The 137,738-nt window shown below is 33.1% G+C and overlaps 3 protein-coding genes across 3 annotated transcripts; 1 reads left to right on the top strand and 2 right to left on the bottom strand.

The window, feature by feature from the left end:
* The first annotated feature begins 47,857 nt into the window (after positions 1-47,857).
* LOC131843529 (WW domain-containing protein tag-325-like) lies at positions 47,858-115,435 on the top strand. Its single transcript, XM_059192195.1, has 13 exons — positions 47,858-49,541; positions 79,255-79,383; positions 89,543-89,681; positions 90,788-91,002; positions 93,204-93,350; positions 94,134-94,246; positions 96,745-96,859; positions 98,328-98,445; positions 106,794-106,931; positions 109,406-109,581; positions 110,034-110,172; positions 111,205-111,310; positions 114,146-115,435. The coding sequence occupies exons 1-13, from the start codon at positions 48,336-48,338 to the stop codon at positions 114,345-114,347; spliced, it is 2,943 nt and encodes a 980-aa protein (XP_059048178.1). The 5' UTR covers positions 47,858-48,335; the 3' UTR covers positions 114,348-115,435.
* Positions 115,436-126,022: 10,587 nt separating this feature from the next.
* Positions 126,023-126,930, bottom strand: LOC131843576 (uncharacterized). The gene has a single exon (XM_059192248.1). The coding sequence runs from the start codon at positions 126,928-126,930 to the stop codon at positions 126,412-126,414; it is 519 nt and encodes a 172-aa protein (XP_059048231.1). The 3' UTR covers positions 126,023-126,411.
* Positions 126,931-126,993: 63 nt separating this feature from the next.
* On the bottom strand, positions 126,994-128,310 carry LOC131843528 (uncharacterized). Its single transcript, XM_059192194.1, has one exon. It carries the CDS (start codon positions 128,308-128,310, stop codon positions 126,994-126,996), a length of 1,317 nt encoding a protein of 438 aa, XP_059048177.1.
* Positions 128,311-137,738: the final 9,428 nt, after the last annotated feature.

Raw genomic sequence — 137,738 nt, 5'->3', positions numbered from 1 at the left:
TTTTACGCAAAAACTACTGAATGGATTTTAATGAAACTTTACAATAATATAGCTTTTACATCAGAATAATACAGGTTATAAATTTTAGGGGTGAAACCGAGCGCACAGCTACTAAAAACAGAGAAGCACTTGTCGCCAAATATATACGCGAAAAGTGCTACTTCTTCTCTGTTCTTACTATCAAGTAGGCCGTAATCTTCTTTGCCAGTCACATAAAAAAGAATTCATTTTAATGTTGAATAAAATATATATAATGCAAAAACTTAATTCATTTTGTACGCAATATTGAAATGAAATGTGTTAGATAACTATAAGATTGATTTCTTCAGAGTCATCAGAATGATTTCAATATATTGATAGTTGCACATTTCGCATTAAGTCTGCTTTTATGCTTACTAATTAGTTATGGTTTAGCAATAGTATATATTAGTTAAATAATAATATAGACTTAGCAACGTATAATTTTACACAATCTGTGTTTCATAATGGAGTAGTTTTATAAATAAAATATTAGTACGAAATAAAATTTCCTAAAGACTAACTAATATATTTTTAAAATTATGAATAATATATTTAATAAAAATCTAAATGTTCACTTTTAACATTCCTCTGACTCGGTTTTTAGTGTTTTTTTCTATATACAGAAATTCGACCTCTACAGTTTTGTATAGATAATATATTAAATTAATAATTTAAACATTACATACACTATCAATATATTGCACGACATTTTTTTTTGGTTCTGTTTATTCTTTATCGGAAAGGCAAAGGGATCTGCGCCCGTACAGCCATGTCTTCATATTTTATATTTACAAAACGTCAATGTCAAATAATGTCAATATTGTTAATTGTCAAATCAACGAATCGAGGTTTGTTTCTGTGCTGTCAAAGTAATCTGTGTATTATACGTGAAGCAAGTCTTTGAAAATAGAACCTTAATAATGTTCAAACAATTTAAATTATAGTTGAATTTCGACCACTTGGCGACCATCCGTGTACTGCATAAATGAATTAATAAATAAATTATATTCGGGATTTCGACCGCGTGCTGTAATGAATTGTCCTTCTCCATCGTAAATACTTCCTAAATACTAGGCTGGCTTCGTAGTCCATTAGTGCATTGGCCAAAGCAACATACCTATACATCCATTAAAAAAAAAGTAAAGCTACACCTACTGTTATCACCGGCAGGTGTGTTTTTTTAAATGTAAATAAATAAAATCTGAAAACCAATATTATTTATTAGCATCTCTTTTATGGTAAAAGCGCCCTTTTATATTTTTATCACTATGGACTTTTGACCTCTTGTTATATTTTTTATGACTATCTCTTTACCGTCCAGTTAGTTTAGCTACTTCAGTTGAGAATTGGCAAGTAACTCAATTGGAACTGGTAATTGAGTTACAATTGAATTTGTTTTGTTATCGTATGTGGAGTCCAAGGTTCGATGAAAAGTTAAATATAGTTTAATTTTACATTTAATTTATAGAATATTTGCGCGCTTTTTGATTGAAACCGCTTAAGTCATTCCTACTTATTAAGGAAAAGGGATCTAAATATAATGGTCGATAGTGAGAGTATATAACAACTAAAATATTTGATCCCACTAATACTGTACGCGGATATTTATGAGGAATAATATTAATACCCTGGACAGTTTACATAGCGCCATCTAGTCGCAAGCTAACCAGAGTTTGTGGTGGGAAGGGGATTTTTAGTGAATAACCATTGCTACCAATGACAAGGTACCATATCATCCATAAAAAAAAAAAGCCAGAGTTGACCTCCAATAACCATTGCTACCAATGACGAGGTACCATATCAGGTTGACCTCCACGTGGTTCCCCCTGGAAACCATCGTGATAAATTTCTGGTATATATATCACGATGGGCTGATTGACCTGACCTCATGTTCATCTGATCAACCTCCACTGGTGCCCCGCCAGCGTAAACCGATAGCGCAGGCTGTTGCACCATATCATTAACATCCATATAAAAAAAAAGCTAACCAGAGCTTGTGGTGGGAAGGTGATTTTTAGTACTGTGTACCATTATACCAATAACCATTGCTACCAATGTCAAGGTACCATATCAGGTTGACCTCCACGTGGGTCCCCCTGGACACCATCGTGATAAATTTATGATGATTTTACCACGATTTGATAATTGACCTAACATCATGTTCATCTTATCTTACTGGTGCCCCGCCAGCGTAAACTGTTAGTGCAGGTGGGTGCACCATTCCATTATCATATTTATCATCCATAAGAACCAGAGCTTGTGTTATGGGTACTAACTGATAGAATTACTTAAATGCATTTTTAGTTACTACATACTTAATATTTACATAACATAAAATGAAGTCGATTCCGCTGTATGTTCGCTTATATCTTTTAAACTCCTTAACGGATTTTAATGCAATTTTTAGCAATAGATAGAGTGATTCAAGAGGAAGGTTTATATTTATAATACACGTACACCCGTGCGAAACCGGGGCGAGTAGCTAGTATACTATAATGAGAACTGTTGACCCCATTGCTGGTTATACATATCAGGTTGATTTCCACGCGGTTCCCTCTGGAAATTGTCATCATAAATTCCTGATGCAATTTATCACGATGTGCTAACTGACCTGATATCATACTCATCTTAACATCCTCCACTGGTGCACCGCTAGCGAAAAACCATAGCACATTACATCATCATCATTAAAAAAAATTCAATGTGTTTCACACCATTTTGTTTTAGAAGTACACGTAACTGAAATACCCGATTGTCACCAAAATAGAGATCTATCTTTAGCTGATTCGTATGAACAATCCTCTGTTCAAAAGAGCATAGCTAATCTGTCACAATACATAACCTCTGTCCAGGATGATCTTCAAAGCAAGGGCGAACCACAATTGACATCTTCCTGCCAGCTCCCCTCCTCTTCCTGCCATCACGGCGTAATTTCGCAACGATTACACATTCAATTCTATTGCATAGCGCTAAAGTTTATATTGCAATGGCAAAATATGTAATAGTAAATCAGGGATGCATAGTCGGTAACAGATTGTCGCTTGCCTTTTTGTAACAGCTGTGTTTTATTTTTATATGTTGACTAGTTACGTTGTACGGTTTCACCCGCTTTTTAAATGACGGCCACTGCATAGTATCTATCCTAATCACTTCTTTTTCGATTAGCGTTTATTATGGACTTTTTTTCTTTATGTTCGGCTCCTAAGCATTACAGTGTGAATCTTAATAGAAAAATATTTTAAGTGGGAGTACCGGAATGTTCAAACAAACTCTTACGGGTGAAATTACGTCAAACAGACAAACAAACTGTTATGTGTTTAATCTAAATATATATAACTCAAAGACATAGTGATCTATCAACGCACACTAAATATATATAACTCAAAGGTGACTGACATAGTGATCTATCAACGCACAGCCCAAACCACTGGACGGATCGGGCTGAAATTTGGCATGCAGGTAAATGTTATGACGTAGGCATCCGCTAAGAAAGGATTTTGATTAATTCTACCCCCAAGGAGATAGAATAGGGGTTGAAAGTTTGTATGAAACTTTGTCAATTTTAAACCGATCGGGCTGAGATTTTGCATGCATAAAGCTAATATGACGTAGGCATCTTCTAAGAAAGGATTTTGATAAATTCCACCCCTATGAGGATAAATTAACGCGAAACACTGTCTCGATTGTACGTTAGTCTTGTGACTAGTCTCTCAAAAATGTTAAGTTGAACGACATATAATGATACGCAACCATCGGAAGGTGAAACAGCCCGCTTGACCGCTAGACCATAGAGGATTTGTTTCGTTACACAGTCCGATCCATATCTGAACGTAGTTTCCGATACTTTGTATAAAATATTAGCAAGATAATAGCAATTATTATAACATTTATTACTTACATCCATTGCGATGTTGTGGCGAAATCGCAAGTCTCCAGAGCTGGTGAACGTACGGCCTCGCTATGTGTAAAATACATATTACACTACTTTTTGTATGTTCATTTAATGCATTTAATCTTTATATTACTTAATTTTGTGGATCATTGCAGAGAGTCAGTAATTAGATTAACAAATTGTTCTGTGTCTTAATCAGAATTGTTGATTTTATTTCATAATCTTGGATCATGATAGAATAAACTAAGTCTGTCTGTTTATCGATCTGTCTGTCGCGCTTTCACGCCAACTACTGAACCGATTTAAAAGAAATTTGGTATATAATAAGCCTGAAACTTATTTTTTAGGCTGTTGATTAAATATACAAAAATAAGACATTTAAAATTCATAAAAAAATACCCAAAAAAACAAGGGATGAATGAAATGAAAGGAATGAAATGGAAATGTTTGTATGGTAAATTCGTCATTTTTGAAGCTAGAACGATGAAACTTTTTTAATTGGCTTTTTATAATTAGCCTATACTAGATTTACACACGGCTTCGCTCGCGTTAATTTATCCCCTTAGTGATGGAATTTATCAAAATCCTTTCTTAGCGGATGCCTACATCTTAACATCTACCTACATGCCAAATTTCAGCCCGATCCGTTCAGTGGTTTGGGCTGTGCGTTGATAGATCACTATGTCCGTCAGTCAGTCACCTTTGAGTTATATATATTTAGATAATTTAAAATGCTATCTGTGTATGTAAATATATTACACTACTTCTTGTATGTGCATTGAATGTTTATATTACTTAATTTTGTGGATCATTGAAGAGAGCAGTAATCTTATTAACAAATTGTTCTAAGTGATAATCAGAATTATAATTAGGTTTTTTAATCTTGGATGATGATAGAATGGAGCTCAACTAATATTTACTAATATTATAAATGTGAAAGTAACTGTGTCTATCTGTTTCACTTTCACACCAAATCTACTGTACCGTTTTAAATGAGATTTGGTACACATATAGTCCAGTTCAGACTCTGAGAAAGGACATAGGCTACTTTTTAATGTGAAAATAGGATTATAAGAGAAGATGCAAGGATGGAAGTATCGTCAATTTTAAAGTTGGTTGAAAATTATTTTTTAGGCTGTTGATGAAATATAAATTGACATTGTCTCGTCTTGAATTTGTAGAGCAATAATACAAAACGCCATTTTGTTTTTAAACACACAGTATCAGTAGGTAAGTAGTGCAAGGTCAAACAGAAAACTTTCTTAGTCAACTGAATACATAATTAATATTTCGAAGAATGTCTGTGCATCACCATAAACAGACCGAGGCGCTTTTTATTCTGTGCCTCTTATCTGAAATAATAATAAAAAAAAATAGTACAAATTAAAGTAAATATTCATGTAGGGCATTTTAGCCACTTATGAACGTCAAATATTTTGTATAATAATACATATGTATATATTTAGACATATGCATGTATATATTAATGTTTTATTAAGAAATATCGTATAACAGATATACAGGGGGAAGGAATTTTTAGTAATGTGGACTAATAACCCCATTGCTAGTAATGTTCCATATTAGGTTGACCTCCATGTGGTTCTCCCTGGAAACCATTGTGATAAATTCTTGGTGAATTAACACGATGGCCCAACTGCCTTGACGTCATTCTCATCTTATTATCCTCCACTGGTGCCAGCCAGCGTAAATCGTTAGCGCATACGCGGGTGCACCATTCCATTATCATCAATAAGAAAAAACATAGATATACACAAAAAAACTGTTTTTTTTATGGATGACAATATCTATTCTAACATTTTGACGATCTCGGTGGTCCAGACCCCACGGATGTTGCTTGTGGGGTCTAGACCACTGTCCACAAGTATGACGGACGATAAAGCCAAATTACTATCATATATATTTCATGTACATTTATATTATATATATGTACACATATAGTTTTAGTTCACAGATTTATTTTGCATTTAGGTACGCATGAATGACGTACGAATGTCAAAAATACTCGTTATATTACATCCTACTCTATTTATATAGCAATGAAAGAGAAACAGATGGGTCTTTGGACTACGTAGTTATAATATGGCGGAGATAAACAAAGTTTAATTTAGACTCGTTTGTTTTCGTGTACATATGTACTTGTGACTTTCAATTGAGGCAAATTAGTCTTCCGCTGTGAATAAAGAGGAAACTGAACTTGTGTTCTGCAGGTCTTAGTGAGTGTCCTGTAATCGATTTTAAATTGTGTATCCGGTAATTGCTCAGTCAGTTTCGATGCCAAAATACGCTTTTTTTTATCTGAAATGGCAGAGAAATAGACGGCCCACACGATGGAAATAAATAACTACACGGCAGCATGGACATCACTATATCCTGAGGAGATAAAAACCATCGCTAGTAAGAATTTTCTTCAATTCTTGTCCCTCACGGGTCTGGGTAGCGAACTTTAAATAAGGGCGAGCACAATAGATCTGTATTATCTATATCGCAATAAGTCGCAGTGTTACAAATCTTAGCAACTGATAAAAGCCCAAACCTTATAATAAAAAAAATGGACATCCCATCCTGCTATCCTGTATGTGCTGGTACCCTGGTCCTGAGATGGCTTTACTAAGTTGTCGTCCAGTTGTTAAAATTTAACCATAACAAAAAAATACACTGAGATCTTTGAACTAGCAATAAAAATTAAACACAAATGTATATTTGTGTGTGTGTGAAACACCATGATAGTGTGTGTACTGTTTTTTTATTAATTAAATATATTTTTTGTACATAATTTTAAACAATATTATATCTTTTATGCACTTTCTTCTCTATATAAACTATAAGTGTGCGAATTTTCATACTCTTTCGTCCATGCAATTTTCGTAAAAAGGTATACAAAGTTATAGTAGTTGGGTACATAAGTAGCTTAAGTGATAAGACTGTCTTTGGCACCTACGTACTATGTATCTGCTATTTTATTTGTATTTTTATAAGGCGCAATAAAGAGTAATAAATAACACAAAAAAAAATAAAAGTTTTTGCTATAAGTATTAATAATTTCATTAGTGTAAAAATAAATATAAAATAAATAAATTCCTGTTACATAAATAAATTGATTAAGACACCATAATGCCGATGGTATTAGCATTGTAAAAATCATTCAACTTTTTTCTTCATTTGCATACATGCAGCGTATTTCGTGCGTTGCATAACTGCATCTAATAACGGAATATTTCATGCATCACCGCATTATGTTTATAGTCTATGGTCAGGTTGATACAACTGATATCTCGTAAATATAAGATCTGGGGTTCTATCTATGTATTTATTTATATATTTACTCTTTAATGCACCAGAAGTAAATTATAAAGAACTTAAATAGAAGTAATAATTATCATTTATCATCATATTATTTACGAAATATCTTTTTAAATTATGGCTTCTAGCTACTCGCCCGGCTTCGCACGGATGTACATTTATTATATATATAAACCTTCCTCTTGAATCACTCAAAAACCCCTTCAAAATTCGTTGCGTAGTTTAAAAGATCTAAGCATACATAGGGATAGACAGCGACAGCGATTTTGTTTTATACTATGTAATTATTCTGATATATAAGCTACATTTCTGTAAAGCATAATTCAAAATCTGTTTAACAGTTTTGCGTGAAAGAGTAACAAATATCCATCGAATACTTGAATGACGAGTATGTGCATGGCAGGAGTTCTTCATGCACGGGATTTTCATTTATATCAAAGGTAGACGTCTCTATGTTCATCCTATAAAAGTAAACAATGTATATAAACTGGCATTAAAAAAAAAAGAAAAGAAAGAAATTAGTTCAGTTTCTTGCCAATTGAATCTGTATACGGAACTGGACGAAAAAAATTATAATACAAAAAATTTGACGTTCATAAGTGACTAAAATGTCCTACATGAACAATTGATTTTTGATTTGATCCATCCATCTATCCGTTACAAACTTTCACGTTTATGATATTAGTAAGATATGTAACTACGGAACCAAGGCCAGGGTTTTTATATATACAGAACCCTAAAAGAAACATTGCTCTTTACAGTCGATGGCGATTAATCTTATTACATGATATGCCGTTAACAATTAGTTACGCATATTTCGTCTCTTTTTAACACGGTGTATTCCAATCGTGGTAACTTGTTCTGAAATGTCGTGAAAGTGATTTAATTTTGGAAGCTGTAGGAGCCATTTTCTAATTGTAAATGTCAAATTAAGAATTAATAAGTGAAGCAAATATTATGTACCCCTTTTTAAGAAAATTACATATATACATACATTTTTCTTCTACAGGCTTCGCTGTTAGACTAACTTGAAAGTAACTGAACTACTGTTTATGTTTGCGAAAATAAATTCAAACGAGTTTTAACAGGAATAGTTTTATGGCAAATAAAGGTTAATTTATTCAATTATTAAATTCTATTATTATATCTTCCTGTTAAAACCCATTTAATTATATTAATAATGTATACCAAAACCAAAAAAATAAATAAGTATTCATTTTATCGTATTTTAACTAACTTTAGATACGGTAGTTAAAATGTAGATACAGAAAACATTATTTACACATTCATAAAAAATACATATATAATTACTTTTATACGACGAAGTGCCAACAAGCATACGACCCATCTGTAAACAGTTACCGTAGCCTATGGACGCCTGAAACACCAGGTATGTCACGTGCGAGTTACCGACCCTTAAGAAACCTTAATATACCCTTCTTGAAAAACTCCATACTGTAGTCTCTTCAGAAAATCTTGGTATAATAGTGATGCTATTAAATCCTGGAGTGCGTAGTGTGGTTACACAACGAAAACAAATCCTTGGAACGGCGACGTCGCTCCGTGAGGACACCAGGAGACTTATGCGCTTTTGGGAGGAGCTTGGCTGGCTACTTTAGTAGTCTCGGCTCTACACGTATAAGCCCAGATGCGAGGCTGATTGCGGAAAATGGAGTCCAACTTACATTTACATGATGCTATTATAACGATAACTTATACGTTACGAACACTGATTAGACTTTTTGCTTTTGCAATAGCATATGTTGCTTTGCAAAAGCAATAAGTCTAATCCGTGTTACAATAGTATACACTATTCTTCCAAATTTAAAATTAAAAATGAATCTGTACGTGATTATTGTAAATTAGTACAACATTTAATTGAAAAGACTACGAGTCGAGTTACTTGTCAGTTCTTCTCATCTCGAAATCATTCCGAACTGACGGTAGATTTGATAAATCATTAGAGTCTGTAATAGACCTAGGTACATGAATAAAGATATTTAGATTTTATAGGAATAGTGATTTCTAATATGTAGTTTGAAACTCGGCAATTTTTTATTGTTCTTCGAATGGATAGTGGTATGTTAATTATGTTAGACTTATTATGACATGTTTATTACATCGATATAAATAGCTAAATGTGTTCCTATACTCACCTTTATTATTATTTTAATAAGATCTATAATCATAATATTAATACGTGAAGCAAAGCTTTGTTGTTTTTTTTTACGAAAATTTCGCGGACGGTTGAGTATGTAATTTCGCATTTTTATAGTTTATATATAGAGAAGGAGTGCAGAAGGCTAATATCTTTTTTCTAATTATATATAAAACATATATTATATTAAATTAATAAAAAAATAATAAGAAGGCTAATATTTTTTTTTTAATTATGATACTAATAAAACACCTATGTTTATCACATTCCATCTGTGGTAAATGTGTGGACTGTCATTTTAGCAATTATTTATCTAGCTTTATTAAATATTTGTCTGCCTTAGATTATTAGATTAGATAGACTACATTTAACAATCATCTATTTATTTTTAGAGTAAATTAACTAATTAATTAATTTCATCATCTGCTTCTTCCTTATCCCATTCATTTGTGTCAGCGTAATATGTTTTTCTCTTCAATTCATCCCTGTTCACAGTCATCTCGTTATTTACTCCCTTCCTTAATATATGTTTCACACAGTAAATCGTTCTCTTTTCGACCTTCTTCTACCCTTATAACCATCCACATTCATATTTAACATCTTCCATTAAATATTATCTTCATTCCTACGCATAACATGTCTATACCATGATTACTCTTCAACTTCTCCGATACCGGAGTAACTTTCATACTTCATTTTGCAAAAGAAAAATGGATAAATACTGGTAATTATAGTTTAAAAAACAAATGACTAACCGTTTGTATTCGTTTAACCATGTTATATCAGTTTCCCCCCAAACGGTGAATTCACTAATACGACGTAATTAAAAACTAACACCAAGTGAAGTGATCGTAATGATTCATTTATCATAATCATTTTGACACGAATATCTGTTGACCGCTGACCTCTTGGGCGCTGAACTGTGCTCGGCCCAGATATAAGATGAAAGTTTGGTGTCGATGTAGTAGTCTCGGAGATTGAATAAAAGAAAAACAATTGACTATGGTATGGTGTTCGATTTTTAAAATATAAATAGGCTCGTGTCAGAACACTTTTTTTTTTCTAGCACGTTGGTGCATTTGCCAAAGACAAAAAGAACACGATTCATTTTGTATGAAACTGTGTAAGGTGTTCTTTTTTTAAAACCATTACTTGTTACATAGATTGAACTTGACGGCCTCGGTAGTCTAGCGATTTGGCCACCGCCTTAACTACGATGGTCACAGTTTCAATTCCTCGCACGGTAACGTGCGAGGAATTGAAACTATATACATGAGTATGATTGTTTGTATTGGTCTAAGTATTTTCTGTGTATAACAGGTATTTATGTACAAAAACGGAATGTATTTAAGTATATCAGTTGTTTAGTACCTCCCATAACACGAGCTCTGCTTAGCTTGGCATTAGATGACGCTGTGTGAATTATAGGGTTATAAAAATCGTTTCGTTCTTGTAAGGGCTTTTAAAAACTGTTATAACATGAGTTACTCTGTGGTGGCCGCGTTATTTAAAACATAATATTGTTTATAAAACTGTGCAAGCACTTATTTAGAATGACGCTTCAATATTACAGATGATTGTATAAATTTAATTTAGGTTTTGATTTCGATCGCATAACGGCAGTACCAACTCTTAAAACGTAGTGATTATTTGCTCAGAATGTTTAAACGAGTTTTAAATGTTATGGGATTAGTTACTCGTTATTTTTCCGTGTAACGGAAATGGTACATTAGTTACTCGTCATTTATTTATGTAACTGAAATAGTGAATAAACTGACGGCCGGTCTAATGGTAAATTATCTTGTTTTATGAAGCAATGAAATATATATAACTGCCTCGGTTGTCTAACGGTTTAGCATACCGCTTTGCTACTGATAGTCGCGGGTTCGATTCCTCGTACGGTGCAAGCATTTATATTCATGAGTATGTTGTTTGTGTGTTTTTTATGTATGTTATGTATGTACAATAAAACTATTTAAGTATTTATAACCGTTGTCTAGTACCCATAATACAAGCTTTGCTTAAGACTATGTCGCTGTGTGAATTATCCTGGGTTTATTAAATATATATACATTAGCAGACCCGGGCACAGATTGCTGTGGCTAAAGTTCTGTAATAAAATAATATTGCAACTATAAATTAAGATGTAATCTATCCTATCTTTCAAATTGGACACAATGTGGAGTCCACCGCGAACAAACAATATGACACGTAATATATATAATATATATATATAAAGAATATATGCGTGTGTATATGTATATTATTTTCTATTTACTTCTTATCCTTTTTAGTTCAGTTAATGCATGACTAAAACAATGGAACATTCTACTTGTGTTCTGCCTATTTTATCATATATTGAACTACATTGTTATAAATAAGCCGTGATTAACTGTAGGTACTGTTTATTTTCTTGTTTATGTATTATTTCCATTTTATATGTAATAATGGTTTTATATATAATAATTTATATAAAATACTATACACATACATATATTCAGAATCCTAAATATATTATTGGACAGTATTATGGATTTCTGTTTATTGTAATGATAATAATAATAATAAACTCAGGACAATTGATGCAGCGTCATGTAGTCCCAATTTAAACTAGATATTTTTATATTATACAGGATGTTTGGAAGATGGGTGCAAAGCTTAATCGCCTTGTTAATATAGAACCGTATTTGACCATGCGTAGTGTTCGTGACGTAAGATTTTTTTTTACCGAATTTTTAGAATTTTTGTTGCAAAAACCCCAAATTTTGCAATTGCAAATAATGGCCAATCTGGAAGATAAGTGAATTATTTTTTATTTTATTTGAATTAAGTAATGTGTAAACAACCAAATGAGGTTTGATGTCTATAACATGGTCACATGATATCTGTAACATGGTCACATTTGTTATCATATCTTTTTTCCTAGTGTGACATCAAAAGGGAATGGGATTATTGGTAATGGGAACTAATGACCCCAGCAATGTACCATGTTAGACCTCTTCGCGTTTCTCCCTGGAAATATTCGTGGTTATTATATATACATTATTCCATGTTATTTAATCACGATGGGTAAACTGATCTGAATTCATGCTCATCTTCTCATCCTCCACTGGACACCATTCTATTGTCACCCTTAAAAAAACTAGCCGGTGCGATGTATTGAAATAACTTTTTAATTTTTCGTTAATAGATCAAACTGCGTGTTTAATATTTAGATATAATAAATTATAATATGTTACTATACATAATTTAGGATCCTCCCTTACCTTGTCACACAATGTCATACTTTGTCACACCTTCCGTCTCAACGTGTGGTAACGTAGGATGGTACTTGGGGACTGGTCTGTTCAGGTTACGAACCTTGATTAGATTATTTTGTTTTTATAATAGCATATGCTGGTGGTAGCAATACGCAACTTTCTTGCTCGTTCTCCATGAGACAGCTTTCCGAATAAGCAGTAGATCACACAAGCGCTGCTTACCGTGGGACTAGATAGCCCTGTGTTAATCCGTCATACTCGTGGACGGGTGCCCCTTGTGGGGACTGTTCTGTTCGGGTTGCGAACACTGATTATATTTTTTGTTTTTTGCAATAGCATATATGCTGATGGTCACTCTATTCTAACAAATATGAATTTAAATGAATCTGTATTATTGTAAACATGTACAACATTTATTTGAAAAGAATACGAGCCGAGTCTCGTGTCAGTTCTTCTCATCTCGAAATAATTCCGGACTGACGGTAGATTTGACATATCATAAGAGTCTGTAATATACCTACATGAATAAAGATATTTTAAATTGGAATTAGAATTTGATGGTCCCTTACTTAAACCTTTATATATTTGATGACCTTTGGGACCTAAGTGAGGGTAGTAAAGTACTAAGTCACGCCGCATTTAGGGATCAAATTAATCTAACTTGTGGTCGACCAGTGCTCCAAATGCTACCATAATTCATTCAAGTTCATTTTAGTCTGAGTTTAATAAGTTAATCACTTATTTATTTGCATTATATAGTTACAGTCGTCGTGGAGATCTTTGGGGAAGGCCTATGTCCAGCAGTGGACGTCTTCCGGGCTGCGATGATGATGATGATATAGTTACAGTTATTGAACATTACGTCTAATGTATGCCACATCAGACGTAATGTTCAATATTATAAGATCTGCTTGTAACATGTAACTATATTATGCAAATAAATAAGTGATTCAATTATTAAACCTACAACATATACAAGCGTGCAAAATTTATATTCATTATTGCGTTTAATAATTTAATTAAAATTGACTAATATTTCTAACAGTTACATTAAATTGTTTGTAGGTATATTAAAATATGTCAACAAATAAAATTATATTAAATGTCAAAAGATATTCGTAATAGTATAAAAACATATTTATAATAAACAATTCCGAAAATCTATGTGTGAAGTCTAAAAAATAGCCTTTTTATGTTCTGCAATTGTTAAAGACTAAATGTAAATGTTTGTGTGTCTGTCGCAGAATAGTGAATATAGTATTAATATGGTTATGTGTTATTTTTAAAACATAACACATGCTTACCATAACTTTGACTTATTGAAGGCAATAATCCAATTGTAATTACTGAAATAATTGATTACTTTATAACAAAAACCGTAGCTAATCAAGTGACACGCATATACACTGTATTTAGATTTTTAATCTTAATATTTAACGCATAAAGTTTATAATTGGTTAGCTGAATATTTGTAGTGTTCCTTTTCCGTGAAGATACGAGTTCCTAATACTGTTACAGTGTATGGGAAACTTTTCAAGCGGTAAAAAACAATCGATTATAATGCCCTTCTTTACTTACAAGTTTACACGTTTAATAAAATCACTGTTCACTTGTAAGTGTGCAAAAACTAATAATTTTGAAAATGGCTGCCAAATAAACAGTAATGTAGTTGTTTGCGATCGCAATATTCCTCCAGCAAACAGTAGTGGATTTATAATTATTGTGTATATTTTATATAATTAAGATAAATAAAATGAGTAAGTTACTCTTTATAACATTAGCTACCTGCGAATGAAAGTCCTGTCAAAATTGATCCAGCCGTTTCAGAGATTAATAAGAGATGTATACATATGTAAGTGTGTAATTAAGAAGCCAAGACGGAGCTAACTTGTTCACTATTGTGATCCTAAATTCCTAAATAAATTAGGGGTTTTTTTTTATTATAGTAGATATATATATATAGTCTTTGGTATAATCTATGTCTAATATATAATCAAACATACATACAAATGATATAATCAAACAGCCATTTGCGTTCAGAATTTTATTGCGTAACTAAACTTCAAAAAACCTTTGACACATGTAATATTGAGGCGGAATGGAGTTTGAGGCTTCAGCTAGTAAATAAATAGTTTACAAACAATTCCTTTAAACAATAACGAGGGTACTTGACACTAAATACCAACAAATAGGTTAAATATAATCTCTCTCTAAGACATCTCGATATTTATAATCGAGATAGCAGAAGTATCTCGATTATTACCGATTAAATCGATAAGTAAGCGCTACTTTTAATTATAAGGCTTTACCTTGTACCCAAGAAACGGCCTTGACGTTAACTATACGGTTTCGCAATAAATGGATATTGGGATCGAAAGGAAATTGTATAGATTCAAAAAGGCAATATAGCGTAATTAGTTAATTTGCTAATTATTTTTTTATTACAAGTATAATCCTATTATTGAAATAATTATCGTTAAGTTAAAATCTATGTAATTAAAGTATATGTGAATATATTTTATAAATGGCGTCGTGAAATCGTGTTAGTAATGTGGATTGATAACCCCATTGCTAGCAATGTACCATGTCAGGTCGACCTCCACGCGGTTCCCCCTAGAAACCATCGTGTTAAATTCCTGGTGAATTTGTCACGATGGGCTAACTGACCTGACTTCATGCTCATCCTATCATCCTCCACTGGCGCCCCGTCAGCGTAAACCGTTAGCGCAGGCGGGTGCACCATTCCATTAATTCATCCACAAAAAAATCCCAAGAGGTCGTGAAATATCTATATACAATCGTATATATATAATGAGAGAAATAATCTTTATATAATTATGCGGTGCGAGGAATCGAACCCGCGACCATCGGAAGTAAAGGGGTGTGCCACACCGCTAGACCAACGACTATAAAATAAACATGTTAGCTAAGTTTCTAAATTACTTCAGCATTATCAAATAAATAATACTCATTTCCCTAAACTACAATTTTATACTAAAAACAAAGGTAAGGAACCCGTCTCACTCGCCGAGAGGCGTTGATTTTACGGTTGTAATATTGTAGTGCATATTGTATAGTTACGTTATAAATCTTATTTTTATTTATAAAATGGTGATGTTTTCAGTGTTTTATATTTTTGTCTTTGGTCGAGTTGTAGTTAATGGTACAGTAGTCATCTGTGCTCTATAAAGTGAGTCTGTGATAATTATTGTTTAATTAAAAATATCAGAATCGTAAAATTTTATACATGTTTGTCTTTTTATTAAACTAGCGGTATTTTGCGGCACCGTCTGCTTTTAGTACAGCTTATGTTACTGAAAACCGTCAAATATTTTTCATGATTTTATCCATTTCAAATATATACATAGATTTTGAAGAATTATATATTTCGTTTTTACAATATCTGTCTATACAAATTATATAACGTAGACTCTTTGCCGATTCTGTCTATATTTTCGCAATAATCTCAAAAAGTACAGAATGGATTTTCATATGCCAACAGACAGAGTGATTTCTGAAGAACATTCAGGTGTATAAATCGTTAAGGTATTCTGTAAATAAATTAAAATACCCGTGCAACGCTGGGGCAATTCGCTAGTATGTATATATAAAACAGATTTGTTTTCGTCTAACGGATACAATAGTAGCTTTGAAAGGTCGAAATTTTTGTTACTGTCTATTGTAGCACTGTATCTTCGAAATGGAATGTATGACCCACTTTTAATGTACTTTTTGAGCCAGTAGAAATACTCACTACTAGGTTAATTGTATGATAATTACATCAATAATTTCAAGATTATAGTACTTGCAAATATGGTGTAGTTTTTTAAAATTGATATTAGTCATCATTACATAGTATAAAACAAAGTCGCTGTCGCTGTCTGTCCGTCCCTATGCAAAAATCTTTAAAACTACGCAACAGATTTTGAAGCTGTTTTTTTTAATAGATAGATTGATTCAATAGGAAGGTTTGTATATATAATACATGTACACCCGTGCGAAGCCGGGGCGAGTAGCGATTTAATAATTAAGAGGAGAGATTTGTTTTTTATTTGTAGATATATGGAAAGAATATACTTTATTTTTAATATATACTACAGAAAACTCATAAACAATTATTAAAGAATAGATGCTTTAATAATTGTTTGTGTGTTTTCTGGTAAGTGTAAGTACAATAAGGCGGCCTTATTGCTGAAAGCAATCTTTTCATGGCAACCTTAGGGAAACTGTTTTAATTATCAAATAGGTAGGTAATATACAATGATAATTGTAACGAATAAACTCAAAAAGTACTTAACGGATTTCAAAAATTCTTACAGCTCTAGAAAGGTACATTTTCAGAGAACAACAGGGGTTATTTATTAAAAAAAAATTAAATATTATTAAAACGAAATCCGTGTATGAATCTAGTATTAGATATCAATGTGATTAGGGTGTATAAGTACTTGCAATTTCTTCAATAAATAATAAACCTACATTTATTAAGGTATGTAGCTATTTTATTAATATAATGTTTATTTTGCAGTAATATTTTATAACTGTGTACGAGAAATTAATGGACTTACTTAACTTATTGTCGTCTTTCACGACTACATCCGGAAGTTCACGATAGACGAAAATATAGTGAGTTCATTAAATTTTATAACACCGTCTCGTACATTTATATAAAACTAGCTGTCCCGGCAAACGTTGTTTTGCCTTAAAATAAAAAAAATAAAAATTTTGGTGTGGACTATCCCTTTTTTTTTTTTTCGTTTGGATCTTTGGTCAACTTTTAGGGGGATGAAAAAACCACACTGTACCTCGAAGGTGCCGCGGGCCGATGTTGGCCGATTCTCAGGCCGAGACTCAATACGCTCACAAAATTTCATGAGAATCGGTCAAGCCGTTTCGGAGGAGTATGGGAACGAAAACTGTGACACGAGAATTTTATATATAAGATGTAGCATTCTATTAGAAATATAACTACATATTCGTATATGTTTGATATTATTATATAAATACATATTTTGTTTTTTATTTAGTATATTTGCACTGCTTATTATTCTTTAAACCACCTATGGTGGACTGGTCGGAAATGCCGTAAATAAAACCTTTTGTATTGTATGCATTGAACTAAAATAAATAAAATAAATTATATGCTTTTCTAAATTTAACGCGGCCATTATTGTTAGACATTTAAATAGCAGTGTTCTATTTTAAAATTAATGAATAAATATATAATGTTTATTGAAAGATTGATTTTTTAAGTCGGTTATTTGCAGTTTGACAAGTCCGAACCCCGGGCGGTAAGGCAAGCGCGCTATTTTTAGATGATTTGATATACTGCAGATTATTTCCACCAGTTACGTGAACCATGAACTTCAGAGGCTGGGCGGGGCCGCCATCCGACGCACATATATTACAGTCTTACCGCTTTCGTTTTAGAGTTCCGTAGATTTTTTATGTCATTGTAAAGGCAAAAAAGCTGTACCGCTTTCGTTTTAGGGTTCCGTAGATATTTTTATGTAACTGGAATGGAAAAACTGACGGCCCACCCGATGGTAAGTGGAAACCGTCGCGTATAGGTGAGCATTTATTCATAAACAATTCTCATTGTAGAAATTAAACATACATTTTCATTTATAAAGTTGTGATAAACAATGTTAATAATCTTACTAATATTATACGCTCGAAAGTTTGGAATATGCATGGATGTTTGTTACTGTTTCACGCAAAAACTACTGAACGTATTTTGACGAAACTTTACAGTAATATAGCTTAAACATCAGAATAACACATAGGCTTTAAATTTCACGCAGGTGAAACCGCGGGCAAAGATTATAAGTTTTTTTTTTATTTCTTTTTAAATTTAGGGACTTTTGTACCATCTAAGTACATGCCAGTCCCATTGTACCCTAAAACCAATCACTCCATTACCTCACCAGTGAACAAATTGCCTTAGCCGCACCGCCCGAAGGATCGGCCAAAACAGTTTGTATGGCACCAACATCTAATATATTTATTTCATGGTCTGACGTTATTCCATGTCGTAGACTCTCGTTCCTGACACACTCCATCAGCAAATGATAAACATCCTAAAGATTATAATAAAATAAATTAAAAAATTGTCAACTGTGTCAGAATTTTTTCATATAGTAGTATCGTTTGGCGAATTGGGACTTTTAATCTCATTGCTAGCAATGAACAATATATATATGTACGTGTATTTTAATATTATATATATTGTAAAACCGGTAGTTAACGATAATAAAAGTGCTCAAACTTATCTGCAAGGTTAATTGTATGCAAATGGAGTATTGATAATATAAGTTTATATATATAATATAATATTAATGCACCGGAGATCCGTATCCGCTACCGCTGGGCATCCACATCCCATATCCTCAAATAATATAGTTTTTGTTTTATTTGTTTGTAACTGTTGACCCACGCAACTTCGCCTACTTAAATTTTCCCCAGTTTTTGCAACATTTTTAATTGTAGCTTTGCTTCAAGGTATAGGTCGTAGTGTGATGTAAAAACTATATATGAATAAAATAGAAAATTCTTTTTTATAATAAAAAATATAAGCACTTTTGAATAGTCATCACAATTTTTTTAATCTACCGTTCATTCGGAAAGCCTTCTCATTCACAAGAAGAACGAGCAAGAAACTTGTGTGATGCTCTTTTTAGCCTTCGATAAATGGTCTATCTAGTAGAATTTTTAAATGTCGGATCAATAGTACTTTAGATTACTTTTCTACTCGATTTGTTCTATTCTTACTGTAAATATTTTTTTGTAGGCGAAGATTGATCTATAGCCTTCGATAAATGGACTATCCATCACTAAGAATTTTCAATATCGGATCTGTATTACTGTAGATTACCCCAAACATCCAAACCCTGAAACCTTACCTGTTTAATAAACTATTTACTAAACCTACACCCGGGTCAAAAGTCCTGGGAACTGCTCGGAGTTTCCCTCCCTGCCACACGATGGACCCCTATGGTAAATCCATGGAATGTTAAGAAGTTCGTCTTATCTCTTTTAGTTAGATTTATTTATAATTCCCGATATTATTTCCAATAAAAATATTGTAGTAAATATTTACGTCAGACTCTACCCATACCGGGAACTACTTGGAGTTTTCCTCTCTGCCTCACGATGGAGCCGACTCCTGTACGGTGATTCCGTGGAATGCTAGGAAGTTGGGCACTCTCTATTATGTATAGATTTATTGATAACTCCCAATGGCAATATTTGCAATCGAAATTTTGCCCTAAATATTTAAGTTACGCTCTGCTCGACTTACTCCACTGAATTCCACATTGCATTCTGAGTGTCTTGGATTGTTCATACAAATGTGGTAGGTCATGCTTTTGGTGGAATTTCAGTTACGTGTAGTTCTAAAATAAACTTGTATAAAGAAAATCTGACTAGTGTGAAACGTTGATATTTGGCTTGTTCTATGAACAAAATTTCATGGAGTTTAATTAGATATCGTAGAACATTTTTATAGTAACACGTTTTGTATGGAGAGGAGTTAGGATATGCCTTAATGTTACGTGTAAATAATGAATGCGTCAAATTAAAAAAAAAGTTAACAAAGAAAACTGTACAAATCAAGTATGGCATTGAAAATATTGCTACAACAAACACAAGTGGTCAACATAAACACAACATATATATACATATATATACCAAAGATAACACTTTTTGATAGTGTTTTTATTGTATTTTATATTCTGACGTTCTGTTTTTTTTTTATAGCCATTGTTTTTGTAATGATGTTTTGTCTTTTAAAGCAAATAAATACATTTACCTTACCAAGGAACGTGTCTTTATACTGTTAATAAAAATAATAATATCTCAAAACAATTCACACAGCGCAACCTAGTCCTAAGCTAAGCAGACATTTTACGATTACTAGACAACTGATGCAAATAAATAGATACATTTGATTGTAAATACATACATATATAGAACCCACCCAGACTACAAATGTTTGTACCGTGCGAGGAATCGAACCCGCGACCTTCGGCAGTAAGGCAGTGTGCTAAACCGCAAGACCACCGAGGCCGTCAAGTTACAGCCTACGTCACAAGGTTAATGTACTCGATGTATAATGTATTCACACTGTCTGTTCCTTATTTGGAAACTGTCACTATGTTTGGTTGAAAGACTTTGTGTTTGTTTGGACTACACGGTGTCAACATTACTAGATTAGTAGATAATAAACACAGAGTAATATAATAAATAAATAGCTACTCTGTAATAGTAAGTATGTATGATTATATATTTTTTGTGTAATGATTTATTTAAAACTAGCTGACCCTGCGAACTCCAATCCGCCTCAGAATTAAATAATATGTCATAGATTTTTTTACTATTTCTAAACGAATCTTGTTTGACAGGTACGAACAGTTTGTATGGGAAAATAAATTTGTTGTTTTTATTATTTTCTATGCAATTTCTTCCTATGTTCCCACCGTTTAAACCTTCCCTGGACTGCAACGAATATTTTAAGACTAAAATTAGCCAAATAGGTTCAGCCGTTTTCGAGTTTTAACGAGACTAACGAACAGCAATTCATTTATATATATATAGATAGAAAACATTTATTCAAAAGAGCAAAACACAAGTTTCTGCACATTGTTCGCGTTCCGAATGAGTGGTAGAATAAAAATATAACTTTTCAAAAGTGCTTGTATTGAGTTATTTAAATAAAGATTATTTCTATTTATAGTTTTTACTCTCTCGTTTCTACTCTCTCTCTTTATAGGTTTTAAACTAGTAGGTAGGTTTGGTACTTCTACTATTTCGATTTCCGATAGTCGTGGCTTTGATTCCCCGCATGCTTTTAAAATTTATCTGCATTGGTATGATTGTTTGTATTTTTTTTAACGAAATGGTGCACCCGTCTGTGCAAATGGTACACGCTTGCGGGGCACCAGTGGATCTCATTAACTTAAGATGAACATGAGGTTAGGTCAGTTAGCCCATTGTGATAAATTCACCAGGAATTTATGATGATGTGGAGGGGAGAGAGGGTTTGGAATATTTATTTATTTATTAAAACTTCAATGCTCAAATATACAAATTTTAAGGTGCTTTTTTCTTTTTTGTGGATGATAATGGAATGGTGCACCCGCCTGCGCTATCGGTTTACGCTGGCGGGGCACCAGTGGAGGATGATAAGATGAGCATGAGGTCAGGTCAGTTAACCCATCGTGACAAATTCACCAGGAATTTAACACGATGGTTTCCAGGGGGAACCGCGTGGAGGTCGACCTGACATGGTACATTGCTAGCAATGGAATCATTAGTCCACAGTACTAACAACCCCCCTCCCCCCAATTTTAAGGTGTATGGCGGACTTAACACCTCGAGGTATGTTCAACAGTCAACCATTGGGCAAACAGAGGGCGAGGAATTCTTATGGGCGATGCATTATCAATATTAAAATATCTCACTCGACTGACACAAAGCTTACAAAGCAAACTATTTAACTGACATAATACTGAGATCTAAGTTTTGTAAGTTTGTATCCTTATTTTTCAGAAAGGTTACTCGAATATACATATAGGTAGAAAGTCATCTCATCTCTCGACCTTTCGGCGGTCAAGGCTTTGTTATATAACCTTGTAGCACACTGCAGCATCCACCCTACCACCCCCTTTCGCCCGGGCGGAGAGGGTGCGGCCCGGCTGATGAATGGGCTTCTAGATTTCAGCTTGTTGGGGAGGGTTTTCTTGTGTTTAGGTACATAATATGTACCCCTTATACAAATTACTTATTGCGTAATAATTTTAATACCAGTAATAGTGGTCCAATAATAGTGGTCGCCAAGTTGAAATTCGACACCAATTAATCTAAATATATATAACTCAAATGTGACAGACATAGTGATCTATCAACGCGCAGCCCAAACCACTGGACGGATCAGGCTGACATTTGGCATGCAGGTAGATATCATGACGTAGGCATCCGCTAAGAAAGGATTTTAATTAATTACTACCTCCAAGGGGATAAGGGGATGAAAGTTTGTATGAAACTTTGTCAATTTTAAACCGATCAGGCTGAGATTTTGCATGCATAAACCTACTATGACGTAGGCATCCCCATAGAAAGGATTTTGATAAATTCCACTCCTAAGGGGATAAATTAAAGCGAGAGAAGCCGCGGACAAAAGCTAGTTTAATTTATAAGTTTGAACATTATTAAGATTCTATTGTCAAAGACTATACTTGTATGCGTGTGTTCAAATATATGAATTATATTATGCGAAGTAACGTAAAGTGAACTTTCTATACATTTTTACGAAATGGCGCTGACGAAGGAATATGAAATTTCGTACAATTATCCTTTCTATACATTAATTTATAAAGGCGAAATAACTCTGTGTGTCTGTCTGTCTTTCACGCGCTGACGAAATTTGGATAGTCTAGATAGGCTGTGAAAAAAGGGTTGCAAGGGGTTGAAAGGGAATATGAAAGTTCTCTCTTTTCGCGGGCGTAGCTAGTAGTTTATATAGAGAAGGAGTGAAGAATAATATTTTTATAAAAATATGGTTAATAAATACAGTAAATCAATGAAGAAAACATTACACACACTATCATATGGTCTCTCTTTTTGTTTATTAGTTCAAAGATCTATTGGTCTTTTTTATTATGGTTGAAATTTGACCTCTGCGCTAAAAAATAGTCATAATAATAATATCTCAGGACAATTCACACAGCGCCATCTAGTCTTAAGTTAAGCAAAGCTTGTGTCATGGGTAGTAGACAACTGATATAAATACATAGTTACTTTTTTTAAATGTGCATATTATACATAGAAAACACCCAGACTGATACAAACAATCAAACTCACGAATACAAATGTTTGTATCGTGCGAGGAATCGAACCCGCGACCATCGGATAGTAAAGCGGTATACTAAACCACTAGACCACCGAGGCTGTCAAAATAATTAATTAATATATATTGAAATAATTAATATTTATTTATTAATTCTAGTGGGTATTAATAAATTAATATAAATTATAACTTCAAAACATGTTGGTTTATATGAATAGAATCCTATTATATAAATCGGGCTTCTAGTAGTTATTCCCAGGTAGCAAGGTCACTGACTACTGAACGGTGACAGTGGACGGTGGACGGTGACCGTTATTGCTTTCGCGACGCTCTAATTGTGCACAATTACATGCAATAATCTCGATTACAGAATGTTACAGATTACAAAAACTTTGTTACTACTTATTTCTGAGTAAAAGACTGTTGAGATGTTTTGACATTTTATCATAAATGTTTTTACGTGTTTATTTGTTTGCTCGAACCTCCGGAAGTATACTCTTTATTTATTTTACATAATTCCCAACTTTAAAGAAGGTTATATATACAGGACAGAAAAAAATGGACTCTACGCGATTAATTTTAAAATTGAAAATTATATATACTGGTCAAGAGCCATATAGATCATGTCAGCTTACAAATAAAATACCGCTTTACAATCGTCACAATGTGTAGATTCGTTTAGGAGCTACGATACCACATACACACGAATGGAGACACGTGAAACTTATAATCCCGTATTTTTACATTGAGGCTGAAAAATAAATAACAATAGAATAGAATAGAAAATCATTTATTCAAATAAACTTAATTTAAGCACTTTTGAACAGTCAACAATTCGATTTTTATCTACCACTCGTTCGGAAAGCTGTCTCATCACAAGAAGAACGAACAATATGTTGACTAGAAAAGGGAAGTGATATAGATGGAAGGAACGGAATACGGCCGCCATTCCATTGAAACTAAATAGAGTAAAACCGAGTAAAACCGCCGACAACAGCTAGATGTTTATATAACTGTATGCTATAGTAACGCAGTTGACACTAATACATGTCATTTTTTTCTAGTAATGCCTCTAATACGCAATGCTTTTCTGGGTTATGGTCCAGATGCAAACTTACAGAGATGTGTGATTGTTTTTAATCTAAAGGTAGAATGTAAAACCAGTGTTAACGTCTATTGTAGTCCGACTTCAAAAAAGGTTACTGTATTATTTTTCTACTCGATGTTTTTATCAATAGGTATGTAATTACGGTAGTTACTTTCAGGTACCGTTATGTTTATAAGGATAAAATAATGAATGAATCTCTCTGTCCAACCCATATTCCCAGTTTATCTGGGTCGTGTCTCCCTGTATATCTGCGCCAGAGAACTCTGTTGTTCATCCGTCATACTCATGAACGAATGCTGCTTGTAGGGACTGGTCTGCTCTTATCACTACGACTGATTTAATCTTATTGTGTTTTTATATTTGACCCTAATAAATTAGTGCTGGTTGGTAGTTTGTATTCATACGTTTCGACTTGTAAAATGTGAACTTACAAATAATCCTTGTAAGTTCACATTTTACTAGTCGAAACATCACATTTTAAAAGAGCAACACACAAGTTGCTTACTCGTTCTTCTTGTGAAGAGACAGTTTACCGAATGAATGGTATACTAAAAAAAATTGTTGTGACTATTCAAAAGTGCTTAAATTAAGTTTATTTGAATAAATTATTTTCTATTCTATTCTGTTCTGGGATGTCTGTATTCAGGTTGTCCTGGTCCATCTGCTTCTTAATATTGTTCCACCAAGTTCCACCGTGTGACCTGCCCCTTCCTCTGGTCGAGTTTGGTATCTTGAGCGCTTCGTAAACGACTTTCTCTCACTTTTCCACGATAAGGGACTATTCTAAAAGATCTAGAGGATCTTTTAGAGTGCCTTTATGTATAAATAATAATTATAAAGACTGAAAAATAATAAAGACTACGTCATTACATAATATATAACAAATTCGCGGTCGCTGTCTGTCCGTTTCTATGTATGCTTAAATCTTTAAAACTACGCAACGGATTTTGAAGCGGTTTCTTTCATTGATAGTGTGATTCCAGAGGAAGGTTTATATGTATAATACATGTACACTCGGGCAAAGCCGGGGCGAATAGTAATTAGTAAAAGGATCGCGTAAACAAACACGCAGAAAGCAACGAATTGACATTTTTTTTAAGCTTTGTAGCAGGCTCGAAACGTTTCAAATATTTCCCACATTAAAAATGCAGTTGAGTAACAGTCTCGATTTGCGTATCTCTTGCAATTAGTACACTGTTATAGCGGAGAATAAACACGACAGACGTACAAACTGGTAGGTACGTCCAGGGACGGATTAAGGATTATGCAGAGTAAGCCTAGGGCCCACATCGCCAAGGGGCCCCACGAACGCTCGAAAGAAATTAAAATTGCTTCTGAATATAAAAATATTTTTGTAGAGAAAATCTAACTTAAAATTTTCACAGCGATGACAATATTATCTGATTGCACAAAGATTGAATGCATAGCGGTTTCTAAGTGGATTGTTGCATGCCTAACCCTTGTTAATGTGTGTATACTTAGAACATTTATTTAAGCGAGCAACACAGAAGTTTCTTGATCAGTCTGCATACCGAATAAGTGGTAGAATAAAAAATGTGACTGTTCAAAAGTGCTTCATCATCTCAGCCCGGAAGACGTCCACTGCTGGACTCCACAAAAGTGCTAATATTAAGTTTATTTGAAAAAATATTATTTCTAGAATGGATCTAGAATCATGCGAGAATTGTATTGCCAAGAGGCCCCGATATGTTTAATCCGGCCCTGGTTACAACCTGCGTAGTCACTCGACAGGTTATACATGTGGCGCTTACCGGCTCTGCACCCTTGTGAAGATACCGTTAATGCCACAGAGCAAATAAACATAAAAGCATCTGCACGTGGTCTTGAAATCGGTGGCAATAACGGGAATATAATTGTTAATAATGATGTGTGAATGATGACACCATTCGATTTTTTGATTCGATGTTAGGTAGTGTTTTTGATCAAAATACTAATGCTATAATTAGTATTTTGATAACATTATTAGTTATGATATGGATGGACTAACTGACTTGATTTCATACATATCCATATATATTATACTACCTGTACTCGCGACTTCGTGTGGAATTTAACTTTATTTTCTAAAATAAATGTAGCCTAAATTACTCCTTATTACATTAGCTATTTGCTAATAAAAGCCCCGTCAAAATAGGTCCAGCCATTACAGGGATTAGCCGGAACAAACAGACAGACAGACAGACAGATAAAAATTGTAAAAAATGTTAGTTTAGTGTACGTACCGTATTCTTATTCATATGCATGTAGTAAAAAACGGTTATTTCAATATTATAAACAGACACTCCAATTTTATTTATATGTATAGATTATCTTTAACTGGAGCTCCACTACTAAAGTGATAATAGTAGCAACTGCATGTGCCTCCACATTTAACTGATTTTTTTTTTAATCATAATTTGAGCGCGTTTAAAGTATTTTTAATTTTTTACTTTTTTGATTAAAGTATTTTTCCAGATCTAATGTATGTGAGTAAAGTAATACAGCTCTTTAAAACAGTTATAAATAAATACGCAAGTTTAGCATGTCAGGTTGACCTCCACGGGGTTCCCCCTGGAAACCATCATTAAATTCCTGGTGAATGTGCCACGATGGGCTAACTGCCCTGACCTCATGCTCATCTTATAATCCTCCACGGATATAGTGCCCGGCCACCGTAAGTCGTCAACGCAGGCGGGTTAACAATTCCATTAAAATTCATTCATTATCATCTATTAAAAAAAAACTGAGAGATGACTAACGTTCTAAATGTACAGTATCTATATATTAACTAGCTTTTGCCCGCGGATTCGCTCACGTTAATTTATTCCCTTATGGGTCGAATTTATCAAAATCCTTTCTTAGGGGATGCTTACGTCATAGTAGCTTTATGCATTCAAAGTCTCAGCCCGATCGGTTGACAAAATTGACAAAGTTTCATACAAACTTCCATCCCCTATTTTATCTCCTTGAAGGTAGAATTAATCAAAATCCTTTCTTAGCGGATGCCTACGTCATAACATCTATCTGCATGCCAAATTTCAGCCCGATCCGTCCAGTGGTGTGGACTGTGCGTTGATAGATCACTATGTCAATCAGTCACCTTTGAGTTATATATATTTAGATAAGTGAAGCAAAGACTTTGTATCCGTTTTTAATAAAACTGCTCAGACGGAGGAATGTGAAATTTCGTATTCTTATAGTTTATATATAGAGGAGTATAGACTGCTAACATTGTTTTAAATTATGCATCTCATAAATTAATGACTAAAAAAAAACATTTTTTTAAATTTATTTATAACTCTTTATTGCACCTTAAAAAATACAAAAAAAAACAATATTCATAGTATACAGAAAGGTAGGCTAGGTACAAAAGGCGGTCTTATCGCTAAAGCGATTTTTTCCAGACAACCTTTGGGTAGAGGAGAAAAGACAGAAGGTGGTGGATGGCGCAAGATAGAATGAATAGACATATAAACATTACTATAATTAATAAAATAGGAACGTTTTTGTCATTATATAGTTAATTGTATAGTTAAGTTTAATAATTTCAAATTATAAACGTGTTGGCAATTAGCTGTAAGTTTATATTGTGTTGATTAAATAAACAAATAAATAAATTACACATACTATCATATTGTTGACATGACGCATACTCTTTTGTTAATTAATTGTGAACCTTAATATTATTTGCTTAGAGTATTATATCGAATATGTGCCGTTTTGTTAATTAATTATGAACCCTAGTATTATTTACTTAGAGTATATTATTAACAAAGTGTAAAAACAACCTACTCATCTCAATTATATAATGTTTGCGAGAAATAAACCAAGTAATTACTAAATTGCTTGTTGCTACGAGATTTATTGGATACATTAGTTTAATACAGGATGTATATTATTGAAATTATCCTATATTTTATACCACTTATTTATGATTGGTTAACAAAAAAACATATTATTAGAAATGAAGGTTATAATGTTTTGTAGATCCCGACCTCATATATACTTTTATGATAGCGACCCGTCCCTATGTCGGTTTACAAATCTTAATTTTTATTCTATAACTAGCTACTTACTCGCCCCGGCTTCGCAAGGTGTATATGTATTATATATATAAACCCTCCTCTAGAATCACTCTATCTATTAAAAAAAAAACCGCTTCAAAATCCGTTGCGTAGTTTTAAAGATTAAGTATTCATAGGGACGGACAGACAGCGACAGCGACTTTGTTTTATACTATGTAGTGATAACCCTGGACAATTCACAGAACGTCATCCAGTCCCAAGTTAAGCAGATATTGTGTTGGGGTACTAGACAACTGATGTAAATACTTAGATGCATCTGTTATACATACACATATCTATACATCTATACATATAAATAAAATTGGAGTGTCTGTTTGTAATATTGAAGTAACCGTTTTTTATTACATGCTTATGAATATATAAAATGTTATTTGGTATATATACGGTACCAAAATAACATTTTTTATAATTTTTGTCTGTCTGTCTGTCGGTCTGTTTGTTCCGGCTAATCTCTGAAATGGCTGGACCGATTTTGACGGTTTGGATTTGACTTTTTTTGGTAGATAGCTGATGTAATAAGGAGTAACTTAGGCTACTTTTATTTTAGAAATATAAAGTAAATTCAACGCGGACGAAGTCGCGGGAACAGATAGTACATAATATAGGTATGTAGAAAACACCCAGACCTACAAACAATCAATCATGAATGAATACAAGTGTTTGCACGTGTGAGGAATCGAACTCGCGACCCTCAGAAGTAAAGCGTAGTGCTAAACTAGACCACCGTGTGCACCTTCCTCTTGAATCACTCTATCTATTAATGAATTCTGTATTATAATTCATTGCGTATTTTAAATGATATAGACGTACAGACATCGTGAGGGACTTTGTTTTTTATGTAAAGAAAATATTAGATTTTACACACGACTTTGTCTATAATAAAAGGTAGCATAGGTTCGGCCTTGTGAGTCTATCTGCAAGTGAAATATGATTAAGATCAGTTCAACCGTTTAGTCATTAAAGTGTAATGAACAGATTGACACACTTTCGCATTTTATTATTATGGATGGATTATTGTTATAAGTATGAAGACATAACATTATATTTTTGTAATTTTTTTAATGATATCTCGTTATAATTGCATAAGAAAAATGTAACTGCTGAATCTCTGTAAATGGTAGACATTTCATAAGAACTATTATTCGGATACCATGTGTAATGAATATAAAACAAGATATTTTGTCCGTTTATATTCTCTTCTACTTTCACCAATCCTTATACGTGAGCGCTAATTCTAGTAATTGTATGAATGTGTAAGAGAATTGCATCAGAAACAAAAAAAATTGATCTAATTCTAAAAAACTAAAAAAAATGAGTGGTCTAGTTCTCTTTAGTCAAAATAACGGTTTCCATTAAATATCTGTTGTAAGCTTAAATTAAAAATTTCGATCTAGATTTTGTTTTATTCGGTTCACAAATAAACAGAAAAATGAACAGTTAATAAACAAAATTTTAAGTTGTTAATTTTAGTTGTTTATATTCCCAGTACGTAGGTACAATACAGTTTTACAGTACGTAGGTACAGGTACAAAATACCTAATTGCATAAGTTGGTAAGTAGAATTGAAAGAAACAAAAAATTTGTCGTGGTATCTAATTCTAAAAATAAAAAAAATGCATTTGAGTGGTCTAGTTTTCTTTAATAGATGTTATTTTAACAAAATATATTCTCTTCTACTTTCACCAATCCTTATACGTAGATTTTATATTAGTCAATCCTGTGAATCAGCTCGTGTGAGACGTAGTCTTGCCTTTTTGGTTTCTAACAGTAAATCATTAAATCCGTTATCGTTAACAATTTAATCACTATACAGCTTTATATAATGTCCATTCAACCAATCTATAGTCTTATTGAATCTGTGGGTTTGATTTGAACATTCAAAAAAAGAAATAAATTGCTCGCACAGACTAGCACAACCAAATTTTTATGGCGCGTTTTTACTGCATCTAAGGAAATGTACACATAGAGCTATGAGAATAGCGGGAATTAATATCAGTACGGGAGTTTTTAGAAATAAAATTAAAATGTTAAAATTTGTCGTTATAGTTTGAATGGTTTTGGTAATATCGATTTTTATTGATTTAATTTTTGTTTTGCAGATTAAAAGACATAATACTGAATAAAATTCGTTCTGTATTCAAAACGCGACGTTTTTATTTTTAATTTTTGTATGTTTTGATAACCTACCAATTGAACATTTATTATTCACATTTGACGAAAGTTACCTAGAGGTCCGTATTTAAATTTGGTACACATAAGGGCTGATTTACATTGACATTATTGTGGACTGCTGCGTATAGAATAATAAATAAGTCAAATCAATGCAAAACAATTATTGCTAACGCGCATGTATTTAAGTACTTGCAGCGATACGTATTGGCATTTAAAACGGTATTATGTTTATCGTTAGCCATTTTGTAATAGTGTTGCGGTAATTGATTTTTGTATTATCGATATTTCATAATGATGGTAAATTATTTAAATCAAATCAAATCAAAATATCTTTATTATTTTAGGTCTATTACTGACTCTTATGATATGTCAAATCTAGCGTCAGTTCGGAGCACAGATAACATAATATTACATAGTTCGGAGTGATTTCGGGATGAGAAGAACTGACAAGATGTTATTATTGATATTTAAGTCGTGAGTAAGTAAATAAAATCCGAATGTTAGAAATTATAGATATTTTGACAAGATTCCGGTGGATATTTCTTTAAACTATTGGAAATTGTATCAAATCGTTGAAAAGCAAGTTCAGTCATAGGCAAATAGAAGTAGACAGTGGATTTGCTATAATACTAAATAATATTATAATATAATATATAGAAATCTATTTTCCAACAAGCTTGAGTCCTAAATAAACAGATCGATTATGATTCTTTTTTTTTTGTGATTTATGTGTATGAAAACTAACGTAGTCGAGATGGTTCTTAACTACAATTTATAAAGATCTATTCAATCGTTTTAAGGTCATTAGCTCTATTTTTATCCGCTACACAAATATTCGACCCATAATATGTATTTACTTTTAATAAAATTTGTTAATTTGTTACTTAAATTATTAATTTTATGTTTAACCTTAAAATTACACAATATATAATTATCGATATCGTTAATAAAACACACATCACATCACTACGTCAACACCCACAGCGGTTAGTACAGCAGTATGGGAACTGGGACGCCGATAGTGCCGTACAATATCTATCACTCATTGTGGATTTATATATAATTTACACTCAATATCCGTCGCCACTCGCCAATAAATTCTATTGTTAGTTTATACCGCCATTACAAGTTTTAAAAACGTAAAAAGTTTAAATTGTATTGTATTTATTATGTACTAATGTTATACACTGTGTTCGCGACTTCGTCCGCGTGGAGTACTGCTCTCGAATAGCATTAAATGTTTTATAATCTAAACAAAATAGATAGTTTCATCGTTCTGGCTTCAAAAATGTTGAAACCCCATATGAACTTTCATCCCTTATTTTATTATAAATTAAGATCAGTTCAGATATTCATATAGTGCAAATATTACCCGTTTTTGGACAAACTTTGAATGTCATATTTAATCAACAACCTTAAAAACATTCAACCTTTAAAAATTACGATTACGAGCCTAATAACCAGCCGAACATAATTTAGTGAGCCTAATGACCAGCCGAACATAATTTAGGGAGCCTAATGATCAGCCGAACATAATTTAGGGAGCCTAATGATCAGCCGAACATAATTTAGGGAGCCTAATGATCAGTCGAACATAATTTAGGTAGCCTAATGATCAGCCGAACATAATTTAGGGAGTCTAATGACCAGCCGGACATAATTTAGGAAGCCTAATGATCAGCCGAACATAATTTAGGGAGTCTAATGACCAGCCGAACATAATTTAGGGAGCCTAATGATCAGCCGAACATAATTTAGGGAGTCTAATGACCAGCCGGACATAATTTAGGGAGCCCAATGACCTGTTGAACATATTTTAGAGAGCCTAATGACCAGCCGAACATAATTTAGGGAGCTTTTTGACCTGTTGAACATATTTTAGAGAGCCTAATGACCAGCCGAACATATTTTTGGAGCCTAATGACTGGCCGAACATATTTTCGGGAGACTAAAGACCAGGCGAACATATTTTTGGAGCCTAATGACTAGCCGAAAATATTTTTGGGAGACTAAAAATCAGCCGAACATATTTTTGAGAGACTAATGACCAGCTCAATGATCTGTTGAACATATTTTAGGGAGCCCAATGATCCGCCGAAAATTTTAGGGACCATTGGGCTCCCTTAGGACCTCCCGAAAACATTTTAGGGAGTCCAATGAACTCTCATGTCCCACCGACCATATTTTAGGAAGCCCAATGTCCCACAAAACATATTTTAAGGAGCATATGACTAATGTGTAAGTCGATCGGTATATTTTCGGTTGTGTCCTGAAAATAAAGATTTCTCTAGGACATAAATAAACCGAGAGTATGTAGGGCAGACTGTTTGGCGACGCACCAAATGAACGTCCGACAATGATTGTGATTGGACGCTGGTACGATTTGTATTCGACGTTTTGTATTGAACTCTTTTAAACCGTTAAAGAATGAAAGTCTGTTAGCGTTGTATTGAGAAGTTTTTGTAGTAAGTGCAGAGTTAGAGCAATTGTAATAAATCACAGACAATGAAATATATTTACTATATTTATTATAATTACTATGATAGACGTCTGTTTGTCAGGCTGTTTGTTAAGTTTTCACGAATAAACAGCAATCAGATCATAATTTACTTTATACGTCTAAAGTTATTTAATTCACATAATACAAAAGGTAATAGTACACCATAGATATTGTAGAGAAAAATTATATTCTGTACAGATGTAGGCTAACTATAGGCTAACAGCCAGGAGTTACACTTCAGCCGCTCCATAAGTCCTTCCGCAGGTTAGGAGTCATCTGCTCTCGTCCTCTATCGTCCGTTGAAGTCGTAAAAGTCAGCTCTGGCCAACAGTATTGGCATAGTTCGAAAAAAAAATTCGATGATCTGAGAAGTCGGTATTAAACACACCGCTTCCGAAGGTCGCGGATTCAATTCCTTGCACGGTGCTAATAATTGTATTCATTAGTATGATTGTTTGTATAGGTCCGAGTGTTTTCTATGTATAATATTGTACGCATTTACAATATATATACATATATATAGTAGATTTCCTAAATAACACGTAAAATTGTCAGTTGTTATTGTTTTAATATATATATTTATTGTAATTATTAATATTTCATATTTTGTACATTTTTTTCTAAGTGAGCATATTGGGAAGCTGTGAGGCTCGCTTAGTTTGATGTCAAGTTCTGCTTAGCTTGTGACTAGATGGCGCTGTATGAGTTGTGCTGTGTTGTTATTATCACTTATTATTTTTATATTACCCACTTAACAAATGCTTTCTTCTAAGTCATATTAGTCTCGCTGTCGGGTTAAATCGAAAACGATTTAGCATTACGTTAAATTAGCATTAAAATAAGTCTTTTAATAATACAACTCTAAACATTAACTAATAAGATTTTAAAAGGCAGCAGAGAAAATAATGAGTATTTTAACCTTGAGCAATATTGCGTCTATAAAGCATATACTAGCGGATGTTACGTAGAAAATATTTTTTATTAAACTGCATTGTTGGCATTACTGCATAAAATGACATGAAAACTTGCAGTCGTAATAGAGCTTCGTTTAAGGTACAGAGCAATTAACACGGTTTGTAGAAGTAGGCTCCACCAATATCAGGATAGCAAAATCAAAATTTAAAATACCCTCAATTTTTTTTTATGTATTTTGGTACAAACTGTCATTACAGTTAGAATTACAAGTATATATATACACAAATAGTTGATAGACAACAAGTACCGAAAAGTATCGAGTATAATGTTTTCTAAGTGCCCTCAAAAAAAAGTTTTCAGTGATTCGGGCTAGGCTTTTGCCCCGTCCAACTGGGCGCCGAACCCTTCTGTGGTGTGCCTCGTTGCCTAAAACTGGGACATCTCAAATTAATAACCAAACGAGAAGCACTGAATCACTGGCAAGAAATGCCAGGATTAACACATTCAAAAGACCTAATATCGGGCTTCTCGACCAAATACTCCAATAGATTACTGCTATTGAGTAAAAACAACATATGCATGATGACTAGGGCCCTCACAGGACACTGCAAATTAAACAAGCATATGGCTAAACTAAACCTATGCACGACAAGTATCTGCAAATTCTGCCAAACTGAAGAGGAAACGCCGCTTCACATCCTATGTGGTTGTAGCCCACTCATGCATAAACGAAATATCTCCTTTGGAAAGTTTACACTCTTTCCCGAGGAGATAAAAACGATCGCTCCTAAGAATATCCTTCAATTCTTGTCCCTGACGGGTCTAGGTAGCGAACTCTGAAAAGGGCGCGCACAATAGAGCTATGTAGGTCGCAGTGCTACAGGTGCTACACATCTGACAATAGCCCAAACAACCCAATAAAAAAAAAAGGCATAGGATGCGAGCAGCGCAGGACCGATCGTCGTGGAGGTCTTTGGGGGAGGCCTATGTCCAGCAGTGGACGTCTTCCGACGATGATGATGATGATAATGATGAACCCCCCAGTATAGCACTCACAGTGATTAATTCGTATTACCACAGGAAATGGTTTCTCTTTCCTCAAACATAAGAACAATGAAACCTATTCTATGAAAATAAATATATAAGCGGTAACTAGACCCTAAATGGGAAAAGTTTTCCTGAAAATTTAATAATGTGTGGCGATAAATTAGTTTTTCACGTTTTATGTTCGACAACTTTTCTACTAGTAGTTGTTTTTTTAATTTATCATGTTGAGAGGTCAAGGTTTTCAGAACATACAGCTTGTTATGCGGCGTAATTTTTAACCAGCGATGCAAAATAGGAATGTTTTAAATTTGTTTCGTCTGTCTGTATAAAGGAATGCACCGATAATGTTGTGGTTTTTTTCGTTAGGAACATGCCGTAATCGTGATGATCAAAAGCGTATAATCGACTTTTTTTCTTGGTATGTTACCAAAGTAGATAACACCCTGTACAATGTTTCTTTTTTTAATACATTAAACGTACAGATCGTTTACGATTTTATTATATGTATGATGATATATTTTTGACAAGGCCAAATATTTATATTTAGAAAGGATATAAATATAAAACATCCATTAACGTTCGAGGTCGGTAGAAAGTTGTGATCGGATCACATATTGTGATGGATGAAGCTCTTTTATTATTTGAAATGAATTCAATGTACAATTTACAATAGACTACAGCATGGGGTTTTTCAAGAAGGTTATATAAGGTTTCTTTACGCGCACGTGATACCCCTAGTGTTTCAGGCGTCCATAAGCTACGGTAACCATTTACCATCAGATGGGCCGTATGCTTGATTGCCACCATCGTAGTATAAAAAAATATACGTTTATTTATCACTGACGCATATAACTTCGTCCGCGTTCCAGTTTTCCAGCTCCTGCAACATTTTTCATTGCAGCTCCGCTCCTATTGGTCGTAGCGTGATGTTATATAGCTTATAATCTTCCTCGATAAATGGGCTATCCAGCACCAAAGAAAGAATTTTATATTTTATAGATAGCCCCAAATATCTCACAAAATTTACCTCTTTACAATTTTAATACAGATAAAAGTGCTAAAACTTCATGTTAGCAGCGACGGGTGATTTAGATATATTTGTTCACCACTTTTTGTACGTTATATTACATTTTATGTAATATTAGAGACACTTATGGATTAACTATTTTATAATGTTACATAGGTATTTTATTTTAAAAACCATGACAATAATGTTATCTAATTATATTGAAATCGTTGCATCATTTCAAATTTATAACTAAAATTATGATTATAGCGTTTGTCTCATGGCATAATCATAATTAAATAATTTTATTCATTCAACAGATTACATAGTTATTTTTCTTCTAAATATAATTGCTATGAATTATACATACAGCGACATCTAGTGGCGTACTATTAAGTTTACGTTTGCTTCTGTTAGCATAGAGTAGTGGTTTGACAGCAAAGAAGTACAGTTTCTTAGCACGGCAATCGTTTCATAAGTTACATTCATTATGTAATAGATGGCGTTAGTTGTATAAGAACTTCTGTGTGTGTAGTATTTTTAAGTCAACGCTGCAGTCTTTAACAAAACATGTTTCTGCTTTATAAATTAAGATTCCATTTAAACTGCACTCACAACATAACTACATATAATATAATATATTATGTTTTTGATAAATCTAGGAAAAAATACCACTTTCTTAATACATATAGATCCTGAATAGGTACAAAAGGTAAGTAAAAATCTATTTTTATGACACGGTCATTAAAAATTCCAGTTGAGGGTTATATCGAAAAAAATAAATAGATATTTATATTAAATGTCTAGTACCTCTAAGACCAGTTTGCTTAGTTTCGAACTAGATGGCGCTGTATGAATTGTCCCGAGTTATTATTATTGTTACAGTGCAAAAATTAACTCTCTTAACTCTATCAAAATTCACACATACAAATCCGAACATCATTTTATTTTATATGCTATACTAGTGGCCTGTCCCAGCTTCACACGGATGCACTACAAATTTATCTCAGCTTATTCTACTATAACACACATGTATTATACATATAACGTTCCTCTTGAATCACACTATCTATTGCTGAAAAATGCATTAAAATCTGTTGCGTAATTTAGGAGATATAAGCGAACAGACAACGGCGGCGACTTTGTTTTACTATGTGAAGATTACCGAACATGTGTTGTAATACAAACATACATACACTATTGTATTGGGGCTATGCCTCTAATGATAGTTGTGCAAAAAAATAACTTTATTCTATGACATGTACGGCAATTGTTTTCTTTCGGACTACTCTAATGCTGTTGGCCGCAGCTGGCCTTTACAGCTTCACCGAACGTTAGGGGACGAGTGCAGATGGCACTCTAAACCCGCGGAAGGACTTATGGAGCGGCTGAAGGCCAACTCCTGCCTGACGGATACGACTTTAGTCTGAGGGCACCGCTAGGGGTTCGAACCTCGGCTCAGGCAGTCGTAATTTCGATCCCAGTTTGAATTAGACGGGGGATTGATCGGAGGGAAGGATTTGATGGAATATTTGTTACTGTTTCACGCAAAAATTACTAAACGGATTTTGATCACGGCCAACTCCTGAGGCCTGACGGATACGACTTTAGTCTGAGAGCACCGCTAGGGGTTCATCAGGACATCGTAATTTCGATCCCCGTTTGAATTAGACGGGGGATCGATCTACTACTGCCCACCCACATTATCTTTATGTACCGCCACATCCTCTGTCTATCCAATAGTTTCTCTACGATTAGTTCCTACAACAGACGTATAAACATTAACACGTGCCGCGGACGTTGTTTATTTTTGTACGTCTCTATATTAATAACTGTACACGCTGTCGATATTATGATGGTTTTTTATAGATGCATAGCTACGACTTGCGGCTTCGTTTGTTTTATATTTAACTAATTTAGTATTATTATTATTTTAACTAATAAACTGTGGTACGTGGTGCCAACCAGTGTGCACCGTCGTTCGGTGAGGGTACGTCGTGTATTCTTCACCCCGACCTATCGGACGTACGGTGCACCAGCACCTCTTCACCATATTGTTGATGCATTTAACACCAAACTTCCTGATTTAGATATATTTAATTTGTCATACTTTAAATTTAAGAAAACCCTATTAGACATATTAGTTAGAAACCAGTAATAAATAATGTATATAATAATAAGAGTAACATAACATAAGTATTAACCCGTGAATATCTGTATTGGTTTTACTATTATTCATTCATATCTATGTACTTAAATACATAGATATGAATCAATAATAGTAACAACAGACCTCGGTGGTCTAGCGGTCAAGCACACCGCTTTACGACCGATGGTCGCGGGTTCGATTCCTCGCACGGCACAAACATTTGTATTCATGAGTATGATTGTTTGTATCGGTCTGGGCGTTTTCTATGTATAATATGTATGTATTTACAAAAAAAAAATATCTATGTATATGTATCAGTTATCTAGTACCCATAACACAAGCTCTAGCTAGCTTAACTTGGGTCTAGATGGCTCTGTGTGAATTGTCCTGAGATTATTATTATTATTATATTACATTGTGAAACTGTTTGTATCCCAAATAAAATAAAGTAAAATAAAAATAAACATCTAAACGAATTAAATATTTTGCAGAAGTCAGTTTTATTGAAATTATTTTTATTATTTTGTTTAATTCTGCCACCATTAGCACTGTTAGCTGGCTGTGACTGACCTGGAGTCGAAGTCTGGTCGCCGAACAATCAACACTTTTTTTTAACTGAGAGAAAATAGAACAGTTAGTTAAACACGTGTTTCGCCACTGAACGAGGCATCATCAGGCAATTAATAGCTCAGATATAGCTTGGAAGCCTGAGCTTGGCTTCCAAGCTATATCCGAGACATTAGGCTAGTATATAATAACTAATAGTTTTTTAAACAAGATAAACTTGTTTTGCGCACATGGCTCCTCATTATAATCAAGTTCACGAGTTTTTTTGTATGAGTATTTGTTTTTTATAATTCGTTTTCTTTTCTGAATTAAAAAAATGTCTACTTCCGTTCTTGTGACATAATCATGTTAAATTTAATCTTAAGGATCTATAAATTAAACAAACATATTGCTCATGCTCCTATAGATTTTTTTCTAAATAGTTAATATACAAATATAATATTACAAACAAGCAAACATAAAATAATCACATCTTCCACTTTCTTATTAGTGTAGATAATTATTGACGTAATTTTAATTATATATTTTTTATTTTTCAGGTAAGTTTCGAGCGCTCTACTAAATAATGGTATTGTTTTATTTGGTAAGATACTAAATATATTATAATTAAAAAAAGTACATATAAATAATCAGTTTTGTAAAGTTCACAAGTTCTTCTGCATTTCGGTAATTTTTTTTACTGTATGTGTTGGCCAATTATATATATATATATATATATATATATATATATATATATATATATATATATATATATATATAAATGGGGAAAAGGGGATTGTTAGTATTGTGGTCTATTGATCACCTTCCTAGCAATGTACCATGTCAGGTTGACCACGCTGTTCCCCTGGAAACCATTATGATACATTTCCGTACAACGAATTTGCCACGATGGCTGACCAACCTGACTGCAATTTCATTTTATCATCCTCCACTGGTGCCCCGCCACCTAAAATCATTAGTTAGTTATTGCATTATCATCCACTAAAATAATAACTACATATAAGTATATTATAAGATAAAACAACTATCTATTTATATCTTAAGACTCTACCTAGAGATGCTACCTTAAGAATAAAATCCCATTCTTCAGGCCATAGTCTGCCTGTAGCCGCTCTATTACTTCTTCCACGGATTTAGAGTGGAGAAGCCTTCTGCATTGTCCTCCATTTACTTCCGGGGAAGCAGTAAAGGCAGGCTGGCCTTCTAACTTAAAAAAAAAGTACACTGCTATTTATATCACAAATTTGTCATATATATGTCGTAGTTTATAATTAAAGTTACGAATAGTATAATAAATACATTGTAATGTATTATATATAATGTAACTATGTTGGTGTGACCTTGTTGGTGACGTAATAAATAAAAAAAAACAATCAATTATCTTTGGTTAAAAATGTACCCTCCTATCTACACCGGTCGGTTAAAATGGCGTGAAGATATATACATCAGATAATCATGTTTTCCATGTTATGCAGGTACTACTAATTTCTACAAATTAGCACCCCATGCTTTATTATGAAATGCAGGAGGGCAGTCGATGGGGTTATTTGGCAGCCCCTGTATCCGAGCCCGTATCTATTCAAAATGATTATGTTCAATCTATAATGTATATTCCATTTTGAACTTTTAAATATCTAGTTGTAATGTGTCAATAACAAGGGAAAGGGGATTGTTAGTAGTGTGGAGTGATGATCTTATTGCTAGCAACGTACCATGTCAGGTTGACCTTCACGCGGTTCCCCCTGGAAACCATCGTGATAAATTCTCTGTGAATTTGTCACGTTGGGCTAACTCACCTGACCTTATGCTCATCTTATCCTCCATTGCTGTCCCGCCAGTGAAAACCGTTAGCGCTGTGCATCATCCCATTGTCATACATAATATAACAATTTATATGTTGTAGAATAATTAATTTTTGTTAATAAATTCGCAACGTTTTTTATATGTTCAACACTCAGCGACACTCAACGTCTCAGATGTTTGTTACTCCTTCACGCAAAAACTACTGAATGGATTTTGATGAAACTTTACAGTAATATAGCTTATACATTAGAATAACATATAGGCTATATTTTATATCGAAATTTAACGCGGGCGAAACCGCGCAGCAATATATGTATGTTTATATGTTTGATCATTTATCGGTTCTTTATGTGCAGCAACTACTCAATAACTATATAAAATAAATCTATGCAAAATGGCAAAAACTTACGAACTCTCGTGTTTATAATATTATTAAGATTAAAATAATACATAGACTATTATACATATATACATAGGTCAGTTTATTATATCATATACTATATGTATATTGTTACGTTAATAATTAGATAAAAATACACTTTCTTCGTTTTAAAAATATCTATCTATTGAGTGGGCTTTACTATTCCCAAACTTTATAGAGACCACATTTTAATGGTGTAGTTCCACCATGAATATTTTATGGGGTATCGAATTGATGCATTAACAGCCCCATTAAATTAGAGTACTGTATCTACCATTACTAATAATAGTTTGCGTTTTGTTTTTATGGGAAGACTAACATAATATGAGTGCGTTATGGTACAGCAATACTAGGCCGTAAGGTCGTGAAATCGATTTTCATAAATATTTTGTTTTGTTTTATTTTATATAGTTTATACAATGTTTTTTGTGGAAAAATTAATATTATTATTTTTTTTTTCCCAAAAATTCTCATCTCCTCTCTTAAGGAAAAAACATACCCCCGGCAGAAGCACAGTCGGCCGGGGTTCAATATTATTATTTATTATTATTATTATTATTCAAGTGGCGTCGTTGTTCCTTACTATAATGGTTCAATTTTACTATTTCAATACGGATCTCTGAACACTACACATGAGATCACATTTTTTACTGCACTACAATTAATTTTCTCGTGTCAAGTAATAATAAGGTAGCCGCTTCGATTCCTAGTTAGATCATAAATATTGATGGATTGCGTCGCATGATGATACGATCTGATACGCATATACTAACGATATTAGCATAGTTAAGTGCCAGTGTTCAATACATGTATAATTATGTCCGTATGGCTATTATATTCTCTGAAACTACACATTCTCAGTTATACTCGAGATTTAATCGACATCTTATTACAAAAAACTTAATTAATTTATAAAAATCAAAATTTATTTATTAATATTTACTAGCTGTGTCTGCGGTTTCACTCGCGTTAAATTTCAAAAAAATATAGCCTTTATGTTATTCTGATGCATCTATATTAGGTAGGTAAAGTTTCATCAAAATCCGTTCAGTAGTTTTTGCGTGAGTAACAAACACCCATACTTACAAACTTTCGGGTTTATAATATAATTTAGTGCGAGGAATTGAATCCGCGACCATCGGAAGTAAGGCGGTGTGCTATACCACCACTGCAAAACTACCGAGGCCGTCAATAAATACTGTTAATTACGCTGTGGGTCGCCATTCAACAGATGCTACTACATCGCAAATGCATGTCTGTTTGTCTGTTATCTGTATCGTTTGCTTTAAATATTATGCGGGCCGATGCGCGTGCGCACCATGACCCCAATATAGAGATGGCAAAGCACTTTTTAATAAAAAAACCTTGCAATTTCCAAATCTCAAAAGAATTGGGCTTTATAGATTAGTTTAAAATTGTATAATATATTTTTTAATCATAATATTTGCTAACATCCATTAATACAATAATAAAAGAATCCTAATTTGATTTTTGATATATATATATTATAGAAATTCAATTATATTTGAACACTAAAAAAACAGTTAGAAATAAAATACCATACAAATTTGTGTGTCAATTTATATTTCTAACTGACTCTTCTGTGATGTGATGACTATCTGATGATGTGATGTTAACAAACCAAATTAATCCGAGAGACCTCTGCCACTTTATTTCAGCCTAGCAAAAAGTTGTCTTCATCTCGATATCGATAATTGTCATGGCATCTGGCTACACTATCTAGGATAACAGTATTTTTTTTTTATTTAATATTTTACGGCTCTGGATAAAAGTCCTTTTTAGCCCAACATAAAACGCAAAAAATTACAATTTCTTCACAGTGTTGGAAATAAATTTATATAAAGTCTTGAATAGTGCAGGCCTTGATAAGATCTCTTCTAGAGACTTCGGTACTTCATTACTATGCTCTTGAATCTCGTGAATGAGTAATAATCTGTCTAGTCTGTATTCTCTTGAATGTCATTATTGCAAATATAAAAATGTTTTTATCATGACATAGACAGTTGTCATGGTTTGTGGCTACCCTAAAATGTCCTACCCTACCTGCTGCCCTAAAAAATCAGCCCCTCATCTGGGGCGTTATACGTGTAGAGCCAAGACTAGAGTAGCCAGCCAAGCTCCTCCCAAAAGACAGAAGTCTCCTCATCATCATCATCGTCGGAAGACGTCCACTGCTGGACATAGGCCTCCCCCAAATATCTCCACGAAAATCGGTCCTGCGCTGCTCGCATCCAATGCCTTCCAGCGATCTTGACCAGATCGTCGGTCCACCTTGCTGGAGGCCTTCCCACGCTGCGTCTTCCAGTCCGTGGTCGCCACTCGAGGACTTTACTGCCCCAACGGCCATCTGTCCTACGAGCTATGTGCTCCGCCCATTGCCACTTCAGAGTCGCAATTCTTCGGGCTATATCGGTCACTCTGGGTCTTCTGCGGATCTGCTCATTTCTGTTTCGATCACGCAGAGTAACTCCGAGCATAGCCCTCTCCATTGCCCTCTGAGTGACTCTGAGCTTGTTCATGGGGCCCATAGTTAGCGACCACGTCTCTGAAGGTTATTACTGCAAGTATAAAAATAGTCTTTCGGGTCTCGGTGTGAGTCAAAATATGGATTAATTGGGCTACATTGAGCGCAATTAGTAATTGTAGGCGACTGTAAATTGTCTAAATTGATTCCGATGGGTGACTGTACCGGTCATTGTCGCGTTAAAATCTGTTATAATACTAGTATCAGTCCGTGTCATGATTTACGTAACAATACAGTAAAAGATAAATAAAAAAAGAAAAAAAACGACTATGGATTTATCCATTCATAATTTAAGAGCCACACTTTTATCTATGGTGCGCTTGCCACTTGCGTTATTGCCAATATTACTATGTAATGTTATGTTATCTGTGACATTACATTATATATAATAGAAATAATCTTTATGCAAATATAATTAAAAATCATTTTTGAATAGTCACATCCCTTGTCTTATTCGGAATGTACTTTAAACCAAGAAGAACTAAGAATCTTGCTCGTTACTCTTTTAAAGAAATGTTACTAATATGTAATACATTTTTAATTTATCATATTTTGAAAAATAAAAATTATAGAATTGTTTCTATGAATATAATTGTTTATTCTTCCGAATATTTGATACTGAAAAAAAAAATAGTTGCACAGATTAATACATAAGTAGGATTTTGTTTCTAGTGAGTAGACCTAATCCGAATTTGATGCTAATATTTTTTTTCTTTAATTTTTCTCTTCGTTGTGAAAGGCAAAAGGTCTCAGTTCATAAAGCCAATTTCTATAATAATTTCTGACAGTTATTTGACAAAACATGTCACATGTGTGACCATGTTGTCATCGGCAGACTAACGGAAACCATATACAACTATATTTAGCGTATTCAGCCTTCATTAACTAACTGCACATGTATGCGAAAGCCGAAACAGTGGTCATTGACTGACAACTTCAAAAACCACACGACATAAGATACATACATATTTCTCAGCCAATTTGATCTGTATGCTCTTAAGTTTAGACATCAATTTCGTGTGTTAACGCGTGGAAATTTAATTTTCTTATGAATGGTCTTTGTAGCATGGTTTATTCATTCATTAATGGAGTCTAAACTGGGGCCCGCACGCTGCGAACATTTCGAGGTTGACTTTTGATGTTTGGTTTTTAAGGTGTTTCTAGGGCTATTAAAAAAACAATGGTATAATGCTTTTAAAGTGAAAAGTGTGTTAATTACACTATTTCGGTTTCGTACGTTTATATGATGCTTGTGAAATGTGTGCATCAAGCTGGTCTATGTAATTCAAGATATTGAACCTACTTTTACGAATATAAAATTACCTAACGATCCAACAGTGTTTCTTTTACTTTTAAATGGTAAATAAATTAAAAAATTCTAAGTCAAATATTTAGTTAAAATTAAGTTTTATTTTGTAATTATGCCCAGACACTTACAGTCAATATAAAGTAATTAAATTCAAATAATTAATTATTTACGATTCTTAAAACAAAATAATTATTTAGCATAATAAGGTAAATAAGATATTATGCACTAGGTTAATAACATTAATATTGGGTTTTCCATGATAGATATTTCTAGTTTATATTTACATTTAAACTGCATAAACTTATGGAAAGTAATGACTGACTGGTACTATTGGCGAAGATACATATATATATATATATAGCAAAATGTAAAAAATACACCGTTAATCTTCCTAAAATAAATAAATAAATATATTGTTACACTCTCATATTGTGTCTTTAACACGTTGAAATCTTATTTCTCACATATGGACCGGCATTTTTTTTATTGTTAATTACATATATTATTGTTTTATTAAATATGTTTTTAATGTACAATAATTTTAGGTAGACCTTATTTAAACCCTAGATTTATTTCAATTAAAGTGCCCACGGGTGATCCGGTCTTAATGTGTAAATTTACTTTCGTTGCGGAGTGACCCACCGGTGGGCATGTGGTCCACAACGTGTTAATTACCACCATCGTTGGCTGCACTGACCCCAGCGTCCTACACACGATCCCACACAATTATTATAGACTATATGATAGGCACGAAGTATGCCTTATGTTTTTATAACTTTATTTATTGGGAAGGCAAAGACCAAATCATGGAAGTTTGAGGACAAAACCTTCTTTTATATTTTATCGAGTTTTTTCCTTATGCAATGATTCATGCGCATTTGTATGAAGTAGGTATCTACATCATACAAATTATGTTACAGATGCATAACTCGCAGTGTAGATTGTTTAATTCAAATCTAAATAATAATACATAACTAAATAATATAGTATAATAATGTTATTTAACAGAACTTATTGGTTCTATTAAGCACAACATCCTTATTTATGGCGGTATATTACAGACTTCTGAATCTACCGCTAATTTAATATAATAATAATAATATACGATTGTTAACTATCTATAATCGTGGTGAACTGTTAACATTGTTTATTATCGGTGTTTCTATCACCGGAGAGTTAGTCAGAAATGAAATTTTGATGTCGTAGTTTTGTACTTCACAACCGTAGCATAAATGAAGTATTTTAATGTTCCCTGGCCATAATGATAAAAAAAAATTCGTCCCGTCTAATGGTAAACGGTTACCTAGCCTATATGATCGCCTGTTTAAAACTAGTGAAATAATAACAACTACACTTGGACGGAAGTCCAGTATAGGTGTTTTTATAGGACAATTTTATGAATGTATTCCAGAAATCTAAATTGGCTGACGAATACTCAACAAGTACGCGAGATGAGGAAGCAATAAGCTGGTTTTCTGACCTAAATATGACAGCCGTAGAGCAGGTGTTTTAGTGAAAGCCGCGAAACAACAAACGTTGTGTAGGACGACCTGCATCTAGGTTAGAGTTTCCAACCGTCCTGTTTTCCCAGGACATGTCCTAGTTGGACGTGTCCTGGGCAGTCCTGAATATTTAATTGGCAGCGTCCTGGGTTTTTAAAATATGCACGCCTCTTAATTACTGATTTTCAACAGTATAATTTTATAAATCACTTTTTATTAAAATCCTGATTATATTAATTACTTGAATTTTACAACATATTGATATAACTATTGCAACACTATTACTGCGTTCTGTTTTTGAACTGGATAGTCCTGGATTTTTGAACTTTCAATCCTGGTTTTTAAATTTGGGATTGGCCACACTAATCTAGGTAGAGCTATATTGTATGTAGCGAAATAGACTAACTTCAATAGCTTATAAGAGCTAAAAATCATTGCGCTTTGTCAGTACATGACTATAGTTGATTTATAACTAATCTTTATAAAATATATGAACATATCAAGTCATAATTATATATGGTAAACATGTATAACATTTTCATTTGAAAACAATACGAGCTGAGTTTCGTGTCAGTTGTTCTCATCTCGAAATCATTCCGAACTGACGGTAGATTTAACATATCATAAGAGTCTGTAATAGACCTACATGAACAAAGATATTTTTAATTGATTTTGATTAATGTTGCTCTTTCCATTATAGCTATTTGTAGTCTATGTTTTGAATAATGTCGACTCCAGGAAATGCCTATAACTACCCTATCTGGTATAAAAGTCGTTAAGATATGGTAATAACAATATATACGCACTAAAACTTGGTCTCATGTCTTAGGGACAAACGGAAGCAAGAGCCATCAAAACATAAGTAAGCTTCCTAAGAACAGAGAATGTGTTGTTCAGACCTAATTAAGTAATTAAGCTAATGACACCGGTAATGGAGGCATTACAATGTCAAAATGCGAGATAGTCGCAGGAACAGATTCGAAAATGTTTTAGTCTAACCGCGACCCGCGAGTTTTTAACACGCGATCGACCTGTATAAATCGCATATATACTCCCGGCGCCCGATCTGCTTCATTTATCTAATGCACAGTGCATTTGCTTTTAGTTTTTGGTGTGGTTACGCCACGCACCCAGCTCCGCCACAGAAATAACGCAGAATATCGGTCACACAGGCTCCTCCATAACCAATGAACGCATCAAATTAATTGCTGGACGCGCACCACTATCGCAGTGGACGTGCCGCGCGCGGACGCTTCCGTTCGATTTTTAAAATCGAGGTAAAAGCGCGCGAACGGGATCTCACGGCGAACTCGGGAATTCCATTTGCGTAGTTTATTTATTATCGGCCAGCAATAAACGGTTTTATATATTTTTTTTATTGTTCCTTTGTGTATGTAACAAAAGAAATAAATTTGTGTACGGCATACATTTTAAAAATACGTAGTGAAAATGTACCTTTGCTTATCACTGAGGTCAAAGACGTGCATTTCGATGTTTTCGTAACATCGCACTGTTTAAATAAGAAACAGTGGCGATAAGTAATCGCGGTCGAGTGCAAATGTCGTCGGTATCGCAGCGTAGCGCAAACCGAGCGGTGCCGTTCTAATACATTAGAGTTGTGCATTTAGTAATGAACGTTAAGCCTTGTCCCTTCGCGGAATTCTATGTGATGTTGAATCATACACCGGTTATCGCGTTTTGAGCAGCGACAATGTGCGAAGTCACAAGTTGGATTCCGAACGAGGTAGCCGCCACATTGTGCGCGGACCGCTCCGCGCAGCCGATTATCGCTTGGCTTACGGGCTTAAGGGCGTCCATAGAAGAGTACGACCCTTTGATAGCGGTAAGAGCGGAGTCACCAGAGTCTGAGGAGTCGTCAAGGTCGTCACCGGACAGCGCATTCGATGACATACTTTCGCAACTCGGAAAAGAAATCTACAAACTAGACGAGTACCAAAGAAACCTAGTGCCACAGGAAAAGGAGATTTCCCTGAGTATTCTGAACTTATTTGACGAATGCCTGGAAGGTATGACGGAGACGAAGCACGCCGGCAAAAGTGATTTGGAAGTGATCGACGAAACTGTGGAAATTCCTGTGAACGGTGTGGATGAGTGTAGCGACGGTGAATCTACGATATCGGATGTCTCGTTTGTGACGAGTACGCCTGCTAGGAGTGTGAGAGTGTCATGTAGTGATAAAAACACAATGTTTGTTAAAGGTGATGGCACGCCGGTGCCGTTGCCGCGGAACAAATTAAGAACACCCTCGTATACGTCATCTAATTACGATTACATGGACGTGAGAACAGAGAACACAATAACGGAGGCTGCGAGACAACTGGACTCGGATAGCGACAGCGAAAGCACTAATTGGAGTTACAGAGAATGTAGTACAGACACGGAGAACGAGACTAGAGATGAATACGCCATGATGTGGTCGCACTCGAGCGGTTATCACAACTCCGATGAGATCCTGAGACGGGTGGTCTCTCAGCACCACGCGACTGTCTCGAGGTTATCGTTCCACACCGCGAGTGACTTTGAACCGACGCGATATTCGGTGTACGCACTCCAAGAGGTGGGAGACAGGTGTGTTGACAAAGACATGCCAGTCGCCGCCATGACGCCGGACAGACCGACCGACGATGGTTACGAGCCGGTGCGCGATGCCCTCACCGACGAGAATATTTACGAGGAAATTGAGTTCGGCTTGAGTTACACGGACGAAGGGTGCTCCTGCGGGGGCAGTGTTGAAGTGGAGAGTTGCTCGATAAGTGCCAGTTCGGAGGGTGTCGGCCGCGAGAGTCCTTTATATGAAAATTTAAGGGACCACGACGCTTATGCTATACCTCCAGATGTTATTTTCTGGAAGAATCTTCTCTTCGACCCGTTTTACAATGATGACGAGGAAGACGAGGTAAGTGATATTATTTACAATATGTCTGTAATACTATAGTAATTCTATGTAAATATAAAGAGAAAACAACGTTTAAATATATGTATGTCATCGCAATTAACGTGTTACAAATGACTAACGGAATTAAGAATATACTGATGACATTTCTATAGAATTATTTGCTAATAATATGTTATTGTAAATACAGGAAATGTTAAATAACCAATATGATTTTTTAAACAAAGTAATGTAGAGCAAAAGAACTAATTCTATAATTCCTAATTCGCTCTCTATTTGTTTGAGTGCCTTTTTTATGTGTATGTGTGAATTCTTATCAATGACAAACCTACAGACAGACAATGCACTTTCTGTTATATATAATGAACATCATAATTCAGTTTTTGTGATATAGGTAAGTTATAATAACTTACATAATATATTGTTTATCGTGTGTGCTTTATTTATACATGAACAATAAAAAATGGAAATTAATTACACAATTTCCACGATATTAAACGTTAATAATAGAATTAGGTCAGATGCACGAGAATGTTTGTTTATATATGGATATTTTTAATAAAATGTTGGTGCTATGCATTCTTTCATTCAACTATAATATAAATATGGCTTCTAGCAATATGCATTTATGGTGTCGACTAAATTCTGCATCTATCTTTTTTTTTCTTTTATTTAAGTCATAATGCTACGTTTCCCAAGCCTCCCTCTAAATAGATTAAAAAAAATACGCCAAGACTGATCAATATCATTCCTTGGTTTCCCGCCAATTTTTTGCCACATTCAATAAACCAGATTTGAATTTAGAACACGAAAAGAAAATTTTGTTATTATAAAGTCAAGTCGAGTGATTACGAATTGCCAACTGTCAAATGAACGAGAGATCTAGTAAAAACTAAACAGATAAAAACTTTGATCTTTAATTAGACAGGATAAACTAGTTTCTAGTATTGGAAAGTTGTGTGCAACAGCGTAATGTGGTTGCACAAAATTTAATGTAACTAGTTTTTAGAATTTTATCAATATGTCTTACCATAATACTCAAAATAAAAACTTGATCGACTCTACTATGAAAACTTTAAAGTCTATATTTCTATAGTTATTTTTTCTTTATTTAATACATTTTATTACAAAACGTGCGATATTGTGTAACTTATATTTAATTAATAGGAATTTGGATTGATAAGAATATTGACAAATATTATCGAATTTAAAATTATGAATTTTATATTTTTTCTAAATATTCATCATAAAGAAAAACAAGCTATGTAGAATATTTGTGAAATATTAACCATATTAGTAAATTGTATACACGACCGCAGATTTTATAGAAGTATGAAGGTTTTAAAATATTTTAAACTATCAATTACCCACATTTTATCGTTACTTAACAAAAATCCAATAGCTGTAAATCAGCGATCTATATTCACGTCGAATTTCATTAAAATCTGTTCAGCGTTTTAGTCGTGATATAATATATAAATAAAATACACACAGACTCACTTTCGCATTTATAATATTTGTATTTTTTTTCCACATTACTTTTTTGCACATATTGTTCAGTTTTTTGTATATTTTAAGAAAGATGTTACAAATGAATGTGGATGGTTATAAGGGCAGAGGAAGGCCAAAAAAGAGATGGATGGACTGTATGAAAGATGATATGGTAAGAAAGGAAATAAATAACGCGATGAATAACAGGGATGAATGGAAGCGAAAAACATATTACGCCGACCACAAATAAATGGGATAAGGAAGAAGCAGATGATGATTGTTCAGTTTTTTGTATAGAATCACAGATTTTCAGCTAGTTTCCGGTCTTTGCAACTACCCCTATTTTTTTCGGACTACTCTAATGCTGTTGGCCGTAGATGGCATTTACAGCTTCACCGGACGATGACAATTTCTATATAATAGTACTATAGTAGATGACTAGTAGATATAATTAGATATGTTTTTTATTGGTAACCCATAAAAATGGAAAACAAGGTAAAACCGTGGTAAATTCCTAATGGTGTAGTGATTGTCATGATTTAATTATGCACTTTCATATCTATTATTCAGAATAGCCCAGTGATTGTTATTGGTAGAATTGATATTATCGGCGTCTCAAAGACGCGTCACTATTTGCTTTTCAAGGTTTTTCATTATTGTTTATGGTTTTAAAATATTCCTTTGCCTCAATATTTTTTTTTTTATTATTATCATCATTGCCTTGCCTGTATCCCATTATTTGTGGTCGGCACAGTATGTCATTCTCTTCCACTGCTCTCTATCGGTGGTCATATCTGAGCATACTCTCCTTTTATTCCTATCATCTTTCACACAATCCAGCCATCTTTTTTTAGGGCGTCCTCTCCCTTTCCATCTATCCACATTCATATTATACACTTTCCATAAGACATGATCCTCGTTCCTCCGCATAACATGCTCATACCAGCTCAATCTGTTACCTCGCAACTTTTCTATAACCGGCGCAACTTTCAAACTTCCTCGTATATACACATTCCTTATTCTGTCACTCCTGGTTACCCCACACATTTTCACACACAGATCTTTACGGCCCAACATCCATACATTTTTTTAAATAGTAATATTTGATTCAGATTATAATCCTATATTATTATTATTATACAGATTATAATAATTAAATAATTGCAAGTGCAACCAATTTTTTTTGTATGACACAGACTTACGTCATAAAGAAAAAATATTTTGTCTATGAATCTGTACAACATTTGTTTTGAGCACATCATATTTGCTAAATGTTTGTTGAAAGATCGTAAGCATTAAACAGATAATAATGTAAATTTCTGTCAAAATATATATAAAAAGTCTAAATCTTTCCCGCCAATGTTATCAACATAAGTACTAACAATATTGTTTGTTTACATTAATTTTGATAATTTTGCACGCCAGTACAATATTTGTGTGAAACTGCAAACCTTGGTATTTTTTTTTTAATTTTCCCGTAAGTTATATTGATTCAATTTTAGTTATATTTTTAGCCAACTTTTACTAAATATTGCTCTGTGATATGGCAAGCTTTTTTTTAAAGTGAATTAATATTGAAGGTTTTAACGGAATTCTCAAACGTAAGGTACGGTACGTACGTATGTGCAGCTCGCTTAAAAAAAAAATTATATGAAACTGTCCAAGTTCTTCTTTCTCGGTTGTCTAGCGGTTTAGCGTCTAGCGCTTTTCCGACGGTCTCGGGTTTGATTCCTCGCACGGTATAGTGGCATAAAGTATAATAATGGTAAATAAGCATACGACTCATTTGATGGTAAATGGTTACCGTAGTTTATCCGTTGCGTCTGAGACAGCAATTTTTCTAAATTTTCACATCTGTACCATCAACAACTATTTTTAATAGAGATGTTGGTACTTTAATTTATATATATGACAAAAAAACGTTTGTCGAATCAGCTGGTATAGATATATACTCATATATATATATATATTTATCAGGGGGAACCGTGTGACCTCTACACGGTTCCCCCTGATAAATTCTTGGTAAATTTGTTACGGTGCAGCTCAACCTGACATGGTACATTGCTAGCAATAAGATCATCAATCCACATTACTGACAATCCCCTTTCCCCCATAACACAGACATTATGCTGTCCTTACAAGGTAGGTACACTGAAGCTGAAAGAGAGTTGTCCACGCACTTTATAAAAATCAATCTCGGAATTATTAATAGGTGACAATTTTAATATACTTTTCTACCGTCTTGTGCAAGTGTACCTATTTATTTCTGTTTGAATGGCGAGATTGTAGTCATTACTACTGAGGCATTTAATGAAATTATTTGCGAAATATTGGTAGGTACAGTAGATAAGTTGGTACTTAAAAAGTTAACTTACAGGAATTTAGAATAAGAGTTCTTATGAATATATATATATATATATATATATATGTATATGTATATGATACATAATAAAAATATTAAAAATCATCACATAGCAATCATTACACTCAATTGTGGTTATAATTCTAGACTGGTTACGTCATTTTTATATAAAAAATATGCAAGTCTGTCCGTCTGTGTATGTATTTTATCAGATAACAGCCACACATGGCGACGAGATGGTGACTAATGGAATACTGAAAATTTACTTGAATAAATAATGATTCTTGAATTATTAGATATTTACTTATATTACTGTATTTATCGTTATCCTATAAAAATATTTACTCAGAATATTTTTATGCCAATTGGAATGGCAAACAAGCTGCCCCACCTGATGATAATAAGTAGATAAGTAAATCATCGATACATATAAATAAAATTGGAGTGTCTGTTTGTAATATCGAAATAATCGTTTTTTACTACATGCATACGAATATAAATACGGTACTTACACCAAAATAACATTTTTTTCAATTTTTGTCTATCTGTACGACTGTCTGTGTGTTCCGGCTAATCTCTGAAATGGCTAGACCAATTTTGATGGGATTTTTATTGGCAGATAGCTGATGTAATAAGGAGTAACTTAGGCTACGTAGAGTAACATAGAGTACTTCCATTTTAGAAAAATAATGTTAAATTCTACACGGCCGAACTCGCTGGTACAGCTAGTTAATAAAGATTATTGTAATTATTTAATTTAAAAAATAAAGAATGTCAATAAAACAACATAGTATGTTATGTATATATGTTCAATATACTTTATATATTAATATGCGTAGGCAATGTTTTTACCAAACCAAACTCTGCTATCGTATAGTGCTAAAATTAATGTGTCCATATTTATCAAACTGCGGCAGTTAAAAGGTCAATTGATAAAACAGAATTTTGATAAAATTTTTGCATGTAATACATTTATTATCAAAATTTTCCTCATTAAAGACCCAGTATAGTCCAGTAACATTTTTATATTAATCATGATGTCACCAGTTTTAGCTCAATATATAATATATATATATATAAACAAGTCCGTAAATACATGAATAATAATAATCACAAAGAAATTTTGATTTAAGTTAACCGGAAAAGGATGAAAAAATTAAAAAGAGAGTTTAAAAACGCCTATTTTCAAAATAACTCGATAACGGTAAGAAATATGAAAAAAGTTTCAAACAAAAGTTGTAAAGAATAAAATTTTAAACAAAACTGGTCCTTCTAATTTTTTTATTATATGCTGTTGTTTAGCCACAAAGATAAATAATTAAGTAATAATAAGAATCCTTTATTAATGAAAAGACTTTCTCAATAAAACATTTTATATATAAAAATTACGGGTCACGTTGTTTGTCCGCGATGGACTCCTAAACTACTAGACCGGTTGCAGATTTGATTTGAACATCGTGTGCAATTTGACCCAACTTGAAGGATAGGATAGCTTACGTCTCAATTTATAGTCGCAATATTATTATATTCAAAAACTTAGCCAACGCAACGCGTGGTCGGGTCTACTAGTACCTATATATAATGTCATTTATATAATACTATCTACCCATCCCGGCTTCGCACGGGTGTACATGTATTATACATATAAACCTTCCTCTTGAATCACTCTATCTATTAAAAAACCGCTTTAAAATCCGTTGCGTAGTTTTAGAGATTTAAGCATACATAGGGACAGACCGCGACAGCGATTTTGTTTTATACTATGTAATAATAATGACAAAACACGTTGAATACTAGACTACTACTCGCTGGTCCAGCGGTTTAGAACACCGCTTTATTTCCGATAGTTGCGGGTTCGTTAATCTATATGATTCTTAAAATCCGTTCAGTAGTATTTGCGTGAAAGAGTAACAAACATTCATCTATCCATCTATACATCCGTACTCACAAACTTTCACGTTTATAATATTAACAAGATTCAAGCTAAACATGTCGGTTAAATTCATGCTGTACCTAACATCTGTATATGCAATCACGCATGTTTCACAAATAAAGAGTCATCATAAAGTGATACACCGTAACCTCATAGTTTGTATGGAGGAATTAATAATTATTTTTAAACTAGCTGACTTCTGCATCACACTTACTTGATCATTATATCTCGCCCAATGTACATGTTGTCTTTTTAAACCTATGTGTTAGTGTATAAGCTACATTAATGTAAAATTTCATCAAAATCCGTTCAGTAGTTTTTGCGTGAAAGACTAACAAACTTCCGTACTCACATACTTTCGCGTTTATAATATTATCAAGATGAAGATACGAGTATACTGTACTGTTTCTTTGGAATATTTCTTCATTTTACGAATAATTTACTTTTGTGTATAAAATTCTCATGTCACAGTGTTAATTGTCATATTTCTTTGAAACAGCTTAACGATGTTGGTTAAACTTTGATGTTGAAGTAAATACATGCATAATATACATAGAAAACTACATAATAATATACATATAATATACATAGAAAACACCCAGAGCGATAGAAACAATCATACTCATGAATAAGGTGATGTGCTAACCGCTACACCCCTGGTCTAGCGGTTAGCACATCGCCTTAGGAAGGGGATTATTAGTAATGGGTTCTAGTGTCCCTATTACTACCATGTTAGGTCGACCTCCACGCGGTTCCCCCTGGAAATCATCGTGGTTTATTCCTGGTTATTTAATCACGATGGACTAACTGACCTTGTCTTATGCTCATCTTATCATCCTACACGGCGGGTGCATTATTCCATTTTTTTTATCATCCATGAAAAAAAAACCAATACCGCTAGACCACATGGCTGTCAAATGTGATTTATAGTTGGTTATTTGTTTATTTATTATATGTATAATTTTATAGTGACTAACCTAAGTGTTGGCCCAAAAATGAGAAAGGGCATGCTACGGTAGTTTATGTACGTGGCAAGAATTCCGGATGTAACAATGACGAAGCGGAAATACTCGTACAGTGCGGAAGTGGAGTAATATGGGTATAGCTAGAGATCTAGTCTGAGTAGATTTATTGTTTTAAATTTAAACCATAGACTGAAACTCTGAATTTTTGAAAACCATACGCCATAGACTATCAATATTTTATTTCAACTGCCAAATGCGAGAACTATCAAACGAGCCAAGTTTAAATAAGCAAGTTTTGTGTAATTTTGCTTTTTAATTTTGCGCAAATTTTTTTCATAAGGAATATGTAGCAAAGTATTAGAAAACACTAAAAAAGAGGTTTTCAAGTTTTTTTCAATTTATACGAGACTAGCTGTTACCCACGACTTCGTATGCGTGGAATTAACCTGTTATTAAAATAAAAAAATATATAACATATAAACGTAGCCTAAGTTGCTCCTTATAAAATTAACTATAGTTCCGTCAAAATCTGAAATTTGGAAGAACTTGAAAAGAAATGATTCGTTTAGCGATTGCATTTTTTTATTAATTTTTTATGTCAGTATCGTATATACTTTCGTGTACATTTAGTAGAGCTGTTAATTTGAAATTACAAACATACAGTTTAGTTTTATTTAAATGTATAGATTTATAGTTTAAACTTTAGATGTAACAATATTAAGAGATTTTAATAAAACTATATTATGATTCAATCGTAAATAATAGTGTAGATACTGTTGTTTATGATTGAAACTCAATATATTCGCTAATAAGTCGATCGATTAGCTAAGCCTAATAATCATCTAGAAATATTTTTTTGCCAACAACTCAAATTATCACGTTACTTTGATAATAAGCACTCATGACAGGCTTACAACATTAATATTTATAGAACCAGTTGTTTCTAAAATAGTGGCAAAATTATTGTAACCACTATTTGTAATGGACGTAGTGCAATCAATAAACACGCGATCATTACCATTTACAACACAACCTAGATTAGCTGGCTTTGTTTTGCGAACTATTCTAATGCTGTTAGCCGTATCTGGCGTTAACAGTTTCAGTTCAAAGGCTTATTAAGCTATGTTGATGATGCACTCGTTTTTGACGCTATCCTTTTCTATTGTATTCCTTTCATCATCTGCTTCTCTCTTATCCCATTGTTTAGAGTTGGCATATGCTCTCATTTACAAGTCCAGTTTATGTTCGTAAGCTTATAAAACTGTTGAATATTCACTCATTTTTGACGCTATCCTTTCCTACCGTATTCCTCTCATCATCTGCTTCTTTCTTATCTAATATATTTGTGGTCGGCGTAATGTTTTTCTCTTCCATTCATCCCTGTTCGCAGTCATATTGTTATTTACTCCCTCTCTTACCATATCATCTTTCACACAGTCCATCCATCTCTTTTTTGGTCTTCCTCTGCCTTTATAACCATCCACATTAATATGTAACATCATATGTAATACCTTCCTTAAAATGTTATCTTCATTCCTACGTAATATATGCCCATACTACGCCAGTTACCATACTTTTTCTACCGTATTCTTCTACTTACATCTATTTACTGCTATCCCGACCTTATCATATCTCAATTAGGAGCGGCTCTCCTAATTATTCGTCTTCAACTTCTTGTCTGGATAGTCATCGGGTCTAAATTTTCATTGTTTAACAATTTATATGGCAAAACAACGTTTGCTGGGGCAGATAGTCCATTTTCTGATGTTTCATAAATATGAATGAAATCTGCATATTTTAGTCTTACGAGTCCTATTGCCTAAAACCTAGTGCTATATCTAACCTGATCCTTGATGCAAATACCGTCTACACGAAATTTTCTATTAAGGCATTCTTTTTCCAAACTGTATTTGGAAAATGTTCCAATGTGCCAAGCCGTGAAAATGAAACAAAAAAAGGTCGTGTTGCTGCAATACCTATCTTTGTAGAACTATCTGATCGTCTACGTTGGTACCTCTGCCCAACTACTTCAACTGCCTTAAAAGATGTGTCTTCGGTTGACAGCCAACATTAGGAGTATCCAGTTTTGTACTGTAAAATGAATGCTGCATTTACAATATCATTGAAGGATACGAAAGCACTATGGCATAATACATGTTTAGCAGGCGACGCGTGTTGTCCAACATTTTTTATAGCCACCAACCCACTCGAGCGGCAAGTTTTCTTTCTAATAACAATTGCAAATGAGTTAGGCCAATGCTCTATGGCCTTATAATTAGTTGGCGCGGTGATTAGTAATGACATAGATAAAAAAGGTAAATACTGCGTCTATGGTAATGACATATTCAATGTTTACTTTTTACTGACGTAACAATACAACGTAACGGAGCGAACGACTCTTTGTCTTTTCTATAAAAATAAAAAAGTATAAAAAGGAGCGAAATTTCGAAATTCCAGCTATAATATTTGTATCTTAAGTATTCACAAAACGCCGGAGTCAAAAGAAGAGAAAAAAAGTAATGGTACCCGCCAAAATAATTCAAATATGGAATAAACTTTATGTTTAGTTTGTGACACAGATAACAACTATTGAAAGGCGTGCAACAGATAATGAAATAATTCATTCGTTTAAGTATACAGCTTTGAGATTAAGACTTATAGTTTAAACGTAATATTTCTTTATTCATAAATATGGTTGTCACATAATTGTTGACTTGCCATTGTCAATGATGATTACAATTAAAACATGTGGTGTAATTCACCTGGTATTGATTGCTGGTACATATAAAAGTCATTTAATACACTAATCATATTTAGTCATAGTTTTGAACTGACTTTAGGCACATTATAAAAATTATCGTGCTTCAATACCAATTATTATAATTAATGACTTTCATAATTTATCTATACATATAAATAAAATTGGAGTGTCTGTTTGTAATATTGAAATAACCGTTTTTTACTACATGCATATGAATATAAATACGGTATATACACCAAAATATCATTTCTTACAATTTTTGGCTGTCTGTCTGTCTGTTTGTTCCGGCTAATCTCTGGAATGGCTGGACCAATTTTGACGGGACTTATTTTGGCAGATAGCTGATGTAATAAGGAGTAACTTAGGCTACTTTTATTTTAGAAAAATAAACTAAAATTCCACACGGACGAAGTCGCGAGTACAGCTAGTTCTAAATAAATTATGAATGTCATTATTTATCACTTTATACTTTTTGTTTCTCAGAAAGAAGTTAATTATTTATTATGGTTTATTAATTAAGTAATAGTGTAAGTAAGCTTGCTTTTGTCTTTTATTTTTGTAAGAGATATTGGTATAATTCTGGTATACTAGCTGTGCCCGCGTGTTTGTGTATATGTAAGCTCTGTTACTGTAAGAACTACTGAACTAAGTTTCAACAAAATTAGTTCAGTAGTTTTTGTGTGAAAGAGTAACAAACATCCATCCATACTCACAACAAACTTTCGCGATTGTAATATTATTTATGGATTCTCAATTATTTTTCCCTATGGTACATGTAATGAAGAATATTTATTTGGGACAAAAGCCGGGAGATAATAGCGATATTCCTGGCTTGTGTAGAAGCTACAGATTTAATATTATTGAAGTATATTATTCATAAATTATGAATAATATACATTATATATAGTACATACCAAACAACGATGAATTTAGCCTAAACTATTATGATTAGGCTAAATTCATCGTTGTTTAGTAGAATAGCCAAAACAGTCAATTTCTATCAGTATGGACCGAATTATTATTACCGAATTAGGTTCGGTCATCGTAGATTAAAAATAGTAGTACTGTGTAAGATATACACCACAAAATCAAATATCGGTAGTAAAACATAAGTGTTGTTTCACTTTTTTAATAATCGCAACTCATCGACATTCTTATTTTAAATACTCATTTTCGATTCCCGCCATTACAATTCAAATTTGGAACAGCTTTAATGTAGTCAACTACTTATTTTTTTAATGATATTATTATTTATTTTTTTTATTTTTTTATTTATAACTCTTTATTGCACCTTAAAAACAATCCAAAGAAAAAACAATATTCATAATGTACAGAAAGGTAGGCTAGGCACAAAAGGCGGTCTTATCGCTAAAGCGATTTCTTCTAGACAACCTTTGGGTAGAGGAGAAAAGACAGAAGGTATTATATTGGTTTTATAAAGTTTAATAAATATAGAAATAAGTAAAATATAAATACGAAGAGGTTGGTAGTATTTATAAATGATGACGGCTACAAATCATTTACTTGTCTGTTTGCCATCCATTGCTAAAATATCTCATTATGATTGCAAGGAGTCGATTGACGACTTCCTGTCCTTGGGCGCATGCGCATGTTATGACAGCCGGAACTATTAACGAATATCAATAAATAGCAGTTGAACAATAACAATGTAAAAATGTTAGAATATTTTGATATTATGAAAATTCATAAATTGGTAACAAAAATCAATAATTGCTTTATGTATGTCTAGTTACATATTGATGGCAGATTCTTTTTTGTTGTTGTAAATATTTTTTTTAAAACATTGACAAATTACGTTGATGTGAAAATTACACGCAAATAGCCGTATGGGCCTTTTGCTTTTCCCTGAGATGGACAAATACGAACCAAAAAAAATATTACACAGATTTTAAATAAAAAAAATTCTTAAATTAACATTACAAATCTCGTAGTTTTACTTAAAAACTGACATTATATTTTATTTAAAAAGTATATTTATGACAATTTACGAGACATATATTATTGTTTATTTTACTCTTTATTGTAGTTCGGGAAATTGTTAAAATTCGATCTAAGTATTTATTTTGTAGCTAATTGGCAAGAATTCAATTGACGTTTTTTTGTTATTTCTTAATTTATATATTATACAAGAAACTTCTTACTCATGAGTACTTGTGTTATTTATAAGTGCAATTACTGTAGGAATCTTTTTTTTTAAATAAACGAATGTGTTGGTTAGCAGCTAAAGACATAAATTAATTGTTGTGACTATTACGAAACATTTCATCACGAGAATCGAATCTTGTACATTAAATGTCACCACGCTACGGGTGTGTCAACGCAGTCTACCCACAATGGCGAGTTTAATTGCTCTAAGTGACATTTTACGACTGTAATATGAGTTTCATATGCACGTTTATAGTTTAATAGAGACGCAAGCGCATCACTGATAGCACACACGGCTGACCAGATGGCTGGGTGACCCAAATGGAGAGATAAGTGCAGATGCAATGCATTAGGGAATGTACAAATAGGTTTTTTATTCTTGCACTTGTGCACGCGACTTCGTCCGCATCTGATAGTAACCTTGACTAAATAAAGAAAAAATATTCAATACTCAAGAAAGGCAAAGAAAATAGTTTCATCATTCTAGCTTCAAAAATGACCACTTTTCATATAAACTTTTATCCCACATTTTTTACCACCTTAAAAATTTTTACAAACTTTGATTGACATATAATATTAACATATTATTAACAACCTAAAAAATAAGTTTCAAGCTTCTAGTTTTAAAAATTACGATACTTCCAAACAACCTTTCATCTCCCCATAAACCCCCTTACAACCCTTTTGTTGTATTTATATTTAATCAATATCCTAAAAACGAGTTTCAAGTTTCTTTAAAATTGTCGATATTTCCATACAATCCTTCATCTTTCCTTTCAACCACATACAGCACTTCGCATTAAAAAGTAGCCTATATGCTTCAGTTTTTAATACAAAGAAAAAGGGTTAAAAGTTTAATATATGTTAAATATATTAAACTTAAATAAATGACATTCTCAGTTTGCAAAAAACTTATTCTTAGGGGTTTTTACCCCTTAATAATATTTTATTCAAAGTTTGCAAAAAAATTATCCTATATATTCATATTTCCATATAATTTCATTTCATAGAATTTCGTCATTTTAGGTGCTAGAACCATGTCACGCATGTCTTATTTGTAAAATAATTAAAAATGCTATCCAAAGTTAGCACAGCTAGTTGTATTTTATTTTTAAAAATTTGGTGTCACGTTTTGGCGCCAAAACTATTTTACTTTTTAATAAAGACAATACAGAGTAGGAAACGTACAAGACCTATATTGTTATTATTAAAAACTTAACCCAGTTTTGGAATATTTAACAAGAGTTTAAAAATTATATTATTTGTGTTACTGTGCAATAAATTAATACTGACTATGCATTTAATGTTATTCATGTTGATATTTGCACAACATGTGCATTGAGATTGCAACAGATTGGTAATTACAGGAATAAGTGCGCCATTTTGTTTTATTGCAACTGCAAGACAACATATGTAGAAAGATGTTTCCAAGTAGATTATAATGAAATAATATTTGGTATAAATGTGTGTTTAGGTTTGTACAAACTTTCATTCGCTTTAAACCAGTTCTAGATATATTTTTTTTATAGATAACATAATTATGTATATATAGTTTTAAATTCCATTCAGGCGTTTAATCGTGAAACAAACAAACATATATACTTGCGCTAGTATGTAGGTCAGTTTTTGTTTGTCTGTTGTCGACAATTTTGTTATCGGTGTTTATATCTCCGGAGAGTCAGTCGCAAATAATAATTTCTTAGGAAAATTCACACAGCGCCATCTAATCCCAAACTAAAAAAGCTTGTGTTATCGGTACTAGACAACCCTAAGATATTTTTTTTTACAAATACATACATAATATACATATAAAGCACCAAGACCGATATAAACTATACACTCACGATTATAAATGTTTTTTACCATGTGAGGAATCGAACACGTGACCATCGGAAGTAAGGCGGTGCGCTAAACCGCTGGACCACCGATGGCATCAGACATAAGCCCAGGCCATAAACAACGGATCCATCAATAAAACCTGTACCTAACTAGTGACTGCGCAAAAAAACATAATCATAATAACAGTTTTGCATACTGTACACCTTAAACAATGTACACAGACGGGCCGACAGTCACGTACGCAGTCAGACAGACAAACGGACGCCCTGGCAAGCAGTTACGCACTAAGTACTCCTATTTGGCACCATATAAAGGTCTAGGCTTGTGATTCGCATGACAAAATATGCGCCACAGTGTAAGTAAAGAAGCAGGTCAAGTAATCTAATGAATTTGTAATATTATTTTCCACATTGTTATTGAAGAGTCAATGGCAACTGTGAACGGTATAAGATCACCATGAGTATCTTACAGTTCCAGTTCGAATTAGCTAAAGAATAATTGCTTAGCTAAAGACCACGTTTTGTATCAGTTACATAAACTATTTACTATTATAATTATTTTCTACATTTAGTACAATAAAGTATGTTGTTAAAATAAAAAGAAAAAAAAAGAATTATATGGTATTTAAACTAGAAGATTAAACTTTGTAAAAAGTCGTCTACGTGGGCATCAGTCTCACTTATTTCAAGCAGCTTGCTTTGTAAAATGTATTTTGGACTTAGGATCAGATTAAGCTGTCTCGTATCAGCCGGGAGTTGGCCTTCAGCCGCTCCATAAGTTCTCCCGCGGGTTTGCAGTGTCATCTGCACTCGCCCCCTATCGTCCGGTGTAGCTGTAAAGGCCAGCTGCGACCAACAGCGTTAGAGTAGTCCGATAAAACATCTTAAGGGATGTCTCTGACATAACTTTTTAATTGTCTATTTTCTATATATGTATTTATTTAAACTTTAATGCACAAATACAATATATAAATGTACTAATGGCAAACTTAACACGTAAGGGTGCTCTCTACCAGTCAACCATAAAGCAAACTGAGAAGTTAGTAAGAGTAGTCCAAAAAAAAATAACAACAAAATGAATCCAAGTGACGGAAACAAACAAACAAACAAACATTATCTTGATGGAAAGGCCATTTGTAACAATACATCCATTTAATCATATAATTGGTTGAGATTGACCTACTGCTGTTCTCGGTACATTAACTTAGACTGTAACCCCAGGCTAAGTGCATGCCTAGATTTTGTAATCATTCCATTACACTTTAGCCGTTGGTGTATTGTAACGCTTCCTTATTGCGGATTATGGTCTTGCATGGCCTGTAGTCATCCATCATTGATCACTTATGGATGTATGATGAGGTTATTGCGTGATCATTATTGTAGTGTGAAAAAAATCTGCCGTTTTTGCCAAACTGAAGAGGAAACGCCACTACACGTCCTATGTGCTTGTAGCCCATTCATGCATAAGCGTAATATCTCCTTAGACAGTTTACACTCTATCCTGAGGTTATAAAAACCATCGCTCCTAATATCATTCAATTCTTGTCCTTGAGGGGTCTAGGTAGCGAACTCTGAAAAAGGGAGAGAGAGCACAATAGATCTATGTGGGTCGCAGTGCTACAGGTCCAAGCACCTGACAATAGTCCGAACAACCCAATAAAAAAAATTGCATGATTGTGATGCTGTTTACAATTTTATCCGAATAAAAAAAATGGAACAGAAGGGATAAAAACAAAAGAGGACATAAATAATTGACACGGTATTACTAAAATGTTGCATGACTTACATAAACACTGGAATAATTCATCAGATATATCACATCATGATAACCTTTTTTTATTGTAAAATATAGAATAAAAAAATATATACTCGTACATGACACACAATGAAGATGGATAGCGTTGGATCTACGCAGATGTTACAGTCTCCCCCCGGTAAAAACGCACGAAAAACGTCTTTAAAGTTGACCCAGTTTTTGGTAGAACCGGTGAATGTAATCTGCATTACTCACATTCTGTTACTATATTTGGTAATAAACGATTGTTTAACTAATAAAGCTTTCAACACACCATTATTATAAGCAACAACTAAACTCAACAAGTGTGTTTTGAACTGCATATAGAGAGTTCCGTACTTTCAAACTAGCAGAATGAATTCAGCTACATAGTTTAAAGGTATGGAACGCTGACGGCCCCGGTGGTTTAGCGGTTTAGCAAACCGTTTTACTTCCGATGGTCCCAGGTTCGATTCTTCGTAGCGGTTTGGGTGTTTTCTATATATTTTGTAAATAAGAGATTTATGCAGTACATAGAATATTAAAATGATTATGGTTTATATGTTGACATTAGAACATTTAAGAGATACAAAAGTGACATGTTCTATAAAGATGTACATAAGATTAATTTCTTCGATGACCAGTATTATAAATTCAGCAATATACAATATTATATGTATGTTTTTACAAAATAATATATTTACGTAATTATAACAGTTACACATACAAATAGACAGTCGAATTCTGAACTTCCTTAATTTTTTGGGATTGATTCAATAAAAAACTTTTTTGATTAAACTGACTCAACAAACGTTGTTTTGCAATATAGATTAAAGTAATAATATACATAAGGAGGCGTTGTTGATAGGAACAAAATGTATGTATTTTTTAATGTAACATTATAAAAAAAAAATAAAGAAACATATCAGGGGTGGACAACTATTATCGCTTAGGGGTATGAAAGATAATTAGTCTCGATTCTCAAACCTACTGAATATGCATATAAAATGTCATAAAAATCTGTCAATCCGTTACGGAGGAGTACAGTAACTAACATTGTGACACGAGAATTTTAGAATATTTTGGGAACATTTACTACGAATTAACTATAGAAATATTGTACCGTATGAATGTAAAACTATGGTCCCATACACATACATGGACATACGCATCATCACTATACACTATCATAGATGATCCCAGCTTCTAGTAGAGCAACAACTTCCTGTGATATAGATCAAACAAATAATTGATTACCGTTGTAACTCGAATGTATCTCGAAACTGACAAATTGAATTGTCAAAATTCGAGATTTTAAATTAATGAAAAGTGTGATCGTAAATTCTTTAAAGACTCAGACATTCATAATTACAAAGTCTAATTAGATTATTTTTATGTTTTTTATACAAAATAGTGTAGAAAGTAAGCTGTTTGCTATCTAATGAAGTGATGTAGACAGAAGCTTTTGCGTGCAGACTCTTCTTTAGATTAATTTTGAAGTAATTAATCTTAATTTTCTATTCACTATCTATTGTTGATTGGTGGAAAATAAGTATAAAAAAATTGAATTTGTAGTATCATAAGATATATTTTTTAATAACAAAGTAAAAAGTATATTGAAGATAATTTTTTTCTCATATTTCAAACTCGAACCGTTTTTACCACAGAACGTGAGTTCCATATATTATGAAATGGAATCACAAAACGGTGGTAGGGGAAAAGGTCGATGTAGGTATTTAGGTTATTGCTCTTCAGCAGTTAAAAGTCGAAACTAAACGTAAACAATAATGAACTCCGTGACTCACTGTTTACCGAGTCACTAATAACAGAAACAGTTATTATTATGATAACGCGTTCGTAACAGTTTCAACGAGGTGTTAACAAACGTTCAGAACCGTTTTGTTTCGTAAATTATCTCTTGGTCTGACATTGTTCATTTAATAAGATTTATAAGAGGTTTTTAGTTTTTGTTACAAACAAGTAAACCATAAAATCTGTACATTGACATTTATATTCTAAACTTTTGCGTTTAGTGCATATTAACATAGTTAAACGGATTTTAACACGAATAATTTTATTTATATTATACTATACTATACTAATACTATATACTATAATAATATATATATAATATAATAATAATAATTGGTTCTAATTGAAAAATTATTTTTGTCTTGTATAGTCCATTTGTTGAGGAAGGCTTTAAGCTATATAACATTACGCTACGACCTATAGAAGCGAAGCTGCACTGAAAAATATTGCAAAAGGTGGTGAAATTAAACACACGAAGTTGGGCGTGTCAGCTAGTTGTAAATAAAGGTATTTACTAGACTTTGTCAGCTCGTGACCAACGCTAGTACAATCTAGTCCAAACATCGCGAGATAAATGCCTTTATTTACCATAAAACAATCTGTGTTAAAACCTGTTTAACTATATTCATAAACTCCACATTAACTTCCGAATTACATTTTTTTTATGACTTTGCACAATTTGTCATCTAGACTAATTTATTTAATTAGTACATCATAATACAAATGCTAGAACCTAGGTGGTCTCGGATGGAGCGGTTTCAGAGGAGCTTCCTCCCGCGTACACTTAGATTGTGGAATGAACCACCTGCCGAGGTTTTCTGGAGAGAGTACAGCATGGCTTGAACCTAAGTGGTCTCGGACAGTGCGGTTTCAGAGGAGCTTCCTCCCGCGTACACTTAGATAGTGGAATGAACTATCTGCCGAGGTTTTCTCGAGAGACTATAGAATGGCTTGAACCTAAGTGGTCTCGGACAATGCGGTTTCAGAGGAGCTTCCTCCCACATACACTTAGATAGTGGAATGAACTATCTGCCGAGGTTTTCTCGAGTGATTACAGCATAGGGTTTTTCAAGAAGGATATATTAAGGTTTCTTAAGGGCCGGCAACGCGCACCTGTCACCGATGGTATTTAACTGTTTATAGGCTACAGTAACTATTTACCATCAGATAGGCCTTATGCTTGTTTGCCACCATCGTAATATAAGAAAACTATCATCACTCATTGTTGGTCTGTTTATTGAATATTCATCTTATGACTCAACATACCTATTCCACTATAAAGTACAGTAGTCAATAATAATGAATCAGTGATGATGCGCCTCCCTTATCTATTGTTGATGACGTGGTTTGTGACGATGACATTAAGCCGATATGTAAACAAGATCACAATGTGAATAACATTAAACATAAGACCATCTTAACTACCTCCACTAGTGGTGCGCAAGGGATGGTAATATTAACATTAATAGTTTCAACGTCTCTTTAAAACATAGGGAAAGACCCCATGTTTGTGACACAACTTTGTGTGTACTGTATTTTATATGTATAACACAATATAAATAATAAAAATGATTTATTTGTATTATATTTAATATACATGAACTGTCATTGTTACACTACAATGGAATCAACGACAATTATATAGAGTACTAGCTGTCCCGGCAAACGTTGTTTTGCCATATAAATTAATAACGCTATAAAAAAATAGGGGTTGATAGAAGGGTGAAAATTTAGGATTTTATGTATTTTTGTATGTTGTATTATAAAAAAATAGAAACTAAAAATTTTGTCTAAAAAATAAAAAAATATAATTTAGGGGTGGACTACCCCTAACATTTAGGGGGATGAAAGATAGATGTTGGCCGATTCTCAGACCTACTCAATACGCTCACAAAATTTCATGAGAATCGGTCAAGCCGTTTCGGAGGAGTATGGGAACGAAAACTGTGACACGAGAATTTTATATATAAGATAAACAATTAAAAAGTTATGTCAGAGACACCCTTCAAGTTGTTTTTTCGGACTACTCTAACGGTGTTGGTCGCAGCTGGCCTTTACAGTTTTACCGGACGATAATGGGCGAGTGCAGATGACACTCCAAACCCGCGGAAGGACTTATGGAGCGGCTGAAGACCAACTCCCACCTGACTGATATGACTTTAATCTGAGGACACCGCTAGGGGTTCGAACCTCGGCTCAGGCCGTCGTAATTTCGATCCCCGTTTGAATTGGACGGGGGATAAATCGGGTCCCTTTGTGTCATCTGTGCACATGATATGATACAACACACAAATGTTTCTGTTCCTATCGTTAGACAGCACGAGTTCTACGGTTTTTTGAATAAAAAAATATATATCTAAATATATACAACTCAAAGGTGAGACTGACTTAGTGATCTATCAACGCACAGCCCAAACCACTAGACGGATCGGGCTGAAATTTGGCAAACAGGTAGATGTTATGACGTAGGCATCCGCTATGAAAGGATTTTTATTAATTCTACCCCCAAAGGGATCAAATAGGGGTTGAAAGTTTGTATGAAATTCTGTCAATTTTAAACCGATCGGGCTGAGACTTTGCATGCATAAAGCTACTATGATATAACTACGGAACAAAATTATATATTAAACATGTAGAGGCCTACTAAAATTAAGCAAAATGCGATTTCATTGATGTTTACGATCTATATTATAGTCCCAATGAACTGCCTAACCGGTTTTTTTTTAGCACCAAATGAATATACTCCTTTTTTTGACAATTCACCAGAGTGAGAGAAAAACTATAAACGTTTAAACGAGTCAATGAAACGCCAATATCTTTAGGATATCCGGTGAGACGGGGCCGTCTGCCGCCATTTTTTATTTATTTTTACCTTCACATTATTTCCACGAACGACTGAAGAGTAGCTGGAATCTCGTCTGCTTTAAATTGACTTAATTAAATGTTAGTTATTTAATGACGTTTTCTATGTCTTTCTTATTATATACACCAATTATAAGTTTGATGAGCTAACGGTATACGCTGACGGATACGGATACGGATACGGGGCACCAGTGGAGGATAATGTTGTGATATGTTGTTGATTAGGATATCTTGGCTCTTCGTCTTTATATTTATACTAGCTACTCGCCCGGGTGTACACGCATTATACATATAAACCTTCCTCTTGAATCACTCTATCTGTTAAAAAAAACCGCTTCAAAATCCATTGCGTAGTTTTAAAGATTTAAGCATACATAGGCACAGACAGCGACTTTGTTTTATACTATGTAATGATACTACTTTATAATACTAGCTGACCAGCGCGACTTCGTCTGCAGCACACTTATTCAATTTACGTCACATCTTTTTAAATTATAGCCTACGTGTTATTTTGCTGTATAAGCTATATTAGTGTAGTTTCATCAAAACCCGTTTAGTAGTTCATAATATTAACAAGATTAATTAAATCCGTTATTAGACTATGAATTTACAATTATACCTATTTTACTAAGGCTGCACTGTTGTGTATGTAATGTTTTTTAATTGATTTAATGTATTTTTTATGCAGGATTTAAAAAAAATATTAGAATTTTGCACTTTTCTCTATATATTTTTCAAGAAGTGTATTAAAGTTTATTGTGGGGCGGCAATGCCCATGTGAGACCCCTGCTGTCTCAGGCGTCCATAGGCTAAGGTAAACATTTACCATCAGATGGGCCGTATGATTGTTTTCCACCATAGTAATATATATACTAAGATGGTATGATGTGAATTTTTTATAAAAAGAAGTTTATACTCCGTCCGCAATTTATGTAAAAACAAAACGGGGTACAAAGTTTTGGCTGCACATATTCATGTAATATTTTATCTCTCTCTCTCATTTAATAGAAAATTTACATATATGTAATATAGAGATTCTTCATAGCGATGTCTTAGTCAGGAATGCTCTTAAAACGAACGTCAAACAATATTTTGACGCACTTCGAAATGTTTATTTGATGATCATTCAAAGCTTACCACTTCTCAATGGTAAACAGTCACTCCTTAATTGATTATGTACCTTATATTACATTGTTATACGGTTATTTATTTGTAATCTTGAAAGCAAATTGATTTGGAACTTAGTATTAAATGAAAAGACAGGATATGACGATTTAAAAAAAAATAGGAATAGACAGGATGTTAGATCTAAACACACACCAGAGATGTAAATGTTGTAATTATGATTCAAGTACAAAGCTGTGACTTAACTATCCAAATAAATAAAATTTTAATGGTCTGTTTGTAATTTGGAATTAAAGGTTTTCAATAAATGCATATGAAAGTATACATAGTACTTACATAAATAAAATAATAAAAAAAATGTTGATGTCATTTTGGAGTTTGTTGGCTAAAATAGGTATGACAGAGGTCTCGAATTTTGCGTTTTTTTCGAATCAGCCTCGGTAGAGGCGCTGAATGCTTATCTTATATATAAAATTCTCATGTCACAGTTTTCGTTCCCATACTCCTCCGAAACGGCTTGACCGATTCTCATGAAATTTTGTGAGCGTATGAGTAGGTCTGAGAATCGGCCAACCTCTATTATATATCCTAAATGTTAGGGGTAGTCCATCACCTATCTATTTTTTTTATTTAACAAAACTAGCGGTCACGGCAACGTTTGCCGTGATTTTTAGATATATTATAGATATAGTCTATAGATTATAGGTATTACAAACAATTTGTAATAAAAAAAACTCAAATTACTTGTTTCTTACTCTTTTATCTTGGTTTCGATATACTTATATGGTTAATATTTTTTTAGTAATATGCTAAAATTACATTCGTTTGAATTCAGAACATACGCTAAATAAAAAAAACGATACTCGCGTTTACATTTATTCATCAATGAGTTTATTATAATGAAGCATTACCCTCATAAAATTAATTTCTCGACTATTTTTAGTCCAAGCGAGACAGTCCAAGATATTCTTAATCAGAAGTGTTGAACTAAGACAGAGCATCACAGCTCAAAAGATTACCACGCTCATTTCCAGCTAGTCTGCGTTAATTGCAACTCATTGACTCCATTTCCGGAGAGATAGGTTTGTCTCGTTCATATATTAGTGCATTGATCGTTGAAGAAAGGGATAGAAATGTACAATTATGAATGGCGCACCCGTCCGCTGACTCTGAGGTCAATCATTTGATTCAACTGGTGGGCACGATGAATTGAGGCCAGTGTTAGACTTCCAGATTCATTGCCTTCTATTAGCATATAATAACGTATGATTATGCAAGATATTGTGTACTTAAAACTCAAATAAACACTGAGAGGGAGGGAGACGGTATCATAATGCAATTGTTAGCGCTGCTTGGAAAAATGGCGGGAAAATAATAAGTATTACTTAGAAAAACTATGTATTATTGTTTATAGCCTGATGATATAGAAAAATACTTTTAATGTATCTTTTTTTACATTAATGAAAATTTTATTGAATCAAGAACAAATTGTACATAATCATTTTGAATTATGCAATTTGGTAAATTGCTATATAATGCGCCTCCATTATTGGTTAAATTAAAATTATTTTTAAAGTAAAAAATATATAGATTTTTAAAACCTATTCTATTCTAAGTAACCAATAAGGAAAATAATTACCTCTAAAACGTAGTGATTACTTGCTCAGTTAACTTACCTCTAAAACTCAACCATGCTCTATGGTATTTTTGGTCGCTTGCTCCTCCATAAAAAAATTGATAAGGTATTTATTTATTTATTCTACAAACTTAAGGCAAAGGAATTAGTTTTAGACAACTCTAATGACTAACAATAGCTGTATGAAAGTATTTTTATATGTACGTAAACTTAAAAGAACGGCGTATATTTTGAGAAGAGATCCGGTTATAGATGATCATTTGTATTGACATCATCGTTATTTGTTGATATTATTAATACATATAGCTGTCACGTTAAGTAAATACATTAAGTCATGTAATCAGCAATTTATTATTACACAATGTCTGTATTGGTGCAACAATTGTACACCAGTTAGTTAGGTACTTATGCATTTAATTATATTATATTAGCTACCTTCTTACGTGTATTATACATATAAACCTTCCTCTTGAATCACTCTATACGCAACGGATTTTAATGCAGTTTGAGCTATTGCTCAAACTGCATTAAAATTGCATTAAAGTTGCGTAAAAGATCTATTATAATTTTATGGTTGTAACTAACAGTAACTTTTTAATATACCTATAGTATAATATTAAATAAATACTAATTAGATTATTATATAAAAGAATCATGTTTTTATGTATATCAAAACATATTCTTTGTATTATATTAGTGTACAAATATGTTTTATACATTAATATAAAACTTTTATATTCATGCATTCCTTCTCAACATTCTTGTTAAAAAAAAAACAGTTGTGTCAGTGTAAATATCGTATACCACAGACAGGCACTTTTACTTTTTAAAATCACCTGACGCTACTTAACTATGATTCATGATACCGTCATTAAGTTATGAATGGGAGGCTGTGGGTATTTCACAATGTACCGGTTGTATGATCATCCGACCTTGACCCCAAATCTGGTCTGTAGGTGTGTTGATGACTCTATAATAGTTTTGCACGCCTACAAACTAGTTCCGGTTAATTACTTAAATAGATTTGATTAGGTGGAAGAGGAATGTTATTGTTTGTTAGTAATGGGAACTAGTAACCCATTGCTAGCGGTTCCCCCTGGAAACCATCGTGATAAAAATTCTTGGTGAATTTGTCACGATGGGCTAACTGACCTGATATCATGCTCATCTTACATTGCACTGAATAAAATATTTTTCTTTCTTTCTTTTCTTTATTTTTTCTAGCGCGGATGGGAGTACCATTCCATTATTATATATATATAAAAAAAATAGATTTGATTACCCAATGTTTTGAATGTATACTTGGTTTCCGTTGCCACCAGTTTTCTTTTGGCGGTGTTTCCGCCTGCGCTTATGGTTTACGCTGCCGGGGCACCAGTGAAAGATTAATAAGCATGAGGTTAGGTCAGTTAGCCCATCGTGATAACTTAACCAAGAATTTATCACGATGGTTTCCAGGGGGAAAAGCGGAGGTCAACCTAACACGGTACATTGCTAGCAATAAGATCTTCAGCCCACATTAGTATCAATCCCTTTTTCCCTCCTAGGTCATTTCAGTTAGCCCATTATGACAAATTCACCAGGTCTTATTACGATGGTTTCCAAGGATTTTCAAGCGTTCATAGGCTACGGTAACCATTTACCATCAGATGGGCCGTATGTTTAACTGCCACCATCGTAGTATAAAAAAAAGGAGAACCTGACATACTACATCGCTAGCAATGGGGTAATCAGTCCACGTTATTAACAACCCCTACCCCCATTGCTACCAGTTCTCTTTACAAGGGTAGTATTTTTAAATTCGACTGCGTGAGTAACTCTGCCTCACCTATTTCAGCTTGTTCTGTATATAAACTGGCTTTAAAAAAAAGTAATTCAATTGAGTTTCTTGCCAGTACTTCTCAATCTAAGTGGATCTATATACTGAACTGGACGGTAGAGATAAAATTATAATATAAAAAATTTGATATTATAAGCGTCTGAAACGTCCTACATGAATAAATGATTTTTGAATTTTGGATGTGTTTGTGGTGAAGAGTAACAAGACAGTGAAATGGTGTAAATCTATTTTGTACATAGATAATGTATTAATTACAGTCACTAAGTTTGTCGATTTATATTTTTTCTGTTCCATACCAGTTCATTTAGATAAAACTTTTCACCTGCATCACTTGAGAAACTTTCATTATTTGATATTTTATTCCGAAGTCGCATAGGCTATATATATACCTAAAAAAATCACAAAGCTATATAACCAAGTTCCAACCAGAGTGGGCCATGTATCTATAACGATATGATAAATGCAAATTTTTTTGTTTATATGTTTTTAAACTTCATTAATAAACTTTTTTCGGATTCTAAAGAAATTTGATATGGAGATAAATTGTATGATGTCTCAAAAAGCAGATGAAGTCGCGTGTTTTATAAAAGTAAACACGTATAGATACGTACTTATCGTCGGAGAGTAAATGATTCATTGTAACAATATATCCGCATTTCTAAACAAATCAGGCACGTTCAAGGCTACGTAGAAACCCAGGTGCATCTGTATAATAATTATAACTAGTCTTGTGCAGAATAGTTCGCGAGCGCACTATTTAGTTCGCAGCTCTACTGCGAATTAATTTGTTCGTGCAGAATAGTTCGCGAGTCTCTGCCTCGCAAACTATTTCGCTTCAAACTCGAGTAAGGACTAATCTGGCGGATAAGTGAGCTTGTTATTAGGTCACAAATATATTTTTATATAAAAAGCTACTACACTAAAAAGCTACTCGCATCAGCTTCGCACGGGTGTACATGTATTATATATATAAACTATGCTTTTACATCACTCTATCTGATAAAAAAACCGCTTCAAAATCCGTTGGGTAGTTTTAAAGATGTAAGCATGCATAGGGACGGACAGACAGCGAAAGCTACTTTGTTTTATATTATGTAATGATATGAATGGCAAACAGTGTGACAGCCCATCAAATGGCAAGTGGTAACCGTCGCTTATATATCGGGACGGTGATGCATATGGTACCACTTATACGTCGTCATTGCTAATTATTATATGATGTCATCCATCATATCCTGCCTTATCTTACAATGCAAAAGAAACAATTTACAAAGTAAGCTTCTTGGGAGCTGATATCGAAACTGAGGTATCCACATTGACGACTTCTTATAAAGTCTAACTCGGTTAATTTGTTTTTCTTTGGACTCAAGTGGAGTAGGTATGCTCTTAAATTTTCGACTTCTGTCTTGCTTTTCTTAGCCCGTAAATATGTGTACTTTTTCTTTTTTTTAATAACACTTCTATAGTATGTTGTTTAATAAACTAAAGAGCGGAATATCTGGGACTTAGTTCGCGTAGTTCGTATCTAAGAGCGGTTTTCCGAACTAGATCATCTGCAAACTACACAACACTATATAACCATATGGCATACCGAACAATAATATTTACATAGCAATGTATCTCATGTTGTTTAATGTACCTTGAAAATTAATTGCTTGTCAATACCAAATTGATTGTGGAAAGTATGCTATATGTAGCAAATACTTCCTATTATGAACCATAGTGACGGTCTCGGTGGTCTCGTGGTTTTGTATACGCACTGTGTCAAGTGGTTGCGGGTTCTATTTTCGAACGGTTAAACAATTCATGCGGTTTTCTAAGTCTCAAATTAAGTTATTATCAATTATTCAGTATATTCATGGAGGTCTATTACAGACTCTTATGGTATGTGAAATATACCGTCAGTTCGGAATGATTTCGAGATGAGAAGAACTGAGAAAAAAGTCAGTTCTTAATTTCAAATGAGCTTGTATATGATTATAAATGATTTGTATTCATGAGAATTGGTCTGAGTGTTTTCTATGGATGAACTGCTTTTAGCTTTTATGTATTTCTGTCAGTTGTCTACTACAACTGTACAAAGTTTGTTTAGTTTTAAACTAGATGGCACATTGGTAATTATTTCCCGGGTCATAATAATCATTAATTATCTTTTGAACCACTGTTTTTTTTTTTAATATTGGCTGTTTTCCGCGAATTCGACCGAATTTTTTAATATAATAAATATATTTGACGGCTTCGATTGTTCAGAGGTTTTGCACACATCTTTACTTCGGATGATCGCGGGTTCGATTCCTAGCACGGTGCAAAAATTTATATTCATGAGTATGATTGTTTGTCAGTCTGGGTGTTTTCTATGTATATTATGCATATTTAAAAATAGTAATGTATTTATGTTTTTTTTTATATATTAAAATTTGAGCGCGTTTGACCGCAATCTCACCTGATGTTAAGTGATGATGTGGTCTAAGCTGTTACACGCAAGCTCAAATAATGCCTATTCACTCTTGACTTAAAAGACCCAATGTTGTAAGAGGCAGGAAAAATAGACGCTGGTAGAGAGTTCCACTCCTTAGCTGCTCGCATAAGGAAAGATGATGTTTATGCTTGTGATATAATCTAAATTCACAACAAATTTTATTAATTCGTTCACGCATTTAGTCGAGAAATGGCATCAAAAAGGCAGACATATGTCCAGACTTTCGCATATATTATCAATTTGCTTGCTTATTAAATGAACACAAACGTTATCACTCCTCTATGTACAAGAACCTTGGTGGGCCCGCATCTCGCCAGCGCAGCGTTGAAATTGACTATTGACCTTATGGTCACTGCCAGTTAGTGTCTGCAACTCACTTCCCCGTCTATGCTTATCAACTTTATTACATACTCATTACTTAATCGACGTCTATAGTATTCACTGCCTTTTACAGCTATTAAATAGAATAGAATAGAAATTATTTCTATTATATTATTTTTTGTTTAATTTTCTTGTACTTATTTAACTTTTTTTTATGAATTTAATGCGAAAAAAGAAATCTTTTCTATTCTATTTTTTTGTTTGATCTTCTTGTTCTTTTATTATTTAATGATTTTAATGCATTGTCTTATTTTAGGCATTTAAAAACTTGTTTACTCACTTTTTGGTCTAGTAATTAAATATTAAAAAAATGTTTAAAAAAACAATTAATGAAATGTTATTTGAAATATAAATTTAATAACAAATCATTATATAGAGTTGCTATTTGAACTGGAAATGGACAAACTCTCATAGTTAAAGTAATTTTATTTAATAAAACGTTAGGTAACATGACATTTGTTGATGTTACCATAATGTCAGAGTACATTACTCGATGGTTACGACACAACGGTCGTTACTACATGTTTTTATATTACATATAGAGTGTACGTTTTCATTATCTTACCAATATTATAAATGCGAAAGTTTATGAGTACGGATGTATGGATAGATTAACGTTTGTTACTCTTCCACGCAAAATCTACTGAATGATTTTTAATGAAACTTTAAAATAATATTGTTTTTTTAATATTATTTGAAAATAACATTTTAAGGAAAGTGTTACATATGAATGTGGATGGTTATAAGGGCAGAGGAAGGCCAAAAAAGAGATGGATGGATTGTGTAAAAGATGATATGGTAAGAAACTCCCTGTAAATAACGAGACGACGGTGTACCGGGATGAATGGAAGAGAAAAATATATTACGCCGACAATAATAATAATAATAACTCTTTATGCGCAATAAAGAGATTATTATTATTATTATTACATACATAAACATAGGACAGTAAGTACAAAACAATGAAAATAAATGTTTTACAAAAGGCGGTCTTATCGCTATCAGCAATCTCTTACAGTCAACCCGGTGCTAACAGAGAGTATTTACATAAAGAGAGACGGTAGGAGGCGCACTAAACACTCTCACTCACAATATGAATGGGATAAGGAATATTTAAAGTAATATTGCTTATACATCAATTGTGCATAGATAGATAATTTCTTTATTCACCAACTACAGACATATAGCATAAACGAGGTACAGAAAAATAAATGAACAAATAAAAGAAATAAAGGTGACTTTATGTGCGACAAAGGTGAATAAAGCATAAAGCTACAGATAAATCTGCAGCGCTGATATTCTATTGGCTCCTGTACTCATATAACTAATACTTATTATTAAATATATATATGAATATATATTAAAGTTTGAGCTCTTTAATATGAGGTTTTGAAATACTCGAAAAAAGATTTGATACATAGGTTATTAATTTCGCGGGTAAAAATGCAGGCTCAACTAGTAATTTCTGTAAATTAGAGTGCACGCGAATTATTGCAAGGTTTTAATGACTGTTTTTGTTTTAATGACAGTGTTCTAATAATGCAGTGGCATTTTAATTTCTTAATGCAGCTTGATGCCTACACTACAGTGTCGTAATATAAATGCACGGTTTCTTGCTGCTTCGTTCACAATTAATGTAATTGATTATTCCCGACTTGCATTGCAATTATTATTGAAATGCTTTATGTTTTTGGAAATTAAAATACCAAATTAATCGGGATACAGCTGTATTCGGTAAATAAAAAGAATTGGTTATTTCTTTAGCAGGATAATTAATGTTTGAAATGGTGATACAGTAACTTACGTAAGAATTATGTACAAATTATTATTTAAAATTATAGTAGAGACTAGTTGTTGAGATATAGACGAAGACAGAGACAGACAGAGATAGAGACGAAGTTACGTGAGTCAGTCACGCAACTTCGTCTATATCACACTTACTTGACATTTATCATAATATTTCGCCCCATTTTAGTCTATGGTTATTCTCATATATAAGATATATTACTGTAAAGTTTCATCAAAATCCGTTTAGTAGTTTTTACATGAAAGAATTATGAACTAATAATAACACTAAATTCCGTGTTTATAATATTAGTTAAAAGTAAGATTATTAAGAATGATATATAGCTCACTTTTATTTACATTGTTCACATGTGATCTATGGAAATACAATTAAATATTTTTTTTTACAAATTAACGCCATCTAGTAGATTCCGAACGAAATTCATTCGCCTCGGTACTATGATATTTAACACAACGTATTAAAGTGAACATTTTCTCCTTTCCAGTGGATAACTCCTGAAGAATGTGCAGTGTACAGTCGCGACTCCAGACCACCGCTGGTGATACCGCGGATAACGCAGTACCGGCCTCCGCGGAGGGACCACAGGCTATATGGTTCACATCCTTATACGGAGGTTAGTATTTTTTTAAACGTAGCCTTTATTCAATAAATCTTTGTTAATACAAATTTTGAATTCACTTATAGGTAGATTCACTATATCTTTTGGTATAATATTCTAAAGTTCAGTGCCCATTCCCATAAAAGACCTATTAACTTTACATGAAATTTAGTTACTGCAAGTTTGGTGTTTCGAGCGGTATCGAACTTAAAGCAACTTAAACTTAGCTTGAGGTGAGACTTCTCACTTTATGTGTTCTACCAAATATAAAAAGGACTGAACGCTGGAACCTAAATGATCTCGGCCAGTGCCAAGCTTCCTTCTGCGTATACTTAAATTGTTGAATGAACTACCTGCTGAGGTTTCTCGAGAGACTACAGCATGAGGTTTTTCAAGAAGGGCATATTAATATTGCCTATGGATCGGCAACGCGCACGTGACACCGCTAGTGTTTCAGGCGTCCATAGGCTACAGTAACCGTTTACCATCAGGTGGGCCAAATGCCACCTACGTAGTATAAAAAAAAGTTTATGGCTTAGTAGAGTTGCACACTTTAGCCTTTAGTTTAATAGAATTACAAATAAGTTTAGAAACTAATTTAGTGGCTTAATTAATTAGGAGTAATATCGTAAATAGGTCCATACGTAATATACACGTCATATATAAAATACAGGTCCATATAAATCGTTATTGCGCGAGAGCGAGACACAAAACGAATTTGCAAACAAAACGCCTCGAACGGTCGCCATATTGTTGTGTTAATTTGTTCGATTACTTCATGTTGTTCATTAATTATGCGCGGGAGACGACGCGTCATAGACAAAGCATAGAACCGACATGTCATTGGGAGCAAACGTAATTACCTATTTTTTTAGGTTTTGACGGCTTCGGTAGTCTAGTGGTTTTGCACACCGCTTTAATTCCGATTGTCGCGGATTGGATTCCTCACACGGTACAAACTTTTGTATAGATTACAGTATGATTGTTTGTATTGGTCTGGGTGTTCTCTATGTATATTTTTTAAGGATGATAATAGAATGTCGCACTTGCCTGCGCTAACGGTTAACGCTGGAGAATCGCCAGTAGAGGATGATAACACGAGCATGAAGTCTGGTCAGCCCATCTAAGCAAATGGCAATTTACCGCGATATTTTCCAGGGGGAACCATGCCTAGGTCAACCTGGTACATTGCTAACAATAGGGTCATCAGTCCCCATTACTAACGATCCGTCTCTATGTATATTATGTTTGTATTTATAAAAAAATATATTAGGACACATGTTAATACAACAGAAGTAAATCAGCTTGGGACTAGATGGCGTGTGAAATATCGTGGGTTTTTTGTTATTATTAAGCAACTAAAATAGTAAACAAACTTACTGTTTATCTGATGGTAAATGGTAACCGTCGCCCATATAACAGTAATAATCTTTTATAGTACAATTCAATATATTTAGCCCTGGCTTTCGATACAGGTAAACCAGTGCCACAAAAGCCAGTTCCCTCCTACATACTATAAACATATACAGGAACAGTATATAAAATATCATAAATCTTTTCTATATATGATAATGTTTTGTAATTAGCGTCATATCATTGGCTCTTGACGAAATAGGTAACAAAAACAGTTGCGTCAACAGTTCATTAAAGCATGACAGTACTGCACGTTTATTCTTTGCCGTATTGATCACCAATCATTCAACATCCTATAATGGAATTGGTTTTGCGAGGCAGTATGCATCCGGTGTGACTTGACCACAAAAATATTGAATGATATCCATACATCCATACCTACATATAAATAAAATTGGAGTGTCTGTTTGTAATATTGAAATAACCAATTTTTACTATATGCATATGAATATATTTTTTTATTTTTTATTCTTTATTGTACACACACACACATAACGTGTGTGTGTGTACACATTATGTGTGTGTGTGTACAATAAAGAATAAATTGAATATAAATACGATATATACTCCAAAATAACATTTTTTACAATTTTTGTCTGTCTGTCTGTTTGTTTCGGCTAATCTCTGTAATGACTGGTCCGATTTTGACGGCACTTTTTTTGGCAGGTAGCTGATGTAATGAGTAATCTTAGGCTACTTTTATTTTAGTAAAATAAAGTTAAATTCCACGCGGCCGAAGTCGCGAGTGCAGCTAGACCCAAGTTAAGCGAGCTAAAGCTTATGTTATGGGTACTAGACAACTGATATAAATACTTAGATTGTTTTGTAAATACATGCATAATATGCATAGCAAACACCCAGACTGATACAAAGGATCATACTCATAATAAATGTTTGTACTGTGCGAGGAATCGAACCCGCGACCATTGGAAGTCAAGCGGTGTGCTAAACCGCTAGATCACCGAGGTCGTCAAATACAATATACTTAAGATATGTTTTTATAAGTAACTAACTAACTCTGCACGCGGTTTCACCTGCATTTGTAGCTTGTGTATTATTATGATGTGTACGCTATATTACTAAAATTATTAAAAAAAAAATCTATTGAGTTTCTTGACAGTTCTTCTCAATTGGAAATATACTGAACTGAACGGTAGGGTAATATTATAATATAAAAAAAATTACGTTCATCATCATCATCATCATCGCAGCCCGGAAGACGTCCACTGCTGGACATAGGCCTCCCCCAAAGATCTCCACGACGATCGGTCCTGCGCTACTCGCATCCAATGCCTTCCAGCGATCTTGACCAGATCGTCGGTCCACTTTGCTGGAGGCCTTCCCACGCTGCGTCTTCCGGTCCGTGGTCGCCACTCGAGGACTTTACTGCCCCAACGGCCATCTGTCCTACGAGCTATGTGCCCTGCCCATTGCCACTTCAGAGTCGCAATTCTTCGAGCTATGTCGGTCACTCTGGTTCTTCTGCGGATCTCCTCATTTCTGATTCGATCACGCAGAGTAACTCCGAGCGTAGCCCTCTCCATTGCCCTCTGAGTGACTCTGAGCTTGTTGATGGGGCCCATAGTTAGCGACCACGTCTCTGTTCCGTAAGTCATCACTGGAAAATTTGACGTTATGAACGTCAAAAGCGGCGAAAATGCCCTACATGAATATATGATTTTTTTAAATTGAATTTGAATTTACTGTAAAGTTTCATTGAAATCCGTTCAGTAGTTTTTGCGTGATAGATGCAACAAACATTCATCCTCTATCCATCCATACTCACAAACTTTCTCGTTTATTATATTAGTAAGATATTTTTTCTTAATTAAGTATCTACGTACTAATATTTTCTATATAAATCATTTTACCATTTAAGTGTATGGTAGCGCCATCTATGTACATCTTGTTGTACTTGTTAGTATCCTGAGATAATTTTATACTTAACAACTTTGACGGCCTCGGTACTCAAGCGTTTAGCACACCACTTGACTTCTAATGGTATCGGGTTCGATTCCTCGCACCGTGCAAACATTTATATACGATTGTTTGTATCGATCTGGGTGTTTTCTATGTATATTATGTATGTATTTACGACAAAAATATATCTATGTATTTATATAAGTTGTCTAGTAACTATAACAAGCTCTGCTTATCGTGGTACTAGATGGCGCTGTGTTAATTGTCCAGAGTTATTAATAATGTTTGCCTACTGTTTCATTATTTACATAGTGCGTTATATTTGTTAGTTTAGTTTAAAAACAGGAAGTTAATCCACTTCGAAAATGAATAGTTGTATGAGTGAAAACTTCATACACAAACAAATACATACAAGAATGCGTAAAAATAAAAAACACGTAAATTTCAGATGCTTCTGACCACCGCATCTGGGTAACAGTCGTGAAGATATATACTAGCTGTGCCCCCAGTTTCACCCGCATGAAATTTATAGCCTATATGTTATTCTGATGTAGCTATATTACTGTAAAGTTTCAACAAAACCCGTTCAGTAGTTTTTGCGTGAAAGAGTAACAAACATTCATACTAACAAACTTTCGCGTTTATAATATTATATATCAAGATATATTTCAGGACAACGCACACAGCGCCATCTAGTCCCACTGTAAGCAGAGCTTGTGTTATGGTTACTAGACAACTGATATAAACACATAGAATTTTTTTCGTAAATACATATATAATATACATTGAAGACATCTAGACGGATACAAACAATCATACTCATAAATATAAATGTTTGCACCGTGCGACGACCCCTCCGATCGATCCCCCGTCCAATTCAAACGGGGATCGAAATTACGACTGCCTGAGCCGAGGTTCGAACCCCTAGTGGTGCCCTCAGACTAAATTCGTATCCGTCAGGCAGGAGTTGGCCTTCAGCCTCTCCATAAGTCCTTCCGCGGGTTTGAAGTGCCATCTGCACTCGCCCCCTAACGTCCGGTGAAGCTGTAAAGGCCAGCTGCGGCCAACAGCATTAGAGTAGTCCGAAAAAAAAACCGTGCGAGGAATCGAACTCGCGAATAAAACTGATATAAATAAATGGCCATAAAAATATATAATAAAATCCCCGTCACTTTAAAGAATTGGCCATAAATTCTTTTAAATACCAATTTCGAAATTGGCTAATTGACAATTGTTTTTATACTTTAAATGAATTTTTCGCTAAAAGCTAGGAGTTATATTTAGAAATATTAGATAATAAAATTAATAGTATTATTACGGCTGGCAACGGCAGTGAAATAGGGTAATATAAATAAAATTACTTACCAAAATTATAGATGTATTTAGTGGTAGCGTATATGACACAATGTAGCAAAACAATATAATAAAAAATATATGTCAAAAATTGTATATAAAAAATATATGGTTTAAAAATAGAAATATCTATAAAAAGAGGTCTGTCGCCAACAAGTATTGTTTGATATATTTGTATAATATTGATTGACACCTAACTAAAATAAATGTCACGTATCTATCTATATTTGACATATAATACAATTAAAAACGTTAATTCATTAAATCTATTGTATAATTTGTATAATTTACTATAATTTGCATAATTTGTATCTAAAATCAGCAGTTTGTATGGGAAAATAAAATAGATGTTTTTACTATTTTACATGCAATTTCTTCCTATTTTGTCACTATTTAAACCTTCTCTGGATTTCCACGAATATTTCAAGACTAAAATTAGCCAAATCGGTTCAGCCGTTCTCGAGTTTTAGCGAGACTAACGAACAGCAATTTATTTTTATATATAGAAGATTTCATGCAAATAAATACATTTCATTTCATTTCATTTCATACATATATATACTTCTATTAATACTCGTAACATAGGCATCATTATTTTCCTCAATTAGTTGAAATAATTATTGTTTTCCTTTATTTGTATGCTTAGGTACCTGCTCGTTAATTAAATCCATGAATACGACCTTGAACATATTATTTTCAAATTGAATGTGTCCTATCTATACATATAAATAAAATTGGAGTGTCTGTTTGTAATATTGAAATAACCGTTTTTTACTACATGCATATGAATATAAATACGTACCGTATATATGTATATTCATCACCATCACCAAAATAACATATTTAACAATATTCGTCTGTCTGTCTGTCTGTTTGTTCCGGCTAATCTCTGAAATGGCTGGACCGATTTTGACGGGACTTTTATTAGCAGGCAGCTGATGTAATAAGGAGTAACTTAGTCTTAGGCTACATTCATTTTAGAAAAAATCTTTTATTTCAAAAAAATAAAGTTAAATTCCACGCGGACGAAGTCGCGGGTAACAAGTGTGTTGTTTTCGAACTCTTATAAAGCTGTCCCGGCAAAAATTACAGTTGAAGGGTAGGAAGGTGAAAACTTAGGATTTTATGTATTTTTTAATGCCACATAATCATAAAATAAAATAAAAAAAATTGTCGAAAACGAAAAAAAAAAACTTTTTGGTGTGCGCCCCATTTAACACTTAGGGGTATAAACCTATTCTCAGACCTACTTAATGTACATATAAAATTTCATCAAAATCGGTCAAGCTGTTTCCGAGGAGTATAAACACGAAACCTGTATAAACACGAGAATTTTATATATTGGATAATATATATTGATTATTTGACGCGGTTTTAATTTATATTTTAAAATCTGTTTGTCGTTTGTTGCTCGGGAACTCAGTTGAAAAACTTTCTAGTTTCGAGTTGAAATATGTACAGTATTATCAAAAATAGTTTTTTTATTCGACAATAAAGTAAAAATTATGAATATTTCTCTGCACCATTACCTAATTAAACATTAAATATTGAAGAACATGTAAATAGTTTAAAATTATAAAAGCATACTGCTGATAAAACAATATTTCACCACAAACTATGACGTTATGATGCTTTTTTTTATTTATTCGGGTCAGCAAACAATATGTTACTTAAAATGTGTATGTAACTTAAAATAGATATTTCATATTAACTTACAATATAGTATACAGCTTTTTAATTTCGTGCTACTAAGCTTCACTTGACCTCGGTGGTTTAGCATTTAGCACACTGCTTTACGTCCGATGGTCGCGGGTTCGATTCCTCGCACGGCACAAACATTTGTATTCGTGAGTACGATTGTTTGTATCAGTCTGGTTGTTTTCTATGTAAAATATGTATTTATTTACGAAAAAAATCTATGTATTTGTATCGGTTATCTAGTACCCATAACACAAGCTTTTAGATAGCTTAACTTGGGTCTAGATGGCGCTGTGTGAATTGTCCTGAGATTATTAGTATTATTATTATTACATTGGACTAGCAATTTCCGCCCGCCGAGATTAGCTAGCCAAAGCTAGATAATTGATACAAATACATAGATTTTTTTTGTAAATACATACATATTATAATCAGAAAACACCCATATCGATACAAACAATCGTACTCATGAATAGAAATGTTTTTGCCGTGCGAGGAATCAACCCGCGACCATCGGCGTGCTAAACCGCTAGACAAACGAGGTCTCCAATATGGTTACTTAATTTCATGAAATAGAAGTGACTAGTGAATGGGAGACGTAATAAATATTTTAGTGGTCGTCATTAAAACTATTTAAGTGTATGCAATAATCAGTGAATGCGTAATAAACAGATAACATAAGGCGAACACTTCCTAACAAACGCCCCACCAATGATAAGGGCCGACTAGTGATGTCACTCCACATACACTCGATGATATTATCGATAAACGTTATTGATACCATAGTCTATTGCTTGAAAGTTCGATGACCTCTTTAGACCACTTGGCGCGAATGACTGTTTTGGTATTGTTTAAACTAATTAAATTCTTGGTCTCTTGCATACAATATGTATTATGGAGATATTTTCGCAGGGTTAGTAGTAATATTTAATCACACATTTGACACATTTATAGTGGGACCTTAGAGTGGGAAGAATCATCTTATTTAAATAGATCTTATTGTTCTGTTGGTGATGAAATAGAACTAAAATAGAATTACGGTATCTATTTAAATTCACGACGCCCACAATACTTACCCGCTTGCCGCGTCGATATCGCTTCGGTATTGTCCTATTTATCGACAACTTTCTATCGACTTTTGGCGTCACTAAAACAATATCAGAACTTCATATTATTATGCTGGAGTCGTATACTCAGTGTGTCAATTCAACCATGCTGCAGGCATACCTACCGCAACACTATTTTTCCTTTAAACAATTTACCTCTCCAGATCTAACTGTGTTTAGTCACCTCATACAGTCGTGTTTAACATGTTAATAAGTATAATTAGTGAATGTGATAATTATACAGTCCGGTTATAAAGATATGAATGTATTCAAGTTATCAAGAGGGAAAACATGGTTCAAAGAGGTACGCGCTCCTTCCGACATCCTGTACACATAAAGAATTCGAAATTTGAATAAATTAAATGTGCTGTGTATTGTATGTGTATTATTAATAATTGTTTGTGTAGTGTTGTATCGTGATTGAATATGGATGTGTAGTTTATCTTTGAATATAAATAGATATCCACGTTTATGAAGTGTAATGATTGAATGGAGCAATTATTATCCTTGTTATCAGATACTGAATGAAACATGCATGTAATAATGATGGTACTGGTATTTAGTTTTATACACGCTACCACAATACTGGAGATATTAAAGATTCTAATAGTTTAATAGTAAAAAGTCATTTCAAAATAGTCAAAAGGGTGTTATATACTTACAAGTCATTCTATAGAGTCCATGTGTCATAGCAAATAAACGTAATTCCAATAAATATTCTATTTAATTTCATAATAATATCACTCAGACCAATACAGTCATACTTATGAATACAAATGTTTGTGTTGTGCGAGAATTGAACCAGCGATAATTGAAAGTAATACTAAAATCGCTAACCTCGTAGTCGTCATTTGAAGTCTGGTTCTAATATAGATTTAAGTCAGATTTCATTAGTTAATTGGACCTAGTATTGTATGTATAAGTGAAAGTAAATCGACTTCAATTTAGTACTTTTTTTCATTCACCATGTTTGATTTGTATATTCATCATATAAGCTACATTATTATCACAATTATAACATATATAACGACATTTAATTTATTCAGTTTTATGTAGTAGTTTAAATTATTTATTTATTTATGAACACAGCGCCATCTAGCACCAAAGCTAGTAGTTGTTCTATGGGTACTAGATAACTAATACTTAAATATATATACATAAAAACAAACATGAAATATTTTTTTGTAAATATGTACTTATAATACGTATGACAACGCGAATAATAAAAATGATATGCATTATTCAATCTACCCACTATGAGGCAGGGCAGGCCACTGCCATACAAAGATCGCCAGATGTATGTGTATTATTATGTATATGTATAGCGATATATTTATGTATTTAACCATACTTATTTGTATGTGTATATACACATAGTGTCATACATACTATATATTCGGCCTCGATCCTGTTTTCGCACACTTAAGTGTGCGAAATTTCATAAACGTCCCAGCGCACAATTATCGCATAATGTTTTCGCTACACGTATTAATATACTGAACGAAAACATTCTTTCTCTGTCAGTCGGGATAAACCGTTATGAACAATAATGTTCAAGCACCGTCATTGTGCCTCGACTAGATATACATGGCCATATGACCAGGACAATCGTATTTTCCTCAATTAATGTTAAATTTTATATTTGAATGCAAAATAATGGCGACCGTCACCACAAACTGATGGAGATAGAACAATAGCTCTACATAAAAACAATTCATTAAAAAATCAAAATATCATTATTTATGTAGGTCTATTACAGACTGTTAAGATATGTCAAATTTACCATCAGTTCGGAGACCTTTCAAGCTGAGAAGAACTGACAAGAATCTCTTATTCTTTTCAAATATTGTTGTACATGTTTACAATAATACAAATCCATTTTTAAATTGAAATTTGAGATGCGATTAATTGAGATATAACTGTACAGAGTAAGAAGTTGCTACATTTTAATCGTCAGAAATGGCAATGAATGAATGAATGAATACTTTCTATTGGCGATGTGGTGGACCGAGTTACTGTGCTTCTAATATGGTTGAGTGCAATGATGGCTGGCTCATCCGTCATACCATACTCGGGAACGGGTGTTGATTGTAGGGATTGGTCTGTTCGGGTTACGACCACTAATTAGACTATTTCCTTTTAATAAAATTGCAATATCATATGCCGGTGGTCACACATTTCTGCCTAATTTGAATTGAAAAATTAATCTGTATTTATAATTTTTGTTAACATGTACAACCTCTTTTGAAAGGAATAAGAGCTGAGTTTCTTGTCTGGAAAGCACTCAGAACTATCGGTGATATATCAAATCTAACATATCATAAGATCTGTAGTTGGCCTTCATAAATAAAGACATTTTGATTTGATTTGATTTGATTGGTCCTCTTACAGAAGTGTATGAAAAGTAGAATCGTCGTTACAATAAGTTTTGTTACAAAACAAAATATACTGTTACACGCGTGCTACCTCTTATACCCATATTCGTATTTCGAGAAAACCTCGGCAGGTAGTTCATTCCACAATCTAAGGAAGCTCCTCTGAAGCCGCACTGTCCGAGACCACTGGGGTTGAATTCCCTGTCGATGGGGAGGGGTGCGATGGTAAAAGGCTCATTGCTCTGACTACTGCCATCTGTTTAACAGTCGTGAGTTTATTCATTAATGTATACCGTTTCTTTATTCCAGGAGAGCATACAGGAGAAGCCGTCACCACGGCAGTACGACTGGAGTCCGTCGTCAGAGCGCAGCCGGGCTGAAATCGACAGATGCTTCAGCAATGCGTCTTCGGAGAGCCCGCCGTTCGGCCGGATGAATAAAAGATTAGGTGAGTTTCGATAAATCATATGGAATAGAATAGAATAGAAAATAATTTATTCAAATAAACTTTATTTAAGCACTTTTGAATAAATGGGAAGATGATATTTCCTAAATATTCAATTATTACCAGCTGTATCAAACATAATCCGTAGAGCTATGCTGTAAGCAGTGGCAGTTAGGTACCAAGGGCCCTGGGGCAAATCAAAAAATGGTGCCCCACGGCTCAGCAATGGGGTTTTATTAAAACGCACATATCGTTATCCGTCAAATTGACAACACTGCCACACTGCCCTAAATTCTTACTGTGGCAACCCACAGAAAGAATTTAGGGAAATTCCAAAAGTATAACTTTCGAATTTCTCTCAACTGAGTTGCCATGATTAAAGTCGGGTAGCTACCTGTCATATTTATTTTGAAAGTGAGAGAAATTTTGAAAAGTTCAGTACGATCGAGATTTCCTGGTAAGGGTTTGAGGGCCCTCTGAGCTTGAGGGCTCCGGGGCACCGAAAGTGGAATGTGCTTTGTAACTACCATATATTGCCGAATACTGTAACTACCATATAGTAATTTTTGTAGCTGTGACGTGGTCGTGTGGAATGAGTAGCCAGCCTAGCCCCTAGGTAACTACGCCACTGTTTTTAAGCATCACTTACGAATTCGAAAGTGGAATCCGCGGTAAGATTGTACATTGGTTTTCTATAAAACTCGATAGCGACTGCAGCGCCACACGCTCGAGAGTGGCATGAAGGTAAAACTTCCTTAGTTCAGGAACTTTATATTTGCAAATAGATAAAGTTCTACGCCTTGAGTGGAGCGATGAGTGATATGTGTTGGTAAAACTCTTACAGAATAACAATGCACATCAGACATTTTTTCATATGGCAAGAGGATATTTACCACGATACGATGGCCTCAGTGGTCTAGCGGTTTACCACACCGCCTTAGTTCCGATGGTCGTGTGTTCGATTCCTCGCACGGCACAAACATTTGTTTTCACGAGTATGATTGTATCGGTATACGTGTTTTCTATGTTTGTATTTACGAAAAACAAATAATTTCCTTGTACAAAGTTGGTTATAACAAATTGCTTAATGAACCTTGTTAATATTTCAGGGAACTCAACGGAAACTCTACATTTCCTCAACAATGCTAGAAGACCAACCCATCTCCAGCTGCCAGCGTCGTCGTCTGGCGACAGCCTGGATGTGGAGATCCGGGAACGAGACCTGAGCCATGGAAGGAGTAGAAAGTCCAAGTCTATGATGGCAACGAAGAATAGGATGAGATCTCCGATACCCGCTCCCAGATTGATGCTACATCAGCCTGAAGTAAGAGTAACTACATAACATCCCTATTTTTTAACGTAGAGAAAATATTCATACATTTATTCGACTATTAAAGTCAATAGAAAAGATCTTTTATGGGAATAGGTATAAAAATTTTGAATAAGATACCAAAGGATATACTGGAATTATCCTTAAATAAATTCAAAGCATATTACTCACTAAACGATTACTTGAATGACGATCGTGTGTGGCAATAGTTGTTCATTCACGGGATTTTCATTTAATGTTAGACGTATACACCTATATAAATATAAATTGTAAATAAACTGGCTCATAAAAAATATATATTCAATTGAGTTTCATGCCAGTTCTTCTCAATTGGATCTATATATTGAACTGGACGGTAGGCAAAAATTTTTACGTACAAACGCGGCTAAAATGTCCTACATGAATAAATTATTTTTTAATCTGAATTTGAATCCAACCGACCGGGGGAACGGATGGGGTATGTGAGATTCGTACTCACTAAAAACTCCACGCTGTTCTTCGGTACGCCAAGTTGCATGCCATGGGAAGCACATTTCGTCTGTTAAATAAAAAAGTGCCATTTTTCAAAATTAGCTAGAATTACGTCCTATATAAAAATATAAGTCAATAAAATTAACCACGCCGTCTTAATCATTATCTAAATACTTTTAAAACGATATATAATACTTCTGTGTAAATTTAAAACTTTAAAGGAAAAAATAATTTAATTTAATTAAAAAAATAAAACTTTAAATGCATGTCTTGTAAAATATACATTTTGAATACTGCCATTTTTCTATTTAACCGAAGATTTATATTCTACCGTGACAGCTGTAGCGGTGGCCAGCTATGTGAGGTATTTAGAGCATATTAAATAACATCCTTACAAAATCTTCTTTAAGATTAATCATAGAATAGAATAGAATAGAAAATCATTTATTTAAATAAACTTACATTGAAGCATTTTTTAATAGTCATCATACTTTTTTTAATCTACCGCTCATTCGGAAACCTGTCTCATCACAAGAAGAACGAGAAAGAAACTTGTGTGTTGCTCTTTTAAATAATTTTATTTTTATTTTACAATTTAAGTTTAAGTGTGTGAATACAAACTACCGATTAGAGAATATAATAATAAGTTGTGGTAGCTCAATAGTTAATATTCGATCATAATTAATTTATCATTCAGACTATAGACAATAATATCAAAGACAAATGTGTCAATTTGACCACAGACTAAAAATGAACAAAAGAGTATATATAGGTGTATACGCGCGTCAAATACATGGTATTGTGTGCAATGTTTTATTTTTGTACTTTTTATGAATAATAAAAAAAATATTCTACACTCCTCTATATGAACTGTAAGTGTATAAAATTTCATACTCTTCAGACCGCGCAGTTTTTATAAAGAAGTGTATAAAGTTTTTGCTTTACTTGTTAGTATATAGATAATCCAGGACAATTATATAGCGCCATCTTACTCCGAGCTATGGGTATTAGACAAGGGATAGAAACACTTACAAACATCGTTTTTTTAAACACGTTGAAAACTTCCAGACCATTAAAAACAATCATACTTATGAATACCAATGTTTTCATTGTGCATCGAACCCACGACCATCAAAAGTATGCTGCACCGTTTAATCACCGAGTTCGTTGAACCATTTATATATTCTATGCCACCTTTAATATTAACCCTGTAGATAGTATTCTAAGATTTAATAGATTTAAAAAAAGGTAGATTAAAAAAAATGCCATGTGTATTGAAAAGTGCTTCAATGTAAGTTTATTTGAATAAATGATTTTCTATTCTATTCTAATACTAGCGTATTGAAGCATACATACATACATAATATTGGATGTAGTTTGGAAGCCTAGTGTTTAACTATTCGGCGAACAGACACCAATTCGGATTTTTTTAATTTGATCACTGATGGAGTAGAACCTGACACTTCTTTTAGCGGTGATCAGGTTGCAGAACTTAATATTTGTGGTCTTACACATGATAATGTTAGCGGAATTTTATAGTAAATCCATTAAGTAAGAAATGTATATTATCCGCAAAAAAATAGCAATTAAGTCGAACAAATTCAATATACATATATTCTGTTCACCTTAGATATTTTACTTTTGTTACCTAGTAATATAGTTAGTGAAGCTATATACAGTATATCTAATATACACTGTACTATAATTCCTTGTTCCGTCTACAGATGCAAGTATTCTGCGAAGGTCCAGTGAAACGTACCAAATTCTCAGAAAACGGCAAGAAGAGCAGAAAAAACTGGTGTGAGTGCTATGTGGTGCTGACACAAACTGCACTGGTGTTTTATAAAGACAAGAAGACTTACTTCGCATCTGTAAGTAGACTTTTTAAATAGATGATCATGGAATGATGCACACGCCTGCTCTAACGGTTTACGCTGGCGGGTGTTAAATACAATATATATATATATATATATATATATATTATTGTTTTTTCTTTTTCTTATTGTATTTCTTCTATGTGCACAATAAAGAGTTTATTATTATTATATAATTCAATATAAGTATATTATATATTTCAAATTCAATTCATAATATTTATTAATACTATTGTTGTTCGCGACTTTATTTCCGTTTATATTCGTATCTCGCATGTGTTTTTAGTGATTAAAAAAATGGTTTTATTTACCACACACTATCGTACAATAAAAAATTAACGTGCAGTGTACTGTGCTACCCGAGGAAAATTAAAAAAAAGAAACTTGAGCAAAGGTCTGCAGAGCCTTCAACTATTCAATCCTTCAGCGGGAAAGGCTCTGTGTTTGTATTAATTCATTAGTATTATTATATTTGAAATTGTTTAATAATTTATTTTAACAAAAAGACGACATCTTTTATTGTCTTAACAAAAAACCGGAAGTTGGTCAAGGTGAAATAATCATAGATAATAAAAAATAACAGAGAACACAAAAGTTGTACAGAGTAAGTTACTTTAAATATAGAGATTAATATATTCTAACAATTTACAATTACATCCTTATTGTTCCATAGGTTTTTACGTGAATCTTAATACACAAATAGACAATTTTGTTATTTTCGTTCTAATTATGCAATTAAAATATGTTTTTACATTTTGAATCTTATTTTTATGTTAATAGAGCACACCTCCGAAACCTGGCACGCCTCCGAGCCCGACAGCACCGCGTGCTGAGCTCGTGTTACCATTACGTCACGCCAACGTGGACCTTTGTACGCAGATGCACACTAGAAGGTTTGTAACATTATTTATTTTCTTTCTTCTTCCACATAACATTCTAACATATAATTATTATATTTTTGGTTTATTTATTTTTCTTGTTATGTGACCCCCTCGGGTAAAGCCTTCTTCATGTTCCGCCAACCCTCTCTATCCATGGCAGTTTGCATCCAGCCTTCTCCTGCATTCTTTATATCATCAGCCCATCTTTTTTTGTCGTCCTACTACTCTTTTGCCTGTCGGGCCCATCCATTTTGTTGTTACAATAGTCCACCTTATGTCTTTGTAACGTGCCAAGTGCCCTGCCCAGTTCCATTTTGTTTTAAACTAAACTGGAGTGCATCTCTCTTGTAATAATAAACAATACTAATTTAGTAGTAGAGGATGATAATATGAGCTTGAAATCAAGTCAGTTAGCCAATTTTGGCAAGTGGCAAATAACCACGATGTTTTCTAGGGGGAACCGCGTAGAGATCAACCTGACACAGCACATAGCAATAGAGTTATTATTCCACATTTGTAACAATCTCCTTTTCTCACGACCTACATACTACTATAAATAATATATTACGTAGCGCCACCTCATCACATCATATATGTTGGAGTTCCCATCAATATTGTAGAAAAAATCCGATATTTTAAAAAGATATTAAAAGAAGGTAGTTTGTGTTTAGTACTAATGAAGTACCCAATGTAAAGATTATTACAAATATTGTAAATAGCGCCATCTAGTATTTATAGACCAACCTACTACACTGACTTATACGGTCTATAAATACGGAGGTCGGTAGTTGAATAATCCTCTTTCGTTGGGTGAGCCGCGGCATTCAGTCGGCAAGCGCAGAGCGTGCCGGTTGTGTTTTGGATACTAAAGTGAATTGTATTAGGAATGGATTTATCCCGGTCTTAGTTGGGCTTGGGGGGAAGCTGCAAGTAGTGTGTTAATGCATTCTAAAAAGGCCTTTTAAACCTACACCTGTGTCACAAGTCACGGGCGCTACTTGGAGTTTCCCTTAGGGTAACCGGCTTCAAATTCTAAGTCTTCATCAGTGTGCTTACATATATGACTACAGTGATGAGGATAACCATAAATGAATACATTAGAGGAAGTATGAAAGTGGCACCGGTGTCAGAGAGGTTGAAGAGTAATCGTCTATCATGGTATGGACATGTAATGCGTAGGAATGAAGATAACATTTTAAGAAAGGTGTTATATATGAATGTGGATGGTTATAAGGGCAGAAGAAAGCCGAAAAAGAGATGGATAGACTGTGTGAAAGATGATATGGTAAGAAAGGAGGTAAATAACGAGATGACTGCGAACAGGGATGAATGGAAGAGAAAAACATATTACGCCGACCCCAAATAAATGGGATAAGGAAGAAGCCGATGATGAGTGATGAGGTTACCCACTGCGCTACAGTGTCGGCCAGACTCCTATTCTATTGTTGTACGTAACTCAGTGCAAAGTCTATCTGGATAAAATAAATTATTCATATGGAAATCCATTCAGGATTTGATAAACAGTCTTATATTGATGTCCTTATCGCACACATGAGACCATTGATTACGGAGACTGATTAGACTATTTGCTTTTACAATATCATATGCTGGTAGTCACTCTATTTGAATGTAAAAATGAATCTGTATTATTGTAAACATGTACAACATTTATTTGAAAAGAATACGAGCTGAGTTTCTTGTCAGTTCTTCTCATCTCGATATCATTCCGAACTGACGGTAGATTTGACATATCATAAGTCTGAAATAAACCTACATGAATAAAGATATTTTGAATTGAATTGAACTGGTTGTTACTTGATTGCCACAATAAAAAAAAACACGAGTACCTTCTGAGCCGGATATTCTACACCTCAGATAGGTATAACTCTAATAACTGATAAATTTGATAAGAATTATTGTTATTTAATTATTTTTATATAAATATGATTGTGAAATAAATTTTAGATATATCTTTACTTAGTACAAAATGAAATCGTTTCCGCTGTCTGCTCGCTTTGATCTTTTAAACTACGCAACGTATTTTAATGCGGTTTTTAGCTATAGATAGACTGATTCAGATATATAGCTATATAGATCTTCCTCCTCGAGTCCCCACGCGGTTCCCTCTGGAAACCATCATGATACCTCATGAATTTGTCATAATAGGCTAACTGACCTGACCTCGTCTTCATCTTATCATCCTCCACGGGTGCCCCGCCAGCGTATACCATTAGCGCAGGATAGTGCACCATTCAATATTCATATTTGTAAAACAAAATAGTTTTGTCTGTAATAGCTGAGACGGCGGTTTCACTCGCATGTAATTTATAGTCTGTGTTATTATATATATAGTTATAAGCTATATCACTGTAATGTTTCAACAAAATTCGTTCAGTATTCTGCGTGAAGGACTCAGATCCATTCATACCAACAAACTTTCATTTATAATATTAATAAGATTTATGTAATAGTGCAATAAAGAATATATGTATAATTTTATTTTTGTGCAGATATTTAAAATCAATAGTGATCACGGTCGGGCGGGATCAGTACCTCATACAAGATGAATGTGAATCTATCGCCAAGAATTGGTATAACAAAATAAAACAAATAATTTACAAAATGGTAAGAAAATTTATATTACTCGGAAGTGTATAGAAGAACATATAATAATAATAATAATAATCCTGGACAATTCACACAGCGCTATCTAGACCCAAGCTAACCAAACTTATGTTAAAGCTAGAAAACTGATACCAATACTTAGATATTGATTTTGTAAATACATAATATACATAAAAACAGCCAGTATTACTGTTATGTACTTGTCCAGCAATAAAGATAGGCTACATAAAGTAATGAAGAGTTAGGTGTTGTTTTTGTAAATTCATACATAATATACATGAAAAATCATACTTTTGAATACAAATGTGCGTATTGTGCGAGGAATCGAACCCATGGCGAACGGAATTAAAATGGTGTGGTAAACCGTTACGCCACCGAGGCTGTCATAAAGAGACAAGTGTACAATTTTAGTAATGAAATTGTTACGGCAAATAAACTGTTAATCCATCGGATGGAAAGTAACATCGACTACATGAACAGCATAACAAATTATATGACGATTCAAACTTCTCATGCTTCCCCAATCTTGAGGACTAAGTTATCTAATACCTTATAATTTACTGCCATATCTCAACTTTAAAATTAGAACACTTCTTGCAAAATAAGCAAGAAGTAGAGATATCCATGCAAAAGATATAAGGACTGATATAATTGCTGCTGATCAAAAATTAATAAAAAATATCTATGAATGTTAAAAATATATTGGTATATTATTGACGGCCTCGGTAGTCTAGCGGTCTACCACACCGCTTTACATCCGATGGTCGCAGGTTCGATTCCTCGCACGGCACAATTGTATTCATGAGTGTGATTGTATCGGTCTGGGTATTTTCTATGTATAATATGTATGTATTTACGAAAAAAAAATATCTATGTATTTGTATCAGTTGTCTAGTACCCATAACACAAGCTTTAGTTAGCTTAACTTGGGTCTAGATGGCGCTGTGTGAATTGTCCTGAGATTATTATTATTATTTTTTTTTTATATGTATTATATATCTCCCATTGATGGGGTAATAGACTGATCATTGCGGGTAAAAATCACCAAACAATGACAGTATAAATTATGAATGATGAGGATGGATAATTTTTTTATTATTATTATATTCGATTAGATGCTATAAAGCACAGTATGCTTGTACAAATGAATTCAGCTTTACTAATTTATTGTATTTAGAGCAAGAAAGACGAAAATTAGAGTTATGGTTCTGTACCACGTTAATAACTATGTTAGCGTGATAAAGAACCCTAATGTGGTTTTCAATAAGACCAATTTAGCAAATCATGTACTTAATTCTACGGTAGATAATATAATGTATCCTAATGTAAAATTATAAAGAAAATGTTAAGCTTCTGTTAGAAGCATATTGTAGTAAAATAAAGATAGTTTATATAATCAAGCTATAGTAATATTATAGATGATGGAACAAAAATTCAATGTACATAACTATGTATATTTTATAAACAGGGTCCTCCAGCGTCGGAAGAAAGCTTACCACCACCAATTAAGAATAGCAGCACGGATCTAGAAAGTCTGGGTAGAACTCCTCCACCATCCAGACATAATAATAGAAACAAAAGCAAAGGTGAGTTAGAAATTTAAATTGCTCTGCATTGGAAAATTTAGTAATAAGTTGGGAGCTTATAATTTTGCCATTGAAAGTCACAAGTCGCTGTATCATCAAATCATTTCATCTCATTATCTATGGAAGTAATATGTGGAAATTTGGACATGCAACGTTAATACCAGGTAAATTAGGTTGATTTTGCATTTAGGTTTTCAACATTTGTATAATACTACATCACTTTGACTAATAAGTGAAGATGAAGAAGTTACAATAAGAGTATTATACAAATAAATGTGAGTAATTGATTTTTATATTATTTTTAATGTCTAAACAATAATGTAGGTCCCAAAATTAACCCTTGTGATACTCCACCATATTAATGATTGTTACCCCGAGCTCTAACTGCAAAATTAAAACAAATTGAGGAAAAGTATAAGCATAATAACATAAAATCTCTAATATAAAGGTAAAAATTAAGCAAATAATTTCAATTTACTAATTAAAGAAATACCTACAAAAATTAGATTTCAGAATGTTTGAATAATTTGATTATTTAAATGTTTTATATTGAATTTTGATTTTAATAAATAGATTAGTGCATATGTCATATATTAATCTTTCTTTACTAATATACAAAATTTTTACTATGATACTAATGAACATAATATACCCAAAATGAATTAGATTGTAATCATTTTGTGCGTCAGTGTGTTACAAAAAAAGTACAGCGAAGAATATTTCTGTCATTATTATTTTAATATTCTGATTGTTTTTCATATTTTATTATTGTCAGTTGTGATATTATATCTATTTATATAAATAAACTAACATACCTATCTAATCATTTAGCAAATTGATTATTATATCTGGGGGATATAATTATGTCTCGACTATAAGTAATATATCCATAACCACGCCTAAAAAAATAATGAAGAGGCGGTAAAATGGACTAATTAATTGCATAGATTATTGACTTCATTATGTACTTATATAGTAATAGCTTATTTATGTACAATGACGTCCTAAAAAATTAATTAAAGCTTATTATTTTAATTGACGTCAGTTCATTGGTTAATCTGTTGGCGATTACTTAATGGCTTCAACATTTTCACAAATAGCACATATTTTATTTATTATATCATTATTAACTTCCCTGTTGCTAGCTAGCATATTTTAATTTGTATTTACATGTAAACATATAGCCTATTTTTGTTTGACACAGTCAAATATAAAACTATTATTTATATTCTTATTACATTCATTACTGGTGTTTATAATAGTCTGTACGAATAGATGCTGAAACGTTGTAAGGTTTCTAATATGCTTTCTTAATACAGTAACCTCTTTAGGATTTTAATTGGGTACCTCCCTTTCACCAATTTCAGGCAGATTTGTAAGATATGTTTTTGTTGAAGGGTTAGTCGTAAAGGGGTAAAGGGTGATCCAGTAATTTCACAGCTATAAGGTTAACTTTGTCTTTCAAAATGATAATCATGGTACCATGAACATCGCATGATGATGTGATACCCGTAGACAACGGTTACGGAACACTTAGCATTTGGACTTACTTTAACTAACGAATTTTTTTCGATTCTATTTATTACTTAAAAAAATAGGATAAAGTTTAAATTAGTCTCATATTTTGCCTTCGCTCTTCCTTCAATTGAATACAAACTTAGTATCTTGTCCATTCTTACGATTATATTTATATTGTTAATGAGGCGGTTAAATAAATATAATGCTATTAAAAATTAATTTTGAATATACACAATATATATTCAATGAATTTTTAATTGTCTACCACCAATGATTTGACCACAATATCCATACAGATAGTGTGGTCAAATCATTGGTGGCATAGAATATTGTAAGGCAACTGATACGCCAACTCATTCAATTTACAAACAATGCAGCCTATTATGTATTTTAGAGACCCATATTATATATACCTTCTATAGATTAACATGCATATGAAATAATAATATAAGTTGTCTGTGTGGTCACTGATGATGTCAATCTGAAACGGTAGCGCCGATACATCACCCCCCTTGCTAGTAGTCCTCCTTCATGAAGGTGGGCAACATCTTGATGGGCCACAAACGTTTTCAAACTTGCGTTGTGACTCGACTCCAACTGCGTCACCCTCAAAGTCAGGTTACTCCTGGTCCGTCTGTATTCGACAATGTCTGTGCTGTTTAATGGCGTATAGTAGACGGGAAACTGTCTAACTGTTCTGTCAGCTTTAACTAATCGGTTATTGATAAGGCTTATGTTTGATAAAGACTGACATGACTGATTTTGTCTGCTACTACTACTTGATACTAAACTAGGTTTTTTACCGATGTGTTGTTTACACACCAAATAGGATGCTGAGCGGAGCGCGTTTACCCTTTAAAATTGAATAATTTTCAGTAGCGCGTAAATATTTTCCAATCTAAGGCAACCTTGGACTGGAAAATACACCCTTTAAAATACCCCAAAACTCTCAAAACCCTCAAGGACCGATCGGAATTTTTTTGAGTGGTCTCCATTGGTCATGCCGTTTCGGAGGAGTATCGTTACAAAGAGTGCAAATCTGATATCTAAGATCGCTAAGCGCCTCGCCCCTCCACTCAATTAATATGAATAATTTTTTAGACCTCACACGTAGTCATGACGTATATTATGTAGGTTTATATAGTAGGTTTATATATAGATATACATATCCTATATTCAGTTGAACTGCAATCGTGTCCAAAGTACGGTTCACTTGTAACTATATTACTCTTTACAATTGTTATAAATCTGTTTAACAAATTTTGTATCAGGAACATCTTAGTTCATAACTCAAATTGTTATTATGCGGAACACTAGTGAAATTCTACCCATATATTTCGTCAGTTCGTTCATTTGGAAAGGTTAGATAAATTTTTTTTATATATATGCTAGAATAAGTTCAAACCTCAATAAAAGTCTGCCTGGATGTACGTGCCTGACTAAAGGATCAGGAATAATGCTCGCAATCGTCGAACTTGCTTAAATAGGTGAATAAAAGTACAGTAAACAAGAGATATATATTCTTTTGGCTTATTCATAACATTTCCTATTATATTGTTCCCATTTGTCTGACCGCAAGACTGTGTTATATGTATGGATAAAATTCTATTTTTGGTCCAGAATATGATCTATTTGCGTAGCAAATTTCATTCGAATTCGTCCAGAAATGTTCACGTGCGTATGTGAAAATTACATGGAGAACACCAGTTCTTCTCAACTGAAGTAGCATAGTAAAAATAAGTATATTAATTACTTTTATAAATTTGAATATTTAAAAAAATAACATAGCATTACGTTTAAAATGTTCAAAGTATTGAAAATCCTTTGTCTGCATAACTAATGTCATATAAGGACGTTGCCTAAATAATCGGTTGCAATAGGCTTTATTCAATAAACATTTCTTAATAAAATATTTGAGTTCAGTTAAAGTATTACGTGAAATTTAATACCTATTCCAAAGAAGATATATTAACTTTATCTAAATGAAATTTAGTGTCTGAAAGCTTATTGCTTAGCATACTTACGAACTTAGCAACTGTATTAGTGGAATTAGAAACAAAATTGTTTATTATGTGTATTTAGTATAACGAAAATGATTGTCAAACACAACTGGGACAATAATGTGAGACATCGAAAAGGTCTTCACTCGGTATATGCTGTGACGAGGTGCCACGACACTGGTATTCTTGTTGTGATATTATGCTGGTAATTACGTATAACCTTAGAATCTAATTGTTTCTTAAACAACAACCAGAAAACCCCAATCTCAGGTTGAGTTACTGTTAATTATATCGAAAACATAATTGTAATGGTTAACTTTTGTTCGCATCCAGTTTTCCTAATCATGACGAATACGTTTCTCAGTATTATGAAGTTGTTTTCCTCGTTCTGTTCGATTGTTGCCTCTGTGGGCAGCTTCTCGTGATTTGCGTTAGAATCCGTACATTGTGTTCTAGAGCTTTGTTGAAGTTATACGGAAGTGTACGCTAAATTATATAATTTTTGTTCGTCTATAACAAACATTTCATACGCTTTGTAACCATTTTGTTTATACTTATCATTTTTCTTACAACATCGGGTGTATAAATTTAGATATTACTGTCCAGTTCAATATGTTTTAGTACTTTTTATATTGCATTACTTTTAAGACGTGTTAAAATAATTAATCCAACTAAACAAGGAATTACTTAATTAATTTGTATCGCTCGTTTTTGTGCGGTTGGTAACAGTGGATGTGACGTCATTTAAATATTATATACCAACCTCTATATAATTAAAAGAGGATACAGTGGCACAGAAAGTATCCTTATAGCACTCGTTGGTCGTTCATCTTGCAAAACATGACCATCTTGTGTGGGTGTGTGGGCGATGGGTTCCGACGGCTCAATTCATGTAAGTCACTTTAAAGTTCCCTGATAAAGATGGCCTCGATGGTTTAGCAGTTTTGCACATCGCCTTGGTCGCTGGTTTGATTCCTCGCATGGTAGAAAAGTTTGTATTCATTAATATGATTGTTTATATCGGTCTGGGTGTTTTCTATATATGTTTTGTGAGTATTTACAAAAAAAATATGAGAGTTTTTGCGATATTTTTACCCGTTATTTTACTGCTATATCTCAGCGTTTAAAGTCAATGATAGCGTACAAAGTAATCCACTTGGCGGCCAAAATAGACGGGATAAAAAGAATTTCTATAATCACCTTTATATGGATTATATTATGGGATTAGTGAACGGGTGCTGCTTGTAGGGACATGTCTGCTCTGATAACTATGACTGATTTATTTTGTCACTCAGGTAATTATTTATTTATGAATTTTTTGCTATTTGTAATCACGTAAAATTCTTAAAGTAGCAATATTTATTTAAAAGAGAACACGCAAGTTTGATGCCCATTCTTCTTGTGTTGAGTCTGCGTTCCGAATAAGTAGTAATATAAAAAAATATGACATTTCAAAAATGCTTATAAATTTATATGAATGATTGTTTCCGAATGACTGATTTAAAAAAATAACTATGACTATTTTAAAGTGCGGGAATTAAGATTATTTCAATTCTATTCTATTATTATTTAAATTAAAGGAGAAAGTCTTGATAATTACATTCATTGACGTTATTGTTGATTAACTATTGATGTTATCGGTACATAGTGCGATGTTATTACGTACGTAAATACTTATTTGTCACTGATATTGTTTTATGTATATATAGTTCAGACTAGTCATCAAATCATGACAAAATTCGTAGCGTCATGTCGGGTCGGTTATTTCGTAATCCTAATATTTGTTTGTTTGTTACGGTTTTACTTGTCCTTAGCATTTAGGATGAAGAAAAGGCTAGGCTACTCTTTTATGATTTCAAACATGATCATGCAGACCAAGTCGTGTACTGAAGCTAGTGAAGTAGTAGGTTTATTATTGTGCCCACAATTTCATACAAATTCACTTTCACATATAATAAACTAGGCTAAAATTATCTTGTTAAAAGAAGAACAGGCAAGTATCATGATCATTCTTCTTGTGATGATTCTGCGGTCTGAATAGTGGAATAAAAATTTATGACTATTCAAAGGTTTTCATTTAAAAATTGGTTGGAGGAATTAGGTTGAAAATTTCTCAGAATATATTGTTATGTATGAGAAATTAATATCCAAACGAGTAATCATTTTTGACACTATATTGCAAAATACTAGCTACTAATTTTATGAATTATTTATTCATAATCTTTATTGCACCAAATACAGAAAATAATTAAAATGGTATAATACATTACTTTGTAATTTTGTTATTGTCAATTTTTTATGTTTAATTTGTTAGGACAGTTTTGAACTTTTTTTTCTCTTTAAATTTTGAACTTAGCAAGCTTAAATGCATTGTCGTTGGTTTTTTATTTTTACTTTTTTTTTTTTGTTTTAAAGCTATATCAGAATAGCAGGGAGGGTGGGCTCACTGCCCCCATCTGAGTTGCATATCATTTTGTGTCAATTAATTTTATTATAAACCTCTCAAGTTTTATTATAAGCAGCCATTGTAATAGGTTATTATTTGAAACAAATTAAAACGTTAATGATTAATCACTAAGCAATTTCTTCCAGACTACCTTTGTGTGGATAGAGAAAGTAGAGGTAACAAAAGAATAGCTGGGAAAAATAATAAATTGTTTCGTATTTTTTAAATTCGTCTTTGCAGTTTGTTTATGGTCAATAAATGGCGTCGACAAATTACACAAAAATTCATAGGCTCTGCTAGTATAGACAAGTATCGACAATGATAATGGTATTTTTAATTATTCACACAACTATGTTATCGGCTTTTGATAAACCTAGATATTGTATCAAGCAGATTAGACTTTGCAGTCTTTACTGCAGTACTTATACAATTATTAATCGATTACAAGTCGATGTAACATACGTGCACTGTAAGAACTTTATGGTGAAATTATTAAACATTTTTTATTACTGTTAAAATCAGCAATCGATCGATTAGTACCGTGATTGATCAAATACAAAATTCGTGCAGTGTAAGAACTTGATAGTGAAGTTATTCTATAGTTTGTCACTTTTATAATAAATCAAAATAACCTGTTGATTAGTGCCATATTTGAATCGAATATAAGTTAAATATAAAATTCGTGCAGTGTTAGAACTTTATGGTGAAATTATTGTATAGTTTTTAATTAGTTTTATAATCTTTAATCGATTGATTAGCACCATGTTTGAATCGAGTAACCAGAGAATATATGAAAAGTGCCGTTTAAGAACTATATGGTGATATTGTTATGTAAATGGTTACCAAAATGAATAGTCAGACAATGGTGTTGAGAACTGAAATTCAGGTGCCGGGAAACTCTTCGAAAATAAGCCCAATTAAACATCGGCCGTCCAGGCTGAACAAGTTATTTGGATCTCAATATTTTTATAGGAAAAGCTTCATTATTCGTATGTTTATCAATTTATTTTTTTGTTTTACCTGCGTTATATAAACAACCATCCATTGTTATTATATTATATTATATTATAAATTATTTCCGATTTATATACGGACCGAATATATATTATGTATACAGACATATGTATATTGTAAATACACGGTAGTGTTTATAAAATTAGAGATGTCGTATTTTTTATGCTTTATTTTAAAATAATTATTTGATTCCTAGAAACTATAAGTGCGCGCAATTTTCCTAAAAAGGGGTAGGTACAAAGATTTTCTTTCATGTATTACGTACGTGTTAATATATAGATGAGATATAAATCTGACATTAATATATCGAACGACTCCATCTGTTCTTTTGAGACAAAAGGTTCTTCGCTACATTGGCCATGTTATAAATTCTAGCCTCTATTTTATGGAAAGCGGTAACCGTCGCTATATACATAAATATATTTTTATATACATTTAATCGTATATATATATGTTTATATATATATTTAAATGTATTATATTATACATATTTCTCCAAATCATATAAAATTTTTATGGAACCAACAAGGTAAGACTTTTTTCTCTTGTTGCGTCTCAATTACGTATAAGATTACACTTTAATTCCACGTGGCTATAAATATACTTATATCTGAAATTAGGCTGCACTACGTATCCAACGCGATAACTTTTTATCGATATCGATAATAGATAATCTATTTATCTTTCTCCAATACATAAAATCATTATAAAACATCTCACTTTACAAGAGATACGTCTATTAAATATTCAAGTTTTACAACTAAACAGCGTATGACCACGCGATTCAGTGACTTAAAATCAAACCTATTTACTAATACATTGAGTGCAAAATGTAAAGGACTTCCTACAAGGTAATTAATGAAATATTTACTTCTACAATGTCTACAGTGTCTTAATCAATGGATAATGGTTCTAAATGTTTGTCAATAATGTACGCCGACTCGGTTTTCTCTGATCCAACATTCAGAAATGCTATTGTGTCATTGTTTCTGTTTTATCTCTAGATATCACGATTAAATCCACTTCTATAAAGTATTATCTTGGGCACGGAATTACAACGTTTCTTTAAATAAATCTTATCTGGTATTTCATACTGTTCCGAATACTTTAGATACACGTACATCTAACTCTTTCAAACGTTAAATAATCATTGTATTAAAAACATATCTAATAACCTTATGAATGTCAACTAATAACATGAAATCAATGCTTAATTATTAACCTACGTCCTGAACTCTATAGCTTTGCTGGGTAACAAATCTTTCAACCTCTTTTTAATATCTACATATCTTTCATCTAACATTTCTTCTTGATCTCCTACAGCTACCTGTCTTCCACTTTCTGTACTTTATCAAACTCTTGACTTCCAGTCGGTGGAAGCAGCAACGAAGATCTCAGCGACTCCACAGAAATATCCATTCAGAAGTCACAAGTCAAGAGTAGATTGAAGAAATTCTTCGCTAAACGGCCATCTATGGAGGTTCTTGTGAAGAAAGGCATCTATAAAGGTTGGGCTATCTATTAAAATGGTGTGTTGCTTTTGCCATATATGCACTTTAGTTAGAGAAAATATTTTTTAAATAACATGGTATGGTATGGTTATATATACCCCGTTTATTTTATTTAGCGATGGACCTGTTCTTTATATATATATAACTAACTTGTTCATCAGAATTTTACTAAAATTTGACGGAAGTATCAGTGTAGTTTAGTGTTTGATTATTTCTTGGCTAAATTCTGCTTCAACTAATAAGTACTTCGCATGGCCAACTATAGAAGATGGTGATTATTTCAACTTGGTTATGGTTTCTATAGCGTATTATCAATATACCCATAAAGGTAACAAAATTTGGTGATATTTGAAACTTTGCTGTACCAGAGGTGCAATTAACCAAGGACTGTACATACGATTTCAAAGAAATTGGGAATGATGAAATGTATCATTTAAATGAGACAATTGAAGCATAAGTACTGGAATATATTTACGAAGCAAGAGTAGTAGTACCAATGTTAGAAACGATTGCAACATTGAATATTGTAAATAATTTCTAAGTCGCTGCAATACTAGCTGTAGTGCTACAATGAAAATATGGGGCAATGGACGAGAAAAGATATAGTATATATGGAAAATATAGAGAATACTATAATATGGTCTCAACGGATGCTGTAGATGAGGAGAATGTAAAAAAGGACGGATATATGGTATTTTTGCTGGCTTTTGTAATTTTGCTTTTCGAATGTTTGTAAAATATTTTCTATTTAATTTATTTTTACTGTTGTTTTATTTTCTTATAACCTTTGTTGAGTCGTGAGTTGCTTGAAGAAATAACTACACGGTGAGCAACCAGTTGAATTGCAATCTAAAACGAAACCTGAAGTATGATTATATACATATGCAACTCCTTCAAATTTTAAAGCTATTTGACATTGCGAACCTTAAAGTTTTTATTTGCAACTACTAAATGGTTTTACCAAACTTTTCTTTTCTAGTTTATTTTATTCAAATTATTTAATTATTGCTGCTTTGTGGAATAAAGTCCCAGCTGTTTTATTATATAAACTATAGATTTGCAATCTTTATGAATAATTTATTGTTGTTACTGCAATTGTAAGTTTGCAATGAAATAGTTTATTAAATCTTTCTTCGTCAAAATAGAAATTACTAAATCTCTATGACACAGATTGTAAAGACTGGTTTCTCATCGTATAGTACGTGCTTTATTATTATTTAAAAAACTTAATTGTAGGAAACAGCGATGGAGGTGGAACTAAAAATAATAGGTTTAGTAAAACAGGAATAATAATACTCTTAAAACAATAACTGTTTGTGATGATAGTAGAGAACGACTGTTTTATATTTTATTATTCCCGGTGGATGGTTGTTTATTTTAGTAAATTATCTAAATGTGTGGTTTTATATTAATACTTTAGTAATATCTTAAATATTTCACTTTATTATTAACAAAGAATATATTAAGTATGTTGTATAATTTGTATTATAATGGTGTCTTCATTTAGTATTTTAGTGTGTTTAATTATTACTACTAGTTGTAGCATTAATTGGTTTAATGTACTTTAAGATTATGCTTAAGTTATTTATCTAATCATTCTAGATTGATTTAGTTTACTAAAGCATAAATAATTTTAAATATTTCACCAATAATTGGCGCAAAGTCTTGCGTTGTCTGTTTATTCCCAAAAAATAGCTGGTAGAGAATACATACGAATTTAAGCTCGCCTTTCGAGTCTTAATAATATCACAAACAGACTCTGTGTCTGTATAAATAAATTATTAGAATATTCTTAGGAAGAAAAATATAACACCTTCAACTATAACACCTTCAGTCAACATTCAAGTCTGCATCCTTATCGGGATGAAGTTCATTCCCACAACTATGGTGTACAATTGATTTGTGGAAAATTATTCAGGTTAAACTGATGTAGCTTCATATTTGACTCTTACTTACGTACTCACTATAATTGTTAAGCTCCTGTCGAATCATTAAAGGTTTCTTTAACCCTATATTTTCAATCATTATATTTGACATCTTTGACCATGACGTAGGTTTCATCAGTGATATTAACTTTTGTAGCCTAACTACCTATTATTGCACTACCAGATTTAATACTTGTTCTAATTTTGTCAGATGTATTGGAAGGTTTCTTTTTCTACCCTATTTTTTCAAATCCCCAATTTTTCTGACTACCCTAGAAAATTTAACGAAACTTCTATAGTTTCGTCTTTCGCTACAATTATTTCTACAGCGTACAAGTCGTAGAGTGCGGTGCTTTAGCCGCTGCGTTTCGAGAAAACAATTTTCGGGCACGCAAACTGTAAGCTAATTAAATTCCAGCAAATACAACTGCAGGTATAAATATATTAGATGCCAGTAAAACCTAAGACCTACATGAACAGTATAAATAGAAGCGCCTTAGGCGTGAATGATATAAAATCTTCAAAGTGCCAAATTCGTGTCTACAGATGAACCTGTCTTCGGTCGGAAGTTGGAGGAAGTATGCCCGGAGAAGTCCCCACGGGTTCCCAACTTCGTAGTGACTTGCATCAAGGAGATTGAGAGCAATGAGGAGAACATGTGCACCGATGGACTGTACAGAGCTAGCGGGAACCTGAGCCAGGTCCAGAAAATACGATTAGAGGTGAGTTTCATTTTGATTAAGTCTAGTCTACTATTTTATAAACATGGAAGTTTGGGAGTTTGGGTTAATGTTTGTTACTCTTTCAAGAAAAATAAGTTTATAATATGATATAATAATAATAATCTTTATTTTACTTCTCACAAGGAAAATTACAATATGAAAGAAAATATAAACTTACAAGTTATTCCTTGTGAGAGTCTGGAGTCTGAACTAGGTCCAAACCACAGATCTCCAAAAATATATCTAATTATGTTCATATTATTAATAAGCCCCAAAAAAACGGGTCTTATAAATGTACGATGTCAGCGTTATCGTATCTACTAAATAAGCGAACCGATTATGATGCCGATTTTAAAGCTATCATAGTCGAAATAGTATTATATTATTTACTAAAGTTAGTATTTAGATAGTTAATCAGGAGTTGTTTATTTTTATATTATTTCTAATTTCAGATCGATCAAAATAATATTTCTGTGATGGAGAACAACACGGATATCCACGTATTGACCGGCTCGTTGAAACTGTTCTTCAGAGAATTGAAGGAACCTCTCATACCCTGCGCATTATTCGATAGAATCCTCGCAGCTTGCTGTAAGTATTGGATTCAAATTTACGAACTACTAGCTCGCCTCGGCTTCGCACGGGTGTACATGTATTATATATGTAAACCTGCCTCTTGAATCACTCTACCTATTAAAAAAACGCTTAATAATCCATTGCGTAGTTTTAAAGATTTAAGCATACATAGGTACGGACAGAAAACGACAGCGACTTTGTTTTATACTATATCAAATGAAAAGGTGTCAGGGAAGCCCCACTTCAAAATCTAGTAATTCTAAATATTAAAACACAGAATTTTTATTATTAACAAAAATAGTTCAAATTTAAAATATAGATAGATAGATAGATAGAATATACTTTATTTGCAACGTACAGTAAAGAAGAAGCACAAACAATATAACAAAGGACACATGTATCGTTACAATAAGGCGATAATATATGATGGTATATTAAGGTCTAGTACCTTAATATGGCATCATATATTTTAAATATCATAAATGTGACAAGAATGGGGCTGAGGAGGCACTAAACCATGAAATATATGTGAAATAGTCCTCACGGGAGAGCCCATTCTTTACACCAGAGATTTCGTAAAAAGGTTTCCGCAAACAACTCTATCTCACCTGTGAGATTAAAATTATTTTTCATTTGTTTTGTTTTGTTTCTACGTCAATTTGTTTGCCATACCGATTATATATAACACCTATGTAATGACTATTCAAAAGTGCTTCAATGTAAGTTTATTTGAATAAATGATTTTCTATTCTATTCTATTCTATTACCGTTACTGAAATGTAGGTGTGGATTATTAATAAATGATGGTTGTCACCTTTGTGTTTTAATACTTAGTTTAGTTTGCAATAAATCGGCTATCGGATAACTGCGTTTTATTTGAAGAACATTACAGTTACAAATTCAAATTTGATTTCAAAATTATTTTATTCATGTACAATATTTTAGTCACTTATTCCAATTATTTATTTAGAGTGTGTTTATTATTTTTTAAAAGTGTTAATTTATAATAATATTATTTTATGACATTTATATAATATTGTTTTACAGCAATAAAACCAAAGGAAGCGAAGGTGAAGGAGTTCCGGGATATAGTACAGTCACTACCGCAATGCAACAGGGATACACTGAAATTTCTATTAGAACATCTATTAAGGTCAGTATCAAATTTTTAAACTTATATATAAGTTGTTTACGTGTCATTCAGTAGGTGGTAAGTGTTTAAATTACTATGTTTTTTTCTGATGTCGATTACTAGATGGCGCTAGTAGAAAAATTGAAACGCGCTATAATTTGACTTTTGTTTTACCCATGTATTAGATTTATATTATTTTTAATGTACACCTACGAGCAATCCCTCATCCAATTCAAACTGGGATTGATATTACGACGGCCTGAGCCGAGGTTCGAACCCCTAGCGGTGCCCTCAGACTAAAGTCGTATCCGTCAGGCGGAAGTTGGTTTGTTATAAGTCCTTCCGCAGCTTTGGAGTCCCATCTGCACTCGCCCACTATCGTCCGGTGAAGCTGTAAAGGCCAGCTGCGGCCAACAGCATTAGAAAAAAAAAATTATGTGGTCACTATATCGGTCGAACCGGTGATGAATATACGCAATGAAAATAGTTGCTTTTTATTGTAGTTCCTCTATAGTAAATTATTTTAATTTTAGACTAATGTACTAATCGATCAAGTTTTTACTACACTTTGTATAAATTCGTCCTTTTTTTTTTTACAAACCTTTGTCTCACATATTTTAGTTGCCAAGTAGCTTCTTTTATAGGTATCGTTTCCTTGGATTACCAAGTATAGTGGCAAGACCTTAAGAATGGCAACACATAATAGAGTAATATTACTAATACAGTGGCAAGACCACTTAGTCCTCGAGAATAACAACATATAATGGCAATGGCATCCATAACGACACGACATGCCGTCGTTTGCTGACGCTTACGTAAAAAAATATGATTACTTACTATGATTATAATAAACTCAAGATAATTCACACAGCGTCATCTATGAAGCAGAACTTGTGTTATTGGTATTAAACAACTGATACAAATACTTAAATACATTATTTTTTGTAAATACATACATAATATACAAGAGAATAATGTACATTTCTATAAAGACTTCACACACAAAAGTACTATATACTATGCTATTTAGGAATTCTACAGCAGTATTTCCGCTTCAGTCGCTGTAGCAGTTTCGTAAAATGTCATATTCCCCATTAAATGTTTATTGCAGGTGTTTAGTATCATACTTGTCAACAATTCGAGTGTGGTATTTCGTGAATTGAATATTTTATGGTAATGATTCAAAGAAAACGAGTAAAACCATAATAAAACGCACCTAATTTGTTCAAGTGGATAACATAATCTTGATTAATAGAATTAGGATACTGTTTCGTATGATGATAATTAAGATTACTGATGGATAATGATAACTGTGACCGAAAACGGACATGTTACTTCATAGATTTGTGACCATGTGACTGCGCAATGTGTTGCTGTTTCTGAGGACGAGCTAAAGAATCCATATAGATATATCAGCTTCCAAACTACTAGTTAACCTTTCGAATGTCCGTCATCTGTCGTAGCGAGCGAAAATGAAGAGGCGGCATGCACGCGCGCCAGCAGTATTTTTTCAAATGCGTTTCAATCTTATTTTGTTTTACATAAGGATAAAATTGATTAAAAAGAAGTCGTTTCATAGATCTTAAGACGGTTAAGGTTTAAGAGTTTCGTGCTGTTTCTGACATAACGAGGATAAAGATATATCAGATTAAAAAACCTTTCGAATGTCCGTCATCTGTCGTAGCGAGCGAAAATGAAGAGGCGGTATGCACGCGCCAGCAGTATTTTTTCAAATGCGTTTCAATCTTATTTTGTTTTACATAAGGATAAAATTGATTAAAAAGAAGTCACGGTTTTGTGGGCACAGATCTGTAACAAGACGGTAATACGATTCGATAATTCGAAGGGTTAAATCCAAACACAACTTGCAAAGTAAGCTGCTTGACTGCAGAAATGATTGATATAAAGATATCCATGAAAACGAACGTACAAAGTCATCTAAAATTTCATTCATTCTTAATGTACAAAGGCGATATTTGACAGGAAATGATAATCACGTAAGCATACAGATGCAAGATAAGCTATTGTGTATATTAAGATAGCATTAGATTCCAAATGTAAACAAATGAAAAGGTTTCTTATCGAATTATGAGATATGACTAATTTTCGCAGAGTCTAAGAATTATACATCATAGAAATAATGTGGTTAGTGATCGATCTACACACATAGTCTATCCATTCCGATGAACTAAAATGTCATGCTTCTTATCCTGTAATTTATCTTCTCCCTTCGATTGAAACACAGCTTACAAAGCAAGCTACTTGGCAGCTGGAATAGGTATACACACACAGCAGTATATACACAGGCATACATCTTTTTACAAACTCTACTTCGGTATAATCTAGTAAGAATAATTAAAAGTATCCGATGTTTACTGAATATTACGTTTCAATGGCAAAATAACCAGTAATAAGTTTCAATCTGTATCTGGTACTAAAAGGAGGCAACGCTTAAGTTAATTTTAACTGTTTGAACTATTTCAATATAAGCACGCCTAGATAACTATATTCAACAATTTTCTAAAACAGCTTTTGATATTTTATAAAACACACACACATTCACTCTCTCTCATAAATTATAATTATCATTGTAGACTATTTTTCCTGTATAGACAATATCTTATACAACATTTGAATGCTTACTTTTTTTATTAACTTTAAATATCCAATAATTATGTTCTTACAAAGAATTTTTGTTTAAATGTATCTTGTTCTGAAGAGTGTATTTAAATTCAATACTTTTTTATAAATTCCTGCAATTGTTTACTATCGAATGTTATTGTTATCATATTTTTTTAATTCTTCAATAGTTTGAAATATAATTGATTATATAACAACTTGTGTTTCTTGATGCAGGGTAACGCAGTACAGCGAACGTAATCGTATGCACACTACAAACCTCGCAATAGTGTTCGGACCGACGCTTCTCTGGGCGCCGGCGGAACAGGCCCACAACATAGCCATCGACTGCATACAACAGAACAACGTAGTGGAGTTCCTACTCAACGAATTCAAAGACATATTCATCGAGGAAACTAAAGGGAAGAAGAAAGTGTGACTCTAAATGCACCGGCGTTCCCGGACTGAACTTTGAGCCCCAAAAAGCTACTCTTTTCTTAGTAAACAAAGGAGTGTATTTACTGTGTAAAACGAAAATGAGTATGGATGTGATAGATGATTATTTGGTATCAAACATCCGAATGAAATATTGGCTCCAATCAAATGTGAAGCACGACTATGTCTATATAGTTGTGTAATTCAGGTATAACGGACATAAAGTGATAAAAATGGTTTCAGAGTATCAAGTAGGGCTTTATTTTGTAATTAGTGAATAGTGGATTGTCTATATGGATGATATTGTGATATGCTACGAATCATGTTTGTATGATAGTAGACTGTTGAAGTCCATTAGAATCAAAGATAATTAATACAATGTATGATTGTTGTATGAATTTATGATCTCTGTCACAATAAAATGCAGAGTCGAAATTTTTTCTTAAAATTATATCATGTTGATTATGAACATCTATATCTGTGTTGTGATCGTGAAGCAATATTGTTACAGAAAGACTGTCCGAGGCTCTAGAAATAATAATATATTCAAATATAGAAATTATATGAGAAAGATATATATTTTAGTATTAAATCAATATGATTTTCGTGTGATTTAGCAAAAATATATCCTGATTTATGAAGATGCATTATTTTCGGGGCCAACTTTGTACAGGTCCTACCACTCGTAGTTTAGGCTCAAAGCCAGCATGTATTGTGTGCCTTAAGCAATGTAAATATTCATCGTGGATGACTGTTGTGATATGGTGGAGTGTTAGTGTTTTTAGTTCTTCATTATTGTAAAATTAAGCGATGCTTGCAAATGTGACGTCTAGTCCCTCCATTGTTGTAAATTGGACACTAACCACGAAGTAATAAGGTTAACAACTCAATGATAATCGGTTAAATACTCAATCATTTAATGTCAATCGGAAATAATAATGTTATCCATCATAATAAGCTAGGAACCAAAGTTTTATATTTTTGGCTGATAGTGTATAATTAATTTTATTTGTTGCATAGTAATTATTATGGAATTATGTAAACGCAAATAATGCTTGAAAAATAAATATTAGAAAATGAAGTTACATGAAATAAAACCATTTATTTTAACATTTCATACTTTTATTTACCATCTATCTTATTAATATTATAAACGCGAAAGTTTCTGAGTATGGATGGACAGATGGATGAATAGACTATGAATAACAAAATCATGATGATGTTAAACTAGATTTTATACCAGATAAAATATACTTAAATCGATAGTACTAAACAGAGTGATTATAACCTCAAAGTTTGTAGGATTTTTCGTGTAAATACTAAATGCGAGAGTTTGCCTGTTTATTACCTTAACGATCTTAATAAAACTTGACGTGAAAAAAGGACGAGAACGGATGAAGTCGAATAATATTCATGTATATTTGTGTCTAATTCTCAGCTGATAGAAACATCGTTAACAAACCTAATTAATCTATAAGACGACGGTAGGCTCGCACTCTATCAATTATCCAACTCAATTATATATCATCATCGATATAATTAGAAAATCGATTAAATAGAAAAATGTTATTTTTCGTAATTAGAAGCTAGAATTGCTTCCTTTTATATAAGTCAATTAAATTAACCACGCCGTCTTAATCATTATCTAAATACTTTTAAAATGATATATAACACTTTGTTAAAACTTTAAAGTAAAATTAAAATTTTAATAAATTTACAAAACTTTAAATGCTTGTGTTGTAAAAAATGTACATTTTGAATAGTGCCATATTTCTATTTAACCGACGATATTCAAACTATGTAATATTATGTTATCTGTGATTCCAACTCATATTTTCAATTCCACCAATTTTTTTTTAAAGGATGATAATGGAATGGTGCACCCGCCTGCGCTAACGGTTTACGCTGGCGGGGCACCAGTGGAGGATGATAGGATGAACATGAAGTCAGATCAGTTAGCCCAACGTGACAAATTCACCGGGAGTGTATCACGATGGTTTCCAGGGGGAACCGCGTGGAGGTCGATCTGATATGGTACATTGTTAGCAATGGGATCATTAGTCCACATTACCCTTCCCCCCTAATTCCTATTAGGATGGGAATATCTACAACAAGGTAAATAAATACACACAAATTATTGCCAGTACTGTATTTATGCAATTAATTTTATTATAATTTTACAAATGACAAATTAATAATTTCAGCTAATCAATTATTTTTCATAATAATCGCAGTCTTATTATTTCTTTACTGGATTTACACGGATAATTTATTTGTTGATTACAAAAACAATAGGAATGTATATGTTCGATACCTAATAAATTAATAAGAAAACATTTGTAGTGAAAATTATACTTAAATTATTGCGTGAAAACTAAAACTAATGAATAATCCTATAATTACATCCGAACAAAAACATATTTTAACAACCAATTTTAACCTAAAAATAAGACTAAATTACGTGGATAGCTTGGTTATGGTATATATATATATAAATATATTCAACAAGATCGCACTTCTCCAAACATTAAACGTAAGGTATAAAATCCACAATACTTATTAAATATTGAACATTCGTTTGATAGCACTCTACTTATGCTGGATTAGTGATAATGTTGCATTGCAAATACCTTATCTAACCATGAATCAAGCATCTCGTTCGATCTTAATTTAATCTTTAACAAATTATAACTAAGTATACACGTAGATAACAATTTAATGATGTAATGAATTTTTTTTATTATTTAATAAAAACATTACAGAAAATAATATCAAATTTATATCAAAATTAGTCTTATTTTGGATATAATACACTTAAAATGTTACATGTTTCATTATGTAAAAAACATTGTATCGTTAATACAATTAATCAGTTTAATGATATAAATAATGAAATATAAATTATTCCGTAGGTATCATTTACGTGTTATCGTTATTACAAATAATCAAACATCAACTAAAACATCTTTCGTTTCATACATTAAATATTCATAAAGTAATAAATATATTAAATAGTTAACATTATTTAAAAAACACTCAAATGTGTACCTTTGAAAATTATTTTAATCAATAGGATCGTATTAATAAAGATATATATATAGTAAAATCATTCATATATTCAATGATATCGACACAATTAATGAAACACAAATTATGTTCGACATAATAAGTCCATAAAGTAATTAAAATATTATCTCCGGCATAATACAACGACAAATATAATTATTACACAATTACATTTTTAATTAAACAACAATTAAAATTAAAGGCGTTATAAATAATAATAATAATTCCTAATTAAAATTTAAATTAATTAATTCGTTTGCAACAAAATCGTGGCGTTTTATTAAAAGCATCTCAAAATTACTTGTCAATATATTATATACTACATATATATTGATGCCAATATATTTTCACAACTATAGTTTACACAATTCAATAAAATGTTATTGCGTAAAGTAATAAATCTATATTTATATAAGCCAGTGTAAAAAAGCTATCTATACCAAAATCGTACAAAGCTCATGTCTTATTTTATTTCTTATATAAAATATAATTTATCGACAGCACCTACACATATATATTTAAAGTTGTTTACTATCAAACATTGTCTATACACAAAAAACATATTATTCTCGATCTCAACGTTCGCTCCCACGTTAGTAAATAGGCTATGATATATACAAAATAAATAAAATACAAAAAAAACTAGTATATAAGTATACTATATTCATTGTATGTGCAGAATAAAGAGTCTGTTATTATTATTTTCCTCGATTTACAAAGTTTTTGCTAGTTTTTTTATTAATATTACTTATTCTCATGCATTATATTTGTAGATACATTAAAAAAAGAAACTGTTGCAAATAAACTTTTATATTCACAAGAGCAAGAAGAAGTATTTTAAAGTTTTTATTTAGAATTTAATTTAAAAATGATAGTCATAACAAATTATAATTAAATAATGAATACTCTGTATATTATATCATTTCCCCTTTACTCGTAATACGAAGATATCTAGTGCTGGAAAGAGTTAAGAAATAAATTATAACATAGTAGTGGTGGCAATATCGATGAGTTCAAATAAATAAATAATCATGACAGGAATACCACTCTTATTTATTTATAAATACGAGTTATATGAAATTTATGAATAGATTCTATGATTAATTATTAATATCGAGCGTATTATTGTTTTTATATCATACCAGATAGCGGGAAAGTAAAATGTTTTATGGCTTTCCTTTCTATATATAGATATCCTTTCAATATTGGTGTAATAAGGTATTATCAAAAAAATCTATTACTATTACAGACGAAGGATTTTGACAAGTCAAATATATATCCTTTTCTACCGCTTTACTATCAGATAGTCGTGGGTTCGGTTCATCGCACGGTACAAACATTTGTATTCATGAGTATGATTGTTTGTATCGTTCTGGGTGTTTTCTATGTATAATATGTATTTATTTACAAAAAAAAATGTATCCATGTATTTATATCAGTTGTCTAGTACCCATAACACAAGCTCTGCTTAGCTTGGGACTAGATGGCGTTGTGTGAATTGTCCTGAGATATTATTATAGATACCTAATATTTTGGACCAATATTGCACTTACTAATTAACATTGCATTACAATTAAAAAACGTTGTAATATATAAGTTTTTTTAACTATTCTAATGGTTCTGGACACAGCTGGTCTTTACCTTTAGCGAACGACAGAAGGCAAGTGCAGATGGTACTCCAAACCCACGGAAGAACTAATGGAGCGGCTGAAGGTAAATTTCTGGCTGATGAATAAGACTTTAGTCTGAGTGCACCGCTAAGGGCTCTAACTTCGGCTCAGGATGTCGATTGTAATTTCGTTTTAATTGAATTTTTAAATTAATTGGACAGAGGATCTATCGGTGGAAGGTAATTAGTGTTACACGACTATATTATAGTAATTAGTGTAATTGCACTGTCGATACATTATATCATATTTTAACATACATAAAAATTACGTCAAAATATAATATTGAACCTATTGTCATTGTATTATATTACATTCATTTTCATTTTAAGTATGTATCTACATACTTTTTAATACAACAAAGATTTTGTTCACATTTGTATGTGAACGGAGAAATTGTGGAGAATGATATAATAATATGTATAACATAAAAAAACATTGTTTTGTCTGAACACAATACTATAAAACAAAATTACATTTGTTCCTCATTTTAGCTCGTTCTTATACGTACACGTTAATAGTTATGTCTATAAATATATATTTATTTACTATCATTAATAATTAATTAGGTTGCAGTTCTAAACATATTTTGACGCAATTCTCATGCACATGTAGATATTATAACGTTAAATTTCTACTTTTCACAACAACACGTCGTACAAAACTTCCTGGATGTACAAATATATAAAAATGTGCATAAAATGTTCCAAAAATGTGTATCAACAATCCATTTGATCCGCGGCTAACCACTACGTAGTATTTTAATAAAAAAAATTACAAATACTAACAATTATCGCAAATAAAAATACAAATCTACTAATCTGTGTACAGGATTAGTCGTAAACCGTATTATACCAAGCTAAAAGTCAGGTAGAATGCTTAAGAATCTGAATACACTATCGACAACAAAAAACGTGGAAATAAATGTAGGTACCTACTTCTCATAGTAAATATATGTTGCATCTATATACTGAATTCTGCCAGTTCAGTATACAAATTATAATATAAAAATTTGACGTTCATATATAGGTGGCAAAATGTCCTACATGAATAAATTATTTTTGAATTTTGAATATTAATCTGATGTGCCCGTGTATGTATTTTTTTTTAATTATACACAGTTTGTTTCTTTTAGATAAATCTTCAGTTTCACAAATACAATACTACTGGCTTTTAACTTAGTCTACACTTTACAACAAGCCCTGTACTCGTATATCGTCTTATTCATAAAAACGCGAAACGTCCAAGTAATAAATGTATATTGATGTTGAGCTGTTCTATCCTTTTCTCTCGAGCTATTATCATAATTGGATTGAAAGGGACAAAATACTTTTTCCAGACGATTTCAGTTTCTTTGAATAAGACTTCATTTACTTATATAAATGGATATTCTCTTGACTACGTATTTTATAAGCTCTATTCGTTTTATATAAGCATCACTTTCCATCCTATGGGGATGTTGGAACTATTTGTACCACCAATTTAGATACCTATTAATTCAGCAGTCTTTATTTTATTTTAGATTATAATTTCTTGTATTTATATTTTAATTACGGCTTCTGCGTGAGAATGTTTGACCAGGATAAAAAGTTGTTGATGCAAACTCCCAATGCTACTTAAATTCCGAATTTTATGATGATTGGTTAAGCCATTACGGCAAGAATGCGCAACAAATGCCTTGCGTATTTTTATGACATCGGTCAAGTACTTTAATATAAAAAAATAAAAAATATAAATAGTTCCAACATACCTTTTAGATTTCCATAATAAGTAATTAGTTATTCCGTAATAGTTCCAAGACACAGTGACATTTAATCTTGAAATAAAAAAAATCTTAGTCCCAAATAATAATTCAATAATAATAAACTATTATTATTATTGCAATAATGATTACAATTTGTTTAATTTTATATAATTAAAATCGGTTTCATTTTTAGATTAATTTAATTAAATGATTAATTAATTATCATATTGTAATAATTAAAAATATAGCAATTAACCAATATATTTACATTAATTAAATTAATTTTGATTAAAGATAACTAAATTGTTGTTTTTTATATTCGCAGTGTATTAGTCAACAAGTGCAACGATCATGTAAACATATTAAAGTAAAAATAAACACACATCAAAGAGATCTGAATCCAGGAGACACATTGCACGGTAGCTTCCTGTAAATAATTATTCTATATTTATGAATGATTCGACTAAATTTAATTTAGATCACAATTCCTAAAAGACGTAAGTGTAATTTCTGAAAATAATTTAAATTTAACCTTGATATCGAAGAAATACGTGGCTCACTCCGTTATGACTGCTATTAATAACGCAATGTCAATAAGATATTTTTGTCAAATTATAAATCGATCGAATGTCACGGAACATTACGAATCTTTTCGTCAATGTCTTCGAAACAACATTAAATTCTTGATCAGCTTGTATTCATGTTCATGAAAAATTTTATAGTGTTTAAAAAATATAAAACTCAATATTACTTGTCCTTGAACCTATTTATCCTAAACAAGAAAAACTAAAATTAAACTAGGCTGTGCGATAAAACCACCATTGCCTGCTCCATATTAAAAAAAACAATGGAAGAGAGATTTTTTTTTTCCAATGATGGAAGAGAGAATAAAAGTAGTCTACTTTTAAACTTCTTCATATTTGAACAAGTGATTCTTATTATATTTATTTATTATGTTTTCATTCGTGTTCAATTTAAGTCTTATCCGTAGTCCATATCCTTGTCTATAAAATATGTAAGATAAAAGGACTCTATCCATACTGCCATATCAGTAACACATTTTTTTATTTATTTCTGTAATTCTTAAAAGAACGTGACGGGAAAATTGTGCGACCAACAACCAGAACAAATTGTATTAGCGCCGCAAAATTAGGAGAGCCGACCCCACATAAAGTGGGGAGAAATTAGACAACATAAAGAAGAAGAATTGGTAAAACAACACGTGGGATATTGAAAAGAAGGAGACGTCAAAGTATTAAAACAATATCGCAATACTAAAGAGATAGTACTAAATATTCTTTGATTTCGTTTTAAATTATTAATATATAATATATTATAGAGACATGTAGGTTGCTATATAACTTGGTGTAAACACACATACGATAAAAATGTACATTTGTGAAAAATTAACCAAGAAATATATCTTATGATATAAATATACTTTAACAATTAAATTAATACGTTAGGACATTTAATTTAATTTAATAGGAATGGCAAACAATCTGATGGCGCCTTTGATCATAATATTATATCATTTATATATCATACACGAACAGTAACATGATCATCACGTCATCATGTGATGTCCGTAGCTCCCTCATACATTGCCATTTCAGAAGATCAACATGTCATACTTGCTTAAACTGTAAATTCACTACCTTATCTCACCTTTCGACCGTTCTTTTCTGTTGGAGCAGTCTTTTTACAGTGCTAGTTAATTTCTTAGCGAGAAAATTGTATGTATATAATAATTTCAAACACAATTGTTACTGAACAAAAAAAATTAAAAAAAAATCTGCCATAGACCATTTTGTACAAAGTCCAATCTAAGTCAACATCGATCAAATGACTACGTCAGTCGTCATAATGACGACAATATAAAAAAAACAGTATATTGAAGAAAAATCATCGCCAATATAAGTGGAAATATATATATATATATATTTAGCGGGTAAGATGGGGCCGCTATTATTTATGTTTGTGTTTTGTTCATGTAGCAGCAGCGGGAAAGAAAGAGGTGAAGAGAAACCAGTCGTGACTATTTACATATTTATAATGTAGAAGTATTTACAATGAATATATATACAAGAATGATTCGGTCTCGAATGACAGGCCTGTTATTTTATTCTTCTGTCGTAACTAGGCAACGGTGTTGCCGCGCGATTATAATTAATTCGCCACATATATATATATATATTGTTTCAGAATATTTATTACAAAACGAGAGAACTGCGCACGTATAATGTATATTTCTTTTACCTCACAATGACGCATTTTGCTGACCTTTGCAGCACTTTGTTGCTTTTGCATATGTTTAAATACACATCTACATACGCGGCTTAAAACTTGCAACAGTGAAAAAGCTAAGGCGATAATTTAACCGGTTAATCTGATCAAGCGAAATTTTAGAGTAATCAACAAATAAATATGTCAAGTTAAACAAATAAATAAAAAAACGATAGAAAAACTGACGGGCCACCTTTTTTGTCAATCAAGCATACGCCCCATCTGATGGCAAATAGGTGCCGTAGCTTATAGACGGCATGTGGTTAAAATGATAGAAAACTGATGGACCTCCTTAATTTGACAATCAAGCATACGCCCCATCTGATGGTAATTAGTTGCCGTATGAACGCCTCAAAACACCTGACGGTAAGTGGTAACTGTTAGTATTTGTAAGTCCCTGAAAAGCATCAAAGATAACGTTACGTCTAGAGGACTCTTAGTACTCTGGATTGACAACACATGTTATATTTACTTACACTGCAATTTCACTGTCCTACAGAAAGCAAGTTACTTGGTAGCTGAAATCAAGAGAGACCTACCTACTCAAACGACTTTGTACGTCTACTTTGATAATATATTGATATAATATAACAATTACATCAATTGATATAATATAACAATTACTTAATTTAAAAAAAATCAAATCATAGTTTTTATTGTTTTATTTATCACTTTGGCAATGACAAAGAAAGTAAGTCCATACAGCTATCCTTTGCGTCATCTTAACTCGTTTATTTTTATTTAAATACCTTTCTCTATAACACAAGATCTGTGTTACAGCTTTATAAATTTAGTAGAGTCGTTGAATAAATCACAGGTTATTCAAATCTTTGTAAACATGTGACAATGATACTTCTGCAAACAACAAATTACATCTCAGTCTGTATGTAAATGTTTAATTTCTTAGGAGATCAAGGACGAAAGAGCAAGAGAATAATAATATTTAAAATTGATAATTGTTGTCTGTCAACGTTTATTATATTGCTTTAAATATATATAACACAAAGGTGACTGACATAATGATCCATCAACGCACAGCCCAAACCACTGAACGGATCGGGCTGAAATTTGGCATACAGGTGGACGATGATGACGTAGGCATCCGCTAAGAAAGGATTTCGATTAAGTCTACTTCCAAAGGGATAAAATAGGCGATGAAAGTTTGTATAAACTTTGTCAATCAACGCGAATCAGTCGCGGGCAAAGGCTAGTATATTATAAATGCGGAAGTTTCTGAGTGTGGATGGATGTTTGTTACACTCACGCAGAAACTACTGAACGGATTTTAATAAAACTTTACAATAATATAGCTTATACATCAGAATAACATAGGCTATAAATTTCACGCATGTGAAAACGTGGGCACATCTGATTTTCAATAACACTCATGACGTGACGTCCGTAGCCATTGCAGCTACTTAAAAAGACGCGAGCAAAGCCACATTTTATATCTAGTACTTCATTACATTACATAGTATAAAACAAAGTAGCTGTCGCTGTCTGTCCGTCCCTATGTATGCTTAAATCTTTAAAACTACGCAACGGATTTTGAAGCGTTTTTTTAATAGATAGAGTAATTCAAGAGAAAGGTTTATATATATAATACATGTACACCCGTGCGAAGCCGGGGCGAGTAGCTAGTTCTATATAGTTCTAAATTGCAAGTACTTTGAAATATGCTCATATTTAGCTTTCGGTTTGAATTGCCTCAAGGATCGCAGAGTAGGTAATGGGTGTCCTTGGCTATACACACGCGATATGGTAATTTATTCTCATATACCGATATTGTACTTACAGGAATATTTTTGTTAGCATTTTATTATCTATCTGATATGACAGAAGCAATAATATTTACAACAGAAAACGATTCCGTATGACGTATTTTTTTATAGTATAGGAGACAAACGAGCTCGCGGTTCACCTGACGGTAGGTGATTATCGCCGCGTATGAGAAACTGCAATGCCAGGGGAATTGCAAGATGCCCGGCTTTTAAGAAGGACACATGGATAGATATCTCTGTCTCAGATTTACAAGGATTTGATTAACCTAGGTCTCTACTGAAAATCAAGAAATTTATAGAGTAATTATTATATTCTCTATAAAATAGATCTACCGCTGTATAGAAATTATATATAAAAAGAAAAAACGTATAAAGACAATATATAATGAAAATAATATCTTAGGACAATTCACAGCGCCATCTAGTCCCAAGCTAAATAGAGCTTCTGTTATGGGTACTAGATAATGAATACAAAAACATATATATTGTTTTTCGTAAATACATACATATTATACATAGAATACACCCAGACGATACAAACAATCATACTCATGAATACAAATGATTGTGCCGTGCGAGGAATCGAACCCGCGATCACCAATAATAAGCTGGACATAATCTCTTTGCCATTGCTAAATAATATATCGGATAGACGTATAGCAGATGCTTGTCAGTCTAACACGAAAAAAAAATAACGAGACATTGTACAAATTAGTTTGAGTAGGTGTGGGTATTTGTAATGTGTTTCGGTTGTAGGATAAAATAAGGCAGTGAAATTAAAGGGTACGGAGGCATGACACCTTAGTCCTTAGAAATGAGAAGGCATGGATAGAATCGTTGTTAAAATAATTGTAATAAAATATATTCTTTATTTTAATTGTATTTAGTAGGTATACGAAAAAATCAGTGAAGTATACGCAAGAGCAGAGTTCATTGATAAAAGTACAGTACAATTCAGATATTGACGTAAATATACTAGTTATATTATCCAAGTTATTTTTAATCATATTTGTTAAATCTGTACATTAATCATCAAAATTGATGAATTATTTCTGTTCATAATGAATTTAATATTTACAAATATAATTAAAATCAACGATACAATCATAAAATAGATATTTCTGCAAAACTCTCTGTTCACTATAAACATTTTCAACATGAAAAACGTGTGTATAATAAAAACAACGTTTAACACCAAATAAACGAAAAACATTACGTGAGAAATTAAAGAAGGCGTGTCACAGACAGACCAATTAGTTACCTTCACACATGAAAACAATAACACTGTCGCCTCGGAACTATTACTCGTCACTAATGTGTATAAATAACCTTAATACATTACACGGCCAACAAGCGAGCTTTCGCATAACCGTTCACAACTAAGTAATTAGGAACATGTTTATACAAAAACAAATATTTCCACTACACTATCTAATAACATTTTCATTGTTTTTACAACTAAACAAAGCACAAATAGTCCGTGGCACCAATATGTTACTATAAAAATATCATGTCCTACTGGTGCTAAATCTCGTCGGAGTCGGATCTTATTGAGTCGTAATTCGAGGTTTTGCTTTTCAACATTCTAATGAATGAGCCCATTGCAAATATTGTTCTTCTGTGTCTATGAAATATACCCTGATATAAAACACCTCTCACCGCCTTCCTGTCGTCTGTAATGGAAGGCTGTGTACTTAACGTTACGTCGGAATGCGCTCCGATTGTCTTCTGATGTCTAAGGCTGCCGTGATTCTTCTCTAAAGACTTTTGATTCGGCAAACTCATTGTAGATTCTATGGACGAATTCTTTGTTTTCCTTAAATTGAGTATTTTCTTGCCAGAGGATTGCGTTTCAGATGTCGACCGCGACGGAGCAAGTTTTGACCTATGTAGAGGATTATTTGCAGCCTCTGGATGGACCATTATTTCTACTGACTTTTGACTGACAGCGCTTGACCTCGTCAATGTTCTTTGGTGGGATGGTGCAGGATCCGATTTCGGAACCTCTTTGGGTATCGACTGTTCAGCTTCAACAGCAATCATATTTAAAGTATTTGTTGTTGATCGTGGAGAAACAATTAATTAATTAAATAATGGACAAGGCAATTACATCATAGGTGGGCGGGATTCATCAGCGCTGTCAACAGAGGGCACAGTCAGGTGAATGTCAAGTTCGGTATTGCTTGGCTGGTCGTTTCTTGCGAGACCTTCGCAGCAGTTACTAAATGTTATGGTCGGCACTTTACCATCACTGTCAATATTAACCGTATTTAGGTTTTGTGCTAAACAATCTACCTGAGAGTCTTTATCTTTGTTTTGGTCATTGGAGTTTGCGCTCATAATCGGATTGAGCCATTCCTTCTCATCTTCATTTGCTCTATCTACGTCTGGCGAAGAGACGATGTCCTCACGGTTTAAGGCGGCGGTGCAACTTTCTCCATTCACATGAAGACCTATTAGTCCAGCTAAATTTACATTGAAATTCTTACTTCTATTTGACTGCTTGGGTTCTTCTGTTGTTTTGACCTCCTCGGTGATAATGCGCTCAGTGATTGTTTCGATTTCGTTTTGTAAAGCTTGATCGTCTTCATAGAATTCAGTAAGACCTTGTAGGTTTTCGTACCAGCTGTTACCAAGAAAACTTACAGGAGGGATACCTTTATGTTCGATATGTGCTTGTCTATAATTATCGATGAGGGGTTGCAGAGACTCTTCGTGTTGTTGGAACAAGTATTGATAGGCCTGGCTCACTGCATATAGTGAGTAGGCAGAACGAGGTCTCGGCACCACAGATGCTGATGGTTTATGTGCCAAACAACCACGCCACACGTGACCGTGCGAGCGCTCGCTCAGTATTGTATTACAATTAAGAATCCTTTCAAAGTCCGACACTTGCTCGGCTTCGCTGATCTGCAACAGCAGTTTGTTCTCCGTCTCTTTCCCGCAGCCAACAGTTTGACACAGCCTCTTGTTGTCGCTGACCTGTTTAGAAGGATTAGAAGACTTAGTTCTGTTAGCATCGATTTGATTAGTATTACATAAATTCTGTGCCGGTTTGGAGGTTGAATGTCTAGGTTTGGGGTTATCGGCATACTTCATGGGTATGGAGAGAGTTTGGATGGACACGTTAAATGGTACTTTCTCGGTTAATTTCTTGTTTTGCTTTTTAACGACAATATCGCAGGGTTTGCATTGAAATTTCTCAGTTGATTGTGGACGCTTATGGAAGAGTTTTTCAGTGTATCGAAAACGATTGTGGTCCGCACTTCTAACGTTCCGTGCATATTGTGATTTAGGTCGTTCTACTAAACAGACACTTTTGGCTCGTAAAGGGATATCGCGTGGCTGACTAGTGGATGCCACTTTGGCCCTCGCGGGGTGTTTTATGTACAGTCGAGGGTTAATTTCGCAGGTATCGTACATGGGCGCGAGCGGTTGCGAAGTGTTGTTCCGAATGACTGCTTTCCGTTTCCACGTGTACAGTTCTTTGCAAATTGTGAAGAGTGAACGTAAAAATTAAATTATAGTGATGGCGTGCCGCGGCCGATCGATTCCATTATTCCACCGTATACAGACGGGCATTAAGTTCAACCGCGGTTTGATGCTCGATCTGAATAGGGTTACCATCTCTAGACTCTGGCAATCAGGACAAGTAGTATTTAATCTCGGATTTTCATCTCAGAACCCGGACGTATTTATAGTATTATTTTTTTAAGTTACATAATAAAATAAAACATAGTTTTTTTTTATTTTAGCAAGCGAGTCGCCGATTATTGTTAATTAGTGACCGGAAACTTCAAAACTTTTAAATCCCGACAATAAATGTTACCAACATCAAAACTTTTAAATCCTGACTATAAATGTGGGTAACATTTAAAAGTTTTGAAGTTTCGACCGAACGATACGCTAACGCCCTCTAAGTTAGGACAAATCCGGGAAAACCCGGCCGAATGGCAACCCTAAATCTGAACAATGACAGTTTTATTATTGTTGCTTTGTACATACCGTGCATGCTTTTTAACCTAGATATTGGATTGATTTATTGGGTCGGCGGTTGTAAGAAAAATATTATGTAACAAGCTATCGTTGAGAAGAACCGTAACGAACAGTTATTGGATTGTTATGTTGCAAAGAATCAACAAAATACAAACAAATTTATGGGTTATTCTAAAGTTTTTTTTTTATTTGTCACAGTATGCGGGAGTTTTTCTGTATGCGAATTTTTATTATTAATTTATTCATAGTTAATTTATATCAAGTCATTATTATTATTACCCGAGACTTCTTCCACGTGTCCGTAGACTTTTTTTTTATAAGGGATGACAATGGAATGCTGCACCCGCCTGCACTAACAGTATACGCTGTCAGGACACCAGTTGAGGATGATAAGATGAGAATGACATCAGGTCAGTTTCTTTTAATGGAGGATAATGGTATGTTGCACCCGCCTGCGCTAACGGTATATGCTGTCGGGACACCAGTGAAGGATGATAAGATGAGCATGAGGTCAGGTCAGTTAGCCCATCGTGACAAATTCACCAGGAATTTATCTAGATGGTTTCCAGGATTACCGCGTTGACATGGCACATTGCTAATTATGGGGTCATCAGTCCACATTACTAATAATCCTTTCCCACCACGTCAGTCAATCTATCATGAAATTACTTGGTTTCCAGGTGGAACTGCGTGGAGATCATCCTGACATGGTACATTGGGGTACTAATCTTCATTACTAACAATTCCCTATCAGCCAGACACCACCTATTGACGGCTACTATTATTTTAGCATTAAACTAACATCATCATCTGCTTCTTCCTTATCCCATTTATTTGTGGTCGGCGTAATATGTTTTTCTCTTCCATTCATCCCTGTTCGCAGTCATCTCGTTATTTACTTCCTTTCTTACCATATCATCTTTCACACAGTCCATCCATCTCTTTTTCGGACTTCCTCTGCCCTTATAACCATCCACATTCATATGTAACACCTTTCTTAAAATATTATCCTCGTTCCTACGCATTACATGTCCATACCATGATAGACGATTACTCTTTAACCTCTCCGACACTGGTGCCACTTTCATACTTCCTCTAATGTATTCATTCTTTATCTTATCCATTCTTGTCACACCACACATCCACCTCAACATTCTCATTTCAGTTGCATGCAATCGTCTTTCATCCGTCCTTTTCGGGCCAGCACTCTGATCCATACACACAGCAGGCCGGATCATGGTCCTGTAAATTTTCCCCTAAACTTAAGGGGAACACGCGAGTCTCACGTCGTTATCATTTAAATACACGTCGTTATCATTTAACTAATATTAGGTGTATTTAATATTCATAGGATTACTTTACCCAACCTTATTAGAGGGTATTTATTGTATTAAGATTTCTTTAGTCTATATGTTAATCAATATTAAAAAGATATGTACAGAAAATACAACCGAAATTAGCGAACAACACGACTTGTAGTTACTGCTACCCCCAATTTGGTGGATAATATCTTATTTATTATTCGATATTGGGTAGAACCGATCATCGTGGAGATCTGTGGGAGACCTTTGTTCAGCAGTGGACGTCTTCCGGACTGAGATGATGATTGGGTAGAAATAGATTGCAAGTGACGTTTAGAAATGGTTAAAGATTTGTATCAACTAATAACGAATCTAATTAATTGTAGTGCCCCTGCAGGGTTGTTGGATATTTATTATGTTTAACATATGTATAACAACATGAAGCAATAAAACGATTTGATATTGGATTTTAATGTATGTATGTATTTAATTTTATTACATTTAAGTTATTACTCATATATCAGTACTAGTACTTGAGTATCGATTAATGTTGTAAATTTTCAACCATCCCCGTTTCCAACGAATGCAATTATTGTAGAAATTTCTTAATCATCTTCATTTAAAAAATATTAGTAGCTTATTTAGCGAACGTTGTTTTATTTTATTTATTTTTTATTTATTAAAACTTTAATGGATGTAAAGGGAGAAGACGCCCTAAAAAAAGTTGGATGGATTGTGTGAAAGATGATATGAACAAAAGAAGAGTATGTTCAGATATGACGACCGATAGAGAGCAGTGGAAGAGAATGACATACTGTGCCGACTCCAAATAATGGGATAAAGGCAAGGCAATGATTATGATGAAAACTTTAATGCACAAATACAAAAATAAAGGTGCACATAGCGGACTTAACACCTTGAGGCATTTTCTCCCAGTCGTTGTTTTGTTATCCAAAAGTATCGCTATTAAATATATTGGCGTTGTATGTATTTTTAATACCGAATTATTAAAAATTAGAATTAAAATATTTGTACAAACTTAAAACAATACTGTGATGGGCCACTTAAAAGTATGAAATTTACAGTAATTGATTAATTCTCAGACCTACTGTATATGCGCACAAAATTTCTTAAGAATCGGTCAAGCCGTTTCGGAGGAGTATTGTTACAAACATTGTTACACATGAATTTTATATATACATATGTAGTATAAAATGAGGTCGCTTCCGTTGTCTGTTCGCATAGATCTTAGGTCTTAAATTACGCAACGGATCGTAATGAAATTCTCAGCAGTGGATTGAGTGATTCAGGTTGCCCTGAAAATATCGCTTTTAGCAATAAGGCCGCTTTATTGTAATCTTTACTTATATATAAATGCGAAAGTAACCTGTCTGTCTGTTTGTCTCACTTTCACGTCAAAACTACTGGACCGATTTAATTGAAATTGGTACACACATTGTCTAGACCCTGAGAAAGGACATAGGCTACTTTTTAATGCGTAAAAAGGGTTGTAAGATATTGAAAGAGGGGATGAAAGATTGTCATATTGTATAGAAAAATTGTCATTTTTGAAGCTGGAAGCTTGAAACTTATTTTTGAGGCTGTTGACTAAACATAAATAAATATGACAGAGTTTGTAAAATTTTACCCTTAAGGGGGTACAATAATGCAAGGGATGAAAGTTTTTTATGTAAATTCTTCATTTTTGAAGCAAGCTTTTATTGGGTTAGGTCATTAAATATTTTTTCATTGTTTTTGTCAAGGTCATTATTTTATGCGGACGAAGTCGCGGGAACAGCTAGTTATACATATGTTTAATATATAATTTATATATTTTCTTTACTGTATGTTACAAATAAAGTAATATTATATATATATCACCTCCTTTTGAAGTCGTTAACAGTAATATCGTCAGCGTATTCACTGTGGCAACAAACTGACTGTATATCTGTCTGTCATAAACAAATAAACTATAACTACTGATCCGTTGATATATGGCCGAGTGAATTTATTCGAGTAGCTTTCCATCAATGCATGTTATTATGGATAAAGTATATGTTTATTACAAAGTCATATAAATAGGACATTGAATAGTTGTATCCTTCATGAAGACCTTGGTTCGCCTACTTCGGGTTCGATTCTCGCACAATACAAACCTTTGTATTGTTGAGCATGACTGTTTATATATGTTTTTCTAAGTGTGTACATTATGCATGTATGATATATATAAAAATAAATGTAAGTATATCTGTTGTCTGTGTATGTTGTGGTCCCTTAATGTATTTTTTTTTATTTTAATATGTTAAAACATATTTTTATACAATTAGAGAGCTTAAGGATAACACAAAAACTACTGGGTCTTTTTGGATGAAATTTATATAAGATCAAAATTAAGATATACTGAACCACAAGTTTCAAACAAAAGAAGAATCATTAAAATCGGTTCTCGCAGAAAAATGTTCTAATGTAATACAATAAAATACAATCTAACTATAAGCCTACCCCTTTTTTAAGGTGAAAAAACAAAGTTCATAATCCAATTTACGCATGATCGAGAATCGAACACAAAATCTACACGTGTAACTATAAACTTAATTGTCACACAACCCCTAACCTACGGCTGGGTTGTTAATTTACGCGTGTAATGGAGTCACCCCATAATTGGGGTTATTAAATAACATGACACGACATAAATCTGTCGGTAAGGGGGTGACGTAAGGGTTGTCAGTTGATTAAATTAAGACCACACTTATTTGCAGGTTTCTTTTACTACAGTGACAAATTGGAAAGGCGACGGATGAAAGACGACTGCATACAACCGAAATGCGAGGAGTAAGGGAACTGTTAGCAATGGGGACTAATAAGCCTATTGCTGGCAATGTACCATGTCAGGTTGAAATCCACGCCGTTATCCCTGGAAAACAGAAAGATAAATTCCTGATGTATTTGTCACGATGGGCTAACTAACCTGATCTATGAGGTCTTCTCATCTTATCATCCTCCACTGGTGCCCCGTTAGGGTAAACTGTTAGTGCAGGCGAGTGCCGAGCGTTGAGAGCGAGTGTTGAGATATTCATCTCGTTATGTGATAAGAATGGACAAGATAAGAATGAATACATTAGAGGAAGTATGAAAGTGGCGCCGGTGTCAGAGAGGTTGAAGAGTAATCGTTTATCATGGTATGGGCATGTAATGCGTAGGAATGAAGATAATATTTTAAGGAAGGTGTTACATATGATTGTGGATGGTTATAAGGGCAGAGGAAGTCCGAAAAAGAGATGGATGGACTGTGTGAAAGATGATATGGTAAGAAAGGAAGTAAATAACGAGATGACTGCGAACAGGGATGAATGGAAGAGAAAAATATTACGCCGAATAAATGGGATAAGGAATAAGCAGATGATGAATGACAAACTGACAAAGCGTGACAGATGTCGCCTGTAAACATGAACGGACCTGTTTAGACATGTCATCAAGGTATCTTGCCACCGTACCTAGTAATTTCACTGGCATATGACTCTTTACACCAGAACACTACTAAGAAAGCAAGTTGCAACTACAAGCTGCTTAATAGTATAAACAGTAGTGACAGTGTTTTTTTTATCAAACTCTTCTAAGGCAGTTCGCCGCAGCTGGTCTTTACAGCTTCACCGAACCATAGTGCAACCAAGTGCAGATGACATTTAAAACCCGCGGAAGAACTTATGAAGGGGCTGAAGGTAACCTCAGCCTGACGACTGATGACAATGCGACTTTAGTTTGAGGGCACCAGTAGAGGTAAACCAGTAGGTTCGAACCTCGGCTCAGGCTGTCGTAATTTCGATTCCCGTTTGAATTGGACGGGGAATCGATCGGAGGGATGGAGTAGTACCTATCATCCACATAGTGTTTGCAAAAAATCTACCTCCATGGTAGTGGTATCATCGCAGCGTCACATGTCGACTTGATGTGCTAATTAAGGTCATAGTGCTTTTCTTGCACATAGGCGATGACTTTGCCATCAGTCATTTTACCTGTACTGTTTTACTTTTTTCTCTCTTCCTATCTACCATCAGGTTTGTGGCTATAATCTTTTCTTAATACTACATATTTTTGGGATATGTCGTCCATCGACGTGAATGCCTTTTATTGTGCACTAGCGACCTGTCCCGGCATCGCACAGATGCTTTACTATGCATTCTTTGTATTTCTCGACTTGTTATATACTATAACATGTATGTATTATACATATAAACTTTTCTCTTGAATAACTCTATCTATTGCTGAAAACTGCATTAAAATCCGTTGCGTAATTTAATAGATATAAGCGAACAGACACTATGTAAAGATTAGTGTATCGTGTTTTATAAGTTCCAAACTTATAACGAATTACCTAAACACATACGTGATTTGACTGACTTTAGTATGTTTAGCTTTCTAAAAACACTTAAGTCAGTCAAATCACGACTCTTTAGTCGTCATTATAATTAATTAATAAATGCTATAACATTAATGACCATTCAAATGATAAACATAATCATTAGTCATTGTGTACAATTATTTGTTTTTAATTATTATTACTTACGTTGGTGACTTACATTTAATTTTAACAATTTGACTCTACTGTATGCTCTTGGAGTAGGACACTTTTTTATACTATATAAAGACAAAGATAAGGTTAACATATATTATTGCCAGAGGTTACCTTTTCAGGTGAAACACGTCATCACTCATATCTAATACTATATCGTCATCTGCTGCTTCCTTATCCCATTTATTTGTGGTCGGCGTAATAAGTTTTTCTCTTCCATTCATCTCTGTTCGCAGTCATGTCATTACTCCCTTTCTTACCATATCTTTCACACAGTCCATCCATCTCTTTTTCGGCCTTCCTCTGCCCTTATAACCATCCACATTTATATGTAACACCCTCCTTAACACATAATCATTTAATTTCATTTTCACTTCTGCTCATATCTAATATATTGCCAGATGGTCTGATGATATCAGGAAGACGGCAGGACAAGACACGCCACAGACAGACTGAAGTGGAAAATTATGCAAGAGGCATACGTCCAGCAGTGGACAAGTATATGCTGAAAGAGAAAAGAGAAGAGATATCTAATATACTTACAGGAAAAAATTAAGACTACAATATTATCTTATTTCATAACTAGCTGACCCGCGCAACTTCCTCTCCGTGATGGAGATTGAGATGGAGAATGAGAATGGAGAGAGTTACTTGGCATTTATCATTTATATGTCGTCTAATTTACATAATATTTATAACCTATGTTTCATTCTGGTATATAAGCTATATTACTGTAAAGATTCATCAAAATCCGTTCCGTAGTTTTTGCGTGAAAGAGGAACAAACATCCATCCATACTCACAAACTTTTGCATTTTTATAATATTACTAACATTAAAATTAAGATTAAAAAACGCGCCAAATGTCGCCATATTTAATTTTAGGTGCAGTTTCGTCACAAATTCTGATGTCGTATCGCCGCATAGCTGTAACCACAATCAAAGCAATTAAAAAAAAATTAATTTTATTTAATTTAATTTCTGAACGCGCCCTGCTTTGACGGGTACGAACAGTTTGTATGGAAAAATTAAAGTCAAGTTTTTCTAATTTCCTTGCAATTTCGTCATTGTTTTAACCTTGAAACCTTTTTTGGACTTCTACAAATACCTATTTCAAAATGTAGGACATTTAAATCGCTTATGTATTCATATATTATAGAGCTTCATAAGGTGGAGTTCGTTTCTACTCGGTAAAGCGTTGTTTAGAACCGCACTATGCTACCCCACTTGTATTTAATAATTTATTTGTTTGCAGAAGTCTTACAAGCAGGTCTTACAATATCGTATTTTATTTTCATCATCATCATCATCATCATTATCGCAGCCCGGAAGACGTCCACTGCTGGACATAGGCCTCCCCCAAAGATCTCCACGACGATCGGTCCTGCGCTGCTCGCATCCAATGCCTTCCTTCCTTTGTATTTTATTTTATACTAGCTTTACCCGCGTGTTCACCGGCGGATTTGTAACCTATATGTTAATCTGATGCTATAGCTATATTACTGTAAAGTTTCATCAAAATCCGTTCAGTAGTTGCTGGGTGAAAAAGTAACAAACATCCATCCATACTAGAAATAGAAATAGAATAATCTTTATTCAAATAAACTCATTACAAGCACTTTTGATTAGTCATATTTTGATTCTACCACTCATTCGGAATGCAGATTCATCACAAGAAGAATGAGCAAGAAACTTGTGTGTAGCTCTTTTTAATAGATGTTTTTTTATATAAATAATTACAGTATAACAAGTAAGAGGCATGCGATAATCAACTTAGAAATCGCTACGCATTCATTATTAGTGTAATCAGATAATATTGTCAGCGCAATGGATTCAAAGTTTTTCTATAAAAACATTATTATCGTTAACGAATTCATCAATTTTATAGTAAGCTTTTTTTTACAGAGCAACTGTTTTATATGACATACTCACAAACGTTTAATATATTGTTAAGATTATATATATTATTAGGCTTATGTATTCATCCTGCATTTAGAATACGGTTATGTGTTGGTCTATTGTAATGAATTTAGAAGTACATCGTCAGACAAGGCTTTATATACCATTTCGGTGTGTGACCCTTTAGGGTCTTTGAGTTAATGTCCGAATCGTTCAAAGTTTAATAGACATACATATATATTTAGTTAGTAAGTAAAGGAGTGTAGTATAAATAAAGGAGCCAATAGAATATCAGCATACATATATATTTAGTTAGTAAGTAAAGGAGTGTAGTGTAAGTAAAGGAGCCAATAGAATATCAGCGCTGGTAAATTTATCTGTAGCTTTATGCTGAGTTGGTTGCTCTATTCACCTCTGTCGCAGATAAAGTCACCTCTAATTCTTTTATTTGTTCACGTATTTTTTCTGTACCTCATGTACCTCTGTTTATAATAGAATAGAAGAATAGAATTTTATTAACTCGTTTTTACAGTAATAACATAAGAAATACAAGAATAATTTACACATTAAAAAATGGAGCTAATGTGGACGACAACTCAGCATAATGCTGGAAATAGTTTCCAGCGCTGATTTTCAGTTGGGCCCTCAGTACGGACGCGCATATATTACAATTAAAAAATACGTATACATAAACTTAGATATTATACAATTAAAATTAAAATAATAATATCAAGAGAAAAAGTACATAAATAATAAAAACTAGAATTATAATAATCGTAAAACATTATATACGTAATGAATAAAAGAAAAATAAACAATTATAAAGAAACAAAATACGGTGCAAATACGATACCGTTATTAGAATACATAAAATTATGTATTCTAATAACGGTATCGTAGTATTAAAATAAAAATATCCATAACACTTGCTCTCTGGTATCATAAGTAATTGAATAAATAATTTATCTATCTATCTTGGGAACATCAAGTTTAATCAAGACTTTCAGTGATACAACTAACTTTAATAAATTATCATCATTTGTTAGAGTTAGAGAAAGTTCGGTGGGAGAATATGAAGGAAGATTAT

Source organism: Achroia grisella, unplaced genomic scaffold, assembly GCF_030625045.1.
Source record: "Achroia grisella isolate CSIRO2021 unplaced genomic scaffold, CSIRO_AGI_Agris_v1 utg319, whole genome shotgun sequence".
Taxonomy (NCBI): Eukaryota; Metazoa; Arthropoda; class Insecta; order Lepidoptera; family Pyralidae; genus Achroia; species Achroia grisella.
This window is presented reverse-complemented; position numbering and strand designations above follow the sequence as displayed.

Coding starts and splice junctions, on each gene's coding strand:
- LOC131843576 (XM_059192248.1), bottom strand. CDS start 126,930: ATGATTGCTGTTGAAGCTGAACAGTCGATACCCAAAGAGGTTCCGAAA.
- LOC131843528 (XM_059192194.1), bottom strand. CDS start 128,310: ATGTACGATACCTGCGAAATTAACCCTCGACTGTACATAAAACACCCC.
- LOC131843529 (XM_059192195.1), top strand. CDS start 48,336: ATGTGCGAAGTCACAAGTTGGATTCCGAACGAGGTAGCCGCCACATTG. Junction 79,384..89,542: donor GTTCACATCCTTATACGGAG/GTTAGTATTTTT, acceptor TCTTTATTCCAG/GAGAGCATACAGGAGAAGCC. Junction 91,003..93,203: donor TGATGCTACATCAGCCTGAA/GTAAGAGTAACT, acceptor TTCCGTCTACAG/ATGCAAGTATTCTGCGAAGG.